At 44.0% G+C, this 121,896-nt stretch overlaps 1 protein-coding gene and 1 long non-coding RNA gene across 4 annotated transcripts; one reads left to right on the plus strand and one right to left on the minus strand.

Moving 5' to 3' along the window:
• Positions 1–53,763: 53,763 nt before the first annotated feature.
• LOC131481412 (uncharacterized) lies at positions 53,764–56,767 on the minus strand. The gene is made up of 3 exons (XR_009246313.1): positions 56,635–56,767; positions 56,443–56,538; positions 53,764–54,020 (listed from the first exon to the last, which is right to left on the minus strand). It is a non-coding gene; the product is annotated as an uncharacterized LOC131481412 (long non-coding RNA).
• A 337-nt stretch (positions 56,768–57,104) lies between these two features.
• BOD1L1 (biorientation of chromosomes in cell division 1 like 1) lies at positions 57,105–113,228 on the plus strand. 3 transcript variants are annotated; one of them, XM_058670297.1, is made up of 27 exons: positions 57,105–57,455; positions 63,638–63,762; positions 68,396–68,586; positions 69,415–70,029; positions 70,971–71,120; positions 72,721–72,884; positions 73,863–73,974; positions 74,558–74,696; positions 76,393–76,465; positions 77,650–83,614; positions 86,348–86,412; positions 88,068–88,152; positions 91,337–91,362; positions 92,214–92,274; positions 93,420–93,487; positions 94,701–94,773; positions 95,933–96,015; positions 98,953–99,037; positions 99,816–99,889; positions 100,803–100,878; positions 100,958–100,992; positions 101,885–101,930; positions 104,771–104,820; positions 104,916–104,997; positions 105,388–105,541; positions 109,891–110,031; positions 113,046–113,228. In XM_058670297.1, the coding sequence occupies exons 1-27, from the start codon at positions 57,219–57,221 to the stop codon at positions 113,161–113,163; spliced, it is 9,093 nt and encodes a 3,030-aa protein (XP_058526280.1). In that variant the 5' UTR covers positions 57,105–57,218; the 3' UTR covers positions 113,164–113,228. The 3 variants fall into 3 exon arrangements, with proteins under 3 accessions (XP_058526280.1, XP_058526279.1, XP_058526278.1); XM_058670296.1 differs by lacking the exon at positions 109,891–110,031 and having other exon boundaries at positions 57,106–57,455; positions 100,961–100,992; XM_058670295.1 differs by lacking the exon at positions 109,891–110,031 and having other exon boundaries at positions 57,107–57,455.
• Positions 113,229–121,896: the final 8,668 nt, after the last annotated feature.

A 121,896-nucleotide genomic window follows, 5' to 3' on the forward strand; every position in this document is an offset into this window, starting at 1 on the left:
AAGGACAGAAACCTAGGATCAGAGCAAGCAAGTGCGAAGGGGAAGACTGGCAGCTGCGCTCACACTCAGGCTGGTCACCTGGCTGTGGGGGAAGAGCCAAGCTGACCTGGCAGCACAAGGGTAATTAGCAAACTGTCACAAGGTCCTCCAGGAGGAAGCACCAGGTGTCACTGCCATCCAGCTGGAAAGAGCAGCACAGAGCAGCCAAGCAGGCTGCTAGCACCACTTTGCTAGGAAATGACTGCTTATGAGTACATATTACTCAGAATCGTTCTCCATAGTTCAGAACTGTTTTTACTGCACCTGGTACACCTACATTTGGTTCACAGAAAATAGCCTCAGGTGCGGAATGAAGGTCAGGTCAGTCCATGTGAGTGGATGTGACAGCTCCAGTCCATTCCAAAGCACCAGCGCAATGAGCCTGCTTGCCTGGAACCGGAAAGCTCCATGGTGTGGCTGCCCAGAAGCAGAGTGCTGTCCAGGAAGCAGTGAGCAAAAGCCAGGCCCTCAAAGCCGGGAACTGGAACTCTACATGCCAAACACTGAGACAGGGAAAAACTATAGGGCAGGTCCTAAATATGTCTACCAAGATGAGAGACTCTCAAACCTGATCCACAATCCTCATCAGATCCCAGTAACCAAAGATTCTCTTCATGCAAATCCATGCCTTTTTGTTTATATCAACATTCACTAGATGTGTACATGAAGGACCCCAATATGACAATCACTTTACTTTTCATTTTCCATTCATTATTGCCAATAAAGCACTGACCTTGGACGTGGAAGGAAGAGGGCAGCACAGAGTGAATGAGGGTCCTTTCTACCATTTCTGAGTTGCTTTGGCCCTGCAAGAGAGTGTGCCAAACTCTTCAGATGTGCCACACTTTTCAATCTTTGCCAAGCATAGTGGTTAGAGCTGACTGTAACTCCAGGATTACAGACACAGAAATGGAAGCTTAGATAGCTTCCATGCTTCACCTGTCCAAAGTCATATGACAAGTTAAGACAAGGAGGAGACTTCTATTTGCCCTCAAAACCCGGAATTTCCTCTGCTGTGTTGCCAACACAGCCAAGAAGGTTCCAGAAACAGAGGGGGGAAAGAAAAGAGGGAGGAAAATACAGTGAATTTTTTTAACAATTGAAAGAGAAAACACAAACAGCACAGCCTGTGGAGTGGGTGATAACATACGGCAGGCGGGACCCGGCGGGGTAGCCCAGCAGCTAAAGTCTTTGCCTTGCACACACCAGGATGCCACACTGGCGCCAGTTCATATTCTGGCGGCCCCACTCCCCATCCAGCTCCCTGCTTATGGCCTGGGAAAGCAGTCAAGGACGGCCCAAAGTCTTGGGATCCTGCACCCGTATGGGAGACCAGAAAGAGGCTCCTGGCTCCTGGCTCCTGGCTCCGGATTGGCACAGCTCCAGTCATTGTGGCATTTGGGAAGTAAGTCAACTGATGGAAGATCTTCCTCTCTGTCTCTCCCCCTCTCTTTAGATCTCACTTTGCAATAAAAATAAATAAATCTTAAACAAACAAAAAAAAAACATAAGGCAGACAACACAAGCAACCAATCAGCTTTAAATGAGGTTGGTAGCAAAGAGAGGAGGCATACGATGAAGTGGATTTTGTACCAGCTGTGGAAAAGAAGGGCAAAGGAAGTCAGTAGACAATGATGCCATTAAATCAACACAATCTGAGTCCAGAACTGCCCTTCCTCTCCCTTGGGAGGGTTTCTGACCCTGCGAAAAGAAATCAGTTGAGAGCTATAAACAAAAAGCAACTCATTCAGGATAGTTGAAGATCTCTCCTGTCCATTTGTCTCATTCATCTGCTTTTAAACTCTAAAAAAAAGTAGGAATTTTGTTCAATAAGTGTTCCAAATAATTAAACAAAATATGATATACCCATAGATCACAAATCTATGTCCCAAATTTCAATGCTAGCAAGAGTAGGTTAAGCATAGAAAATAGGATTTAAATGTCCTTCCACAATAGAACACTTTTTCATTAAAATACATGTAATTTCTATTAGCTTCAGCGCAGAGATTGGAAGGAAATATATCTAAGTTGTCCATAGTGGCTATCTCTGAGGTAGATAATTTCTAATTTTTTCTTTACAATTTCTATATTTTTAAATCTTTATTTTAAAAGGCGAAATTTCGTAAGTGAAAATAGCAATCAATATTTTAAAATATTTTTGGCATACACTAAATCAGAACATTGAATTGGGAATGCAGGAGCTACACTCCCACTCTGTCTCTACTTCAAAACTCAGTAACTTTGTTTCTTCATACACAGAAAACTGGCAGTGCTCTACTGTCTAGGGCTGAATCTTTCCATCAAATATATGATGAATTAGCAAATGTTAATAAGACAAAAAAGTGAAGAAGAGGTTGAAAGCTCAAGAAGACAGAAGAATAAAGAAGTTGTGGAGAGGAGATCAGACAAAATGGCTGAGAGCTCAGAATTTTTTTAAATGATTTTTAAGTGATTGGTGTTCATCAGGGTTTAGCACTTAGACGTCACAGTGCTTTGCACCTCCAATTATTCAGATATTCATCTGCTTTAATTATTAAACCTTTAAACTGCTCCTGGAATGGTTTCCCCACACAAGTCCATCAGGCCAGAAAGTAATCTCTATGCGAAAGCAGGAGTGACCACAGAAATGTGATGAAATCAAACCAAAATCTTTACCTACTGCCTTCGGTCAGAAACGACTCACCCTTGAAATAAAGCAATTATTTGTGTTATCTGTCCACTTCACCTTTAGCCCTTAGTTTATGTGGAAAACAATCCAGTTAAAGATGATACTGATTAACTTCATTCCAGGGAACACCGCCCGTCTCTTTCTCTCCAAACCCTCAAGCACTGGGGCCTGTGAACAAACCTTTCTCCTCTTGAAACTGACAGTCACCAGGTGCTCCATAATCCCAGAGGCACAAACTGGGAAGTGGACAGTACCACACTGCTCACATAATCGGGATCTCCGTTTTCTTCCTCTCTTGCCTCCGACATCATCTAGCTGTTTGAACCAGAGAACAAATCCAATCATTAACCCTAGAATGACTGCCCTAGGCTTTAAGACAACAAATCAGGGACAAGGTGTCCAGATCTTTAGTCAGTAGCCATACGAGGGCTGGACCACTGTGCTAGCTACCAAGAAAGCATCTGCAATCTCATTGCTATAGACCATTTCAAGTCTGCAACCACACGTAACCATGAGTTGTAGAACAGAAATGCTTTCCTCAATTTACAAGGGCATGTAGATTTCCATATTGTATTCAGAGAGACTTAAGTGTGAATTCCCTTTTGGTGCAATTTTGTCTACTTCTGTAGGAGACATTGACGTGGTAGAGAAAATTCACCTCTGGCCATATCCAAATTCTGACTCTGGTTCATGCTAGTGACTTAGCCTTTCTGTGTCTCAGTTTTCTCTCTGTTTAGTGGTGGATAATGAAATGATAAGGCTATCATGAAAATCCAATAAGCAAGCTCTTTACCTAGTCTCTGGTGTGATCTCTGAAACTGTTTCAAGAAAAAAGGAGTAGTTACTAACGCTTTACTAGATTACAGACATGCACAATGGTCTGAATATCTGTGTTCCCTGCCCCAAATTCTCCCATTGCAATCCCAATTCCACTGTGATGTTATTTAAGGGTGGTATATATGAGGGGTGGTAAGGTTGTGATGGCAGAGCTGTAATGAACTAGAATTACAAAATAAGTCAAATAAGACTTGATTCAAGCTTCCACCATGTTGGGATACAAAAAGAAGTCAGCAGGCTGAAGTCTCAGAGAGGTATGTCGCCAGAACTTGATCTCGCCAGCACCCTGATGTTGGATTTCCACACCTCCAGACATGAAAGAAATGAAATGCTGATGTTTGTAAGCTGTAACATTTATGGGATTCTGTGATGGCAGCCCAGTGGATGAAGGCAATGCACTTATAAGGCACTTCCTAGTTCCTCGGGATTGAAGCAGATGTATAAGAAAGACAGGTATCCGTCTAGACCGGCATCTCGCCAGCATGTTTATTATTCACACCAGAAGGTGCCTGAGCCAAGCTGTCTTTCAACAGGAGAATGGGCACTTGGAAGCATATATTCAGACAATGAAATACCAGTCAAAAACCAAAGAAAATTACAGGTACATACAACAAATAGCTGAACTTGCACAGATAGGGTGTTACGTGGCAAATAATCAGGTACAAAATGGAGCAGAGCATCTACTCCCTTAAACACAGTTTAACATCACACAACATTAATCAGGGTTGACTGAAGTCAGAACTATGGGGACTGGAATGATCTATCTGATCAGGACTACAGGAAAAGTCCCACACTGCAAGAAATCCCTCGGCCCCAGGTACCCTAGTCTCGGGCAAACTCACAGAAGATGAAGCTGGAGATGGGGAAGGATCAAAGAGGAAACTTAGGGTACAATGCAGCTAGAAATGTGTAGCTGGATTCAGCAGTTGGTTAAATGTTGTACACATGCCCATTACAGCTGTACTGAACAGATTAGGTCACTCCTTCCAGCAAGGGGCCTGTTTCCAATCATCCCAGGACTGACCTAACAAGTGCCTGATGGATTTCAAGTTGCCACTGGATTTCAATATAAGAATAATTACATTCTTCTTCTCCTTTGCTTTGATACCACTTACATTATTTTGATCCAGTTACAAGCGTCAATCAAATCCATCCATCACAGACACTCAATTTAGTGAGTCTTGACTACTGCATGCCCCCAAGTAATAACCACCAAAACACGACATGGAATGCTTCCCAGACCCTCAAAACTCCCTTTGCTGGTGGAACAGTTCTCATTACCATGAAAAGCCAACAAAGTGTTAGCTGCCTGATCCCTTTATGTGGATGGGGTTAGATTCCTAGCTGTAAAATAAATTGCCTTCCTATAAGGGTCTAGTCCAACTCCAGCTATAAGCTCTAACAGTGCCTTGTAATTTTCTATCTAAAACCAAGAAAACTCCATTTCAATTCTGTCTGTTCCTGAACTATTTTTTATCTCTTCAGGCTTTGTTGACCTTCTAAAGGTTTTTATATATTTTTTTAATATCCTGATTCCTCTGCTTATTTAATTGAAGTGCTGTGTTTTCAGAACAGAGTGTGGGTCTTTTTTATAGCTTATACAACAATCTTGTATGTTAGATGTCTGATGGGAGGGCTTTAAACTCAAGAAATTTTATTAAGCCTCCTGCTTGATACATGTTATCATATTTTTGGGTCCTGTTCCTAATATCAGAGATTATTTATGTTTGTAACTTAAGCCCAGTTCTTGACCCAAGGTATGTGCTATATGCTCTACGTATCTTTCCATGCTATTCCAAACTTGTATCAAATTCATTAACCTGGAGAAATGGAAAGTGTTTATTAGAAGCATTTTTAAACTTTTGATTTTCATGTCACAATGCAAGTGATGGATTTTAACAGTACAGTTTAAAGAATTTTGATAAATGTATACACTCATGTCATCAAGGCATAGACCAATTCACCATTCCAGAAAGTTCCATAAAGAGACAAACACCTTCCTAGTTTCTGTTCCTACAGTTTCGTTTAACTTAGTCCACAAAATACGCAAGTGAAATCATAAAATATGTCTTCTTTTGTGTCTAATATTACTCAACATTGTGCTTTGTGAGATTCATCTGCTGTTTTGCATAGCAACGATTTGTTGCTTTATATCATTGAGTAGTATTCCATTGTATGAATATACAATTTGTTTATTCTACAGACAGGGATTTGGGCTGCTTTTGGTTTAGAGTTATTATGAATAAAGCTGCTGTGAACATTATTGTAAAAATGTGCATTATAAAGTTATTTATAAAAGCTAAAAACTATAAATGACTTAATTATTCCACAATAATGGATTGATTAAACTAGTACTAAAATAATAATATGAAAGAAACTATAATCATTCAAGTTGCATTTTCTAAGAATTTGCTGTGGGATGGAAAATATTTCTAATAGAAATTTAAGGAGGTGGTAAGTATAACATAAAATTATTTTCCCATGATATTCTCAATTCTGTAAAACCCATGCCTATACATACATAAACATATGAAATGCACCAAAATGCTAATGGCAAACAAAGAAACTAAGTCAGAAAAGAATTATAACCTGGTTTCCACTATGAAAAGCAAAGCCATTTTGCCAGATGATGAAGAACGTGCCAGGTTCTGTTGTTGTACATATTTGTCAATCTCTGTGTCTGAGCAAGTTAACAATAAATCAGTTCCAGGTATTTCCATATGCTAGCCAAATGACTTCAACAACATAAACCTGAAAGACATCCAAACTGATTTATGCAAAAGAAGGCAAATACCGACAAGAGGGTGATGGAAATATGTTTGAAACCCTGTCCACACCTTTCAACACTGATTTCTTCATTAAGACTCTTGTTACTCTTTACCCCCTTAACTGCTCCCCTGACATCAGCCTCATCGCATCTCCATCCTCCATATCACCGACAGCATGATCTTTCTAGATCATTCTCTGGTCGTGGAACGTGGCATGGCTTCTTGGTGCTGTGATGATCCTCACACTCCAGTGTGCCGACTGCAGCTTTCCACCTGCACGTTCCTGCTGTCGTCCTGCACGTCACACCCAGACAATGTGAGGCCTCCCAGATCTCCTTACATTTGCAGCTGCTTTTTCCTCTGGCTGAAGTTTGCTTCATGCCCAGTCCTCCTTTAGTACCCCAACATCATGAGTTAGCTTAAACATCACCTCTTCTGAAACTCTGTGAGCCCCTGTGAGGAAGCAGCTCCTGTCTCCTCCTCATAAACTCCTTTGACCAAAGCCTCTTCAGGGCTTATGTCTCCCAGGTCTAGAAGACATCATTCACATGGAACTCCCTGGAGTTGTGCCAAACACCTGTGTTGAGCTTAGTGGCTGAATCACGGATTTAACCACCTGTCTCATACCCTTCTTATGTCCCCATGGCAAACATTTCACTAATGGACATGCGCCTTCGTGAAACCCCTTGCTTTGCCTGTGAGTCTCCTCTGCATCTGATTATCTTCTTGCTCCATCAAGCCAAATACTTTTCACAAACTCTGTGCTTTGGAATTTGGACGTTTTCATTTTTCCAATAGTTTTTAAGTTTCAATACTCCCTGGAGCAGTATAACTGATTTTACTAGAGCCATATCCAAGAAGGACACAGAGCACTGCACATACATGATCAGAACCTCAGTTCCTCCACGAAGGAATAGGGCAGGCATTTAACCAAGTGGTTAAGACGCTTCTGTGCCAGGCAGTCAAAGACAAAATAAATAAATGGGAGTACATCAAACTAAAAAGCTTCTGTAGAGCAAAGGAAACTATTAACAAAGTGAAGAAGCAACCAACAGAATGGGAAAAATCATTGCACACTGCACAAGTGATAGGGGACTGATTTCCAGGATTTACAAAGAGCTTCAGAAACCTAGACACGAGAAAGAAAGAAAGAAAGAAAGAAAGAAAGAAAGAAAGAAAGAAAGAAAGAAAGAAAGAAAGAAAGAAAGACAAACACATACACACATACAAAAGCCTGTGGAAAAATGGGCAAGTGAAACAAACCACATTTTCAAAAGAACAAATCCAAATGGCTAACAGACACATGAAAAGATGCTTAGGCTCCCTAGCTGTCAGGGAGATACAAATGAAAACCACATTGAGGTTCCACCTAACTCCAGTGAGGTTGGCCTACATTCAGAACTCCACTAACAACACCTGCTGGCATGAATGTGAGGAGAAAGGTACCTACCTCCTTCACTGTTGGTGGAGGTGTAGGCTACTACAGCCACTATAGAAGTCAGTAGTAGAGTGTTTAGAGAACTCCAACTAACCTGCCACATGACACAACTATCCCACTCCTAGGAATATACCCAAAGGAAATGAAAAGCACATATGAGAAGGGCATCTGTAATCCTATATTTACAGCAGTACAATTTACAATAGCAAAAATATGGAAACAATCCAGATGCCCATCCAAAAAGGAGTAGTTAAAGAAACTGTGGTATATCTACTTCATGGAATATTACTCAGCCATTAAAAAGAATGAAAATATAACATTTGCAACTAGGTGGTCCCAACTAGAGACCATCATGTGCAATGAAATAAGTCAAACCCAAAAGGACAAATGTCATATGTTCTCTCTGATATAAGGGCACCATCATGCAAATTGTAAGTTCAGTAACCCTTTCCATACTGTTCTTGCTGGATCCCGAGTGTTTTGATGTTTTTGTTTTCATTTTCATTTCTTCCAAATTGTTTCTTTTCTCTTGTCATCACTGGCTCATGGATCACACAGTGGCATCATTTCACCCAATAAAGTTTCTCATTTTTCTTCACACATGTAACGGTTACTCAGTGGTGCATTTTCAACTCCACAGTGCTGTAAAATTTTTGTTTTAACTTCATACCTGTTGTTAACTTAGTTTCATGGCTTCTCATTTAAGGGGAGGTATAGTGATGGCATAATAGAGACTATCACATTCAGATGTGAAGATACAATGCAGTGTGCATCCCTACTTCCAAATCAAAGATGAACTCCCAATGAAACTGTTGGACATATCTGAACAATGGGATGCTGGACTGTCTGGCATTGTCTGTACCAGCAATATCAGGGCACACTTAAATAACAGACTGATAGACTTACGACTGCTTACTAAGGACTATACTATTGTAATAATATGGGTATGGGGGTGCAAATTTGGGGAGGTGGTAGGGAAATCCCAGATCCTATGGAACTGTACCATAAAATTTTAAAAATAAAAATAAAATTTTAAAAAATGCTCCTGTGCCACTTTGGAACCCTTAGGTTCAATTCCCAGCCCTGGAGCCTGACTACAATTCCTGCCAAGGCAGACCCTAGCAAGTAATAGCGATGGCTCACACACATGGAAGTTCTGTATTGAGTTCCAAAGTCCCAGTTTCATGCTAGGACCAGTCCTGACCATGACAGACTTGAGGAATGAACCAATGTATGCTCTGTCCATCTCTAACTCTGTGTCTGTCTGTCTGCCCGTCTGTCCTCTCAAATAGTAGATAGATAGACAGATAGATAGATAGATAGATAGATAGATAGATAGATAGATAGACAGATAGATAAAAATAGTAAAAGATGGCTTTGGGGGGACAATCTCCCATATCAGAATGGCAGTTGCAGTCCCAGCTCTTCCACAACCCATCCAGCTTCCTGTTAGTTCACTGGGGAAGGCAGCAGATGATGGCCCAAGTGCCTGGGCCTGGCCACCCATGTGGAAGACCAACACAGAGCTCCTGGCTCCAAATGTCTTCCTGATTGAGAACCAGCTATTGCAGACATTTATGGAGCAAAATAGCAAATGAAATCTCTCTCTTTTATTCTGGCTTTTAAACGAATAAAAACATACATCTTTTAAAAAGAAGGGTTTGTCACGCTCTGTCTTGCCCTGCCACCTTACAGGTAGCAGCCACTGTTTCTGATACTTCAACACTTTTCTGTCTCTCAAAATCAGTTAAATTGTATGTATACATAATAGTTATGTAAGGTTTTTGAAGTAAATATATTTATGAGCTAATCAGGATTCAAAGCTAGAAACACATTATTTTAAACTGACAGATAACAAATTCTTAAAGTGACAAAAATTAAGTAAGAAGTTTATCTTGAAGCATAATAATTATTTGTATTTGTCATTTTTGTTGATAATTAGTTTTAGAACATTTTCTGAAAATCTGAGAAAAAGTTATTAAACAAAACCCTGGAAGATCCAATCATATTACTGCCGATTTTGGTGCTAATAATGAACAGACACAATCTTTCTGCCAGGAAATACTCTTGGACAGATGAGATTGTAATTTTTCTTATATTTGTTATTGCAGAATCTGATACAGTTCCAGAGCCATAGGAATAATAAGGTCTCTCAAGATGTTAAATTAAATAAGGATGGGCCATAGGATAGAGGAGTACTGGGAGTACTGGGTAGGAGGATGCTTTGGCTTTCTCCCCCAGATTAGAAAAGCTTCATTCTCCACTCTCGACCTTGACCCTGGAGCAACCTTGAGACTGTGGTTTCCAGGAACAGCCCAAGAGAATCAATCCGCCTGACCGAATTTTTCTTCATTTAAAAAAATAAATAAATAAACTTTTCCTTATGAAAACAAGTAAAATAACGTGTCTCTGGCTTTGGAGTTTGCCCACTGCCAGTTCATTAGAGGTGGCTAAGATGTCTGCCTCTAAATCCTTGCTTGGTCAACCTTCACATCAAATTTGGTTCTTAATCTTTCATCATTAATTTGTTCTTTCTGGCCTCTTAATCGCTCTTGTTACTTTGTTCTGAACTGGTTCCAGGATAATAAATCACTTAAGAAATGTTTGTAAAGTGCTTTAAATGATTTTTTTTAAAAAGGGGGGTGGGGGGGAGGGACAGGAGGAAGGAAAGGGAAGAAGGGAATGACATTTTGTTCTTAGAATTGTCTCTACAAACAACATTGAATCTAATTAAAAAAAAAACTATCTAGGGCCCAGCACGATAGCCTAGTGGCTAAAGTCCTGGTCTTGAATGCACAGGGATCCCATCTGGGCACCAGTTCATATCCTGGCAGCCTCACTTCCCATCCAGCTCCTTGCTTGTGGACTGGGAAAGAAATCAAAGACAGCCCAAAGCCTTGGGACCCTGCACCTGCGTGGGAGACCTGAAAGAGGCTCTTGGCTCCTGGCTTCGGAATGGCTCAACTCCAGCTGTGTGGCCACTCGGGGAGTAAACCATCAGATGGAAGATTTTCCTGTCTCTCCTCCTCTCTGTATATCTGCCTTTCCAATAAAAATGATAAATCTTTTTTTAAAAAAAAAACTAAAATTTTTTTTTAAAACAAAGGGGATAAACTGTACAATATGGAGGAATCCAATATGGCGGGGAGGGCTTTTTGGAGGGGTTAGGGGAATCCCAGAGCCTATGAAACTGTGTCATAAAATGAAATTTTTGAAAAAAGGGGGGGGGAGGAATGTGTAAAAGCAAACACGTCATAGAAATGAAGGAATGCCACCAAAAGTGAAACTGGGGAACAGGTTCTGTCCCATTAGCTAAGATGGCCATGTTCCCACATTACAGGGCCTGGTTTGAGGCCTGGCTCCACTCCCAATGCCAGCCTCTTTCTACTGCCATCAGGAAAGTTGTAGCTATGCTGAGGTAGTCGGGTTCCTGTCACCCACGTTGGTGACTTGGACTGGCTTTCAGAGTTGGCCTAGCACACTAGTCATTGTGGGTAGTTGATGAGTGAATCCGCAGACACAAGTGCTACCTGCTCTCACTCTCTCTCCCTTTGTCTCTCAAACAAATAAATGAAAACTTTTAAATTGATTTTGTACTCTAGGTGTGAGCTTTGTATGCATGGGGATTTTTCTGATAAATTTCACACCAGTCTCAACTGAGGTGGGTTGATTCATTTTTCCTTTGATGTTTCTTTTATTTTATAGAAGCAAGAGTAAAATGTATTTCTTTAAATTACTTATTCAGGTTGAAGGATAATGATAGTCTTACTTTTACAGCAGAGGAGATTGTGTTTGATATAAGAAGTTTATTATGACCAAAAAAGGAGAACAAAGAAATTATCAACAAAAGAGGACTCTGACTGCATATTGGAGATTTTCAGAAAAATGCACACACAAAAAAAGGTAGAATCCTCTTGGATTTTAAGATGAACGATGACAAACAGACCAACTTAGGAGTGGATTCTAATCAGCAGATATTAGGTGCCTGCTACAGTGCTCAATGCCAGGCTGTGGATACTGTGTCCAGGCTCAGTGTGAAAGCACTGTGATCGGTTACACACCCTGACAATGAAGGAGGGAGGATCAAGTGTGTCACCAATTCACCGTTAGACATTAGGCAATCCTTAGGCAAGAAATATAGGTGATAGTCTGGCAAAAGACTGGCATTCTCGGCTCTAAAAGATTCCTGATTCTGATTTTAAAACAACCTTGCCCCTAGGCATTCACCTGCAGGCGCCAATACCCTGGGGGCCTGGCCTCAATCCCTCCGGATCCCCGTCCCCTACACCTGGCAGACAAAAGGCCCCCCCCAGGTGCAGCTCGCCCTCTGGTCTCTTTTATCCCTCCCTCTCTGGTCTCTCTGGTCTCTCTCTCTGGTCTCTCCTCCTCTCTCTCTCTTCTCTCTCTCTCTTCTCTCTTGCCCTTCTTTCCTGATCTTCACCACCTCTACCCTGTTCCTGCCCCGTTGGAATAAACCTCCTAAGATTAAAAAAAAAAAAAAAAACAACCTTGCACTGCCAATGTGGAATAGTGCATTAAGCTGCTGCCCAAGAATCCAGAATCCCATATGTGTGCCAGCTCATGTCCCAGCTGTTCCACTTCTAATGCAGCTCCTGCTAATGACCTGGGAAAAGCAGCAGAAGATGGCCCAAATATTCGGCCCTTGCACTCATGCGAAAGACCAAATGAAGCTCCTGTCTTCAGCCTGGCCAAGGTTAGCTGTTGTGGTCAATAGCGGAGTGAACCAGAGAAGAAAGACCTCTGCGTGTGTGTGTGTCTCTCTTTCTACCTCTGTACTTCTGATTTTCAAAACAAATAAATAAATCTTAAATATATATATATATATATATATATATCAGAGTGATGTGTCAGCCTACATTAGCCACCTGCCAACTCAATGTTCCTACTCATCATTGGCAAGTGTCTGCATTGAGCTCTTTTAGTTTATAGTCATTCATTTTTCAATAAGCATTTGTTATGCCTACAAAGTGCCAGGTTACACACTAAGAGCCAGATGTAACTGGTAAACAGGTAAATAGACAAGAGATAGAAAGAAGTTAGCATAGACTCCCTTTTGAATAGTACAAAACAAATAACTAAGATACACATAACCCATATCGAAGCACATGAGTTCAATTCTCGCTTCCGAATCCTGATTCCAGCTTCCCGACAACACACAGCCTAACAGGCAGTGGTGATGTTCAGGCAGGTGGTGCCTGCCTTCCATGTAGAATTCCTGCACTGAACTCCCAGCACACTGGGTTTGGGCTTCAGCCAAGAGCACTGGAAATACTGGCATTCAGAGAGCAAACCAATGAGTGGGAGTATTTCTTTCTCTTTCTCTATATATCTCTTCTGTTTCATAATTCTAATTAAAATAAGAAATATAAAAGAATCCACGTCCAAATTATCTATATCACTCATTAGTGATGAAAAATAACACACAACAAGTAACAAGGACTCCAGAAAAAGGACCTTGTTTAGTTTCTCACTGGCTTAACTGTGAGCACCTACCTCACTGTTTCTTACAATCCCTTATTGGCAGGCTCCTAATTACACTACCCTCGTGATTTGCTTATCTCCTGGACAATGCTGACTTCTGCAGCTCCTTCTGACGCATGAGGACTTCTTCAAGTGTCCTCCTTGCCATTGAACGTGGTGACTCATTCAGAGAAAGGCATCCGGGTTTGAAATAGAGAAGAGGGCTTCATAAATAATCCAGAGACAAACCAGAGTTTCAATAATAGATAAACTTCACTTTAATGGAAAATGCAGGGAAAACAGAGTGCAGGCGGAAGACAAAGCAACGGCCTTGAACAGCCTGTCAGGACAGAACACCATAAAAGGAGGAGTTCAAGGAGTAATGAGTAGGTAAAATGTGTTAATGCAAAGGAATTTCAAAATATTTATTCAATGCTTATGCACAAACACTTTACTAAAAAAAATCATTTCGTTCATTAATCCTCATGACAATCCTTTTTACACAGAGCAAGTAATGTTCATTCCAAGTGAACAGAGGCGTGTCAGATACAAGGTCACTGGCCAGGAAGTGGCAGAGCCAAACTCATAGTTACGTCTTTCCATCTCGACACCAGCAGTTCCCTGTGCTTATAGCATGCATGAAGGGATATGCAGAAGTACTCGGTCCACAACAAGTGGAATCTGTGTGAGAAAAATGAGAGGGGTTGCAGAGAAGTAGGAAGATCTTTACCGATTTGGTGACGTTGCTCTTGCCTGCCCTTTGTCTGGTGTGATATGTTGAAAGAAGATTCTGGGAGCAGACTCTTCGTCACACATTGCTCATGCTTTGAGCAATGCTAAGGATCCGGTGATGGCTACTTTCCAGCGCCGCTGTTTGTTCCGAGTAGCCATCTCTTACCCTACTCGTTTGTTGACATCTCAATATCCACTGCCTCTCCTTCAAATTATGAAGAATCTCAAACCCAATGGCTTATCTCTATCCCCTAAGGCCAAGTGCCTCATAGAAGATAGAACATGTTCCCCGTCTTAGCAAATAACTACTCCTTGATCTAAGCCAGCTGTTGATCCTTGATCTGTTGCCGTTAGCGGCGGCGACTTGGGCCTGATCACGTAATGCAGCCAGTTCAATGCAACATGAGAGTGAGTCTGCTGGGAACACTCTGGAATGGAGCTCTTAAATGTCTCCACACAAGAAATGGTCTCAGTTTCCTCAGGATACTATTCTATGATGCCTGGAATGGTGGCAGTCATGCTGGAAAGTGAAGGGCCCACTTCTGTCAGTGCATGATGTGTAAGTGGAGGATGGCTCACTGCTGGTCCACAGTGTGACAAAGGCTCTACTAGGGAGTTCTGGCAACTATAAAGTTTTGAAGTAGAGTGAGAACTACAGAGCAAGGAGACAGAAATAAACACAATATAAACATCATTAAATGGGTGCTATGTAACATCCACTGAGAGACAGGTAAAATTATGGGACTTTTGAAATTAGTGGTGGCTAAGTGATACTTCTTAAATAAGACACCACTCAGAAATTAGGGCACAGAGATCACAGCTTCAACAGCCAAAAGCCAAAAGAGAATGAGTCACAGCATTGAAGAGAGCTGTTGTTTGCACGATGTTGATTTTGTGCAAAGCCTTCACTGAAGAACAGCGATCAGTAAACTACTTCATAGGGCAAAGTCAAGCTCACTGCTTAGTTTTGAAACTGAAGTTTTATTGGAACAGAGTTAAAGTCATTTGTCTGATTTTCAATCGGAAACAGGAACAAGACTGAGGAAAGCTGTCCCAAACCAGCCAGGACCTGATTGATAGCCGGCAGCTCTCCTCATTTTTGTTCCTGCTTCCCACTTAGAACCGGAGAAGGTCGGATACCCACTCCGATCAATCACACCGGATGTCCTGTCTGCAGCCGCTCAAGGCTAACAGCCTCAAATCAGGGAAATCACAACATTTTCCCTTTGCTCTACTATGAAGCTTCCCCACTCCTCTTCCTGCCCTTGAGTCTGCGGAAATACAAACAACAATGGATCACTTCACAGTAAGCTCTCAAGAATCAGCCTTTGCTGGTCTGGCACAGTAGCCTAGCAGCTAAAGTTCTAGCCTTGCATGTGCCAGCATCCCATATGGGTGCCAGTTCGTATCCCAGCAGGCCGATTCCCTTCCAGCTCCCTGCTTTTGGCCTGGGAAAGCAGTCAAGTACAGCCTAACATCTTTGGACCCTTTGCCTGCATGGGGGCCTGAAAGAAGTTCCTGGCTCCTGGGTTCGGATCAGCTCAGCTCTGGCAATTGTGGTCACTTGGGGAGTGAATCATTGGATGAAAGATATTCCTCTCTGTATGTCTGACTTTCCAACAAAAATGAATAAATCTTTTTTAAAAATTGCCTTTGCTTATTCTCATTTGTTCGGTTTTCACTTATTTCTACAGAACTGGAAGTTAAAGGATCAGAATCCTAATCCTCGGTCTTCCACACATTTCATCAGTGACAACTGAATAATTCACATCACCTACTTAAAAAAACAGTAACAAGGCCAGGCATTTGGAGCAGCAGTTATGCCACTTGGAAAGCCAATGTTCCCATACTGGAGTGTCCGGCTCAAGTTCTGGTTTCGTTCCCAGTTCCAGCTCCCTGCTATCACACACCCTGTACAGCAAGTCATGGTAAGTCAGGTGGTTCTGTTTCTGTCACTTACGTGTGAGACCTAGGTGGAGCTCCTGGCTTTAGACCGGTGCAGCCCAAACTGGTGCAAATGGTTGCAAACATTTATGGTCGCAGACATTTGCAGGGCGAATAAACAGATGGGAGATATCAATCTATTTCTCTCTTTCTCTCTCTCTCTCTCTTTCTTTCTCTCTCTGTCTCTCTCCGTCCCTCCATCTCTCCCTCTCTTCCTCCCTTTCAAGCTCATTGAACATTTTTTAATGGGCGGCCCAGATCCCTGGATCTGTTGTCATGGAGATTTTTAGCATACCTAAAATATGTGCAAAAGACAGAGGCAGCTCTGAGGAAGGAGTAATGGGTGCATGGGGCTCATGTATCTACTAAATGCTTTCCATTGTTTAAGAAAAATCATTACCTGACCACTACTAATATTGTCATGAAGAAAATATTTCCCCTAAATTCACAAATATCCTTCCCAAGCAAAACTATAACCTACTCAATTCAAAATATGCAAAGTTTTTTCTTTGAAAATTCAAATTCACAAATAGTTCATCTTTTAAGGTAATGTTTTAATGGGTCTGGATTCAAACAGAGCCCTTGACTAAAATTCTTTTCTAAGGTTTCCCTTGCTGAGATTATTTGCACTATTACAGAGCACAGTCTGGTTTGGTCCAAGCATGCTTAGCAATTTACATTAATGATCCACTTCTGAATGTCTTGAATGTCTTTCATCTTCTTTGGAACACTTACTTGATTTATGGTGTGTAAAATAAAACACAAGCTGTACAGAACTTTCAGTCGTGGTCTCACCAAGTGTCATAATTAATGCTGCCAGAGCTCTACTGTCCATGAGTATTCTCTAATGTCCTTGGATAAGATCACGTAATACAGTCACCCTGCAATCTAAAAAGATAGATTTTAAAGAACAGGCACAGCAGGTTAGGCTACTGCTTGGGAACCCATACTGGAGCATCTGTGCAAGTCTCAGAACTCCACTTCTGATCCAGCTCTTTGTAAATGTATCCTGGGAGTAGTCAGATAGTGGTTCAAATGCTTGGGCCCTGCTATACATGTGGGAGACCCAAACTGAGCCCCTGGACTCGGGAATCTAGAGAGACTTTCTTTTCCTTTTCTTTTCCAGTTCAATATTTCATTATGATTATTTTAATTGAGTTCTCCCCTTCCAGGTGGTATTCCTGTTGGGAGAGAAATGGAGTTGAAGTTTATTCGGGTCCTTACATTCTAAGTACAGGCACATTTACCATGCACAAAGCCATAAAACTAATTTAAAAGATGTGAGAAGCACACACCCATGGGCATGGCTGAAGAGTGAAGTTGGCCAGGAAGGAGAGAGGCGGGAAGGAAGTAGAGAGACAGTGCCTCAGCACTCTGTCAGCCTGCACCTTGTCTCATCCTCATCTGCATAGACAGAGCCCTGCCCAGCTGCCGGCCTCCTAGGAGGTTGGAAGGGAGTGGTACATGTTATCTACACCAGGTCCCAGGTGAAAATACATCCTGGAAAACAAGTATTTGACTTGTTGGGCAGATCGGGTTGCATTGTACAGAGCATGTGTGCTTCCAGCTCATGGCTCTAATCCAGCTATCTGCTTATTCCATATCCGTCCCAGGCACAACATGCTTTATACACATCATCAGAAAAGGCCACCACCATTTGATGATTCTAACGCTCATTGAAGTGATTGTCTTGACCCAGCTACTCAGTCAACAAGTGCTGAGTTCAGGCTGAGTAACAAACAATCCCACCAAATGTCCATGGAAAGAGGAGAGAGAGGAGGTCTGCAAATTAATGGAGACCGTTCATGTGGCCTTGATCTCAATGTAAGACCTTCCTGGGAAAGAAGGGATATTCTGGCTTTTATTAGACACAGATGGCAAACACCAGTGACAAGTTCACAACCTGCTCTCCTACACTCAAATCACTACTCAGCCTCTGGGATTTTCGTATCTAAATGCCCTGTGTAACTTTTCCTTAACTTTGCAAGAAAAGAATGCCAGTAATACCTACTTTTACAGGATTAAACAGTCAGGGTTTAATATCCACCATTTCATATAGTTCCCAGAAAATTCTCAAGTGTTAGCAAGAAAAAAAATTTGTTCCTTCATTCACTCATTCATTCATTTGAAAGAGTGAGCTAGAGATAAAAAGGGTTTTCATCCACTGCTACATTCCCCAAAATGTCCACAATACCAGGACAACGCCAGACCTAATCCAAGAGCCAGGAACTCCATATGAGACTCTGAGCAGTCAGAGTGCCAGCAGGAACTCAAGTACTTGATCCACCATCAACTGTCTTGCACGCACATTAGCAGACAGCTGAATCAAAAGTGGAATAGCTGAGGAGATTGAACTCAATGCTTTGGGCCCTAGCAACAGCCACCACTACCAACCAGTGGGCGAATCCAGGGCTTGCCTGGGCCTAAGAGTTTTCTCCCTAAAAAGCAAATACACTGCAAGAGTATCTCAGCCGGATCCCTGGCTCCACCCATCGCCACCATCATCAGGGGATGCCAGGTGAGTTCATCTGTGGGGCTCGGATGGACAGACCTTCTGACAGTCCAAGGTCGGACTCAGTGCTTGCAGCCCTAGCCCCAGCCACTGCTGCCAAGTGGTGGGTGAATTCAGGGCTTGTTGGCAGCCACAACACCAACTAGTGCTGGGCTTTATCTGATGGGTGCCCAGCAGCAATCTCTGGGCTCTTGAGGGGGTAGAATTATTGTCTAGGAACATCCATGCATAAGGCCACTGTAAGTGTAGGTCAGGAATGAATCCTGAGGGACTCCCAATGATAGGACCATTCTACTTGCAGGTAAGTGAGGGGACTGAGATCTGGTGGTTTTGAGGGGAGAAACTGGAAGATCCACATGGTTAACACTCATGCACCAGCCCACATGGGAATCCAGAGTTGGGCTTATTAGCATGGAACACTGTTGACCATTATAGGCCAGTCCACGCGAAAGCAAGGGCTGGGGACCTATCTAGCAGCATTAGATCTCAGTACCTGAATGAATTTCAGAACAAAGGACAGGTCACATTAGGAAGGGCCATGACACTAACCAGCACGCAAGAGAACCAGGTCCAAGAGTAGATTCTGTGGGCCAAAACCCGTGGAAACACAAGTCCCACTGGTTAGCTCAAGAGTTGGGGTGGTGATGAGCTGAGTTAAGTGTGACCATAGAACCTGCCATCACTCATTGCTACAGGGATCAAGAATAGTCTGAGCAGGTCCAGGCTGTAGCACCCGAATGTGCATCCTCACACAGGGTGTGGGACAGGCCAGGCTACAACATTCACCAGCTCATACTAGGCCAAGATGGAGGGGCAGGCTATGCCAGGCAAGGGCCTAACACCAGCTGGCATGTGTGAGATCTGGCTCTGGGACCAGACAGAGTGGGGGAACATGGAAAACTCCCCTAGTGGGTCATAGCTCTCTATGGTGAGCACGTGGTCCAGGCCTAAGGGTTAGGCAAGTTAGGCAAGATAGTGTCAAATGATAGCTAATGTGTGAGTTGGTTTTAGAAGTAGCGGACCAGGTGGGGTCAGCAAACCTTAGCTCACCAGCAAGTGCAGAAACCAGGCTGGAACACAGGTCATGCTGGACTAGGCTATCACACCTACTAGTTTGCATGAGCCAGGGATGGCAGCAGACTGAGCAGGGTTCTAGCAACCAGCAGCAAGAGTTGGAACTGGGGGTAGGTCAGGTCAGACCAGACATCCAAAGACAAAGGCTAAGGCAAAGGAGAAACTCTGCCAAGCTGGGTCAGAGAAACCACTGGCACACGCAAGATCTATGGCTGGAACAGGTCTGGTTGGGGAGCAAAGGGGATGCCCTGGCTGGGTTGTGGTTCCCTCTGGTGACTGTGGAGGCCAGAGTGGGGGTTGCTCTCTGGCCTGGACATGGCTGAAGTGTCCCTCAGTACAACTGTGAACTGGATCTGGGGTGTACCAGACTGGCTAGACTCCAGCACCCACTAGTGTTCATGAGAACCAGCATAGGTATAGAACAGGCTAGGCTAGGTCTCTGCCCCTGCTGAGTCAGGTGTGAGCTCTGTCTGGGTGTGGACCAGCCTTGGATGGGCTGAAACATCCAACAGTAAAAACCTGAATGGGCGAAGGCCACTCAGGAGAGGCCTCTGTTCCTGGTAGGACAGGAGGTGGATTAAGTAGGGCTGGCCCATGAACCCACTGATGTGCATGAGATCTGGCACTGGGAGAGGATCTGATGGAGCAGCTTAGGAAACTACTCTTTCATGACACAGTCCCTGCAGGTGAGCATAAGAAACACAAGAGGGAGCAGCCCAGACCAGGCCAAGGAATGGTATCCACCAGCATACATTTGGTGCAGGCCATGGGCAAACCAGGATGGGCCAGTTCATTTCGCCCACTGGTGAATATAAGCACCAGAATGGAGTATGGAACAGGCCAGGTTGGGTCACAACACCAGTCAGTTCACATGAGGGCTGGGACTGGGGGCTAGCTGGGATAGGCTAAGCTGTAGTCCCTACCAGTGTGAGTTGCAATTGGGGATGGGCAGGGCCCTGCCAGACTACAACACCCACTGACAATTGCCAAGGTGAGGCAGGCCATGCAAACTGGACCACAGTGCTCAACCAGCACACATGAGAACCAAGAGGGGGAGGGAGAGAAGCTGGTAGGTGGACTGTGGAGGGCTCTCCTACTAGGCCACCATTTCCACTATAGAGCATGAGTTGGAATAGAGGCAGACCAGACCAGGCTGGGCAGGGTTTCAACACCTAGGGCCTCAAATGAGCTGGATTAGGGAAATGCCAGGCTAGGTTGACTGTTCCTACTGGTACATGCATAAGTCAAAGTGTGGGTTGTTTGGGCTTTGCCACACAGTATCAACTGGCAAATGCTAGCATGGGGGGGGGGGCAAATTCTGTCAAGCTAAACTGCAGAACCACCTGGAGAGTGCATGATCCGGGAGTGGGTCCAGCAGGGAAACAATGGGCACCTACCTCTTGGGTTGCCACTCCCGCAGGTGAGCATGAGAACGAGGACTGGAGCAGGCATGGCTAGATAGAGAGTGACACCCACCAGCACGTGTATAGGGTGGATAGTGGGGTTAATTGGGTTGAACTAGGCTTCAGTGCACATTGACATGTATGAGAGCTGAATGGGATGTGGGACAGACTGGACAAGTCTCCTTTCTTTTTTCTTTTTTTTTTTAAAGATTTATTTATTTTTATTGGAAAGTCAGATATACATAGAGGAGGAGAGACAGAGAGGAAGATCTTCTGTCCGATGATTCACTCCTCAAGATAGCACAACAGCCAGTGCTGTGCCGATCCAAAGCCAGGAGCCAGGAACCTCCTTCAGGTTTCCCACACAGGTGCAGGGTCCCAAGGCTTTGGGCCATCCTCAACTTCTTTCCCAGGCCACAAGCAGGGAGCCAGATGGGAAGTGCAGCTGCCAGGATTAGAACCGGCGCCCATATGGGATCTTCACCAAGACACATAATTAAGCTCTCTTTAATCGAACATAAAGAAAAGATCCTTATATGTGCACATGAAAAAATCAGTTGACATATAACGGAATGCCAATTAAACTCACAGGAGACCTCTCACAGGAAACTCTACAGGCAAGAAGAGAATGGAGTGACATATTCCAGATTCTAAAAGAAAAAAATTGTCGGCCTACGATAACATATCCAGCAAAACTTTCTTTTGTCTTTGAAAATGAAATAAAATTTTTCCACAGTCAAAAAGAGTTAAAAGAATTTGCCTCTTCCAAACCTGCCCTACAAATGATACTTCAAGATGTTCTCTTCATAGAGAAGAGGAATAGCATCAAACAAAACCAAAGGCAAATGGGAAGAACATCCCAGTGAAATGACAACACAAGACTAAATCAATGAACAACCCATTCATAAAATGGCAGGACCAAAGTACAACTCATACATATTAACCCTGAATGTAAATGGCTTAAGCTCAATCAAATGGCATAGATTAGTAGATTGGATTAAAAAACAAAACCCATCTATTTGTTGTCTAGAAGAGATACACTTCACCAACAAAAATCAGCAGAAACTATCTTGCAAGGGATTTGATGTTTTTGGTTAGTTTCATCTCTTCAAAACACTTTCTTCTGATTAAATTATTCAATGACTCATAGATCATACAGTAGCATCATTTTCTTACAAGAAGGTTCTTGATTTTCATTTCTTCAGCTACACGTTAGTCATTTAGTAGCATGTTATTTAACTTCTTGGTGTTGTTAATTTCGTTTTTTTCTTCCTGATGTTGATTTTGTTTTGTGGCTTTTCATTTAAGGGGATGTATAGTAGCTGCGTAATGAAACTGTCATATCTAGTAATATCTTATTTAACTTCATGGCATTGTAAATTTCTATTTTTCTTTCTATTGTTGATTTTGTATTATGATTTTTCATTTGAGGGGAAGTACAATAGCTGTGTAATGGAGACTAACATCCAGATGTGAGGATACAATGCAGTATGCATTTCTACTTCCAGACAAAGATGGACTTACAATGAAACTGTTTACTATATCTTGACAATAGGATGCAGGACTCTGCCATTGTCCATGCCCACAATGATGGACATATGACTATGTATGAAGAACTATACTTTAGTAATGATATAGAGGAACTAGGTGTCGGGGTCGGGGGGAATTGGGGCTGGGATAAGGGAAATGCCAGGAGCCTATGGAACTGTATCATAAAATGATAGTAATAATAATAAAATGTAAAAAAAAAAATCATCCAAAAAAAAGTGGAATAGCTGGGACTCAAAATGGTTTTCTGATGCGGGAGGTTAACCTGCTCTACCACAATGCCTGCACCAAGCATTAGTAACTCATACTTGTTCAGCTTTGTCAAAATAATAATCCTCACTGAAGCAGTCCTTTCATTCCCATTTTAAAGATAAAAAAAGTAAACCTTAAACACCTTCGACAAGCCCATGATTCATGGTGGTAAACTTTAGATCTTTCTGCCAGTGTTAGTGCTTAAATGTATGCTGTATACATATAAGGAGATTATGAAGATAATGCATACTTCGCTTTATTTTGGCACTGTATGTTGCTATTTCATATTATAGTCCTGATACTTACATTTCCTAAGGCATAGTTGTCGGAAGGTTATGCTTTCAAAATAAAATTGATGTAAATTTTTTGCTATGTACAATTGTGCTAACAAAATACTGTGCTATTTACCTAACTATATAGTAATCTACAATAATGACAAAACAAGCAGCTGCTATTTATGTGAGGACATAATAAATATAAAAGGCAGCACTGGCAAAGCACAACCAACACACTACCCTGAACAGGACCTAAAGAACCTTCTGGAAAGAGTGGGAGTATCCACTGCCTGTATGTACCCATGCACAACTTCTGCCTGAAAGCCAGTTCTAGCTTCCACAAACTCTGCAACAAGTAAATTTCAGTGCTTAAATGTCAAATTTTAATATCCTTTCATAATATATTTAAAAGATAGAAGTGCCTGACATTCATTTATGGGAAGGGGAAGAAGAAGAGAGGGAAGACAATGGGATTTTGCATCATCTAGGAGAAAGAACTGAAGGATGCTCTGACTTAGAAAAATCATTCCTCTCAAAGTTCACAGTGTAGTCTTGATTAGTTTCTCTTTTCTTCAGTGGTTCTCATGAACTCTATCTGGCCATGGTCACATTAAATGGCAAAATCCCATCTGACTTTAAGATTCCTGTCACTTGCACTTCACTGACCATTTAGCAGCTCATAATTGGGTTCAGAGAAAAAGTTCCTCTATGATTGTTCCCTCTGGAGTGAGAACGTCAATAAAGTAAGACAAAACCTTGTCCTGCTTCCCCATGATCACAGGATAAACATTACAGCAGCCTGAGATGAGTGCTGGCTAGTGCAGTATCCTTCCACGAGGACACTCGGAGACATCAGTTCACTGAGGTGCTCTCAGCTCACTGCACTCTCAAGAACATCACTCTGTGCACCTCTGTGTACTCAATCTAAACTTGGCTGCCACATTACCCATCCCAGGCTCTCCACTTCCTGTGAGTATCTGTGTTTGCCTTTTTTGGTTGTTGATACAAATCATCTCGCATGTAATAAATACATCCCTTTGTTTTAGCTTGTGTCAACACCAGTTCCAGCCTTGGTGACTCCAAAACAGCCAATCTACCATCTTTTGCCATTTTTTTTTAATTTCTCATGCTGTTGCCATTTATATGAAGAGTGTAAAACCGTAATTCCCATTCTCCTCTAAAACTGTTACTTGTTTGAAGTCCCCAGACACATTCCGCACCTCCATTCTTCTCTCTGAGTCAAACTTACTATTATCTGAAGCAATTATTTTCATGAATGCTTCTCCCTTCCCATCTGCATTAGCTCCCTAGGGCTGTTGTAATGAAGTTTTGCAAACTTGCTGGCTTAAAAATGGCTAAAAAAAAAACTTGTTGTCTCACAGTTCTGAAAGTAGAAGTGCAAAATAAGGGTACCAGCTAGCTTGATTTCTTCTATGGGCACCAAGGGACAATCTCTTTTATGATCCTCTTTCACCTTCTAGCAGTTGCTGGAAATCTTTTTTTTTTTTTTTACATGATCATGATATGTAATATTTGATTCACACAGAATTGCAGAAAAGGAATTTCCAGTGGTAGAAAGCAGGTGAGAGGGCCCAGGAGTGAGGGTCCTGGGGAGGGTACTAACTGCAAATGTAAGTGAGGGAACTGGTTGGTTTATCTTACATGAGGGTGGGGACGGACGATCTTTAGTGCTGCTGGGTTTACAGGTGTAACCCTCCCATCTCTGCCTCTCCCTGCCCGTATGCTCTTCACCTTGTCTCTGTCTTCACAGGGCCTCCTTCTATAGACACAGTCACTGGATTTAGGGTCATCTTAACTCTGTATGAGTATCAAGTTTTTAATAAATTATACCAGCAAAGAACTTATTTCCTGGTACTCATATTCCCAGGTACCAGGATTAGGAATCCCAGATACCTTATATTGAGATATTCAACCCATTCATATTCACCTTAGATTCTTGCAGTTTTAGTCAGCAGAACCTCAGGGGGAAAATTGACTTGTTCTTTACTCTCAGGGAGGAAGTTAGTCTAAAAAGCCATCATCATCTCCTCCATTACTCGGAATATGAAATCTAACTGATCCTATGAAATCTTACTGTTCAACCCCATTGACACAGCCAGCCTTACCATTCATACACCTGCTTCTCCATTTCAAGATCAAACTGTCTTTCAGAAGAAGCACTGAAAACCTACCTGATTCCTCAAGTTTTCTAGTTTCCTTGAGACCCTGCCCTGGGGGTGCTTGTTCTGGCAAGAACAAGCATGTCTTAGTCCATTTTCTGTGGCAGTAACAGAACACCACAGCTTTAGTATTTATTAAGAACATAAGTTGGGCCCGGTGGCGTGGCCTAGCGGCTAAGGTCCTCGCCTTGAAAGCCCCGGGATCCCATATGGGCGCCGGTTCTAATCCCGGCAGCTCCATTCCCCATCCAGCTCCCTGCTTGTGGCCTGGGAAAGCAGTCGAGGACAGCCCAAAGCTTTGGGACCCTGCACCCGCGTGGGAGACCCGGAAGAGGTTCCTGGTTCCCGGCTTCGGATCGGCGCATACCGGCCCGTTGCGGCTCACTTGGGGAGTGAAACATCGGATGGAAGATCTTCCTCTCTGTCTCTCCTCCTCTCTGTATATCTGACTTTGTGGTAAACTGAATAAATCTTTAAAAAAAAAAAAAAGAACATAAGTTTATTTGGTTCAAACTTTGGAGGCTGGGGAGACCAGGAACAGGGCAGCAGCTTCTGGCTAGGTCTTACCCACTCGTCATGATAAGTCCCTCATGCTGGAAACACCACCCATCAGACTCCACTTCCCAACACTGTTTTCTTGGGGCTTAAATTTACAAAGCATGAGTTTTGCAACACATTCAAACCTGGGAAGTACAGCAAGCTCTTGGTCACTCCCAGATATGCCTATTATGAAGAAGCCATAACTCTTTTAGCCAGAGTGAGTGATGAGAATGAAAACTTAGCAGGAATACCTGCACATAAGATAACTTCTCAATCTGTACTACCAGTGGTGTGAACTTATGATGAGATTCTAAGTCTTGTTTTGCCTCAGATTTGATATTCACCAAATTCAGTAACTGACCATACCACTCACAGGACTCTTATGAAATTTTTTTAATGAATTTATTTTTTAAAATGATCTTACTTAGTTGTTTAGGGTACAAAGGATCAAGGGCTACAGCAAAGTGGGTAATACCATTGTTTCCATGCTGCTATCATCACTTTTTCCCCCTGTATCTGGGACCCAGGGAGAAACAAAGGGAGTAGCTCTACCCAGCCTCCCATTCATCCCAGGTCCCCAATGTCAGGCATGCTCTGGGGGTCCTGCTCAAGCAGTTTTGATAGTTCAACAGTTCTGAATTGCTATCAATCTCGCCTTTCCAATCATGATGAAACCTATTCAGAATCCACTGGCTGACATAGTCTCTTCATGGTTGGGGTTCTGAGATCAGCAGTTCAGTTGGAGGGATCTCCAAAGAAACCTCATCTGAGATGATCCCAGACCTGGTTCTTGTGTGAATTTGCCAGTACAGGGTCTGACACAGTCTGTTGCTCCAATCAGCTTACACACGTGCTGGTTGCTGCGATTGCTGGGTCCGTTCTGTTTCCAGCCCTGTCTTCCTCGTGAACCAATGGGTGTTGTAGTCCAGCTCGATCCTACCCACTTATACTTGGTCCTTACTCAAACCAGTGGGAACTGCAGTCTAGTTGGGGTGACTCCCCATAATCCCCACCAGGCCTGCTCCTTACCCTGGTTCCCATGCATGCCAGAATGTACCGCAGGCTTGTTCAGTCTGTCCCACATCCCATTTAGCTCTGGTACTTGTCAATGGGCATTGAAGCCTAGTTCAACCCAACCAACCTACTATCCAGCCCATACACATACTGGCAGGTGCCTTTCTGTCTAGCCACCCCGCCCCTGTCCTGGTTTTCGTGCTCTCCAGTGGGAGTAGTTACCCACGAGGGAGGTGCCCACGATCTCCCTACTAAACACTCCAACTTCTGGATTATGCACTCTCCAGGTGGTTCTGGCATTTGACTTAAACTAATGAAATTTTAAAATAATTATGTGAAATGCTTAGTGTGATATCTTTTATGGACTGAATTGTGTCCCTCCCAGAAGTTCATGTGTTTAAGTCCTTGCCCCAATAATTCAGAAGATGACCATATTTGGAGATAGTTCCTTATAGGAAGTGATCAAGTTAAAATGAGGCTAAGAGAATGAATCCTAATCTATTTGGCTAGTGTCCTTTTAAGAAGAAGAAATTTTACCACATAGAGAATCCAGGAGTGTTTGTACCCAGAGTGCAGATCATGTGAGGACACAATCAGAAGGAACAATCTCTATGTCAATGAGAGAGGCCTCTGGAAAAATCAGATTTACCTCACCTTGGCCTTGGTCTTAACACCTCTACAACTAGGAGCAAATAACATTTCTGTTGTTTGGGCCATCCCGTCTATGGTCTTTTGTAACAGAAAACTAATGCAGTGTCCAATAACTAACAAGTGTTTGATTGTATTAGGCTTGTATTGTTATAAATGTTATGATTTGAGCCTGTGCCACATAGGGTGGCAGCCATTGGCCATACATGTATACCACATTCTTGAAATGTGAGTACTGTTAAATGTAAAATCCATAAAAGATTTCCAAGTTTTAACAGAAACATATACATCTCTCATACATAACCTTTTAGTATTATCACCGTTGAAACTATATTTTGGACATACTGAGCTAGCTTGGATATACATTAAAATGAACACCACATGGTGCTTCTTTGTTCTAGTGAGGCCAATAGAACATCTAACACTGCCTGAGTGGCTGACCTCCTGATTCTGATGGGCAGTGTTGCTCTGAAGCCTTCGGTGGAGGTGACCACCACCACTCCATTCCTGCCTCGAGGGCCAACAACTGTGCTCTCTTCTCCACGGCTCTGGAAATCTTCCTCTAGAACCAAACAGGGTGCAAGGAACAGAAGCAGTGGTAATCAAGACACCTGCAGATGGAACCCAACTTCCACACCGATTTGGCATATCACAGAGAACTGGAGACACCACTTTCCTCTGCTATAAGTGAGAAATATGAATACTACTCGTATTCAGCATTGTCCCTGACACATGGCAGGTGCAGGCTACAGAGTGAATGTTTTCATACTCAAAAAACTTACATGTTGAAATCCTAATCCCAATGTGATGGCATTCAGAGGTTGGGTCATTAGGCGGGAATTAGAACCCTCATAAATCAAATTAGTTCCTTGTACAAATGGCCCTGGAAGGCGCCTTCATTTCTTCTACCATATAAACCTAGAAAATAACCCACCATGTACAAATTTGGAAATGGAGCCCCCCACCTCCCCGCCGCCAGCCACCAAACTTGCCAGCACACTGTTCTGGACTTTCCAACTTCTGTAGCAGTGACAAATGTCTATTATTTATAAGCCACCTGTCCTATTTATCTTGATACACCAGCCTGGAGTGGCTAAGACAGTGCATAACAAAGGCTGGCTCCTATTGTTGTCTTAAAGAAATACAGTCCTTTCAGCCTCTGTGACACAACAGATAAAAACTCCTCTTGGTGACATCAAGTAGAAAGCAAAAAAGGAGCAGCCCATGCTCTGTAACTACTATGAGAAAAGAGCACTCAAGCATTTAAAGGGTCCCTCTTTATTCTGCTGCAAACAAGGACCCTAACCTTGTCTGAAACCTTCTGGGGTTCCATTTTGTCACTGTGACCTTCTCACCTATCTGAGCTCAGATGGTTCTGGGAGTTCAGTTCCTTCTCCTCCCATCAAAATCCAAACATCTTTCCAGAAATGGCTGAAGTTCTTACCTCCTTGCCAAAACCTTCCAAGCATTCATCTTTTTTGCCATAACCCAGAGAACCAGAGGCAGAGTCCAGATCTTCCTCCATTTACTTTCTCTATGCTTCTGAGCAAAGCCCAGCAGACAAAATCTCTCTGAGACGAAGCAAAGCGAATGTAAAACTGCAGCCACAAGCACAGATGGAGGCATGCCAGCACACTGTCACTTAGCAAATAGCTCTATGTTTGAAAATTTGGCAAAAATCAAAACAGGAAAGCCTTATAACTTGAATTTCAAATTCAATTATGCTCATAGTGAGGGAACTCTCCAGCCTCTTCCAGGAAACATCTTCCAGGCACGCTGAGGCACAGGCCCCTCCTCCAGCTTTTGCTGAGTTAAGATAAACTGGACCAGTCCTTCAGAGGAATCGCAGGCCATCCAGAGTCCCAGTAATGTCTGTGGAGCTGGAGAACAAAGGCTGGAATGGTTTCCAAAAGTAATTCAAACACTGAAGAAATTCTCAGCGCTATCAGCAACAAGCTGTAAGTCTCCAAAATCCTACATGTACTTTCCACTAACCTACACTGAGGCACGAGATGCCCAACCTCAAGGCACAGAAGCAATGCACATCACTGATGACCAAGGTCTCGTAGCTACAGGGCCTGCTCAACCTCGTAGCTTCTCAAACCTCAGCCCACTGTTTGCTGAGTGCGTAACCTTGCACAAGTTAATTACTCTTTCTGGGCCTGTTTCCCTTTACCCACAAATACAATAAATAAATACAATAAATAAATTAAATCATATTTCTTTTCAGCAACCATGAGAACAGCATGTATGCATTCCAAGGATACAATGCCAAGCAGACAACCACACTTCTCTCACACCCCTGCTCCTCCCAATCCATCTCTCTCCCTTCCTGATCCTCAGTGGTTTGTCTTTTATTATTATTATTGGAAAGCCGGATATACAGAGAGGAGGAGAGACAGAGAGGAAGATCTTCCATCCGATGGTTCACTCCCCAAGTGAGGGGCAACGGCCGGTGCTGCGCCGATCCAAAACCGGGAACCTGGAACCTCTTCCGGGTCTCCCGCATGGGTGCAGGGTCCCAAAGCATTGGGCCGTCCTCAACTGCTTTCCCAGCCCACAAGCAGGGAGCTGGATGGGAAGTGGAGCTGCTGGGATTAGAACCGGCGCCCATATGGGATCCCGGGGAGTTCAAGGCGAGGACTTTAGCCGCTAGGCCACGCCGCCGGGCCCCCCTCAGTGGTTTTTGTAAAGGCAAAATTTTAAAATACTAAATATTCAAAGAAGTCATGAACCATGAATCACAATAATCAGTAAGTAAAAGATAAGAAGACCACAGTTCTACAGGAGAATAAACAAGGGCTAAAATGCACAAAGACATCACAAAATGACCATTCCATTTCTATATAAGTTGCCACATATCAGAGAAAACATATGCTGTTTTTTGGGGGGACTGGCTTATTTCATTAAGCATATGCTTCCCAGTTGCCTCCATTTTGTGTTTTCACAACAGATAGGATTTCATTCTTTTTGAAGTTGGGTAGTATTCCATGGTGCACATATACCACATTTTATCGCTCCTCCTCTTTATATAGCTGCCTTTTCAATAAAAATAAATACTTTTTAAATAAAAAATGAAAATAAATAAATAAAAAAAATTTGAAAACTATGATCAGACTTGAGATACAGTTTCTGAAAAGGACCAGAAAGGAAAGAGGAAAACTACAGGGAGCTTGAACCTTCTTAAACACTGAAGAGGTCACGGACACAGTGTTGGTAGAGACACAGATGTGAGGGACACTCTGACGAGGCACTAAATGTAAATGAGAAATCTGTAACTGAGACTGGAATAAAGGCTGTTGGCTCCTCACAAAGAACTTCACTGACTTGTGTCCGTGTCCTAGTGTTTTGTGACAGGTAGAATTTCCAAGCAATGAAATAAGATGTCTAAAAAAATTTCAAAATAAAATCTTAAGGTGTAGCTTGACTCTCTCTTATATGCTTATAGCAAATACAAGAAGAGAAGAACTGGCTGAAAAAAAAATTTCAAAAGGGAAGCAGAATTTAAAGATGTGAAAATTAAAAATATATATTGTTTTTAGGGATGATATTCTGCCAGCTCTACTTTCAGACCAGGGATGTTCTCCCAATGAAACTGTTTATCTGGACACTAAGATGCTGGACTCTATGTTTTGTCCATGTCCGCAATAAAGGAATCATGACTGGACATGAACTGTGCTACTCTAACAATGTGGAGGAATCCAACATGGCGGGGAGGGCTTTTTAGAGGGGTTGAGGGAAATCCCAGAGCCTATGAAACTATGTCATAAAATGAAATAACATATATATTTTAAAAAGAGATTTAAAAGTTCATAGCCAATCCACGTTGAAAAGAACGAGCATATTCTGGAGAGAAAAAAAAATGTTACACCAAGTGGCTTATTGGGATTTTTAGCTTTTTTATTTGTTTGTTTTATTATTTTTACAATAAGAGCCTTCTCAACAGACTGAGAGCTCCCATTCTTTTTTTAAGATTTATTTATTTGAATGTCAGATATAGATATAGGTAGATGTAGACATAGATAAAGTGAGAGAGAGAGAGAGAGAGAGAGAGACATATATTCCAAACACTGGTTCATTCTCCAAATGGCCACAAATGTTGAGGCTGGGCCAGGGCTAAGTCAGGAGCCTAGAGCTTCTTGCAGATCTCCCATGTGGGTGCAAGAACCCAAGCACTAGGCACATCTTTCGCTGCTTTCCCAACTGCATGACCGGAGAGCTAGATCTGAAGTAGAGTAGCTGAATCTCAAATGGGCACCCAAGTGGGATACTGGCATCACACGTGGTGACTTTATCCACTATGCCACAATGCTGGCCCCCAAGTGACCCTTTGATAAAAAGGTTAGTGTTGACAATCCAGGTCTGTTGTCTAAGACAATAGTAGAGTGAAACTAAAGACATTATAGAGATCACTAGGGCTGTTTCTCTCTTATTAGGCTCCAAGTTCCACAGCTTGGAGAACAAAATGACTTCAAAGACAGGATTATATGTACCCACACCACCTCAGTACTGGATGGTGGGCACCTCCATTTATTGTAGCAAAGTGCTCCTCAACCACCTCATGCAGGGCTCCATTTGAACCACTTAAAGCACAAGCTACCCTAAAAGGCTCAGATGATAAATCATGGCAATATTCATGAGGCGCCATTCCTGTCAGCACCCAGAGTGTCTGCGCTATGCGGCATAGCCCAACGTATTTGAATTTGTCGGAACACAACTGCCTGGAGCCTCAGAACATGCAGGACTCCCCCACAGCAAACGGGGGCAGGACCACTATCCCAGTGGTCCTAGAGGTAGAGACTTCAGTCAAATATTATTTATAATTCTTTGTGCTGCCTTTTGGATGCCTGATTTGAGAAGCCGGCTCCACCATCATGTTAGGGAAACACACAAGCTGACTGATTTTTTTAGGCTCACAACTAGAGGGAAATTTGTCTCAAAATGAATTATACCTTGAGTCTCATCCATATATAAAACAATATCACAGTTAGGTAAAGCTTTGGCTTTATTTAGAATCAATGCATTTGTGTGTGAGAATTACATGATTTTTGGAGAAACATGGCAGAATTCAATGGTCTAAATATTTATGTCCTCCCAAAACTCAAATGTTGAAATGCTAGGCTCCCAAGGTGAAGGTATTAGGAGGTGGTGCCTTTAAGAGTGGTTTGAGTCACTGGAGAAGAACCCTTACAAACGGGATGAATGACCTTATAAAGGAGGACCAGAAAAGAGCCCTTGTTCCAAACACTATGTGAGGACACAGCAAGAAGGTGTCACCAGAGAACAGGACCACCTCAGACATGAACAACTTTATCCTCAACCTTTATCTTGTACCTCTCAGTCTTTGACTGTGATAAATAAATTTCTGTTGCTCATAGCTACCCAACAAAGAAAGATCTGGGGCAGACTGAATTAGAATAGTCATGTGATTCACCTGAGATGGCCTGGGAGTGGATTCCTGGGACTGATTCCTGCCTGCAGCTTCCTGCAAATGTAAGCCTGGAAGGCAGCAGTGACGGTACAAGCAATTGCATTCCCACCACCCAAACAGTAGACTGGCTCTGTCCTAGAGCCTGCCTCTGGCCTCAGTCCATGGCTGGCTGTGCAGGTACCTGAGGAATGAACCATAGGATGGGAGCCCTTTCTGGTTCTTTTTCTCTCTGTCTCTCTCTCAAAAAAAAAAAAAATTAAAGGTAGTTGTCATGGCTGTAGCTCTTGTTTTTGTTGTTAAGAAAGACATCCTGGTGGTGAAATCAACAGCATTTCAGAACTATCCAAACCACTTGGTCAGGTACCTCGGAACATCTACACATTGGAACTCTGTGTTGATATCTGGTGGTAGTCCCCCATCCCTGGATACTGGGCATTTTGGGGGCTGGACGTGGCTTCCCTCTTTATCTCTTCCTTCCCCCAAAGACAAGAACAAATAGAGAATTTGGAAGCAACCATTTCACCCATTTTTCCCTAAATCTCAATTAAATCCCACCCTGATAAACCATGTAATCATCATCAAAAATAAAAATTAAAAAAAAAAGAATTGGATCCAGAACTGAGACATAGTTAGTAAAGCTACCACCTACAATGCCGCTATTCTGTATGGGTGCTGCCATGTCCTGCTTGCTCCATTTCCAATACAACTTCTTGCTAACAATCAGGAAAAAGCAGTGAAGGATAGCCCAGGTGCTTACACCTCTACATCCATGTGGAAGACCTGGAAAACCTCCTGGTCCTGACTTCAGCCAGGCCCTTTCCCGGTCATCTGGAGAACAAACCAGCAGTTGGGAAGATTTCTTGCTCTCTTACTCTCTCTCTCTGTAACTCTGACTTTTGAATGAATAAATGTTTACAAAATATTCATCTTGCTGCAGCCTGTGGACATATGGCCTCCAACTTTTTCATTTTCCAGAATGTTCAAGCACTAGCTTTGTCCCTTAGCAGCTGCACAGCCTTAGATAATCTCCCGAGGCACCTCAGCCTTTGCTTTACAATCTCTCTCACACATGTAACAATCTCTGTCTTACACAGTTGTTGGTGACCTCCTGTGGAACATGGAATATGAAAGGCTGTGAAACTTGCTGTGCTCTGTGTGTGTGTATGTGAATGTGTGTAGATGAGATTACTCTATTTCTGCCTTCATCACAGTGAAGGAGGGAAGAAATATACCCAACCTCCCAAGAGGTAAGAAAATAAACTAAATTAAAATAAATGGTGGCAAGTCATTACTCCCTGTCACAGCGTCCTAGAAGTCTGAGCCTCGTACCCTTCAAATTCAGGGAACACCAATAAGCTGCCTCCTAGGAAGGTCAACACAGAAGGAAGTGGAACAGATGTATTAAGCTAACTTGCCACCTGCAGGAGCTGTGCCACCACCCTGGCTTTGTGAACAACTCCTAGGAATTGAAATACACTGAAAACATTGTGATCTTCATCAAACAACGTTGTGTTGGGGTAGAGAAAGCATAGGGGAAACTTGGATTTTAGATACGCAAGAAATGTACACGTCTTGGCAATGGTTAAATGTTTTCTCCCATGAACATTTTTCTTAATCATGGTGTTTAAAATTATTCATATTTCAATCCATTAATTTCTAGCTTTGTTTACCATCTTTCGAAAGCATAGGGGAAATCTGGATTTTAGATACGCAAGAAATGTACACGTCTTGGCAATGGCTAAATGTTTTCTCCCATGAACATTTTTCTTAATCATGGTGTTTAAAATTATTCATATTTCAATCCATTAATTTCTAGCTTTGTTTACCATCTTTCTGTATAAAATATTATTCCAATTTATACAGATATTGTAGTATGAAAGTAGGAATTCAATGCATGATTCAGCTAAATGTTGAGAACACTATTCTGTAAAAAGTATGTAATAAGTGTTGGCTTTATATTGAATTATTATTTCATTCCAGCATGAATAGAATTCTGAGAGTAGGACCCAGCGCAAAGGCTCAATGCCTAAGACTTTGACTTGCATATGCCAGGATCCCATATGAGTGCCGGTTCATGTCTTGGCAGCTCCACTTCCCATCAAGCTCTCTGCTTGTGGCCCATGAAAACAGTCAAGGACAGCCCAAAGCCTTGGGACCCTGCACCCACAAGAGAGATCTGGAAGACACTCCTAGCTCCTGACTTCGGATCAGCTCCAGCTGTTGTTTCCACTTGGGAAGTGAACCAGTGGATGGAAGATCTTCATCTCTCCTCTCTGTAACTCTGCCTTTCCAAAATAAATGAACAAATCTCTTTAGAAAGAATTCTGAGAGTGTTTTCTTAGTTGCCCATTTATGTCACTGTTATCTGACATTTTTAACTTCTGTAAGATGACACGTAGGTTACATCCCCACTAAGTGTTTAAGAAGTATCAACTACTTGGATGAATGAAGGATTTAACAAGGGAAGGAAAGAGCAACTACTCCACTCAACAGACTCATTGTTCCTGTATCCCAAGTGCAGGGTACAGCATCACTAGAATGCAGTTACTTGACAGATCTAGAGGAATGAAGAAACAGTGACAGTGAGAAACCCATCTATTTGTTGCCTACAGGAGACGCATTTCACCAACAAAGATCAGCAGGAACTATATCTTATGGATTTTGACTTGTCTTTAGTTCCATCTCTTCAAAACACTTTCTTTCTCATTAAATTCTTCATTGCTTCATACAGTGGCATCATTTTCTTCAAATAGATTCTTGATTTTCATTTCTTCAGTGACACACTAGTCATTCAGTAGCATGCTATTTAACTTCACGGCGTTTTTAATTCCTTTGTTTCTTCCTGTTGTTGATTCTGTATTGTGGTTTTTCATTTAAGGGGATGTATAGTAACTGTGTGATGGAGACTATCATATCCAGATGTGAGGATACAATGCAGTATGCATCTCTACTTCCAGATCAAAGATGGACTCCCAATGAAACTGTTAACTATATCTTGACAATAGGATGCTGGACTCTGCCACTGTCCATGCCCACAGTGATGGACATACGCCTGTCTATGAAGAACTATACCACAGTAATAATATAGGGGAACTCAGTGCGGAGGGGAACTTGGGGAGGGTAAGGGAAATCTCAAGGTCCACTGATGTGCCCAGCCTTCTGGGCATTAATTCCACAAATATGCTTTAAGTTTCTCTCCAAGTCATGCAGCTCTGTGCTCAGGGAGAGGCTGTTTCTAATTCTGAGTCACATCCCACTATTGCAATCTCCATAAATTCATAGGGAAACAGGACTCACGGTGAGGAGGCTATGGGTAACAGCCTCACACTGACAGGCTCAATGCCCTTCCCTCTTCTGATGTCTGATTTTCTCTTAGATAATATTCATAGCCACAATGAAACTATTCCCAAGGCCAGGACATATGGGTCCAAGTCTGTCAACCTGCACACACAGCTTGCAGCTTTGTTTGTTCCGGTGGGGGTGTGATCACCATCACCCCAACCAGAATTTGCTGTCTGTGACATACCATTGATTTCCTAATCAGTCACCACATTTTGTTCGAGCTTGATGCTGAGCCATTACATTTAATGGCACATTCCACAGCAAAGAGCTACTGCAGCTTTTACTGTGGGAAACCAACCAGCTCTTTGCTGCAGAAACTGCAGACCATGTGGGTAACTTGACGGATTTTTTCCCTTGTTATCCTGGAACTCTCATTTTTCCAAAGATTGCTTTCCCGCTCTTGTTCCTTCTATCAATATCTGCATTTCATGGCATTTCCCCAAAGGTCCCAGAGGAAACGGATGCACCCTTGAAAAGAGGGCTTCTGATTGCAAGGCAGGAGGACAGAAGGACATGGGAGCAGGTGGTTTCCAGCTCAGCCAGCCCGGCCAGCCTACCCTACCTATCCCACATCACTGGCCTCACTTTGACACAGCTCTATGTCACCCTCTTAGCAATAGTGCTACTCTTTTCCTTCACATTTCACTCTTTAAGACTTGAATACCTCTATGTAAAGGAGATAGTCTACTTGTAGTGCTGGCATCCCGTACAGATGCCAGTTCAAGGTTTGGCTGCTTCACTTCCAATCCAGATCCATGCTTATGCCTGAGAAAGCAGCAAAGGATGGCTCAAGTCCGTAGTCCCCTGAACCCTGTGGGAGACCTGGAAGAAGCTCCTGACTTCTGGCTTTGGATTGGCTGAGCTCAGCAAAGAATGTTGTGACCATTTGGGGCGTGAGTCAGCAGATTAAAAGACCGTTCTCTCTGTGTGTCTCTCCCTTCTCTGCATAACTCTGCCATTTAGCGAGCCTTGCACCACCCAAGATCACCCCCAAGAAATGTCTTGACAACTGTTCTTCAGGTTCTCTGTTGTAATTAGCTTATCCAATACCACAGGTTCTCTGTTGTAATTAGCTTATCCAATACCACAAATTGCCACTGTCTGCACCTTTTCCACCATCTTCACCTGTAGGCATTACCAGGAAGACAGGATAGAAAAAAGTAATACCCAGAAACTCACTCGCAAGACAAAAGGTTTCGAAACAGCTGTTTAATCAGCACAATGCCTTTCCAGGCACTTCCCAATTCCACAGATCCAGGAATCTCTGACCCTGACTGTGCTTTGTTGCTGTCTTTTCTAACAGGATTGCTACACATACAGAACAACAAGCAGCTTCCTCTGAGCATTTGGGGGAACTCTTTCTTTTTCTCTCTTGGTAGGCACAAGGTGGGTTGGGAAGCAGGTGCTCTGCTCCTGCAAGAGAGCAGGTGTGAAGACTAGCTGCAAGGAGAGACACTGCCTTCTGATTATCTAAGAGGGCACAGACAGGCAATATTTAAATGTTTCAGCTTTGAATCCAATCTGGCTTCCAACTCCAGTTCTACCATGTCCTAGCAACATAAAGTTGTGCAAGCTGCTGATCTCCTTGTATCTTAATAAAATGACTTTATGATGTAACTTCACCACGGTGCTGTAAAGACAGAAATACTTACAGCAGGCACGATGCCACATGCATAGATAAACAATCATCTAGTGTTATGCTTCTGCCCTTTTTGTCACTTTGGGGGGCAGGGACTACTTCAGAGGTCTCTATTCTGTTTTTGTTTGGCTGGTTGTTTGTTTTGCCTCCCAAAATCTAAGCCTTGCCTGCAAAACAGAAAACTAAGCTGTGAATTTCCATAATCTGAGTTATGTTTTCTGTGGCTTGGTGATGGCAAGTGGTGTATGGGAGCCGAGCAGAATGACAAGCAGGGACAAAGAGAAGCAAACTCAATAATCAGCCACTTTTGAATAATCATTAGCAGCCTGCTGGAAGCTCTAAGTCCTCTGAAGATCTTTGGGATGACAGAGCAACAACGTGATTCTAGAAAATGTGGTGCATTTTGGGCATAGATTTGAATTAGAGGTTCCTTAGCTGGCTTTGCATACAAAGTTGGGAAGGTGGGGGAAAATACAGAGAAAAACAGTAAAACACCTCCACCTGCTGGTTGGATGGCAGAAAGCAGCACAGCTGTAGAAGCTGAATCAACCAACCAGCCCTAAACGTTTGCAAGATTCACAGTGTACAGGTATCTGAATTTGTGGAAGGCATTTTCACATTTAAAGATACTTCAAAATCATTATTATAATGATTATTGTACTCTTCAGTGACCATTTCACTATTCATTTCCTCACTGGAACAGGAAATGTATTGACATGACATTAAGATTAAAATGATATAAAATCACAAAACGGAAAGCATTATTCTGCCCTCCTTAGTTGTTTTTAATTTTTATATATAAACAAAAGCCAATGGAACTATGTAATTTTTTTCCTTCTTGCTCGTGTTAGCTACTCAATGCTGTTTTATCACTTGTTCTATCACTTCTACCACTTACGAGCATACCTCACATCTTTCCATTTTAGGATATACATACACCTGTTCTTTCTTCACTGGGTGTGCTAAATGTGGAAGGACTTGAGAACCTTTTTTGTTGTAGTCTGTGAATACTTGAAACATTTTAGAGTAGAAAAAACTCTCTTTGGGCCCATATTACCCACAAACTGCCCACAACCTTTTCAACACTTCCATCTGTCTTTATTTTCCCCTCGTGCTCCTGCTAAGCACACTCTCACATCTTGGGTTGGCAATGTAGCGTAGTAAGCTAGATTTCCACAAGTGGTGTCAGAATCCCAGATGGGTACAAGTTCGAGTCCCGGCTGCTCCACTTCTGATCCAGCTCCCTGCTTGTGGCCTGAGAAAGCAGAGGAGGATGACTTAAGCCCTTGGGCTCCTGTACTCACATGGGAGAGCCAGAGGAAACTCCTAGCTCCTGGCTTCTAATCAGCTGAACTACAGCCATTGTGGCCATTTGGGGAGTGAACCAGAAGATGAAAGATCTTCCTATGTGCCTTTCCTTCTCTCTGTAAATCTGCCTTTCAAATAAAAAGTAAAAGTAATATTTTTCAAAACCTGCCTCTAAAACACAAACAAAAAACTCTCTGAGCTTGGCATACCATACTCTGCAGCAGATAAGTTTTGTCCAACCTTAGAGTTCACCACTCAGAATTACAAGTGCCTTTACCATTGGGGTTTCTGCTGCAAAGCTCAGGGCAAAAGAAAGCTTTTGCCATCCACTGACACATTCTTACAGAAAGTCAAATGGAAGATGCAGACACCGTTTCCTTGGAGAGTCGGTTGGATGCCACAGCCATTGGCACCTCTTGAAGACAACAGGTCTGCCAGCCCTTGACAGAAGCCAGGCTTGGCTAATTGCATTACAGAGTTAGAAAACTGCCCTCCAATGCAGAGTGAGCCAGCAAGACCGTCAAGGACAAAGAAAAATCCAATTATCCATAGCAAACACTGACTGTACAATGATATTACAACAATCTGGAAAATATTTGATCTTCTGCAATAGACTTTTTCAGAAAATTCATTCCAACTCAGTCTGGGCCATTCGCTGGCACCCAGCCAAGCAGTTCCCTTCTGGAGCCCACATCTTTAAGCTGTAGCGGACTTTCCTTGCACCCACACTCCCTCTCTGACTACCCCAGAGTCACCAGTAGCTGCAGTGTGGGTTCTCACATCCACAAGCTTTTGACCAGTAAGAATCTGCCTGGGGGCATTTTTCTGGCTATCAAAGCTTGCTCTGTACAGCCCAGGAATAAAGGTCAGGATGAAAGCGCCAAAGGCCATGGCTGTCATGAGGTGGATTATCTGATGCTATCATCCCATATGGGTTCCAATTCCAATTCAGCTGCATGCTAACGCATTTGGGAAAGCAGCAGGAAATGGCCCCATCACTTGGCCTCTATAATTTCACGCCAGACTTAGTTGGACTTCCAGTCTCCTGACTTCACCTCCCCTAGTTGGTGGTTGTAGCCATTTGGGGAGTGATGGCAGATAGAACATATATTTATTTGAAAAAAGTGTGCATCACTTTTCCAAATAAATAATAGAGCATTTAAAACGATGTGCCAAGGAGTTAGGTTTCCCAAGAGCAAGCTTCGGACTCCGAGGTTTGCCCCTTGCTGAAGCAATGGGAACGCTTCCAGCCTCTCAGACGGAGCCTGTGCTGTTGATCTCAGTTGCTCACCACAGGAAGCTGCTCAGTAGTAGGTTGCTGACACATTTCCTCTCCTCCACTCTCTCAGCGTCTTCCGGGGTTCACTTCCTAGCAAAGGCCTTGGTCCAATCGCTGGACAGAAGCCGTTAAATAGAGGCTAGACAGAGGCAAGTTAAACAGAGGATGTCTAACTGCCAAGGGCCATTACCCAGGATTAAGAGCCGCTGTTAAAGAAGCCCTGTAAAGCACCTTAGGGCTCAGCAAAAGCCAAATCTGAGGAGAAAAAGAAAATCGGACTTCCTGGGGGGTAGGGTGTGGCCCAATGCTCTACACAGCAGGCAAGTGGCTGCGCCTTAGTCAAGCTGGAAATGGCCTGGAATTCCTGGAAATGTCGAGTCCTGGAGCCCTCCGCAGCGCTGGGTTGCGGGCACCTGACATTCAGTACAGGGCCCACCAGGCAAAAGGCAACTGCAACATAGGGCAGCAGCCTGCAGCAGGAGGCTGGCAGAACCACGCTCAGACTCCAGAGTGCGCAGGGAGACCTGGCACCTTGCCCTAAGCAGTGTACAGACCACTGTGGGGGCTCCGCTGCCAGGGCACAGGGGCTGCCCCAAAGTGATCACCCGGCCAAGACCAGGCAGTCGCTGAAGCGGCACATTGGGACTGATGTCCGGGACACGCTGTTAGTCATGCCCGACCGCAAGGCTAAGGTCCAGCTCCAAGCAGAAATCGCAGGGACTCTCCTGCAATTCCACAGCCTCCAGCGCCCTCTACCGAGAGCGCTTGCACCACTCACTTGGGAAAAGAAATGCCGTGCTTGAAAGGACTCCTTTGTTTATCACAGAGAATACATTGAAGGATTAAAGGGTTAGGTAACAAAATCAGTGACAACTACACCTCCCTGATATACTGCTTGTGCTCAAATGCTTGTCTCAGATCAACTCCGGAAAGCACTCAAAGACCATGTCTGTCAGACCAGACAGCAGGGCCGTAGTGGTCCAAAGTCCCACTGCTCCCATCAGTGTGAGTGAACAATGCCTAAATTAGGCCACCCACAGTGTATCTGAGATAAGTGCTCAGAAAAGTCCTCTCTCTTCCCCTTTTTTTCCAGCCAAATCGCAGCCCCTGGATTCCTTCCTCCTTTCTGTAAATGAGAGTCGATTCCAAAGCAGGTGCACAAAATATTTTGGCCTTAATTGTAGCCTGGGTGGGAAGGGATGGGAAGAGGGAATGTTGTTACAAGAACACTGGGCCATGGAAAGGGACTGTTTGAAACACTACAAATCAATGTTCAACGAGTTTTTCTCTGCAGAGTAACACTTGAGACCTTCTGCTGGCACATAAGCAGGCTTTAAAGGAGGAATAAACACTGCGACAGTAGAAGCCATTGATTGAGAGCTGGTTACTGTACACAAGGGGCCCATTTCTTTGGGTGTCCCCAGTTAGCCAGCCTCCTGTGTGTGAAGGCAAGCTTTCTGCTTGCGACAGGCAGTGGGAAGGTAGAGTTCCCTGAGAGGCGGTGTGCAGGGGCTTTACAGTCGGCTAGAAGAGGGTCCAACAGGTAGCAGGTGGAGAATCGGAAAGGTCGCTCCTGCTCACATATGCAAACATACTTCGTATGTCATATGTTCAGAAAAGGATAGCAAACTCTTCTCCTGGGTGGAGAATCTGCAATTACCAAGAAGGGAGTTCTCAGATCATGAAGATACGATTCAAAGTGGTATCTTACGGCTCTAAAGGCCCCATGTCTGAGGCAGTCTGGCTGCCTCTACATGAGCTCGCCCTGCACATCCTTTGAAAAACAGGCTCAAGACAGGATGGAGTATCAGCCCTTGATCCAGCACTTCTCCCTCCCCTTTCCGCCTAAAGCCCCACACTCCACACTCTTGGAAACTAGATCACTGTGTGCAAAGAATCTCATAGTCAGAGTCTCCCTTAATGGCCACAATGGTTCGAGGTGTGGCAGCCCGCTGCTAGCTGCAGGAATATGTCCAAGACCCACAGTGGAAGCTGCAGATAGGACCAAACCTTAGACGCTGTTTGTTCCAATGTACACAGCTTTGATAAAGTCTAATTTACCAATCAGGCACATGAAGAGATGAATAATAGTTAATACTAAAATAGGACGATGTTAACATATACCATAATAAACACTATTTAAAACTTATGAATTGCTGATTTCCAGGTCTTTCCATTGCACATTTTTGGACCACAGGTAAATGAAACTTTGGAAGGTAGAACTTCGAAGAAAGAAGGACTACTGAAAATGTTACTTTTGAGTATTCCAGTTTTACAAATGAAACATAGGCTCAGAAAGTTGACACAATTTGCCCAAGGTCAGAGTTAGGACTAGAATCTAAATCTACTTGAATCATCTTCGGCCCAGCTGTAATTCTTGTAGTAGACAGAACCCTGATTTAGACTGAGCAGTCCTTTCCCAAGGGAATGAGCGTTGCTTCTGTCAAATGAGTTAGAACCATGCTTCTGACTGTCAGCAGAGTGGCTTCACAATACTTTGGAAATGTATGAGAGTAGTCACTCATTTCTCCAAGGCTGAAAGGCCAACAAAGAGATACCTTTCAACACAATATCCAAGACTGTCCCACGCAATATATTTCAGAGGCAATCATGTCTATGGAAAAGTTTTCTCAGTTTAAACCTCAGTTCTATCTCATCCCTGAAAATTTAGCATTCTTACACAGTTTTAATAGATAGTGAGATCCAAGATGGCTGAGCAATAAGAGATGTGCTGATTTTGAACTTGGAGGCCAGGAGAGCAGGGGAGCAACTGCATCCCCACAGCCAGCAGGAGAGAAGTTTGCAGTCTACGAGAGAAGAGAGGCTCCGGGGGTGGGGGGGAGAGTACAACCATGTAGCAGTGAGCAGGGCACCAGCTCCTGCTGCAGGGACAGTACAAACACACAGGACACCAGCTCCTGCTGCAGGGCCAGTACAACCATGCAGCAATGAGCAAGACACCAGTTCCTGCTGCCACACACTGATATGGATGCCATCTTCTCAGGCAGAGAGGACAGGAACATGCACCTGCCCATGTCACCGGTGATGCTGCTGGAGGGAAAATCTTGATCGCACTGGCTTTGAGTCCAGCCTGAAGCACAGCTCTGGGCAGAGTGCCCTGCTGATCCCATGGAGGCAGAGCAACACTGCTCTCCTCCCCGCTCACCATCTTAATACAGTGAGTAGAGGCTATTACAGCCAGTGAACAACTGGGGGACTTTAGGGGAGGGATAAATCTGTGGTTCCCATTGACTGTATGTCTACCCTGGAAGGTGGATGGGAGAATCAAGGGAGCCCTTTCTGCTCCTCTCCCCTCAGCAGGCAGCTGAAGCCGTGAGTGCCGTGGCTCTGTCCAGGTACGGGGAGGCCTGAGTGGCTGAGAACGGCTCCCCAGGTCCTTGTGAGAGTGGATCTCTGGGCACCCACTGGGCCACGGTTCAGGGGCACAGAGTCCACTGGGTGCTGGAGCAATCATCCCCAAGAGCTCTATGCTCACACTGAGGAGCACGTGGATGCTTTCTGGGGTTCACACAGATGAGGGGGTGTCACGCAGAGGCTCTATGTTTCTGCTTGGCAGAGAGAGATGGGTGCTGTGGCTATGCCGCCAACGTGATCATGCCCTCCATCTGCTGACCACAGAGAAGCTCTACCACACGCCACTAAGGCGTCACACTGGACTCCTGCCTCATTCTTGAGCTCGGGTAAGAGCTCCCTGGCTCGTCCCAGTACTCCTTTGAAGATCCACTGTAAAACACAGGCATTCCGGGCCCGGCGGCGTGGCCTAGCGGCTAGAGTCCTCGCCTTGAAGGCCCCGGGATCCCATGTGGGCGCCGGTTCTAATCCCGGCAGCTCCACTTCCCATCCAGCTCCCTGCTTGTGGCCTGGGAAAGCAGTTGAGGACGGCCCAATGCATTGGGACCCTGCACCCGCGTGGGAGACCCGGAAGAGGTTCCAGGTTCCCGGCTTCGGATCGGCGCGCATCGGCCCGTTGCGGCTCACTTGGGGAGTGAATCGTCGGACGGAGGATCTTCCTCTCTGTCTCTCCTCTGTATATATCTGGCTGTAATAAAATGAATAAATCTTTAAAAAAAAAAAAACACAGGCATTCCACTAAGACCCAGAGGCATATTTCAAAGATAAAAGCCCTCAGGGATCCCACAGTAGTACAACACGTAAAGCCACTGCCTGTGATGCCAGCATCCCATAGGGGCACCAGTCTGAGTCCTGATTGCCCAACTTCCAATCCAGCTCCCTGCTAATAAGGAAAAGGAACAGAAGATGGCTCAAGTCCTTAGGCCCCTGTCACCCATGTGGGAGACTCAGAAGCTCCTGGTTTCTGACACCTACATCATTTTTCAGCTCAGCTCTGGCTGTTGCAGCCATTTGGAGAGTGAACCAGCAGATGAAGGATTCTCTCTCTATCTATCCATCTCTCTTCTACCCCTTCTCTCCATCCTCACTCCCTATCCCTTCCCTCTCTCTGTAAGACTGATTTCAAGGGCCCAGCGCAGTAGCCTAACTCCCCATCCAGTAGTCCCACTCCCCATCCAGCTCCCTGCTTGTGGCCTGGGAAAGCAGCTGAGGACGGCCCACAGTGAGATATCACCTCACTACAGTGAGACTGGCTATTAATTAAAGGGTAAATATTGGCTGGGTTGTGGAGAAAAAGCAACCCTTGCAACCTCTTGGAAGGAATGTAAATTTATGCAGCCATTGTGGAAAACATGGAGAGTCTCCTAAAGACAAAAGTTAGACCTAGCATTTTATCCAGCAATTCTTTTGTTGGGTATAATTCCAAGGAAAATAAATCAGTCAAAAACATATTGATCTGGGGAGATCAAGATGGCAGAATAGGGTAAGGAAACGTTTAAACAAACAGAGAAACATTAGCCAGGGTGAAGCAGAGAGGGTACATTCCAGGAAACAGGAGAGGACAGAATGGCAGAGGGGCTAACTAAAGACTAATAGACAAATGAAAGCAAAAGAAATAATGGTGGTGTTACAGTGACCGTTAACTCAGTGGCAATCTGAACTGTACCAGCAGCCAGAACTCCACCAGCAACCAGGTGGGAAGGAACATTCATCGGGAGCTCCAGAGGTGAACCCAGATGAAGAAGTGCCTCTTCCGCTAGTCTCATTCATTTGGCCAGGAGCAGAGACAGAGCAACAGGTCGCCAGATCGAACTGGCACCATTTTGTGTAGGGAGACAAAGGCTATGGGACAGGACTGCACATGCACGGAGCTGGGAGTGAACTCCTTTCTGGCTCACTGAACTGCAACAACGTGGCATTCTACTGGATCCACCTAAGATAGGTCCGGGTAGTCCTCAGACCTGATGGTCAGCAGATCAAGAACTCTAGTACTGGCACATCAGGCACCATTTCTTACAATGTGGCAAACAAAAGTTTTAAGTCTGCAGGGACAACTGTGAGCTGTGCATGCGCTGAGCTGGAAGCGATCTCGCTGAGCTCAGTGCATTGCACAGGTACCACAGGGAAAAAAAATACTAACTTCAGCACCATAGAGGTCAAAATAGGCCCGTGTGGCACTCAGACCTAATGGCCAACAGGTTCTGGCAAGATCAGCACCACCAGCAACCCAGCTATATAGGACACCTGGTATCTCCCTAATCCTGGGAATTGCTTGAGTTGGAAGTGGGAGAAAGGTTGTACAGACAACCGCGCAGCCTCAGCACAGTATCACAGGAGGTGGAGAGTGGTGAGCCAGAAGCTGGGGCTACGGAGCTCTTGGTGGAAATCTAACATAAGAACCCAGACCTGGAACTCGCTGGAGGGAGTGGAACGAATGATTGTAAACAGAGAGCCATTTACCAACCACAATAAGTAAAATCAAATTACAGACCTGTGAGTGACACAGCTTAGAAACCTGCCCCAAGGAGAAGACTCTGCTAACCAAAAGTACAATGACCAAGAGCAAAAGAAGAGACAAAGGCACAATGAATATTACTGAAGACTCCCCTGCAAAGGAGCAAAAGCCTGTGCGAACCTCAGAGTTCACTGAGGAAGACATCAAGAACATGAGACACAGAAGTCAAAATGCTTTTTATAAAGCTTCTTATCAACAACGAGAAACATGTAATGTAGGAGTTCAAGGAATTGAAGGAATATGTCACACAGGAAATGGATCAAATGAAAGCTGATATATCAGAAATTAAGACTACAGTAGAGCAAATTAAAAGTACAGTGGAAAGTCTCCAAAATAGAATGAATGAAGCAGAAGAAAGAATCTCAGAATGGGACAATTATTTCCTGTCACCAGGGGAAACAAAGAAACTGCAAGCAGTACTGGGTCAACCTAAAAAAAAATTCAAGAATTGAAAGACACTATTAAAAGGCCAAATAAAAGAAGTATGAGAGTTCCAGAAGGTAAAGAAAGAGAAACTGAGTTTTAAAATGTATTTAATGAAATAATAAGGGAAAATTTCCCAAGAAAGAATTGGGAAGCAACATTCAGGAGGGGCACTGAACTCCCAACAGTTTGGCCAAAAGTGATCTCCACCAAGACACATAATTAAGCTCTCTTTAATCGAACATAAGGAAAAGATCCTTAAATGTGCAAGTAAAAAAGATCAATTGACTTATAACAGAATGCTAGTTAAATTCACAGGAGACCTCCCACACGAAACTCTACAGGCCAGAAGAGAATGGAGTGACATATTCTAGATTCTAAAAGCAAAAAAGTGTTGGTCCTGGATAACGTACACAGCAAAGCTTTCCTTTGTCTTTGAAAATGAAATAAGGGTCCAGCACGGCAGCTAAGTGGCTAAAAGTCCTCGCCTTGAACAAGCCGAGATCCCATGTGGACACCAGTTCTAATCCCAGCAGCCCCACTTCCCATCCAGCTCTCTGCTTGTGGCCTGGGAAAGTAGCCGAGGGCGGCTCAAAGCCTTGTAACCTGTACCCATATGGGAGACCCAGACAAAGTTCCTGGATCCTGGCTTTGGATTGACGCAGCTCTGGCTGTTGCAGTCACTTGGGGAATCATGGGACGGAATTCTCCTCACTGTATATCTGACTTTGCAATAAAAATAAAATAAATCTTAAAAAAACCTAGAATAAATGATTTTAATGTTTTGCCATAAAGAAATATTCTCTATTTGGATACAAATTTTTTACTTTGACTGTATATTATACAGTACAAACACGTGTAGGAACATCATGACTGTCCATATACACATTTATGATGTCAGTTTAAAAAAAATCAAACAGAACAGTTCTTATTTGTTTACTCTCTCATACTCTGTTCCTCTGCCCTCTTCACAGAAAGCAGCTAGAAGCCTCGAAAAAGATGCCAGTACCTTGACACTGGAATTCCGGACCCCTAGATCTAAGAAACAAAGGCCTTTCCTTTACAAATCATCCCATCTGTGGTCTTCTGGGACAGCAACACAAAACAACTGAAACACTCCACTTCCTGAGCTAGGAGAGATGTGCGAACAGGTGCCCACCACACTGCTTACCAATTGCTTTGCGCCTAGTGAGTCAGAACTCTCAAGCACACAGCAAGTTTCATCAAGTGCATTAAGCAATGCAAGCTGATAAACTTACAAGGCTCCACAAAACTGTTTCGGGGGGATGGAGTCTCGTCTATGTATGTCCTACTCGTGCAGTAGCTGAAGTGCGAGGCAGAGCCCACTGGAGTATGATGACTTCAGTCTTATGACACACTGGGCTACAACAGTGCAGGCTTGAAGACCATCGTGTTTCTTGGAGGAAGGAAGATGATGGAGGGTAGACTAGAGCAAAGCTAAGGTTGTCCCAGAATCTCATTCTTATCCCATAGCATTGCCTTTCCAGTACATTCTATAGTTATTCTTGAGTACTGTAGGTACTAAAGGGAGGAAAACTGGACCAGCCCAAGGCTACCTTTAGAACTGTCCCACAAATAATTAAGTCTTGCCTAGTTTGCTTAGAGGATTCAAGACATGGCATGTATCACTGCCCTTATCCTCAACAACAGTTCATGGTGCCAGGTCAGATTTTGCACTCTAGCAGCTCTGACTTCCTCAAAAGCAGGGATTGTTCCAGCGGAGGCAGGTAAGTGACACTTAAGTTCCCCACCACTCTGCTAAGCCTTGGAGGAGAGAACTAATCAATGCTGACACTCTGCCGTGCTGGCTCTTTTTTTTTTTTTTTTTGAAGATTTATTTATTTTTATTGGAAAGGCTGATATACAGAGAGGAGGAGAGACAGAGAGGAAGATCTCACATCCAATGTCACTCCCCAAGTGACAGCAATGGCTGGAGCTGAGCCAATCCGAAGCCAGGAGCTCTTCCGGGTCTCCCACGTGAGTGCAGGGTCCCAAGGCTTTGGGCTGTCCTCCAATGCTTTCCCAGGCCACAAGCAGGGAGCTGGATGGGAAGCAGGTCCATGGGATTAGAACTGGTACCCATATGAGATCCCAACACGTGCAAGGCAAGGACTTTAACCACTACGCTATTGTGCTGGGCCCCCTTGCTGACTGTTAAACTCCATCTCAATCCACTACTCCTTGAGGCTGTTCCATGAGACTGAAAGGAAACCTATTGGTCCTCCTGACCTATGTCATGTTCACCTTTGCCTTGTCTGTGGAATCCAGTGGACAGACCTGTCATGCTTGTACAACATTTTTAAAAGCGGGTATTTATTTAGCATCTAAAATTCAACATAGTCAGGGTGCTAATTTTTCTATATAGTACCTCAAATCCTCACAAAAATAGCCTGTGGAAAACAGAGTATAAATCCCTCATGCATAATACTATACCTCATGAGTAAGTATCATTAAAATAACTTCTAAAATTGTTGTGGAGCAATGAAAGAAAGTGAGGTCCAAGTGGATTTATGAAGTATCAACCCACAAATCTTAAACGTAAAGCTATGTTGAAGTCTGTCTGCTCCAACATGCACAGTCCATCTGTCATGGAACACCACATATCATCCAGTGTAGACACCCAGTGCATGTTTGACATTAGAAAATAGCTTGGGCCCAGCGGCATGGCCTAGCGGCTAAAGTCCTCGCCTTGAATCGCACCAGGATCCCACATGGGCGCCGGTTCTAATCCCGGCAGCTCCACTTCCCATCCAGCTCCCTCCCTGTTTATGGCCTGGGAAAGCAGTCGAGGACGGCCCAAAGCTTTGGGACCCTGCACCCGTGCCCAGCTTCGGATCGGCACAGCACCGGCCATTGCGCTCACTTGGGGAGTGAATCATCGGATGGAAGATCTTCCTCTCTGTCTCTCCTCCTCTCTGTATATCTGACTTTGTAATGAAAATAAATAAAAATCTTAAAAAAAAAAAAAGAAAACCAGCTGTACTCACATTACAGGTCTACCTGCTGCCTACTGCAGACTGTTGCTCACAACACAGTATCCAGGGAGCGACACCAATTACCTTTAGACGTCCTAAATAAAGATCTTGATTGGTTCAGTCCAGATTAGTTGCTCATCTAGATTTTTCGCTGATGTCATATACATCTTGTTAGCAGAAAAACTTGAATTCTTTCCTCGGCTTAATATAGAAATAAAAAGCCAGGAACTGATTGCAGACAGAAAAGTTGCATTTGCAAAGTGACCAGGTGAGCGGGGAAAGAAGAGGGAAGAGGAAAGCACGTCCCAGGACAAGGCCAGGAGGTGGGGTGCCTCTTGAAGACAGGAGAGGAGAGACATGAAAATCTTTAGATTTTAAGCGTTCCCTGACCCGTCCTTGCTGGGCAGGAACCTGCAACTGAAAGGTGCCCCATCGGTGGCCTCTCAGCCAACTGGGAAACGGGTGGACAATGCTTGTGCCACCCACTTGACGGTATGGTCAAGATTTCAGAGGCCTGGATGGTCTCACTTCTGTGTTTTCGTTTTACACAAGAAACAGGTGTTGCTAGTTAGAATCACCATAACTCGAGTTAGGAACAGGGCGATAATATTACAGTTACCTGAGACTAAGCAGCTCATCAGCCAAGACTGACCCCTGTGGAGACTACTTCGTTTGCTGACTCCACCAGGATGCCCGTCTTCTGATGTGCAGGTGCAGAAGGACACTCAGAATCTTTGCTGTTGAGGGAGACAGAGCCAGCTGAATCTCCTCTGAAAGACCCAGGAAGGAGATGAATAAATGGGAAACCTGGTTCAAAGAACAAGTTGTGTATTGGGGGGACTGTCCCCATGCTGCTGAAATGCTGCTGAAATGCTCAAGCCCTCTCCCTGGATGCCTACCTGACAACCTTTTTTTAAAAGTCTGATGCTGTTGAAAAAAAAAAAAAAAAAAAACTTTGGCTATTGACCCTGAGTCCGTGTCATTACGGATTCATGCACCAAGTCCATCGCAGCAGGACAGCGAGCAGATACAGAAAGCAAGGCTCTGGGTCCAAGGTGGCTCCACAATCAATAAAGCTGTTAGGAGTCGTACGCTTCAGAAAATCACCCATAGGGAGATAACCCAGCAGGCAGCTTCCTGTACTTACTTCCCAGTATTCTTTCCACAGGCAAGTCAAAATGTGAAGCTGCCCAGGACCCAAAGGAACCTAATGGTCACAGTGTCACATGAGGAATAAATTGAAAGATTTTAACGACTGGCTCCCAACAGCAAATGCTACTTTTCATTGAGAAAGTCAATTCCAGATGCCCCAAATCCCTCTCATATATATAACACACACACACACACACACACACACACATATATATATATATTATAATTCTTGAAATTTATTATACAATTCTGTGTAGTCTGGGATTCCCCTCCCCCAAATCCCTCTCTTAAACAGATCCTATTCCAGCCATAGCCCCTCTGAGAAAATTCTTTCTTCAAATATTGAAAAACATCATAATTTAGATACAGTTTTGTTATTGCTGTTACTACAATCACTATTTAACCACTCCTCCCAGAATTTCTATCTAGATGACCAGGAATTAATTCAGGATAATATCTTTTTATTTCTACAGATCTCCTTCCAATTTCTATTTCTTCTGATTTTGTTCAAAAAAAAAAAAAAAAAAAAAACGTGCCTTGCAGCTTTCATAGCACAATGTATGATCAAGAATATCTTGTAGTATTTTGCTCCAGGGGTTGGGGTTGTGGCCTATCGGGTGAAGTTACTGCCTTTAACACCGTATCCCATGTGGGTGCTAGCTGCACTGCTCACCACTGCACTTTCAACACAGCTCCCTGCTAACAGTGCTTCCAGAAAAGCAGCAGCAAACAGACTAAGTACCTGGGTCCTTGCTCCCACATGAGAGACCTGGATGAAGCTCCTGGCCCAGCCTGGCCCAGCCTGAGCCACTGCAGTCACGTGGGGAGTGAACCAGCAGACGGAAGGTCTCTCTCATTTTCTTTCTCTCTCTCTCTTCTTCTATGTATCTTTACATAACTCTTTCAGATAAATTTTTAATTTGAAATAAAATAAAAACATTTTTTCTTTTTTTCTGGTTTGCAAAGGAGGATTAATTAGGAAAAGGAGGGGAAAAAAGCTCGACTTCTCTTACTGATAGCTTCTCGCCATCTCACATGCCACCTACAATACTGCCACCTCAATTTTCAATACACTTGGCAACTCAATAACATTAATCAGTACTAGCAATATGTTACCAGAAACGCCCCGGGGGTTCCTTCCTCAACTTGGTACAGAAATAAAAAGCCAGGAATCTGTTGCAGACAGAAAAGTTTATTTGTGAAGGGACCAGGTAAGCACGGAGGGAGAGGGAAGGGGAAAGCACCTACAGAAAGAAAGAGAGAGGCCGGAGGTGGGGTGCCTCTCCAAAGGGGGGGGAGAAAGAGAGAGAGAGAGAGAGAGAGAGAGAGAGAGAGAGAGAGAGAGAGAAGAGAGAAAGAGAGAGAGAGAGAGAGAGAGAGAGAGAGAGTTAGGAAATGGATGGGCAACGCTGGTGCCGCCCACCTGAGGGCGTGGTCAAGACCTCAGCAGGCCTGGACTGTCTCATTATCTAACCACCTAATAAATCTTACATATGTTGGGGCCCAGCATGGTAGCCTAGTCCTCGTCTTGAATGTGCCTGTATCCCATATGGGCCCCAGGAACCCATATGAGCGCGGGCTCTAATCCCGGCAGCTCCACTTCCCATCCAGCTCTCTGCTTGTGGCCTGTGAAAGCGGTCCAGGCCCAAAGCCTTGGGACCCTGCACCCGCATGGGAGACCAGGAGGAAGTTCCTGGCTCCTGGCTTTGGATCAGTGCAGCACCAGCCGTTGTGCTCACTTGGGGAGTGAATCATCAGACGGAAGATCTTCCTCTCTGTCTCTCCTCCTCTCTGTATATCTGACTTTGCAATAAAAATAATTAAATCGTTAAAAAGAATAAATTTTACATAAGCTTAAATCCTACATTTATAGAACTAATGGCTGAAACTATTGAGATTTCAAATGTCAACAGCAAAGACACAAAAAATGTAAGGTTACTTGCATTAAAAAAAAGTATCCTCTTACTAAAAAAAATAAAGCTCCAACTAGGAGCATGGAATAGAGACATTAATAAGATCCAATCGCTGAGGGAACCACAGCCAGCCATCAGGGTTCTGCAAACACTAAAGAGAAAATCTCTGGGAACATAATCTCAGCACATCTGCCAAGGCAGAGGACCAGCCCTCCACGAGGTCTGCAAGCATACCAACAGGGTGAAAATGAGTAGGCTCCATCAAAAAGTACTTCCAACAGCAACGAAGGATATGAAATGAGCATTTACTAAGCACATACCAGAAATCCTGATTATCTTCACAGCATGACCAGAAACTCCAACAAACACAAAATCGGAGCCTCATATCTTAACCCTGCTTTTTCTCCCCTGAGAAAACTAGTCCCCCTCTCCTTGCACAAATTCCACCCACTTAGAATTTTTTTTTAATTCATTTTCATTTGTTTTAAAGGGGGAGAGGGAAAGCAAGAGATGTCCCAACCAGTGATTGAATCACTGACCCTAACCCCAACCCTCCCACAGCCGAGGCTGAGCCAGGATGAAGCTGGGAGCCCGTGCCCCGTTGGGTGGTGGAGCCCGCCGGCTGGAGCTTCCCTGCTGCTGCCTGCCCTGTGCACGCCCGGCACGCTGGGCTCAGAGGCTCGGCCAGCGCAAACCCAGACACCCCAAGCAGGGCCTTAACCACTGAGTCAAATGACCAGCACCTTAATTCTTAGTTCTTATATTCTTTTCCTAATTCTTATTTTTAATCCACTTCATCTAGGAAATATGTTACCAACTATTGTCATTTATACGACCTTAGTCCTTCCCCAAACCCTGAAAATTAGGCATGATCTTCACTGCTTGGAAAAGCAAACTTATCTATTGAAAGGCACATACAGGGTCCCAGTGTGATATCCTAGTGGCTAAAGTCCTCACCTTGCATGCACCGGGATCCCATATGGGCATCTGGTCATGTCCTGGTGGCCCTGCTTCCCATGCATGAAGAGCAAAGGCCAGTGTTATTCTGAAACGTCATCAAAAAGCGTCCTTCTTCCTGCTCCTTCCATGTCCTCTTCTCCTTTGAAGTCCTGACCCCAATGGTACAACATCTCACGTAACCTCCTCCAGTCAGCACTGCCATTACTGCTCTCTGACTGCCCCACACTCATCTTCCTTTCTTCCAACAGTCTTCACTCCAATTCTGCAGGCTCTCGATGGAACCCAATCTCACACAGCACTACTTTCAAGTACAGCCCAACTCTCAGGCACATGAAGACTGGCAAGGAATGTTTACAGTGTTGTCAAATGCCCCAACTACTCCTGTCCTGATTGAATCATCCTCTTTCCATGTCCTGACCCCAGAGCAAGTCACGATTCTTTAAAATTCTTTCAAAAGAAAAACCAATCCCGCTTCTCCTATTAGCATTGGTTAATTCTCCCAACCACCACTTTCATCTTCATAAGCTATCTTCTACGACAACAAATGGAAAAACAGTTCTTACTACAGAGTTTGTTTTGAAGACAAATGGCACATCACCTCCTCTCCTTCTTACAGAAAATACCAGTGATGCTTTTAGCCCTGCCTCTGATCTGTTACCACAGGACAAGAGTGGGGGCCTTACATTGATCCATTTAAGAAATGGCATGCCCCAGGCTTTTGTTCATGACTTACTCCAGTGTGGAGATGCAAAGCGAAGTGGGCAGACAACAGCAATCAGATGGAGCCCCAGGACCACATCACCAGCATCTGACTTTGATCGATTAAACACCCAGTGCTCGGGTTTGGAGGACTGTGCAGGAGCGGGAGGCGGAGTGGACTGTAAGGTGAAGAGAAAATCCCAGGGTATAGCACCTGGCAGGAGCCTGGTGCCCAGGAATACTAAGGGCCACGAGGAGCAAATGTCACACCAATCAGACATTATTCTCCTTGGTCCCGAGCATGTAGGGGAGAAGGCAATTGACCATGGTTGGCATGCTCTGAATTGATAGATAGTGGAAAAGGAAGGTGAATCCAATTTTTTGGTGACTACCTTACCTCTTGTATGCCCTAACAACTGTTAAAATATTACTGAGGCCAGTCATCCTCCACCTGTGGTGTCACCATCCACCTGGGCACAGGTTCTAGTCCTGACTGCTCCACTTCCCATCCAGCTCCCTGCTTATCATAAACACACTTCTAAGCCTTGGGCCCCTGCACCTATGTGAGAAACCTGGAAGAAGCTCCTGGCTCCTGGCATAAGATCAGCTCAGCTAGGCCACTGCAGCCATTGGGGAGTGCCTTTCAAATGAAATAAACAAAATGTTTTTATAATATTACTCTCGCTAGGGAGAAAAATCAGGAAAACAAAGCAAAGAAATGTTGATTGCTTAAAATAGCTTTTCAAGAAAAAAGTGTATGTGTTTTTCTCCCTCTGGGTATTTGCAATAAGCATCCCTGTGACTGGTCTTCAAATGGAAACAAAGCATCTTGGAACAGTTAAAGCAGTAAACATCACAATGTATCTAGAATGTTCTTCAAGGCTGCAAAGTTCAAGTTACATTTTATGCAACATAACATGTGCAACTAATGTAACTTTGAACTCATGGATAAATGTTATGGCATTTCTTTTAGACTCATTGCTATGCTATTCAGAAAGGCAGCTATACATTTCAGCAACAGCCAGAGCTGAGCTGATCCAAAGCCAGAAGCCATGAGCTCTTTCTCCAGGTTCGAAAGTGCACAAAACAACTGTGTTTTAATCTCAACTACTCTTAGCAATGAAGCCTTTTAAGATTCATCCTGTTACTTTCTCTCCGCAAACTTCATTCTATTCAAATCAAAACACATGATTTTCACTTTGATTGAAATAATGAAGTCAAATTTCCTAGTGGAAAGTAAACATGGTTTGGCCAGTTGGAAATGAAAATATTTATAATTAGGCTTATTGGATAAACAGTTATCACTCTTGACATTTTTAACTTGAAAGGCGTAAATCTGCAGCTGCAAAAACATAACTTAACCACCTATTAATAAAAAGCGCCTCGCAAAACTACAAAATTTATCAATGTTTATATTTTCCCCAAACCCCTCATTGAAAAAAGAAAACAGCTCCAGTTCCTGGTAACGTGGCATCCTGATAAAGCTTATTTCTCCGAAACTGAAGTCAATGAAAGAAAAAGCACAACTCCTTTGGCCAGTCAGCTGGTTTTCCCTCCTTTGCTGTCAGCTCGGAGAGCTCCCATCAGCAGCATGGCAACACCGGGTCCTGGACACGCAAGTCAAAGCCCGAAAGACCACAGGACGGAGCGGGAAACCGACCGGCTCTCTAGCAGGCAAACTTGGCAATTTGATACTTCTGTACAAGATACAGAAATGTATACGACTGCCTTTATAAACACCCAAAAAGGCTTCCCACCCCAAACTGAACGATCAACTCCCAGGTCATCAATCTGGTCTTTTGAGGTTATGAAGTCAGTGAAAACCTCCACCTTTCCCAGGTGAATATTAGATGTCAGAACAGGTTTCTGAAAGCTGTCTCCTACTAGGTCTGTGAAAATTATTAAAAAGGGGCAGAGCTGATGTTTGAGCCTTCTAGCAATAAAATATACTCATCCTTATTTATCAATTTTAAAAAGCAACAATCCACCTCACCAGTTTATCGTATTATCCAATAAAGTTTGCATTCTATTTAATAACCATAAGAATGTGTAATAGTTACCTTGCCTTGATTGAATTTTAAAGACAACTCAGTCCAAACTCAGGCAATTTTACGGCTGGGTAATCTTGCACAACTTAATTTCTCTGCCTCAGCTCCCTGAATCGAAAATTGGAAATAGGAATCAGACCTAGCCCTGGTGTTTTTGCAAAAACCGAACGACTAAGAGCCCGGACAATTACTTGGAGGCCACACCTTGGCAGGTACAGCACGCTGTCCTCCCGCGCCCTGTCATCACCATGGTAACCACCACCGGGACCCTAAAGGCTACCAAACGGGGTGTCCGCCTCCCGAGGTGGCCAAGGGGGCTGGAGGGCCACCTGCTGGGGAGGACTCCGGGAGAGTTAGTTCCTCCAACGGTTCGCACCGTGGTTGTGTACGGTCTCGGCTGCTCCGAGCGCCGCAGCGGGCCCCTCAGGCCTAGCCACGGCCGAGGACGGCCCGCCCGGAGCCCGGGCTCAGGGAGCTCGGCAGCCGACAGTCGACAGCAGCCGACAGCCCGCGGCCACCTCAGCCGCAGCGGCACCGCTTCCGGCGCAGCCCGGCCTAGCGAGGGCGCCCGCCCCCGTCCTCCACAGGATTTGGCCCCTCACGGCCCCCGTCCACAGACCTTCGTCGCTGTTATCACCGCCTTTTCCTCCCTTCCCCCGGTTCCCTTTCACTTCCGGGGCTGCTCGGGCTCCCCTGTTGGTTCCATAACAACATCCAGTCGGCTTCCCTCAGGCGGCGGGACCTGCGCGGCCGCCGCCTCCCCGGAGCCTCCCTCGGCGCAGGCCGCCATGGCGACCAACCCGCAGCCGCAGCCGCCGCCCCCGGCGCCGCCGCCGCCGCCGCCTCAGCCGCAGCCGCCCCCGCCGCCGCCGGGCCCGGGCACTGGCCCCGGCACGGGCGGGCCGGGCGGCGCGGGAGCCGGAGCCGGGGATCCGCAGCTCGTGGCGATGATCGTGAACCACCTCAAGAGTCAGGGGCTCTTCGACCAGTTCCGCAGGGACTGCCTGGCCGACGTGGACACCAAGGTGCGGGGGGCCGGGGCGGCGTGGGGCGGGAGGTGTCCCGCGGCCGTGGACGGGCCGGCGGCCACTGCACTTGCCGGGGCGCGCGGGGCCAGCGCCCCTCTCCGCGCACTGAGCCGGGCGCGAGGCGTTCATTCATTCGCGGGGTCCTGTCGTCGGTGTAAAACGGCTCGTGGTGTGGAGATGCCCACCAAATGCCGGGCACTGCTGGGGCGCTGGAAGTGCGCGGCTACGGGGAGCCGGAGCGAGTCTTGGTTCCTTTCGAAGACTGCTTTGGAAACATTCGTGCGAACGGTGTTAACTTTGGTATTCACTTCTCATCCCTGATGGTTCTCCCTCCGCGGACCCGGTTTACTTTGTATCCAGGTTGGCTTTTGCTTTCTCTCTGCCGGCTCTGCAGGCGACGAGGGCCTTGGCTTTTGGAGAAAACTTTCAGTGGTAATTGAAAAGAAATAGTTGCACTGTGTTTTTGCTGGGCATTAGGCACTGAGGATACAAAGGCACAAACCTGGCCGCGGAGAAGTTGGGTTGGGAGACGGGGCTTTTGGTGGCTGCCTGGCTTAGGTGGGCAGAGGCCCGTGGTTGCCGAGGGAACTGAACCGTTGAGCAAGAGAGGATGCCACGGTGAGAGCAGATAGCTAGTGGAAGAAAAACAGGAAACGAGTACAAGTTCAGCACAGTAGAACAGAAAAAAAAAGGAATTCTCTGTCGGACAAGAGGGGCTGCAAGGGAAAGGGGATGGCAGTGGAGCGAACACCAGGTACATCAGCGGGAGCGGGCCAGCTGAGCTGGGTTGGCAAGGAATGAGCAAAGTTATACGAGGAAGGTGCAGTCGGAGAGGTGGATGGAAAACCAGTGGAGATAGAATTCTCGAAGTGGAAAGCAGGATTGTTGGAAAAGTCCTCGGTTTGGGGGCAAGGGGCTGCTTTGTTTCTTCTTTAGGTCTACTTAGACCCCCGTCAGCTCGGAGCTTGCAGAGTGAGGGTCAGGGCTTCCTGACAGCAAACATGTTTCACTCTGCTGAGGAGGCTTGCTTTTTGGAGAAAGAGGTGTTTACAGCACCTGTAGATTCTTGTGGGACTTCAAGGTGAAATGTATACAATTCCACAGTTTCCCAAAATGTGAGGCCATCTGCTGGTGTAAGAACCTGGGTAGGTCCCAGGTCCCGCCGTGGAAGGGGCCGACTCAGGTCTTGCAATGATGCTGTGGCATTTATGAAGCAATGAAACTATAAGATAAGCTTATTTTAGTGCTAAAGATGTTCAGATCTATGCATAGTTGTTTGTTTGGGTTTTTTGTTTTTAGTAATACACACTTTGCATGAATTTTATGAAGACCTCTTGTCTAGTTTTCTTTCTGGTGGGAATTTTTAGGGACTATGCGTAGCCACCTTTACAAAAAAATAGTGCCAATTGTCCTTTTTGTCATTTTTCAATAGGAAAAGATTAGGTAAATGTTGAAGCTGGTTATTTGTATCCAGTACAACACTTTGCTGTTGTCAGAACACAGGAATCTAGTGTTATCACTGTGACTGCAAATATGTGCCTGTTAAATACTGATTGATGGGAACCAGAGGGTACACCACAGTGTGTAAGGCCTCACTTTTTTTCCTTCCGCCTTCACTGAATGTCATTGCTGTATGCCTAACAGTCCTGCCGGCACCTTTCAAAGCTGGACCTTAAAACCTTGATTGTGGGGCAGGAGTTTGACACAGTAATTGCAGGAGAGGTCCTTTGGGACAACTGCATCCCGTCCCACAGTGTCTGCATTGGAGGACCAGCCCTACATTCGGTTCCAGCTTCCCGCTGCTGCCCACCCTGGAGGCATTAAGGGACACCTCAGGTAGCTGGGTCCCTGCTGTCCACATTGGAGACCCAAATTGAGGTCAAGCCTCGTGGCTTCCGGCTGACACAGTCCTGGCTGTTACAGACAACGCAATAGGGATGTGAACGAAAAGGGGGAAGACATCTCTCAGTCTCTCTGCTATTCAGATAAATTCTTTTAATTTATTTTAATAAGATTGACTTTTCTTGGCGGGCAGTGAAGTTACTTGGACCTTCTAGCAAGGAAAATACACATGGGCGTGTTAAAATGCTCTTAGAAAATTAGGTTTGACTATGGGCAGTTTCATGTGGTTTGCCCTATTATGTTGTTTGGGGAAGTTCAGGAGTCAGAGAGTCCCCATGTTTGTTTGTTTTCTATGACTTAAATTTTATTTGAAAGAGTGGCAAGGAAAGGAGGGAGAGACAGAAAGACTTTCCATCCACAAGGTCACTTCCCAAATGGTCGCAACATTCTGGGCTGACCCAGCCTGAAGACAGTAACCAGCCCATGTGAGGGGCCGGGGCCTGAGTCCTCAAGCATGGATGACTGCTTTTCCAGGCACATTAGTAGCGGGCTGAGCTGGAACTGGAGCAGCCATCGAATTAGCTGTTGTGTGAGATGTCGGTGAGACTGGCAGTGGCTTACCTTGTTGTGCCATAACACTGGCCCTAAGGTTCCCTGTTACCATGGTGGAGAATAGAGTAGAACTGAAATGACCCTGTCTCCCGAGGCAGGTCTGGCTGATGTTCAGCCCTCAGCTGTAAGGTGCTCACTAGAGTTTTCCTGGGTCTGAAGACCCTGCTCCCCTGTCTCCTGCATGATGGTCCTCTCCTTCCTTCTGTACCCTTCTTTTTCTTCTCTCTTAGGTAGAAGTTTTGGTGATTAATTCAATTAAAAATATTGATATTTATTGAGTACTGTTGTATTCTCCTTTTTCCTATTTAAAAAAAAAAATAAAGAAGTTTGGAAGTCCCAAAAAATAATGAAAGCCAAAGTTTTGTTCATAAGCACTTAATATTCAGATCAGTGTTTTAAATAGGCCAAAATAGCACTGATGGTCTCAGGTCATGCAAAGGAGCAACACATCAGTGGGATCCTTGGATCTCTTCTCCCTCTCGGTGCCTTCGCACCTCCTGCCTTCTGTGATCAGCTTTCCCCTGTGCCGTACAGGGTTGTGGCAGTAACTGGGTTACGTTTCACATACACATCTTTGAGACCTGCCAGCTGTTCTCCAAGAACAAGACTAATGCAGCTCAGTGCGCTTAAACTGGAGTCAGTCTTTGAGGATTCTTAACAAGAGAGATTTGAGTTTAGCAGACCAGATCAACCTTTCTCACCCCAAAAAGTAGTGCCTTGGGTAGTCCAAGATCAGTCACTGCTAAGTCTTCCCTGCTATAGAGCACCACGTCTCACGCTGCTGGAGCAGGCCTGACGGTTACAAAGGCATTCTGGCTGCTGTGCTGACTGGCAGCTAGTGGCTGAGGAGCAAGGATCTAGAGCGCGTACTAGAACGCACCTGCCAAGCAATTGTGACTCCTTTCTCCCCAAATGGACTGTCTGAAAACTTTCATGGAGCAGCTTTTAACATGCCAGGCTTTTACCGTCCGACAGGGGTGCAGCAAAGAAGCATTGGTCTCTCTACTACAGAGCTTGCATCTTAGCAGAGGAACGCAGAAATAAAGTGTGAAGAGTTCTATGGGGAAAAAAAAATGAAACAAGGCATGGGCTAGAAAGGCTTACTACTTTGGTTTGAGAAAGTTGTTGAGGACATGCTTCAGTAAGATATTTGAGTCATCCCTCGAAGAATGGGGAGGCCAGTTCTTTTCAAGGAGAGAGCGTCGTGAGTGAAGATGTGAGGCAGTGGGAACAGAGGTGGTAGCCCACACCATGATCCTGGCTGTACTGCAGCCAAGCAACCTTGATAGGCCATGAGCCCAACAAGGTCATAATCTGACTCTCATTTTAGACAGATTGACCAGGGCAATTATTAACAGTGCCCCATTTCTTGCTTGGTGATGATCTGTGTTGGACAATAAATTATGTAGTTACCCTAATTTTCGAAGATTCACTTTACTCTTTTGGAAAGTAGACTTCAGGCAGGCAAAGATAGAGGCAGGGAGGTCAATTACTAAAATCTTGACCAAAGATGGAAATTTCTTGGAACAGTATGATAGCAAGAATGGTTGTGAGAACTAGTAAGAGTCTAGATGAGTTGTAATGCTAGTACTGACAGAATTTATTATTGGCTTCGATATGGGGTAGAAGAGAAAGGGATAAGAGTAAAGAATGGTCCAAGGCTTTTGATCAAAGTACTGGAAAAGAAATAAGGCATGAATGAATATATTCATCCCTAGAGTATGTTTCAGTGAGTGCCCATTGAATATTTCTCTAGTCATTGGACTTTTACTGAAAAGAAAACTTGGAAAGAAGGAAAATTGCCTGTTGGGTAGTTCAGCTTTAAACTTGAATAGGGCAGACTAGGGTACTGAATAAATTGTGATATTTGAAGTCTAGTGTATTAAATATGGAAGCACTGAAAGAATTGTGCTCTAAAAATCACTGACGTTGATTGTGATAATTGGAAAGGAGCTTGAGAAATGATGGAAAAACTTTCCTACAGGATAGAAACAGGTGTCGACAAAGTCTGCAGATTTGTGTAAGTTTATCTTATAATGATAAAATGTTTGTCATTTTGTGTTGGAGATAGTTAATTAGTCATCTACCAGACCACATGCTAGGCTTTGGGAAAACAAAGATTACAATTCAATAGGAAAAGAAATATCCCCCTTCCCTCAAACACAGTGCAGTGTGAGAACACAATTGGTAGATTGTGACGGTAGGGATGTGAAAGAAGGGCTCTTAAGTGTATAGCATGTGTCCGGGTATCTTCCTGGGCTACGATGGCTTCTGAGGCTGGAAGTTTAACTGATGGACAAGTGGAGCAAATGGTGCAAGCATGAGACTCTATCAAAGGAGTATAAAATGTGAAGATCAAAGGGGCAGATGACAGAAAATGAGACTGTGCAGTTTTGCATACAATTCTTCAGGAATTCTAAACTCAATTACGTGGAAGCCATGTGAAAGAAAACATGGTAGTGGTGGAAGATTTCTGGGAGAGTGAAGCCCCCAGTGATTATTTATGCATAGCTTTTTAAATTGGAAACATCTACAAAGAGCGAGAAAAGGGAGATAAATGTTCCACGTGCTGATTCACTCCCTACATGTCTGCATCAGCTACAGTTGGGCTGGGCTGATGCTAGGAGTCTGGAGCTTCCTCCAGGTCTCCCACATGGGTGCAGAGTCCAAGCACTTGGGCTGTTTCCACTGCTTTGCCAGGAATGTCATAAGGGAGCCAGATCAGAAGTGGAGCAGCTGGGACTCAAAATGGCTCCCATACAGGATGCCCCCGTGATCCTTGGGGTGCCCTGTGCTAACAGCATCCCACCCTCTATCCAGCAGATTTCTGTAGCACCCCTCTCAGTTGTAACAACCAAAATTGTCTCCAGGCATTGCCAAATGTCCTCTGGGAGCTCAGAGTGGGAATGAGATCATTCGTGGTTGAGTGCCACTGCCTTTCACAAGATTTCATACCCACTTTAAGTGGACGTGCGTTTCCCCGGAATCCATGCCCTTCAGCCCAGTTCTGCCTGCTCAGTACAGACCTTCATCACCGGTTATGACATGCTTTTGGAAGTGCATTCCTTCTTCACATAGAATTAATTTGGAAAGCTCAGTTAATGTATCCCTTTGCTCATGCATGCAATACTTTCCCATTCTCTACCCTAAAATTTTCAAGTTGTGGAAGTTTCTAAAGCTTTCCAGCTGGCCTTAACCTAGGCTTCCGGCTTCTTTTCTCTGACATTCTGCGTTTTCTTCTCCAGCCACATTGGGGTGCCAGTTAGATGGCTTCCCAAATGTTCCTGACCATGCATTTTCTTATCCCCTAGCTCTTAACTTACACTGTTGGCTTTTTCTGCAAAGGAAGTTGTTCCCTTTTTCTGCTACATTGTGAAACTTGAAGTTGGATTTTTCCAACTCAGTGCTACCTTCACAAAGAAGGCTGACTTCCTCGGCTCCTCTCCCTTTCATTGTTGCAAATCATCTAACAGTAGCATTTGTCTTTTTGTGTTGTAGTCTCTTGTATTCTTAATATTTTGAAACAGCTTGTTTTAAACAAAACATGCAGTACATTGACAGGCAGATTAAGTTATAAACAGGGTTTCCTGAGTGGTGCTTCTTTGTTGCCGTATTGAAACCATGAACAATATAAACACTGTTAGAGATCCTTGAGACTGTCCATATTGTATAACAGTGTAACACAGGGAGGATTGTTAACATCAGTGTTTATTTGTTCTTTCTAGCCAGCCTATCAGAATCTGAGACAGCGTGTAGACAACTTTGTTGCAAACCACTTGGCAACTCATACCTGGAGTCCTCATCTCAACAAGAATCAACTAAGAAACAATATTAGACAACAAGTCCTCAAGTAAGTCTCACAGAATTGCTAGGCAAGCTTGAAAGTGACCCAACCATTTTGCCCGAAAACAGAGACATTATCCAAAAGTTTGGTGACTTAATATAAATGTTGCTAATTCTGTCAAGCTTGGTGTGGTTATGTCATGTACTGCAGTATAATTTGGGTTTGTGGCCATATTACTTTGCATTATCCTTACAAAATGTAGTAACTTTGTTCTCACAGACCTCTAGAAGTATTTTGAAGGAAAGAAATAGCAATAGGACTTGGAAAGTAACTGAGAAATCCGGATGTGGTATTAATAGATGGCAAATGCCATCAAATCTTACATAATTACAGTTATAGTTATTTTCTTGACCCTAAAAGTGCATAGTTTATTAGTATTGTTCTGTAAAGACATTAAAAATCCCCGATTAGAGTCCAGATTTTGTGATACAGTCTTCTCCCTGCTTTTTTTTCCCTTCATTTTATTGTAGCTTTTAGCTGGTTAGTAATAATACAGCAAGGGAAAAAAAATGTAAATCTGTCAGAGTCATTCTGAGTGAAGTAAGAGAGAGAATGAAAAGAGCTGGAATCTTTACAGGAATGAGGAATGTCCCCCACCCCATCCTCTGATTTGTAATCTCAGTTTGTTCTTGAATATAAGTGTTTGACAAGACATGTTGACTTTCCATTCCTATTTCACAACTAATTAAAGAACACTCAGTCTTCCTGCTTTGACAAATATATTTGAGAATGAAATGAGGTTTTTAAACAACTAAACAAGTTTGTTTTATATCTGCCACCTCTTAATTCCATCCAGTCCTGTAGTAATCTTATCAACAGATCTAGTGTAATAGTTCCAAGCCACAGGAAGTCAAGTCAGCATTGACACTTTAACTAAAAGACAGATCCATTTAGCCACAGGTAATGCTGGAAACATGAACTTGGTATACAAGAGAAAAGAGAAATCAATAATAGCTTTGTTGTCTACATTTAAAGGATGTGTGAGGGACCTGTAGGAGTCAGGTTGAGATCAAAAGATGCCATTAAAGGGCTGCATAATGACACCTGCTGGGAAAAAGTCAGTGCTGTTTCCAGAAAAAGGAGGAGACAAAAGAGGTCTGTTGGGTGACAGTCCTGAAGGGTTACTTATTTCCATGAAGAAATCAGGAGAACCATCACCGGGATGGAGCCAGAATTAGGAGGGAGGCCGTGCTGACGCCAGCCGGCAGACAGTGCTGTGCCCACGTGGCCATTCCCGCGTGCACAGCCCTGCTGCTTACATGCACAACCCTTTCATTCACATTTGTCCGCCTCCTTTTTCACAAATGACTTGCACTGCTTTAAAAGCATGTTTTCCTCACGTGTCAGGAATCATAAATTGTAGGTATACTTCCTGGAATTTAAATGTACTCTTTTTTTTTTTAATCTGTAAGGTCAGGAAGCTAGTTTTTTTTTTATTTAAAAAGGCAACTAAACTCAACATAACGCATGTGAAGATCAAGCGCTTAAATTACTTGTATCAATATCAGACATTGTGAGAAAATCATGTTTGCTGAGTGGTAAGAGGCCTTCCTGCCTCCATGCTTCAGTACAGGAGCACTCTCCCTGGGGGGGAGAAGAAAGCCTTGCCTATGCAGACATCTCAAGAAGGAAAACAGCTGGCTTTTCTTGGGCAGTTTCAACTGTCCTCTTTCTGGGATGTTAATTAAAGTTTTCTGATGTTGAAGCAACATTACAAAGTTCCCTTAAAGACATTATTTTGCTTGTATTCAAACTGATGGTCTAGAGATGGAAATAATGATTATAAGTTTTTCATACATTTACCCTGAGAAATACTCAGTTGGCTCAGATTGGTCCAAATGCAATTGCCATTGTTGTAGGACAGAACTGATCTAACATCAGTAATTTAATATTCAACTTAGTTAATCTGCTGACTCAGTAGGAAGGGAGAATTTTATTCTACTTGGGCATTGATTTGTACCGAGTCTGAGAATCTTACAAAGTTCTGAATAATAATCTTAACAGACTCTAAAAGAAAGGTCAGTAAAGTGCAAGGCGGAGACTTTAACCACTACACTGTCGCACCGGACCCTAGACTCTTATTTTTTTGTGTTTTTTGTTTGCTTGTTTTTTGGGGTTTTTTGTTTGTTTGTTTGTTTTTTGATGAGACAGGCAGATGAGGAGAGTTCTCATAGACTCTTATTTAATGTCATAGCTGACTGCTGTGAAAGAGAACTGAAGTTCAGTGGTATTTTTGTTGTTTTTGTTTCAAAGATGTATTTATTTTTGAAAGGCAGAATTGCAGAAGGAGAAGGAGGGGCAGACGGAGAGATCTTTCTTGCACTGGTTCACTCCCCAAATGGCTGCAGTGGCTCAAGCTAGACCCATCCTAAGTCAGCAGCCAGAAACTTCTTCCGGGTCTCTCAGTCACTTAGAACACTGGGGCACAGTCGCTGGGACCATCCTACTTAAGTTTCCCAGGCGCATTAGCAGGGAGATGGATTGGAAATGGTGCAGCCAGGACTTGACCTAGTGCCCACATGGGATGCCAGTGCCACAGGCAGTAGCTTTTACCTGGCACACCGTAGCACCAGTCCCAAGTACAGTGTTTTGTTGCACGGCGGGAGGCAGAAGCCTAGGCAGTCAAAGAAAGCCTGAAACAGTAATTTGGGGATGGATGGGTTTTTTTTTATTTTTACTTTTTAAAAGATTTCTATGGGAAAGGCAGATATACAGAGAGGAGGAGAGATAGAAAACTCTTTCATCTGCTGATTTACTCCCCAAGTGACCACAATGGCCAGAGCTAAGCTGATGTGAAGCCAGGAGCCAGGAGCTTCTTCCTGGTCTCCCACGCGGCTGCGGGGTCCCAAGGTTTTGAGCTGTCCTCGACTGCTTTCCCAGGCCACAAGCAGGGAGCTGGGTGGGAAGCAGGACCGCTGGGATTAGAACCAGTGCCCATGTGGGATCCCTGCACGTGCAAGGTGAGGACTTTAGCCACCGCTTTGTGCGTATACCTTAAAACACCTTTTAACATTCCCTTTCCTTATTTGTCTTGACCTGCCACATTGTAAACATAGCTCTGAGGTTTCAGAATGGTTGCAAAATCTGCTTTTGTTAAAATCTTAGAACTTTGAAAAGCAGGTAACCTAGTTTATGCTGTGTTGGCTCATTTTTCTCTATGACCCACATAATGGAATTAGAGTATCCTGAGGTAGCAAGGTGCCTCAAGAAATAAAGATCTAATCCATCCTCCACTCTAGACAGAACCACACTTAAAAACAGCATTCGTTACACGTAAAGGCAGCTGCTTTTTCACCCCTACTGTGGAGGAAGACTGGGACCTGGAGATGGAAGGACCGCACTCCATCTTCCCATGGTGTCTTGAGGGTTTCTACTCCACCAGTCCTGGGAAGAAAATGGTTTTAAAATGAATTCATTATTTTGTTCAGACTCCTGCCATGATTCAAAAGCACTTTTTGGACATTAATATCTTCACCATTCCTCTGTCTTTCAAATGTGGCATAAGCACCTTTCTTTTCTTTTTTTTCCTTTTTTTTTTAAAGATTTATATTTACTGGAAAGGCAGATTGACAGAGAGAAGGAGAGATGAAGAGAAAGATCTTGCATCCACTGGGTTACTCCCCAACTTGCTGCAATGTTCAGAGCTGTGCCGCTCCAAAGGCAGAAACTGGAAGCATCCTCAGGGTCTCCCACATGGGTGCATCATTCACTGTTTTCCCCCCAAGTTATAAGCAGGCAGGTGGATAGGAAGTGGAGTGTCCAGGAAATGACCTGGCACTTGCAGGCCAAGGATTAGCGAAATGAGCCAACTCCGTCTTTCTGTTCTACAGAAGTCAACACTCAGCTCAGATGTCTTCTCCATGAAGCATTCCCAAGCTGTCTTATACATATGTGATCATCCCTTCTTCCTATCATACACATAGTATGCTAGAGCTCATCCTCTTGTAAATACAAAATTGTTTGCCTCTGCCTTTCTGTCCAGAGCAGGGACCAGATCTGGTTTGTAGCTGCCCAGGGCCAGCGTGGCAGTTGTTGTATACCAGGCATTCATAACATAAATGTGGAGTGAAAGAATCATCTGGTTTTACAGCAAACAGAGAGTAAAAAGAACGCCGGAAGTCTCAAGCTTTACTTTTGTTTTCCTAAATTTTTTCTTTCTTTTTTTAGTTTGATGAAATTACACTTTGCATGTGTTCTCGTTTCGTGAAGTTATGAAAGATTTGCTTTTCATTTTTAAAAAAGTCCATAGATTTATTTTATACCCAGAACTCAGCTTTCGGTCATAATGTATTCCTTTGTGTCCTGGTCCAGGCTGTAGGAATGAGGCAAAGGTTGTTGGTGCTCCTGGGCTCTAGTGTTGGGTCTGATTCTGAGGCTTTTTGGATTTATTTTTCTTTTGTCAGTTTTAGGATTTTCACTAATGACACATGGGCTATTTTTGCAGTACAATACATCTTAATTCCACTATCGTTTAAAGCTTGTTTTCAATTGTCTCCTCTTTCTGTATGTCCAGATGAATGAATTGAGGCCATTTAACATTGAACATATATATGGATAATATTTATAGTTTTACTTAAAAGTAGTAAGTGCAAATGATATAAAACTTTCTTACCTTTCTGTAAACCATACTGTGTTTCAGATCAGGAATGTTGGAATCTGGTATCGACCGAATTATTTCTCAGGTTGTGGATCCAAAGATCAACCACACATTCAGACCTCAGGTAGAGAAAGCTGTGCATGAGTTTTTGGCCACACTAAATCACAGAGAGGAAGCTAGTGGCAGCACTGTGCCTGATGAAGAGAAACCAGACTCTTCCATCGTTGTACAAGGTGCTTTGCTTTTCATTCTTTGTCAGTTTCAGTGCTCTTCTTGAATTGAGTATCAAATTAGGGACACTCAATTCTTTTTTTTCCCCCAACTTATTTGAAATGCAGAAAGACAAAGAAGCGATCAAGAAAGATCTCTCATCCAGCTCTCGCTATTGATTTACTTCCAAAATGCTCTCAGTAGTGAGAGCTCGGTCAGGCCAAAGCCAGGAGTCTGAGAACTCAGTGCAGGTCTCCTAACATGGGTGGTAGTGACCTTGGAACTGCAGCCATTGCCCAATGCCTGTCAGCACAGAAGGAAGCTGGGCTGAGGGGCGGAGTCAGGAGGTAAAGCAGGCATCCTGGCCTGGGGTGCAGCAGTCTCTTAGCAGGGGCCTAGCCAACACCTTGTGCTGACTTTAACACATTTCTGTATTTGCCTGTGTTGGTAAAATCATATCTATGTAAATATCATCTAAATTTCTCAACTGGCATGTTATTTCTCTTGTTTTACATGAATGCAAAATGTAAAGCCTTTTTAGTAATGGTGAGAGACTACAGGTATATATGTGCGTTACAGTACAGAGAACAGCTAGAAAATATGTTGCTTTTCTGAAAGTTAGACTGTTGTTGGGTTTGCATGATACCCTCCCTGCAGCGCTTCATTGGAGAAAGATAGAATTCAGACTACTTAACGTGTACTAACACTGGTATTTGGGAGGCTAGAGACAAGCAAACGGTTTATGCAGCGTATACATAGTATAAGGATGACATGGGCGTGTAGCATTGATTCAGCAGAAGTGTTTACCTTCTGTATAAATACATATTCTAAAACTTGTCTTTCCCTCTAAGGCATCCCTGCTCCTGGGCCCAGTGTTAATGTAGCCAAGGATGCTATGTCAATCTTGGAAACCATCACTTCTCTTAACCAAGAAGCTAATGCTGCCAGGGCTTCAACAGAAACATCAAGTGCCAAGACAGGTGAGAGAGCTTCAAAAAGAGTGCCATCTCAACCAGGCACGGATACCAGCACGGACAGAGAGAGGACTTCAGAGGATATCACTGATAAAGAAAAATGTACTCCCGATGCTGGAGCAGATGGGCTGGAAGCAACCTCCAAGTCCGAAGAGTTCAGTGATCTCCCTTGTCCAGTTGAAGAAATTAAGAATCACATAAAGGAAAATAATGGCTTACTTCTGCCAAATAAGGACATTCAGCAGGAAAGCAGTGACCAAAAGAACAAATCAATGGACAAGGGTGAAAAGAAGCCAGAGCCCAGTGAAAAAGGAGAAAGAAAGAAAGAAAAGAAGGAAAAGATGGAAAAGAAATGTGATTACTCAAAGAGAAGTGAAGATACACAAAAGGGAAAAGATGAAAAGCAAATAAAGGATAAAGAAGTGGAGAGTACAAAACTTCCTTTGGAAAAGAACAATAATAAAACTAAATCTGTTGAAGGGACAAAAGAAGGTATGCGCAGACCTCCAGCTGTCAGCAGCAGCTGAAGGAATAGAGTGGCTGGGAGAAGGGACAGCACCAGATTGTCCTTCAAATTTCAATAAATTTAGTACTTTTCTTTCAGAACTAAACACGTATGTACACTTATTTTAAAATTCAGTACACATGTTCATAGATGCCATCAGTCCAAAAAGAAAGGAGAGCTTCACCTTCTCTTTTTCTTTTCTAATTTTTTTTTTGGAAAGACAGATTTACAGAAAGACAAAGAAAAAAAGTTTTCTTCCATCCACCGGTTCACTACCCAAATGGCCATAATGGCCAGACCTGAGGTGATCTGCATCCAGGAGCCAGGAGCCCCCTTGGACTTTCCCATGTGGGTGCAGGATTCTAAGGCATTGGGCTGCTGCTTTTCCCGGCCACAAGCAGAGAGCTGGGTGGGAAGTGGAGCAGCCAGGACACAGATCAGTGCCATATTGCATCCTGGTGTTTGTGGGGGAGAGGGTTAGCCAATTGAGCCATTGCTCCGGGCCCACGTGCAAGCTTTAAAAATAAATAAATAAAAGCAATCAACTTTTTACAAGTTGGTTTATATTCTATGCAGATGTATCTTTTAAAAGAGAAACTGTATCATTTAAGCCTTGTAATGTATTTGCACACATTATTTCAAGTAACTTAATCCATAGTTTTATGTATGTGTGTTAAATTTATTAGGTAGCAGAAATATTAGGTAGTAGATGTTTCAGTAATTTAAGATTTGTTTTTGTGCATTCCACTCACATCGGAAACTTATTTTTACAGGATACTAGTTTGCCTTTTTTTTTTTTTCGGGAAACAGCTGTATTTTATTTGGTAGTTGAATTTCTTTGATGTATATTTAAAGCAGACAAGTTTCAGTGTGGTTCAGGAACTGGATTCTGACAGGCATAATGATTGTTGTCTGCGTGTTCTTGCAGAGTGCTCCTTGATCGATTCGGATGTGGATGGTCTCACAGACATCACCGTTAGCTCCGTCCACACCAGTGATCTCTCGTCTTTTGAAGAAGACACTGAGGAAGAAGTTGTGATGTCTGATAGCATGGAAGAAGGGGAAATTACATCAGATGGTGAGGCATTTTGCCTCTTTGCAGATTCCCATTGAACACATAGTGGTGTGTTCTGATGGCTATATCCTTAAAGGCCATGAGAGTTCATAGGTGGAAGATTTGTTTCTGAGTCTAAGCTGCAAGGTGATCTGTCTCAGCGAGAATACTGAGTTATTAAACAAACAAGCCTTGATGGTCCATCTCTTAATTCTCTTCCCTAGAATCATTGTGGGTTGCATCAGTTAGTATATGTGGAGATGCTTTTATTTGTGTGTGTGAGAGAGAGAGATGGGAAAACACTGTCTACATCCTCAATTCTAACACCAGTTGTAAATTCAGGGATTCTCAAGACCACCCTTCAGCTCATTCCAGTGGCAGAATTATTCACAAAACCTACTGGAAGCTACTGTCACAGTTGTCGTTTCTTACAGCTCAGTGACAGTGACACAGATAAAATCACGCGAGGTATAGGAGCAAAGGGCATGGTCTGGAAACGTTTCCGAAGGAGAGCTTGCGTGTGTGCGTGGTGCTGCTTCCCTGGGCGGCAGGCCCGGAGTCCTGCCAGTCAGGAACATTCACCAGAGCCTTCCTACAAGTTCTTGTGGAGGGTCCAGCATGGGGTCCCAAGTTGCTTGCCGCTCTAGCTGTTGAGATCAGATTACTACTCCATCACTCTCAAAGCTCCCACCCTAACATTGTTCCAGGACTCCTTAAGCAAAACAAACAAACAAAATACTTCAGTTGGGGATGGAGTGCCGTGGAACTCAGTGTAAATTTTAAAAATAATAATAAGAGAATTTGGAGCTTAATTGGTCAGAAACTGCCAATTTTCTGCCTAATCAGGCAAACGCCTAGCGATAGTAAACCCAATGTCTTCTTGTTACTTTCTTAATATTTATTTTTATCTTACTTGAAAGAATTAAGAGATAGACTTAACTTGAAAGTGTTATATAAAGAGATAGAGATATCTTGTAATGCGGGTTCATTCCCAAAGTAGCTATAGCCACCAGGAATGAGCCAGGCTGAAGCCGTGAGCCAGGAACTTCATCCAGTCTCCCGTGTGGGTGCCAGGGCCCAAACAGTAGGTCTGCTATTTTCCTAGGTGCATTAGCAGGGAGCTGGTTAGGAAGTGGGGCAGCCAGGACCTAGAACCAGCACCCGTATTGGGGACCAGCATCATAGGTCCTGCTTCACCACTTACGTAGCGCCTTTACTTTAGTTTCAGATTCTTGCCTTTGCTTCCATATTCAACCTGTTAACTCCAACTACTCACTCACACTGCTCAAGTTTGGCTGTTTTAACATCTTGTGCTTCTGAGTGCTACCACATTCATGAGTCGTTCTCTGCTCAAGAAACTATTAAAGTTATCAATCTAAATACCTATTAAGGCAAATTTTCCACTTCCTTTCTTTTTATGTGCAAGCAACTGATTGTTAAGGAATAAAACACAGATGATAACTTCGTTAAATGTCAATTTCTGAATGTTCACACTGGTATTTCTTGCTTTAATGCCACATTTATACTTGTCCTATATTGCTACTACTTTGCTACATACATGAAGTATCATGTTGATTTCATTGCTCATTCACAGAAGCTCTTCTTTCTGATGACTTTGTTTCAGACGAAGAAAACAAACAGAATAAAACAAAAACTCAAATTTCTGAGTCCAATGAAGGAAAAGCAAAGAGTATACGGCATGCCTATGTTCACAAACCATATCTTTACTCAAAGTATTACAGTGATTCTGACGATGAACTTACTGTAGAACAGCGGCGACAGTCCATTGTAAGTCCCATTTCGTCTGTTGCTGGTTTGGTGTACTGTTAACAGATTTGGGTAGTCTGCCAAGTACTGAGGCATGTACACAGCCAAGATGTACATAGATGTACAAACTGCCTTCAGGAACCTCATCATTTAAGTCAGTGCAATAGGGTTACACTTAAGATAGACATGTTTGTGTCATTGTGAACAGCAGTGGAAAACTGCCGACGTTAGTGATTCAGGGTATGAAAATGTTTACATGAAGAATGAATCTAGTCAAAGATTTGTATGCAATCATTGTGATAATAATAAGAGTAAATGTAGTCCACATATTTCTTTAATTAACTTGGAAATACTAGTTATCAGATATGAAATTGAATTAATGGCAAAATTTTGGAGAAAACTTCTACTTGTACATTTACATCAATTTTAAAATGACTTAAAGTTTCAGAAACATTAGAATATAAGGTGTTACATATCTCAGTGAGGAAATATTTTTACATAGAGACAATGGTTTCAAGTAAGTCTGTCAAAATGCTGAATAGGTAAGTGATTAGCTTTTCTTCCAAGCTTACCTCTTGAAAATACTAACTTGGTCAGGAGCTGAGACCCCCACGTAGCACTTGTAGCACTTCAAGGTTGAGTTGTGGGCTGGAAAGGAGTGTTAGGAGTAAGGGCGAATCAATTCTCTAGTTTAAAGTAAAATATAGCAAAGTCCTGACTTGAAGACCAGCTTCTACCTAGTCTGTCACTTGAATCTAAATCAAAGCCTAAAACTCAGCAGGCAGCTGTGGAGACATACCTGTGTGCCAGCTGCACATGAGTCCGTTGTCATGTCTTTGATTTTTCTGTTTTCCAAATGTGTATAATGTATCTGCGCTTTTAGAGCCCATTAATTTGTAAGAGCATGGGAAGGGCAAGCTACAGCTTTATCTTTTCTTTTCTTAAATGAGAACGTTTTTATGTTGCCTGGTGATCTGTCTGTATATCCTGTGGTTTTAGGCTAAAGAAAAAGAAGAGAGGCTTTTAAGAAGGCAAATTAATAGAGAGAAGCTTGAAGAAAAACGAAAACAGAAAGCAGAAAAGACGAAGTCTTCCAAAGCTAAGAGTCAAGGTATAGTGGCTGTTGGCTTGTAGTATTTTAAACTGTCTGCTGTCCTCCATTAGGATCTAGGTATGAGTACAAGGTAAAGTGATTTTGTCTCAAGTGTAGAAGAGTCTGATTATTTTTTGGTGTGATTGGTCATTTTTTCTTTACATTCCATTGATGTAATTTAACATTGTCTGTCAAATAGCTACTCATGCAGCTCATGTGTTAGCAGTTTATTTTCCAGTGATGGCATAACAGCTTTCTACTGTAAAATAAATTTTTAACAAACGTCTTCAAGCTTTGAAGGTAATATTAATGAAGTTAATGCATCCTTTGTATTAACTAAAGTGTCAAACATTTATCTGGTTGTTGAACAAAATTCAACTTCCTCTGAACATTGTTTCTGTGGAATAAACACATATGTACATGTGTGATCATTTGATAAAAAAGTGAAATTTCTCCATCTAAAATGTAACATTAATGCCAGCATTACTTAGGAGTATTAGAGCCATTTTACGTTTTTATTGTGATTGGAAACTATGAATGAAAATTAACATACTGTTTATAAAAATGTCTTCTGAAATAAAGAGTATTAATTTTTTACTAGGCGAAAGCAGCATGGAATTAGAAGACTCAACAACAAAAAGTTTGGAACCTAAAGTTCCCAGAATTAAAGAAGTACTTAAAGAACGGAAAGTTTTAGAGAAAAAAGTAGCCTTAAGCAAAAAAAGAAGAAAAGATTCAAGGTACATGTTTTATCTGGTTGTGTTCCCCTTGTATCGCCCTGCTGGGTTTCTGCTGCTCACTCTTTCACAGGAGAAGCATTGCAAATGGCTGTAAAGAATTGACCCTCAGGGAGGTGGTGCTGTGGTTTATCAGGCTTCTCAGACAGCACCAGTTAGTGGACTGGATGCTCCACTTCACATCCAGTTCCCAGCTAAGGCACTGGGGAGAGCAATGGAGGCTGGGCCAGGGGGGAGAGCCAAAGGAAGCTGCTGGCTCCTGGCTTTGGATAAGCTCAGCTATGGCCGTTGTGACCGCTTGGGGAGTGAACCAACAGATGGGAGATCTCTCTCTGTCTCTTCTCTCTGTGTTTCCAATGAAAAAAATTGGCCCTGATCATTAAACTACTGCATGCTATGAAGGACCTTAGAGTTTCGTTTTCAGTGTTGTAGTTTGTGCTGCTAATATTTTAAAAAGCAGCATTTGAATCTTCTTAGAATTCCAGATCTGTTTAATAATCTGGTGAAAGGTTTAGTTCCTCTCCTCTGAACAGTGCACCTATGTGAGTGTGACAATTATCCCCCAAACTTGAGTGCGTGTGGGGGCCCCAGGAAGTACTCTGATCTGGTCCTCCCGTCATCACTTACAGTAATTGTGTCCATTCTGCAGTCTTTGTTGTATTTATTTGTGTTTACATACATGCATATATGCCAGTATCCTGCCTCTGTATCAAGTAAAGACCGAGCCAGAACATTAGTAAATGTGTGAGAATTAAAAAGCCGAAGGTACTTCTGAGAGGCAGCTGTGAAGTCATGGGAGCCATGGGCTACATTTTACAGCTTTATCAAACTACAATTACATGAATTAGTAACAGACTTAAAAATAGCTAGATCAATAAGACAGTAAAAGGAGTTAGTACTTTATTCAAGCAGTAGTAAAAGGCATTAGTTTATTATTATCCTTCAGTCCTATTGATCTCAATAAATGCGAAGTGTCCTGTTTACTCAGAAGTGCTGAACTTTTAAAATGGAATGGTCACCCATAAAGTGTCCGTCATCCTGCAGCACATCAGTTTTGGCTCTAATTATGCTTTACTCTTTAGCTTCAGGAGTAGTTCATGCCACGTTTGGTGTTGTGTTCTCTGTTGGCAAGAAATGCTTTTTTATTGTTGTTGTTAATTCTATTTGTGTTTATTAAGAGACTGAGATGGGGCCAGTACAGTGGCCCCTGTGGATTAAGCCTCTTCCTGTCATGCCAGCATCTCATTGTTGCCAGTTCACATCCCCACTGCTTCGCTTCCAATCCAGCTCCCTGCCAATGTGCCTGGGAAAACAGCAAATGATGACCCAACTGTGGGAGACGTGATGAAGCTGCTGGGTCCTGGCTTCACTCTGATGAAGCTGCTGGTTCCTGGCTTTGCTCTGGCCGTGAACTAGGAGTTCTATGTAGATTTCCCACATGGCTGGCACAGGCCCAGGCCTGTGGATCTTCTGTTGCCACCCTGGCATATTAGCAGGAAGCAGGAACAGAAGCAAAATGGCACTCCAGTATGGGCTGCTGGTGTTGTGAGTGCTAGCTGTAATGCCAGCCCTCAGAACAGGATACCAATTGAAATGTAACAAGAGTAAGTATTTGTAGTAAAAGAAAACATTTTCTGCAGCCTTCTTGAGCAATCGTAACTTTGTATTCACAGTTCATTTTGAACTTTTGTCCCCTTAGAAATATGGAAGAGAATTCCAAAAAGAAACAACAGTCCGAAGAAGATTCCAAAGAAACCCTCAAAACAAGTGAGGTATGTCCTAGTAAGACTTCCTTTCCAATAGCTCTTTTTAAAATTGCCGCATTTAGTTCCTGATAGTGACACTTTGGGTATAGTTTGATTTTTTTTTCCCCAAGTTTTATAAGAGATCTAAACATTCAGCATTTTCAAATCCCTATTATTGTGGCCTGAATTCCTTTTGGTATGCTGATTCTCATTTCATGTTACCTTGTGAGGTTCATAATCATGTCATGATTGGATCTTATTGTATTGCATGGATATATAATAATTTATTTAAGCGTTTCCTTATGTTTAAGGAGACCATATCCAAGAAGTGATTATTTCAGTTGGTAAAAATATGTAAAATGAATACATCTCTTCCTGGTTTTTGCATTATATTCTTAGGATACACTTTTGCTGTCACTGAATTTAAATACTTATCTGTGCAAGCATAGTCATAATTCTATGACTGAAATATTTATATTTTTAAAATGTGCATTAGGGAAAATTAATAATTAAATGTTTTTTATAGGTGGTAAGTTACTCCTAATTTTGTATTCAAAAGTTAGAGTCATGTTTTATAAAATATCCTGGTGTTCTAATGGCATGTTAAAAATAATTAGCTTTGTTTTATAAGTTTCAAAAACAGTGATCTTTTGGAACTGTATTTCATTGTTTAGTATTCATTATTTCTTAGTTTAAGATTAGGTTTGCACCAATTGCCATCAGTCCTCTCTTTAAAGAATTTAAGAGATTCATTAAGGTCTCAGAATGTCCACGTCCCTATGTATACTAGTAGAAGTGCATTAATGCTGGTGTTGACGTTTAAGGAAACGCAGTGTGGGGTTCACCCACAGCCACACAGGTCTTTTAAGGACTTCTGCCCACTATTTAAATAATCACATGGGTAGTCAGTAAGTCTCCTGAACACATGAATGACTCTTGGGAAAACAGCATCTCTGTGACGGTGTCTGCAGTGATGAGCACATCCAAACTCAGTCCTAGCACACTTCCTTCTTCCCTGAATGTCGAACTGTTGAATGACACTGAACGTGAGCTTCCAAATGCATCAGATTGGGATAATGACACCTACTGTAGGCAGCTTGTATTGGATAACACCTGTAGCAGCACTCAGCATATTAAATGCACTCCTGTTAAATTTGAATCTAAAAATTAGTTTTGGTGTTTCTCACATTTTAACCCTGGTTTTGTCACAGCATTGTGAAAAGGATAAGGCGTCTTCTTCAAAGGAGCCCAAGCATGCTCACGCAAAAAGCGAACCAAGCAAACCTGCGCGGAGACTCTCAGAATGCTTACACTCAGCCGATGACAGCAAAAGTGAATCTAAAGTGGAGAAGGAACATAAGAGACGCACGTCCACGCCTGTCGTGTTGGAAGGGATGCAGGAAGACAGTGACTCGAGAGAGGGGAAGAGGCAAGGAGAGCGAGCAGAAAGTGTCCCTGACGACCTCCAGCGGCAGAAAAGCATACTTAAACATGAAAAGCATGTAAAGAAAGATGATTCTGAAACATTACATTTGAAAAGCCTACCTAAGAAGGATGTGAAATCCTCCAAGGAGAAGCCTGAAAAAGAGAAAACTTTAGCAGAAGACAAAATGTCTGCCAAACATAAATATAAAGGCGATGGTGTGCATAAAACAGGTGACGAAGCTGAGCTTCAATCTGAGAAAGGCGGAAAATTGGAGGAGACTATACAGAAGCAAAGTCAGCAACCAAAGCTGCTCTCAGAGGAGAAAAGCGAAAGAAAAGGCAAACATAGGAATGAAAGGAAATTGTCAATTTTAGGCAAAGATGGGAAGCCAGTTTCTGAGTATCTTATAAAAACAGATGAGAATGTGCGTAAAGAAAGCAACAAAAAAGAGAGAAACACATCAGCTGAAAAAACTAAGGCAGAACACAGGTCAAGAAGGTCAAGTGATTCTAAAATTCATAAAGATTCTCTCAGCTCTAAACAGCATGGTGTCGCCTTACAGAGACGAAGTGAAAGTTACTCAGAAGACAAGTGTGACGCAGACTCTGTTCATGTAGACAGTAATTTAAAACCGGAAGACGTCCTCAAGGAGAAGCGAAGGACAAAGAGCTTCTTGGATGAAAAACTTGGGTTAAAATCTAAATCGAAAAGTCAAGGCAAACAGTTAAAAGTTGTTGAGGCAGAATTACAGGAAAGCACTGCAAAACAGTCCACCCCTTCCAAACCAGATAAAGAGAAGAACACAGAAGAAAATGAGCCAGAAAGACCACGGAAGTCGAAAGTTGAAGACAAAACTGTAGAAGAAACTGTTGTTGAAGCTGCGTTAGAGAGTGCTGCTTCTGCAGCACATACCACACAGAAAGATCCTAGCCACAGAGCCAAGTTAGCTTCGGCAAAGGAGAAGTATAAGGGTGATAAAGATTCGAGTTCATCGAGACTGGAGAGAAAGTTGTCAGATGGGCACAGAAACAGAAGCTTAAAGCATAGAAGTAAAGATGTGAAAAAAAAGGAGGAAGGTAAATCAGACGACAAGGATGGTAATCATGGAAAGAGCAGAGGAAATAGTTCAGCCATAGAAAAGAAATTAAGTAAAAGGCTGTCTGAAAATCGAAGAGGAAGCTTGTCACAAGAAATGACCAGAGGAGAAGAAAAATTAGCAAACACTCCCAGTACTCCTGGTATTGCTTCCCTCCAGAGACCAAAAAAAAGTAGTGATAGCGCATTGATCCCTGAACGAGAGCCAATGGACATTGATTCTGAGCCAGCTGTTGAAAACATAGTTGACATTTCTAAAACCCAAAACAATACCAATAATGGTTCTCAAACAGACATTGACTCTGAAAATGTTGTGAAACAAAAACTTACTGCCACAGTTCTAAAGGATGAACTAAGAACTTCAACAGTAGATTCAAAAACAGCAGCTCCATCCTGCAAACCAGGGCGTGGAACCGGAGTGGGTTATTCTGAAAAACATGCTGATCATAAAAGTACCCTGACCAAGAAAGCACAGATCCAAAATGCTGTGTCCAAACCAAACCCCGGAGAGAAAGAACCTATTCCACAGGGAACTTGTGAAATGATTGTGGACTGTGAAGCTAGTCACCGAATGCTAGCTAACACCCTGTCAGAAAATGACAGGACACAAAAGATTTTGAAAAGCACAACCACAACCAAGCCCACTGAAGAATGTGTTGCTCTCGAACATTCCATGAATGTAGGCCCTTCACTGTCCTTAAGTTCAGGAACTCCTGTACCTCAGAGAGAAGCCAGTGATTCAGCTGTGACTCCTGTCGTTGACAAAAGAACTGTTTTAGAACTTGGCACAGGCAGCACCTTGCTTGTGCAACACTTGACTGTTCCTAACCAAATGTTGATCGTTAAGGAATCAGAAGTTTCTCGAACAAGTAACAACAAAGAAGGTGGTGAATGTCCCACAGTTGCTACTCCAGCAAAAGCAGGCATGAGTAGCAAAAGACACATTCCAGAAGCTCACCAAGCCACTTTATTAGACAGTAAACAAGGAAAAGTAAACCTGTCTTTTGCTAGCAAAGCAACAGACATGATCATAGGAAATGAGTGTGTTAGCAAAGAAGGTAGTTTGATGGACATGACCCAAAAAAGTGACATGAGTACAGAGCCCATCTTAAAGCAGAGATGTATAGCTACAATAGAAAGTGAAAAGATGGGTGAGATTGAGCATGTGGTAAGCATGAATACAGAAAGGGGTGCTGAATCTGTTGAATGTAATCAAAATACAGGTGACATAATAAACATGTCAGTTGATGGTGACAAAAGGAATGAGAACAATGAGGTAGATACCAGTGCTGGAGATGCTGCGCCTTCTGTGTCCCATCCAAGGGATGGAAAGACGGAGAATGCTGCAGGTGGATCTGTCAGGACAAAAAAGACTTCTGTTGCTTCCAGTAGTGATGGGAAGGACAACAGTGTCACCTTCAATCCACTCAAGGCTGGAAATGTTGCTTCCACTTCTTCGGAAACACAGGAGAGTGAGGTGGCCTTGCCTTGCACCAGCATCGAGGCAGACGAAGGCTTCACGATGGGAGCGTGCCGGAGAAGCAATCAAGTTCAGAGTGGGTCCGAAGCCAGTGAAAGCACCGTGTTTGCTGCAGCTGAAGAAGGTGGGGGTGTTGTCACAGAAGGATTTGCTGAAAGTGAGACTTTCCTCACCAGCACCAAGGAAGGAGAAAGTGGAGAGTGGTCTGTGGCAGAATCTGAAGATAGGCCAGCAGAGCCAGTGGCTGCACATATAGTTAAAGCTGAAGCTAATGTGAATAGAGTTGTAAGTGAGGAAAAAGATGATGCTGTAACTAGTGCCGGCTCTGAAGAAAAATGTGGTGATTCTTCCAATAGAGCCTCAGAAATAGTGGAGGAAGCCATCGCTTTCATCAGTGAAGTTGAAAGTGACGGGGCAGTTACTAGTGCTGGGACCGCGGTCAGAGTGGGATCCGTCAGCAGTGAAGACGTCGATGAGTCCCAGGGAAATATGACAAGAATGGGTCCTAAAAAGGAAACAGATGGCACTGTAACATGTACAGGAACACAAGGTAGAAGTGATAACTTTGTCATCTACTCAGTAACAGGGGCAGGACCTCAGGAGGAACGTGTGGTTACAGGTGCCAGTGTGGTCCTGGTAGATAACGTGTTGCCCCCTGGAACTAGCACCGCCCAAGACGGAGATGGCTCTGTGAATGATGGCACAGGAGAGAGTGCCGTCACCAGCACAGGAATCACGGAAGAAGATGGAGAGGGGCCAGCAAGCTGCACGGGTTCAGAAGATGGCAGTGAAGGTTTTGCGATAAGTTCTGAATCAGAAGAAAGTAGAGAGAGTGCAATGGACAGCAGAGCGGCCAAGGAAGTCACCGATGCCCTGTTAGTTGCCCCTGGTCCGTGTGATGATGAGGGCATTGTGACCAGCACAGGTGCAAAAGAGGAGGATGATGAAGGGGAGGGTGTTGTGACTAGTACTGGGAGAGGGAATGAAATTGTCCATGCCTCAACTTGCACAGGGATTGGAGAAGAAAGTGAAGGAGTGCTGATTTGTGAAAGTGCAGAAGGGGACAATCAGATTGGTCCTGTAGTTCACAAGGTGGAAGCTGAGGCTGGAGCAGCCATCACAAATGCAAACGAAAGTAGTGTTGACAGCGTGAGTGATGCTGAGAAGGAAAGCAAAGACCCGGAGATCTGCTCCAGTGCGAAAGGGCTTGTGGAAAGCAGTGTGACCAGTGCAGTCACAGGAAAGGGCGAAGTGATGCCAGTTCCAGGAGGCTGTGAGGATCCCATGACAAGTGCAGTTTCTGATCAAAGTGGTAGTCAGATCACCAGGGAAGAAAAGATGGAAGACACCACCATTTCCACTGGCGTGGTTGGGGGCAGTTATGACGTAGTATCTGGTGCAGTCCCAGAATGTAAAGTTGACCACACATCACCAAGTGGAAAAGCAGATGAGGGCATCATCACCTCTGTTGAGAATGAAGAGCGTGCTGGGCTCATGGCCGCTACCGCCACTGAGGATCTTCCTCACCAAAAGAGCCTGGCTGGCGGGGACAGGCAAAGCAAAGGCTTACTGATTTCCACCAGTACAGGTGATTACACCCATCAATTAAGTGCAGTGGTTGACGTGGGCCTAGGTCACTCAAGTACTCTGAGAGCTGAAGAAAATATAGAAGGTCACAGAATTAATTTGGAAGAATTTGAGGCTCCCATGCCCAGTGCAGTTTCAGGAGATGAGAGCCAACTTAGTGCTGACAGAAATGAGGAGAAGGATGAGTGTGCCATGATTTCCACAAGCATCAAAGAATGTGAAGTGCCTATTTCCAGTGCAACAACCGTCACAGGTGTTGAGACTCAGCTGCCAGTGGCAGCAGCAGAAGAGCGAGCTAAAAGCCCAAGCTCTGCAGGTGCTGATGACCTTGAGGTTCCTACTCCCAGTGCACCCGCAGAAGTGGAAAGTCCTCTTGCCACAACCAGCAAAGAGGAAAAAGATGAATGTGCCCTGATTTCCACCAGCATAGCAGAGGAATGTGAAGCTTCTGTTTCTGGGGCCGGTGTTGAAGGGGAAAGCGGGAGTGCCGTTATCTCGACCAGCTCTGGGGAAGACTGCGAGGGTCCCGTGTCCAGTGCCATCCCTCAGGAAGTCCAACCCTCGATCACACTAGCAGAAGAGATGAGTGACTTAGCCATGATTTCCACAAGTACATCTGAAGGATGCGAGGCAGTTATGATTGGCACTGCCACCCGGGATGAAGACCAGGCCACCTCTGCGAGAGTGGAAGACTTGAGTGATGCTGCCATCATCTCTACCAGCACGGCGGAGTGTGTGCTCGTGCTTGCCAGGATAAACACACACAGAGACCATCAGCTGGCTGCAAACAACCCAGAAGGAAGCAACAACCTGTCAGCTACCATGGTGAGCAAATGTGAGGTTCCTCTGCCCAGCCTCATTGCTGAAAACAGCTGTCGATGTCCTGAGCCATTCACAAGAGGCAAAGAAACAGACCCCACGATGGCACTGAGCACCAAGAGAGAATGCGGGAGACCAGCGTCGCTCCATGAGCCCTCTGCCGGAGCAGGGCATCCGAGTGCTATGTGTACAGGACAAGGACGACAGGAGTGTGCCTTGTGCCCCAAAGCTACAAAAGAGCAGAATGTTGTAGACAGAGGCCCAGAGGCGGAGTTGGCAGGGGGCAGGAGCACAGCTGAGTGTTCAGCAGGAAAGGACTTAGAGAGGAGTGCAAACTCTCCAAGACATCACAGAGAACCACAGCAGGTGTCTGCCCAGACACCCGAGGAGCCATCTGTCAGGACTCAATGTTTGGCAACAGAAAATACTGGTGCTCAAAGAACTGACAGTGTGCCACCTGTCCAAGACAATGTAGCAGAGGATTCCTCTGATCCTGTCCAGCAGGAACCCGAGAATAGCCTGAAATCCACTACGGATTGTATTATTGGGCAAGAGTCAAAGATGGTTCCTTCTCACACGGAGATCCTTCCAGCTGTGGCCGTGCCTCCATGTGAGCGGGACTTGACTATGGTGAGCGATTCCAGTAACGGATGGACACATCAGGCCCCTTCCAAGAGAGATGGAGATGGAAGCAGCTCGAGAGAATCATTCCATGAGGAAGGACACCTCAACGTCACCGTTTCTCCTGAAGACAATTTGGATGACAGAGGTAAGAATCTGTTTCTAATTTTACTGTTACGGAGATGGTATAGCCACGTGACTAAGACAGCCTTGGCAACCATGGTTTGGGCTCTCGGGGTGAAAATCAGTTAAAGTTTTTTCTTATATAGTAATTTATCAAATGTGAAGATTGAGCTTCTTTGAAAGTTGGCTTGCTTAAAAGTTAGACCTATCTCGTATGTGCAAGGAGAGAACAGATAGCACACTGAAGCCTGGGGAATGAGTGAAGCGCAAGTCTCTGAGTCTCTGTATCCTTCAGGTTTCTTGCTAATCAGATTGAAGAATTCTTTACTACAGCCCCCAAAAATGATATTCTCCATTGCCCTCATGTTTTAAGTAAGGAAATAGGGTCAAAAAATTTAAATAATGTCATGGCATTTGGGTGCTTTAGAGGGAAAAAAAATTTAATTCCTAAGCTCCGGTGTTCTGTTTTATAGAATAGAAATAGTAAGAGACAATAGTACAACAACAACCATTATTCCTGCCCTCATTTGATTTATTATAGATTTGCAATATGTACCGGTTCACTTTGCTGGCTACTTCTAATTAAGGGAGAACAGTATGTATATTTTTTAACTGTATATTGTTCAGGTAAAATGAATTAATTTCCAGTTTGGAATATGTTTCCAAGAGAAAGGAAACATGTTCCCTTTTGACAGGTCTCAGAGTTCTGATCTTTTAGAAGCAGTTGGTAGCTTTCAAAGATAAGATCTCAGGCATTCATCATTACAGTGCAAATGCAGGTGCTTTATGCCAAATCCTGCTGTGTTAGACTTTAGTGTGCAAGGTCGTTAAGATGGGGAAGTAACTGTTAATTAAGCCATGTATGTGACAGGTGATGTGAAAGGTAGTAAGAATGTGTAATACACACAAGGCTGTAATGACTTGAAAAGGGCAGAGAACAGTGATGTCTTTTCCACTTTGGGTGTGTAAACTGTAGCGTCCTGGACTTCCAAACTGGAACAGATCTTGACTGTTATGTAACCCAACCTTAGGAAAGTGAGTCCTGTCGTAACGGTTGAAACAAAGATTGAAATAAATAACTTTAGGGATTGTGGTACAGTTAAATAAGCCGTCCCTTGCATTGCCAGAATCTAGAGTGGCAGTTTGAGTCTCAGCTGTTCTGCTTCTGGTACAGCTCCTTGCATGTATACCTGATGTCCACCCGTGTGGGACAGCTGTTCCACTTCTGGTACAGCTCCCTGCTCATGTACCTGGTGCCTGGTCACTTCCACCCGTGTGGGACAGCTGTTCCGCTTCTGGTACAGCTCCTTGCATGTATACCTGATGTCCACCCATGTGGGACAGCTGTTCTGCTTCTGGTACAGCTCCCTGCTCATGTACCTGGTGCCTGGTCACTTCCACCCGTGTGGGACAGCTGTTCTGCTTCTGGTACAGCTCCTTGCATGTATACCTGATGTCCACCCGTGTTCTGGTACAGCTCCCTGCTCATGTGGCTGATCCCATACCCCCCTGTGAGAGACCTAGGTGTGTTTGTGGGTTCCTCGCTGCAGCCTGCTTTTGCAGCCACTTGGCCAATAAATCATAGAATGGGAGGTATCTCTGTCCCTCACTCCCTTCTTCCTTCCCTCTTTTTTTCTTATTTCTGCCTTTCAAATAAATAAATTAATCTTTAATAAAAAATTAAATATTTTCCATTGAATGTAACTTGAATGCATTGAATGCTTTATTAGTTTATTTTTTTTTAAGATTTATTTATTTTTATTGCAAAGTCAGATATACAGAGAGGAGGAGAGACAGAGAGGAAAATCTTCCGTCCAATGGTTTACTCCCCAAGTGACAGCAACGGCTGGAGATGAGCTGATCTGAAGCCAGGAGGCAGGAACTTCTTCCAGGTCTCCCACGTGGGTGCAGGATTCCAAGGCTTTGGGCCATCCTCGACTGCTTTCCCAGGCCACAAGCAGGGAGCTGGATGGGAAGTGGAGCCACCGGGATTAGAACTGGCACCCATATGGGATCTCGGTGTGTTCAAGGCAAGGACTTTAGCTGCTAGGCCACTGTGCTGGGCCCTAGAAGTTTTTATAACTTAGTCTTTATTGTAATTTATTATTCCTTTCTCCTTTACTCCTCTAGCCCCCAGGAGCAAACCTAGAAGGACTTTTAGCAACAAGATGACTGAAAAAGCCTGCAGACACTCAAAGAAAGGAAAACTTTTCTTTGGAAACTTATTAGTGCAGGTGAAGAAAACTGGAAAAGCCATAGGCCACATGAAGATGAGGAAGAAAAAAGGAGGAGAGAGGATGAGAGTAGGATTGAATCTCCACCTGAAAGGCCCATTTTCTCTTTGCTTCAGTTGTTGAACCTTATATTTAGTTTTTCTGTGTTGGCATGAAACAAACGGAGTGATTCCATTCATGAATCATCCTATTGAGAATACATGCTTGCTTCTAGTGATGCGCTTATTGGAGACCACTGCAAAAGAATACTTGAAAATACGATGTCTCCATAAATAGTTTTTCTTATTCTTCTTGGGCAGCCATGTTACTGTGCAGGAAAGAAACAGTTTCACTTCCCCACGGTGAATGAATGGTGCCTGCCTTTTATCTAGATTCTTTCTTCACAACATATTTTTCATGGCTATCTAATGCTGATAACAGAATAAATCAACAGAGGGAGGTGGTATGGTACAGAAGATAACAATATTTTGTTACTCTTTATAAGCAAATTCTTAAAGTTGTTTTAATGTTTTGAATTTCGTTAGGCCAGGAAGAGTCTCCATTGGATGTTCTGAGAGAATTGGGACTGAAAACCAACTTAAAAAATGAGGTATGACTAATAATTCAGTTACACAGAATTGTAAGTTGTTAGGACCTTTTCACCCTGTACATATTTATTTACATACATATGAGAGAATTTCAAAAAGTTGATGGAGGGAAAGTAGTTAAGCCTTCACTTTGGACACCTGCCTCCCGTGTCCCAGTGCCTGGGTGACACAGTCCATTCTGCTTCCTGCTGATGAGCGTCCTGGGAGGCAGTGGACAGTGGCTCAGATTCCTGCGTCCCTGCCGCTGATGTGGGAGGCGGAAACTGTGCCGTGTGGCTGGTTTCACCCTGTGCTGCTCTAGTGAGTCTGCGTATCTAGGGTGCGTACCAATAGAGAGTGTCTCTCTTTCCATGGTTCAAATGGTTTTTTTATCTTTCATTAAAAGATTTTGAAAAATTAAAAATCTAAAATACTCAAATTCTCCATGAACTTTTTTGAAACCCTCTCATAAATATATATGCTTAGGGTTTATATCATTCCTAATTTTCTTCTACTATGATTCTTATTGTATCCTGTTGGGGTGTAGAAATGAAGAAATCTGTAACTGTTGTAAATAGTGGCATCATGAATTCAGTTTCTGAACTAGAGAAACCCAGGATCACCCTTCAGATTCTCCCCATCATCCAACATTTAATCCATTGCCAATTCTTACAGGATCTATTTCTAAAATGTATGAATCCATCTATTTCTACAGCTGTCACCCTCATCTAAACCACTACTTGGGTAGCATCCCATTAGAATTCTACTTCCGCTCCAGCCCTTCTTCCAGTGTGTGATTCATACAGCCATGCAGGTAGTCTTTAAAAACATCAATTAAGTCCTCTATCATTGCGGTGCTTCAGATTTCCCGTGGCTTCTCATCACATTAAAAATAAAATCTTGGGGGTTTTTGTTTATTTTGGCCTGTGTGCCTCACACAGTTTAGTCTCCATGCCTTCCTTCCAGCCTGACTTCATGGTACGTTTTGTATCTATGGTGACAAGATAGCAGTGAGCCTGGGAATTGGAGCAGCACGGTAGTGGCCAACAAGAGCACTGGGAGGGTGGGAGAGCCTGCAAGGAGATACTGAGGGTCATTTAGATAGGAGAGAAAGTTTACCAGAAGAAAAACAAAGGCTTCAGGGAGCATTGTGTTGACAGAGGAGAAGGCGTGCAGTATGTTCAGCTGGTTCCAGTGAACTGTGTGAACTATAGTAAGAATTAAGCCTGGAGGCAGTGGCAGTGTTGTGGTGCGGTGAGCTATCTACCTGCGACACTGGCATCCCATATGAATACAGGTTCCAGTCCCCGCTGCTCTACTTGCGTCCAGCTCCTTGATAACACACCTGGAGGAGGAGTGGAAGATGGCCCACAAGCTTGAGCCCTTGTCCTTGTGAAAAGTCCAGTTGGAGCTGCAACCTCCTGGCTCTGACCAAGTCCATCGCTGGCTGTTGGAACCAGATGGATGATGATCGTCATGGTGGTGGTGGTGGTGGTAGTGGGGGGTGTGTGTGTGTGTGTGTGAAACTGTCAGCTGTCTTTCAAATACAATCTTTAAAAACAAAACAAATGAATATACAGGATTAGCTATACAGGTTTGATATATAGGATTAGATTCAGTTCTCTTTTTTTTTTTATAGGAGCTTCATTAACTTTATGCTGCTTTGGATTTTTTTTAGACATTTATGCCTTCAGAAGAAGAGAAAAGTCAAGATAATCTAATACCAGGAGAAAGTCTCTACAAGGAAGAAGAAAGTGGAATAGGTAAGCTCCTTCGGCGATTGGTCACATTAGTTTTACTGGAATGCATTTTACCTTACATTGCCTCTTAAAATCAAGATTTGATTCATATTAGAACAGAATATATGAATCTGTCTCTTAATTTTTAAATAGAATTGTGTATACTTTTTCTTATTAAATACCAGTCAGTTGAATGTCAGGTGATTGAATCTGATGTCTCCAAAGAGTAATGGCAGAGCAAACTGAGAGCAGATGTTCGGTATCCCCAGTTCCCAGCTACTGTCATGGCTGTCTTCCGAAACGCCATGCTAGTCCACATCCCATGTCCGCTTGTACCCGTTCATTCTTAGCCCTTGGACTCACACTTTGGCCCATCAGCTGCACTGAAATTTCTCTTACCTATAACCTCCCCTCAGTTTCTGAATGTAGCATTTCTCATTGACAGCTTTTCTTTTAAGAAAAGCCTCAATATCAAAATGAATTTAAGCCACAGCTCTCAAACTTTTTCTTCTCAGGACCACATCATGCTCTGAAAAGCTTTTGTTGATTAATTGTACCTATTGACATTTACTAAATAAGAAAATAAGAGCGTATTAACTCAATATGTGTAATTCACTGAGTTAGCACTAATAATTGCAAGATAATTTGCAAAACTATAAAACAATGTCACTTTTCACTAAATTTTGTTTTATAAAATGTAGCTACTATCGCTGAAAACAGGCAAGTGTCTCAAATTTTCTATCACATTGATGACCAGGACCCAACCGCCTGACCTCCTGCCTCCTAGATCACACATCAGCAGGAAGGTAGACTCTAAGTAGAACTAGGACTTGACCCCTGTGATCTGATAAGGGCTGCAGATGTTCCAACTTGTGGCTGAGCCCCTATACCAGATGCCAGACCGGCAGTGCTGTTGACACGACGGGAATCTGACCTGCAAATCTCTTGGTTGAAATGCTCAGGATTGCAGAGGAGGCACTGCACAGCACTGAAAATGGAAATGGGAATGAATACAATGGTGGAAAATTGTTCCTAGTTTGTACTCTGGTCTTTATGCTTTGCTTTCTTCTGATTCATTCATTAACAAAGGTAGTACCAGATTTTTTAAGTTCATGACCAATTTTAAGCCTGTTCTTTTTGTCTTTTATGAAACTAAAATATTCATGCAAGTCATGTAGAACAGTCAAGATGGTTTTGTTTGCTGATAACAAAATGCATAAATATTTGCTTAAAGGGGAATTTCTTAATTTGTAGAAACTCACTATCTTTTTTTTTCCCCCTAAGCACTGTCTGTTTATTTGAAAGTCAATTACAGAGGGAGAGAACTTGTATCCACTGGTTCATTCCCCAAGTGGCTGCCACAGCCTGGGTTGGGCCAGGCCAAAGGCAGGAGCTGAGAGCTGCATCCCAGCTGCGCAGTGGGTGTCGGATCCGAACGCGTGGGCCATTTACCATTGGTTTCCCCAGTGCATTAGTGGGAAACTGGACCAGAAGTGAAACAGCTGAGCCTCAAAACAGTGGTTAAGTGGGGTGTTGATGTTGCAAGTAGCATTAACCCTCTGCCCACAGTGCCAGCCCCAGAAACTCAGTTTCTTCATCATTTTCACACAGAGTTCATTCCTTTTTCATTCGTGGCTTGTAGGAAAATAACTCCATCCTATAATTTCTGGCCAAAATTCCTAACACCTACTCTGCTTTAACTTGGATTGATATGTCCACTCTGGAGTAAGTACTGTGACAAGAGGAATGTTGTTGCAGGTTTACTTAAATTAGTTCAAAGTCTCTGTTCTTAGAACCATGTTATGTCCCTGACCACAGTGTAGTCTTGTGGACAGAGGACCAAGAAGGCAGCTGTCATATCTGCTGTATCGGTTTGCCTCACTAGTCTCTTGACAAACATTCTTTTTTTTTTTTTTTAAATATTCATTGATTACATTGTGTTGTAATTACATAGAATCTGGGATTCAGCCACATACTTGTGAGTACTCAGAAAATCAAGGTGAAAATTTACACTTTAGTAAGATGGACTGCAAATGAGTAAGGTGCTATGATGAAAGATACACGTGTGTCTCTGGGGATCACAAGGTGTCTCTTGGATGAACAGGAGAAAGCTTGTGTTGGCTAAACCAATATTTCTCTCTCTCCTTTATTTATAGAAAATAAAATATATAGTGAGACATAGCTGTTTAGCACTCATGATATAACTGTGTGTGTGTGAATCACTTCATGTGCTTGTCTAAGCATTTCTATTGAAAAGTGATTTGGGATATCAGTATCAAGTTTTGAATTTTGAGAATGAAGGATCAGTAGAAGTGCACTAGGTAGACAAGGGAAAGAAAAGGACTGGAGAGGTGGCACATTCAGATTCAAGGAGTATTATGTATAAATCCAGACCCATGACTAAATTGGAGGTTGGGCAGCAGTTGGGGACCTTCATGGAATCAGTGGAAATGCTGCAGGAGTCTTGCAGGTGAAAGTACCAGGCCCTCCTAAAGGCCACAGCAAGATGGTAAGTCATTGATGCTGACACGTGAGACTGAAGGCGACAAATCTGTGTGAAACCTGGCCAGGCACATTAGTGAACGTGCTGCGTGTGTTTCATAGTAGAAATTATTAATTTCTCATTTGTTAATTGTCAAGAAATAACCATTTTTGGACTCTGAAGTCCTTTGTTCCCACAGTTATATTTTAGACTGTTCTCTGTTTAGGTACAGTTCAATAAGAGATCTGCTTACGTAAAAGGAAGTTGTTTAAAAGAAAAATGTGTGTTCTGTCATTGTTGAGCATAAACAGTAGAGCCTGTGCTTCAGGTTTCCAGAGAACATAAACTGACCCTTGCTGTTTGAGGGAACAGGGCTGCACCGCATTTGATGGCATTGTTTCTAAATGAACCGATGTCACATTGCAGCTTAACAGTTATCTTCAGGTCGTCACCTTTTCAGTAAGTTCCAGATCACCAACATAGTTAAATCACTGTGGTAACGGAATGGACTGCTGGCACCGGTGTAAAAATGGAGACACTGTGCATTCCCGTTGTTTTTGGGATTATGTCAGGACACAGGCTGGTCAGAATTTTATAATTCACAAAGGCAGCTAGGCCACAGTTAAGTAACACTATTTAGCTACCCTGAAAAATCTTGAGGTATATTTCTCTGAAATTCAGAAGTATATTTCTTTCCTTATGTCTTATTTTTGTGTTTCTGAACAGCTAAACTACAAGATGAGTCACTTAATGTAAGTCACTGTAACTTTTATTTATTTATTTATTTTTGCTATTGTCAAATATTGGTTTGTCGTTGATAGTGAATGTTTGGTAAAATACCTGAAAAATCACAACCAGCCATGGACTTTCCAGTGTTTCCTGGGGAAATCAGTAGGACGTGGCTTTACTGTTAGGTAACTGTGGGGTTAATCTCTCTCACTGAACCACCCCATTTTATGACTGGAAGCACATACCTTCTGCCTGAATAAGAAGGAAGGAGAAAAAAAAAAGCCTCGGTGTGGTTCAGGCGTGCCCTGCACTCACCATGAGATGTTTGAAAGTGGGCTGCTGTACTGATGCAGCTGGCATGTGCCCGGTCCTCCCTCCCTTCCCTGAATGCTGCAGCAGCTGCCTTTGCCCCGAATGGACACAGTAATCCTTTCCAAATATAAGAAAAATTCTGTAGCAAGGACTTGAAATATTAGGAGATGCTCTGAGACATCCTGCTCAGTTAAAAGCATGAAGTTAGATTGACAGGATTCTCACAAAACAGGCCATTTTGTGAGAATCTTGTGTGTTTAAATAAAGCAGGAGAGCTCTTTGGATAAGAAAGAAATTTGTAGAATTCAGAAAGTTATTCTGTTGTTAGTCCTTGACCATAAGCATTTTAAAGACAATAATAAACGCAGTGTAAAGTTAATAGGCTGAGCTAAAATTTTTTCAGAAGAAAGATGCCCTGAACCCGTGAGCCCCGGACAACATGAAAAAGAATGTGTAGTCACTTCTTCAGCGTCTGTGCAGATTATAGACACCAGTTCCCCTTCCCTGCGTTCAGGCGTTTTGTGAGGTCATCCGGAAATAATCCTTCATGTTGTATATTTAGGTCGAAAATTCAGGCCCAAGAGCAGACGAAGATATGCATAGCAAATCTTGCAACAAAGGAGGTAAGTTAACCAATTTGAAGACATTTATTTTAATATTAGCTATAATTAACTATTTCTTTGGTGTGACAGGCCCTGTGCTAATTAATTCACAGATTTTCTATCATAGCCCAGCAAAATAAATATTAGTAGTATGACATCTATAATGAAATTGCAGCTGACCCAATACCTGGTGACTTGTTGGAAGCCTTGCAGCTTCTTCTCAGTTCTCTTCCTTAAGTAGCTACTATAGCTTTGCTAGAAACTTTACAGTGGACTCAGTCCAGTGAGAAAACAGAGCGTAGTCTGCAATGGTTTGCAACAGAGAATTGTCATGCCTTTTCACTTCTGATCACCACATTTACGTGGGCCGGGTCTCGGTGCACAGAACCTGTGGAGATTACCAATGCCAGGTGATTCTGTTGACAGCCCATTTGTCATTTATGCCGCTCCAAAAGCAAGTACCATTCTGCACTGGGTACATCCAGGTGCTTAAGCACATACAGTATATATTGCCTGTTTGAGATCACTGGTTTCGCATTACATATGTTCTGAGATTTTGACCTGTAGATTTGTGTAATTCTAGTCAGTTTTTGAAGCTTTTCCAGATAACAGAGAGTGCTGCCATGCATCTCCTGTTACCTGTTTCCCAGCACCTGTGTCTCTAGAAGTGCAGTTGCACCTGTCCAGCCTTACCCATCGCTCCAAAGTGTCCCCACATGGCTTTGTGCCCATCATGGCAGGCCTTCTGCCATGTTTGGTATTTGTTAACTGTGTGGATATTTGCTACTCTAGTGGCTAAAATACAGTGTTTCATTGTTTTCCTTGCCTGTTTCTTAATGCTATGTTGTTTTATATGCTGAGAGAAAGGGCCTTAAATTCTGCTGTGTAAAGTCTAGTGTGGTGCCCCAGGGCATGGTTCTTCCCTCCTTGAAATCCCATGTATTTACATATAAAAATGAAGCTGACATGACAGTGTTATTGAGAGTACCCCATCAAAATTCATTTTGTGAACTATGTACTGTAGTCCCTGGCTCGTTACTGGTACCCAGTAAAATTACTGTCCGTCATCCTTACCTTCCCAGACACACATAAATACCCCTGAAGCAAGCGTGGAGTGAAAGAATGTTTAAATGTATATTTAAGATTTTTTTTAATTTACTTCTCAGAGATATTTGATAGAAAAGACAACACCGAGATTGTAAGAAGTGACAGTGTTGAAGCAAGTCCTGAAGAGGTACATTATCCTATTAAATTGAGGCATTTTTATGTTTTATCCATGTCATTTTCACCTGTACACAAGAAGTCTGAGAAAAACTTGACTTCCTTATATAAATTATTAGAAGGATATATCAAGAGTTCTGCAAGTTACACTTTTGTGACGTTTAGGTAATTTTGCAGGTTCTGGGGTTATTTGTAAGTATCCATGTGATGAATAATGTTTTTCTGCATACTCTGTTTCATAAACCACAAAAAAATAATTTGTTTCTGTTTCATTTTTGGGTTTTTTTTTGTTGGTTTGTTTTAAAGATTGATTTCAAAGGCAGAGAGAGAAGCCAAGACAGAGAATCTTCCATCTGCTGGCTCACTCCACCAGTGACCGCAGTGGCCAGGGCAATATGGGCTGGGTAGCAGGGGCCAAAGCTTTTGGATCATCTTCCAGTGCTTCCCCAGGCACAGGAGCTGGGGGATGCATCAGAAGTGGGGCAGCCTGTGCCTGAGCTGGTGCTCACAGGGATGCCAGCTGTGCCGCAGTGCTAGCCCCAAAAGCAAAGGAAGTAGTGAAATCCCACCAATTAAATTGCAATGTGCTTTGTTTTTCTAAAAACATGTTTCAGAAGTGCTACGTAGACAGAAACAGATTGAGTATTTTGTATGAGCTTTGCTTTCAAATTAGAAATACAAATATCTTACCTAATGCAAACCCAGGGGCCTTACTAGTGTTAGTGTAGAGTTTAAAGTGTATATATCGGGCCCGGCGGCGTGGTCTAGAGGCTAAAGTCCTTGCCTTGAAAGCCCCGGGATCCCATATGGGTGCCGGTTCTAATCCCGGCAGCTCCACTTCCCATCCAGCTCCCTGCTTGTGGCCTGGGAAAGCAGTCGAGGACGGCCCAAAGCCTTGGGACCCTGCACCCACGTGGGAGACCCGGAAGAGGTTCCAGGTTCCCGGCTTCGGATTGGCGCACACCGGCCCGTTGCGGCTCACTTGGGGAGTGAATCATCGGACGGAAGATCTTCCTCTCTGTCTCTCCTCCTCTCTGTATATCCGGCTTTCCAATAACAATAAAATCTTAAAAAAAAAAATGTATATATCAATTTAAAATGTAAACGTTAATTTAAAATTTGTGTATCATTTTGTCCAAAAACTAGAAGCTGGCAATCTGTGCTCCCATTCTCGTTAGTTTTGGGTGCGATTCTGTCACCTTTAATATAGTCATCCTTAATTCCAGGTCGAAGAGGAAGAAAGGCAAATGCTGAAAAGAAAACCAAAGAAGCATTATCCCCCTTCAGAAGATGAATTGGGTATCTAGAATATACATGTTCCTGTTTAAGGCACATTTAAAAATTTAATGATTTCTCACCCAAAGAGCCAATAACAGGATTCTTAAGGATGGTAACTGTTTACTTCATCAGTTTTGAGGCTGATTTGTTTCCAACTGAATTGACACCTAGAATCTTTTCTGGACCTCATTCTGGAAGCTAGATTCTTTTGAAAGACCCAAGCTCTGGAACTCACCCTGTGCCAGTACCTCTGGGAGGTGGCCTGCGTGCAGGTCCGGGGAGGCGTGTCCGTCAGTGTGGAGACGGCTCTTCTGGCCTTAGCCTGGGTTCTTGTGGTCTGTAGCAGTGCCATCCCATAGACCTTCTTCAGTCATGGAAATGTTGCATTTTTATTTTTTCTGATACAGTAATTATTAACCACATGTGACTGTTCAGTGTGTAAAAGTGGTCAGTGGGAAAGGAAGATTGAGTTTGTAATCGTACGTCATTTCCACCTTAGATTTAGACAGACACATGTGACTAATAACTGCCACTGTGGACAGTACAAGGGCTTTCAAACTTTAATATTTGGCATAAATTAGAAACTCAATAAATAATGAGCGCACACAAAGAATTGATAGTCAAATACATTTTGTTAGAAGCATACTTTATAATCATTTATTTTTTTAGTTCATATTGCATCCAGGTGCAATCTATGTTCTTTATCATATACTCCCATAACAATAATTCTATGAGTTAGATATTGTCACCGTTATACAAACAGAAAATTAAGGTTCTGGGAGATTGTAACTTTATCTCCACCAAGTGAATCTGATTCCAGAGTCATGGTATCAATTACTAAGCTCTGCTTTATAGGTGATAACTCATACAAAAAGTGGAAATTAAAGTGTTTCTGGGAACTCTGTATGCACCAAACCCTTTCCATAGAATTTCCATTTTGTTGGTGTCATGTGAGCATTTGGAGAGTTATTTTTTATTGTATTGATTTTTTTTGCCATCTCCAAAAACCAGTATTTGGTGCTCAAATCACATGACAGTAACAAATATATTTATTATATACTTCAGCTTCACTCTATGACAAGCCTAAAAAATAAGTATCAAACTGTCTTAAAATAAAATTACACTTCATTTTTTCATTTTGGTTTTATCTCTTTGTGATTCTATTCAAACTAATTTACAGATGATAATTCAGATATCCTGGATTCTACCAAAATGGAAACAGTAGAGAGGCAATGTTCTGAAACCAACCCACAAAACGCAAAGGTATTTTTTCCTATATAATAATTTAAGTTTGAACGTAACCTGTTTAAAAAACTGAGTACTTACTATGATACATGTTTTTCCTTTTTGTGTTTTTTACTTAGTATATCTCTGATAACAATCACATTGTTATAAAAGATATATAGCTCTTATTCTCCCTCAAAAGCAAATGTTAAAGCCAGATTAGTAATCTTTGCCTAGTATTTTGTTCAGTAGTATATTGATATCTTCAGATTTCTTTATATTATTTCCAAAGTATCCTGTGCTTTTTCCTAAATACAGCTGTGGGGCCAGCATCATGGCGTGGCAGGTAGGACAGCACCTGCAAGGCTGGCAGCCCATATGAACACCAGTTACCGTTAATGGTTGCTCCACTTTAGTCCAGCTGCCTGCTGATGTGCCTTGGAAAGCAGTAGAAGATGGCCTGAGTACTCGGATCCTTGCCAGCTACATGAGTGGTCCAGGTGGAGTTCCAGGCTCCTGACTTCCCCCAGGCACCTCCGCAAGCCCTTTTGGCCGCTGGGAAGTGAACCAGTGGATGTAACATCTCTCCACCTCTCCTTCCCTTCCTCTCTCCCTGTAATTCTGCATTTCAAATATTTTAAATCCATTGAAAAGTAAACATGGAGTAGGTGTCATGGTTTAACATGTTAGGCTTCCACCCTTGGCACTGGCATCTTATAGGGTTCCAGTTTGAATCCTAGCTGCTTCATTTCCAGTCCAGATCTCTGCTTATGGCCTGGAAAACAGAGGAGGACAGCCCAAGTCCTTGGGCCCCTGCACCCTGTGGGAGACCTGGGAGAGGCTTCAGGCTCCTACCTTCAGACTGGGCAAACTTGGCCAGTGATGGAAGATATCTGGCTCTCCTCTCTTAACACTACCTTTCAAATGAAGATAAATTTTATAAATAAATAAATAACTTACTTGCCCCAGAATATTTGAATGCAGTGACCATACCACTTTCTCCCTAGCATACATTGGCACACTGCCATCTCGCTGGCATAGGCCCTGTCCAAAAACTACAGGCAGTCCAAGAATTGGCCGCCCTTGACTTTTTCTCCCCATGGTCTTATTTTCGTTTTAAGACTCATAAAAGCAGCTTATAGATTTTTATTTCTGCCCCTACTATCTGTTTTATTCTGTATTAAATTTCCGAGGTTCCCAGGTTCCTACCAAATATTTTTTTTATTATTATTCTTCCATTTGTGAGACTTGGTACTCTAACATTTCTGTTTGTCTTTCTAAACTAACTCCTTATTCTCCTCCTCTATCACCTGCTTCTTGCCTTTCAAATTTATTTCTCCCACCTTGTTCCAAAATTTTTTTAAAAAAATGTTTTATTAGAAAGGCAGATTTATAGAGAGAAGGAAAGACAGAGGGAAGAATCTGCTGGTTCACTCCCCAAATGCTTGTGGAGGCCGGAGCTGAGACCATCCTCAGCCAGGAGCCAGGGGCTTCTTCCAGATCTCCCGTGTGGGTGCAGGGGCCCAAGGACTTCAGTTATCCTCTGCTCGGGCCGTTAGCAAGGAGCTGAATCATAAGTGGAGCAGTTGCAACACGAACCAGCACCCCTATGGAATGCCAACACTTGCAGATGGAGGATTAACCTCTAGAGCTTTGGTACCAGCCCCCAAAGCATTTAAATCATGCTATTAAAATATGTAAGCTGACTTATGTTATATTATATGTAAGCTGACTTATTTTATTACAACTAGTTCAGAGATAATTTTTGCCCAAGAACTAGAATGTCTCTGTTTTCCCTTCAACTTCATGTGTTTAATGTTAAATTGAAATAAACACTATCTTACCTAGTTTCATTTTAAAAATCAAAAGATTTTCAGTATTACAAAAGAATATTTGCTTGCATGGAATGTTGTATGCAATCATTTAATATCACATTTGACATTGACATCAAGAGTGATTTGGGGATAGTAAGCTGAGAATGATTTTATCATTCTTATTACAGATTCTATGTAAGAAGCATGTATCATTTTATAAAAGCAATTAAGTCATTTCTCTAAATTATATATGGCAAGACTAAAAGAAGACCAAAATTAGATAGATGGAAAAAACCAAGAACTGGAAAAATAAAAGCAGGGAATAAAAAGTGAGTTGCTTGCATGTCATCAGGATCTGATTAAATGCTCAAGGGACTGAATATTGGCTCCGAAAGAACCATGTGACAATCAGAAGTGCAGGCTTTCCAGTGGTTTGGAAACTTCCAAATAGTGCCTCAACTTCCCAGCCTATGAAGGTGGTGAAATGCTAAGACTGAAATGAAGTGTACCAGAAATCCTGCCTGCTCCCCACTGCCCCAGCACACACACTCACACACGCAGCACGTGAAAAGATTCTGGCTTAAAAATCACAGCATGAGTTTCACATTCAGTGTCAAATAAGGCATTGGGCTTTTCCGAATGGGTTGAACTTGCATTTTCTCACCTTGTACCAAGTTGGGTATAAGATGAGCCATTGAGGTGTGAAAAAAAAGTGGTGTAGAAAGTGTTTACATGTGCCTTTTATCTAAAAATCAAAAATTTCAACTCTGTTTCAGATGTATATGAGTAGATTAGTCTTGGGGGCCTCACTGCAAGTGAGCTTACCCGACATCCTGCGTCAGTCACAGGCTGGAACCCCCCATGTCACTGCTGTCTGCAGTCCTGTGAACGTGCTTCAGGCAGTCTGGGAGTCCCACGATACAAAGACCTGAGAGTGGCCTCTCCTTGTCTGGTTACCGTCAGCGTGTTAGGAGCCAAGAGGACAGATGCTGGCTTAAATGAATTTGCTGAAGTTATTTTTCAAAAGCAGCTTCCAGCAAGCTTAATAAAGATGACTGATTTTGAATTGATTTTGAACTAGAAAGACAAACTTTGAGGAGAGTAAGTGGAGGCAAGATTAAGTGTGAAAGAAACCCCCTTGCTTTGTTCAACTTTTCCATAGGAAGAGAACTCTGGAGATCTAGAAGAATCCCCTCAGATGAGCTGTGAGCCGCAGAGCACTGCCTCAATGGCTGTGGAGGAAAAGGGTGAGTCAGTTGCTCCGAGCTGAGACCGCCTCCCCAGCGGCCGGCCTTCGGCGTACTTCACTGTCCGACACATCTGTTTATTTGCCTGCCTTGTACCTTGTGCTTCTAATTGCTAGAACCCGAAGCATTTTTAATTTGGATCCTACTCCACTCAAACTGTGCCGATTCTCAGCTAACCCAGTTCAGGTTTATCAGCCTGCGGTGGAGTGTGTGTGTGTGTGTGTGTGTGTGCACATGGCTGTGGCTGTGTGTGTCTGTGGCTGTGACTCTGTGTGTGTTTGTGTGTACGTGGCTGTGACTGTGTGTTTGTGTGTGTGGCTGTGACTCTGTGTGTGTTTGTGTGCACGTGGCTGTGACTGTGTGTGTGTGGCTGTGACTCTCTGTGTGTTTGTGTGCACGTGGCTGTGACTGTGTGTGGCTGTGACTGTGTGTGTGTTTGTGTGCACGTGGCTGTGACTCTGTGTGTGTTTGTGTGCACGTGGCTGTGACTGTGTGTGTGTTTGTGTGCACGTGGCTGTGACTGTGTGTGTGTGCGTGGCTGTGACTCTGTGTGTGTTTGTGTGCACGTGGCTGTGACTGTGTGTGTGCGTGGCTGTGACTCTGTGTGTTTGTGTGCACGTGGCTGTGACTGTGTGTGTGCGTGGCTGTGACTCTGTGTGTTTGTGTGCACGTGGCTGTGACTGTGTGTGTGTGTGTGCGCGTGGCTGTGTCTGACCGCAGTCCTGTGGGCGAGGCCGACTGGTGAGCGGCAGTGCATGGAGTTCTGCCTTCTTTGCAGATGAATTTAGCAATAGCGAAGCTGCCAGCGAAAAGACGGAGCAGAATGAAGAGGACAGCTTCAAATCTCAGGAGGTAAGGACTGTTTCATCTTGATCTGTCCACAGTGTAAGCACTAAAACTAAATTGTGTTTCATTCCATTGCTTGAAGTTTTTCTCAAGTATTCTTAGAAGTCTTTATTTAGTACAGTGAGGTACCTTTTCATACAGTGCATTTAATCAGTGTCATTATGATTAATTTTGCTCCCTTCATCTCGGTTTCCTCAGACATTTGAATGAGACCTACTTTCTATGGCCAGATAGGATCAGCCTAGTGCTCTCCATGAGTGACACGCTTGGGTTCTGACTCACGTCTTGGCACTGCCAGTGCGGGCACCAACACAGGGCAGTGGACCTCAGACTGTCAGAAACATGGGGTCCAGCCAGAAAGACGTGAGAGCAGCACCCAGAGGGACCGTTTCCTGAGGCAAGGGAGTGTCTTCCGGGGAGGCTGTCACAACAGCCAGCCTGACTCAGATTCGCAGCGGCTTAGGGCAGAGAACCAATGGCCCAACACAGACACTGTAACTCGAGGGACACAGGCTGTACAGTGGCCAGATCTTCCAGCTAACCATGCTGCATTTGCCAGTTTTTAATGATAAGAAAATCAGTAGACTCCTTTATTTATTTTATAAGGAATAACATTTACTCACATGTAACTTAAGACTTATCCCAACTGAAATGAACATGTTATTTCCTACCAAATTAAAAAGTAGGACTCATTGAGCGCTCACGTCCATCACCTCATTGCCTCATGCTCTTCTCGAATTCATGAGTTACCAGCATTTCTGAATGAAATATGTAGAACTTGCAGTCCCTTATTTACTAAGTGACAAAGCTAGGATTTGAGCTTCTTAGGAATCTCTCATCTTGAGAAAACAAATTACTTGTATGATAGAAGATGCAATTACTGATTTTTATTGTTTCTTTTTTCCCATTTTCTTTCCAGGAAGATCAGCCAGTAGTTATTAAAAGAAAAAGAGGAAGACCTCGTAAATACCCTATAGAAACAGCATTCAAAGCAAGTAAGTATTTAGTGTGTTTTCAGTTCACAGGTAAGAAATTCTCCAAGTAATTTTTCTAAGTTAATTTTTTTTTTTCTAGAAGATGACACCAAGACAGATGCTGGCATAGCTCCTGTAAGTAATTGTAAAAGCCAGACTATCTTCAAATATTTATTCTTGACCTGGAAAGGTTATACTGCACTATATGATATTTTCAACCACTTGAGTGTTGGAAGACTCAATTAAATCAAACATTAAGTAGCCAGTTAAATATTTTATCAGTGATTAATTATTATTAGTGATAAACTGATTCTATTAGTTCTTGAGCCTGATTCCATCTTTACTCATAGGATTACGTAAAAATTACTTGGGGACTCGTCCTCTTGTGGTTGCCCCGGGTGACTTGTCTTGTGTGATTTTTAAGATGATAGCTTCCTTGTAAAGACCTCTGAGATGCTTCACCACCTTCTATAAAATTGCTTTTATACTAAAATATACCCTGCTTTTAATGCAGAGCACTCCCTAGTGACAACTTTATTTGGTTTTTGTTCTATTTCCTGGGCATTCTTTTGCTTGATTCTGGAGTATCTGCTCAGTGAGATCATTGTATCAAGATTTTTGTGGCATGCATCTAAGTAACAGCATTCTAGTGAGGACAGACATGTCACCTGCCCTGATAAAGTGGTATGGATTCAGGTGTCAGCTTTGACACTTTCTCCCAGATCTGTGATTCATAGATTGCAGTACTTATCTCACAGACTTGTTGTAGGAAGGCAAAACCAGAGAACCACATGGATGGATGCACTGACCTGAAAAGTGGTTGGCCACGCTGCATCGCCTGCAGTGTTCTTCCGGCAACACACAGGAAGACCATGTGTTCAGAGACCTTGACATTTACGCCTGCTTGGCACAGGTCTCAGACATTCTGTTTACATTGCAAATAGAGGTGCTCAACCTTCTTTATGTTACTGATTGTCTTTCAGCGGGATGAACTGCTGACTTCCATTTCCTGTTTGTTTAAACTTAGGTAGAACAATCTCCACCTAGTGGCAAACTGAAAGTAATGGCCCCAGGTAAGCATTGAAACTTGAGCGTTGAGACCCACGGCTTTCCACTAAGTATGATGTAAAAGAGGTAAGGGAAACAGGCTTTGCAAAAAGATGCTAGAATTTAATTTTGTTTCTCATTAAAATGAATGGCCTCCTAGCTAACAACAGTGTCCTTGACAGCCAGGAGAGACTATACCACTTAGCTTTTACTGTGACCTGTGTATTTCCTGGTTTAATCAGTCCGAGTAGCCTTCATGAAGGCGGGCAAGGCATGAAAAAGCAAAATAGTGGAGATATGCAAGGAAATAACTGGCGCCACACATGATCCAAGCCATAATTTGCTGGATATGTTTAGGAAAGAAACTGACCGGGGATTAAAAACTGTTACAAGGAAGATACAAGTTCAGTTCAAGAGCCTGCTGTTCTCAGGCTTGTAGCAATTTTGAAAGCAGCCTGTGCATAAGACTAAAGAGGTAAAGTTGTTTGGAATTGTTTTTTGTCATCATTCCAAAGAGGGAAAGTGTTGATGAAGATCGGTTCTGGGTGGCAGAATGGTGGACACATTCCGTGTTATTTGTTACTATCGCACACATGGCTCCAAGTTTTTGAATGTGTTTAAACTTCATGATTTGAAAATTTTCACATGAAAGCAAAAATCGCCATTGATGGGCTTTTAAAGGGCAGGAATTTGGCCAGCGATTAAGATGCCCAGCCAGGGTGCCTGGGTTCGACACTAGCTGCAGCTCCTCGCTCCGGCTTCCTTGCTGATGCACACCGCGTAATACCAGTGGTCAAGATTAGTGGGTCCTTGTCATGCCTGTAGGAGGCCTGGACTGAGACCCTGCTCGTAGCTTCAGTCCTGACAGTGGACTGTTGTGGGCGTTTGCAGCTCAAACCAGCAGATGAGAGAAGGCACGTGTACTTCTAAGTTACAAATAGACATGGGAGGCTCGGGTGGTGGCTCAACAAGCTAAACCTTTGCCTGTGGTGCTGGCATCTCATATAGCTACTGATTCTACTCCTGGCTGCCCCTCTTTCTGGACCAGCCCAATACTTTTGGACTGAGAAAGCAGGCAAAGGTGGCTCAAGTCCTTGGGCCCCTGCACCCACATGGAAGACCCGGAGAAAGCTCTTGGCTCCTGGCCTCCTTCAGATCAGCTCAGCTCTGGCCATTGCAGCCATTTGGGGAGTGAACCAGCACATGGAAAATCTGTCTCCGTCTCCCTCAGTGTGTACATCTGCCTTTCAAATAAATAAATATTCATGTTGTTTTATGCATATGCAGATGCACAAGGCGAATGTTGTGGCACAGCAGCTTGTTACCGCTCTGGACACCTGCTTCCCGTGGCAGAGTCCCGTTAGAGTCCTGGCACCCCCTCCACTTACGGCCCCGCTTTACACTAAGGTGTGCTAGGAGGCAGCTCGTGTACCCCACTGGAGAGGCTGAGTGCAGGTCCCGGCCTAGCCCGGTCCTGGCTGTTGTGGGCGTCTGAAGAGTAAACCAGCGACGAAGGATACACATCTGGGTCTGTCTCATGTTCTCTGTTGCTCTTTCAAGTAAACAAAAATAAATATTCTTGAAAGAAATAAAAAATAAGCAGTAATTACTTTTTAAAAAAATATCTATTTTTATTGTAAAGTCAGATATACAAAGAGGAGGAGAGACAGAGAGGAAGATCTTCCGTCTAATGGTTCATTCCCCAAGCGGCCGCAACAGCCAATGCTGAGCCGATGTGAAGCCAGGAGCCAGGAGCTCTTCCGGGATTCCCACATGGGTGCAGGGTCCCAAGGCTTTGAAACATCCTCTCCTGCTTTCCCAGGCCACAAGCAGGGAGCTGGATGGGAAGTGGAGCCACCGGGATTAGAACCGGCACCCGTATGGGATCCCGGGGCATGCAAGGTGAAGACCTCTTAACCACTACGCATTTGCGCCAGGTCCAGTAATAACTTTTTTAAAAGAAGACTGTGACAACTGTTTTCTGTGAATTGACATGATCATGTTATAAAAATCAACAAGGTAAAGTAAATGTGTAGTATACACTTTTTTCACACTTAATTGCAATCTTACTACCACTTTTATTTTCTCTTGGTAAATTAAAGGTTATTTTTGGAAAGAGGAAGGCAATTCTGCGCATGGTTAGTATTGCTGTATTGAACTTGGAGAAAAGGGCAGACGCTGCCCTGTTCATCACTGGCAACAACTACTTTGAGTTCCGTAATTGTAGCTTCGTTAACCTTCCTTTTATGAGCAAGTTGCAACTCACACAAAAAGCATGCGTGTAAAAACACATACACAACCTACTGACAGGCTTGTAATATTTTTTTACTTAGCAATGATGTAAGTGTTCAAAGCTGAAAAAATTCCAGCTGTTGCTCTACTTGTTAGCTATGTGATTTTGAACAAATTCCATCAATCAAATTACTCCAGCCTGATATTTACAAATATAAACTGGTGTAATACTTGAGAGTATAGAGAGATTTAAAACAAGAATCATCTTGACCTACAGTTCCTGCTTTATCTTGGGTTCCCTGCCATTTTCCTCCTCGTTCTGAGTTCAGAACATTTCAATGACCAGACCATACAGACCACCCAACCCCTTATCTTAATGGTAAACAGATGAGACTGGTGGGATTTAATAATTGTCCCCAATCATGTAGCTTGCTTTTTACAATTCTGAAACAAAAACCCTCGCCCTTCATTCTGATGTACTGTTAGGTGTTCAATTCTGTGTGCCTGATTAATGTAAAATAGTGATCAACAGGGCATTAATCAGCATAAGTACATTGGCAGATTACAAGCCAGACTATTACAGCTTAATATTCATAGCCATGAAGTGCTAATGCAGGCTTCTCTTTTCTTAAAGATGAGTCCAGTAAAGAGGCAGCTCACCTCCATGAAAGAAATATAAGCACGGTAAGTTCATTTCCTTATCAAGATAAATTCTTTGAAAATGAACTGAGTTACTGCTTCATTGGCCACCTTTTCAACTTCAATTTTATTCCTTGTAGGATGATGGCGAAGAGAAAATGGCGAGTGTCCGTCGGAGGGGAAGAAAGCCCAAACGGTCGCTCACGCTGTCAGATGATGCGGGTATTTCATTAGCACAGTCTTAATTACAGAGTCTTAGTATCCCTCTGGATGAGGAAAAATCCAGTGGGGTACAGCAGTATTAATACTGCATAAATATGTGTAAAATAGCTCTAATCCCATGTCAGAAGTGGTACATCCCAGATGCTTCTCTGAGTACATGTGAATTTTTCATGATTGCTGGCTGTGAACTATATAAGTAAACTATCCCAAATGTGTTTGAGATTAAGTTAAACAATTGTGAATTGTAAGTGCTGAAGCAAAAAGGAAGTGCAAAAGCACTTCTTCTACGTCCAAGCCCCTAATGTCCCAAGTTCCAAACTTTATGACACTCTCTGTGGGAAGCATCTTTTGGAATTGTACAATCCAGGTGTTACCTTTCTATTTCAACAGACTCATCAGAGCCAGAAAGAAAACGCCAGAAATCAGTTTCTGAAGGAATTGAGGACAAAAAAGATCAGGATTCTGATGAGGAAGAGGAAGAGGAGGAAGAGGATGAGCCCTCGGGAGCTACCACAAGGTCCAGCACGAGATCTGAGGCCCAGAGGTAACAGGCACGCGGAGCCACCATGGGGCTTTGCTGGCTTCTCTGTCGGAAGGCAGCATCCAGTTTCGTGGGATCTCTAAGTTGGCTGTGTCGTAATGGAGGCTGTTTGATTTTATCTTCAGCAGAAAGTCCAGGCTGTTGGGCTTCTGCCCTTCTGGTTCTTGAAGAATGTGTTTTCTTTTGGGGTCACTTCAAAGTCTTTGCTAGACTTTGAGTGTATGTTTAGTGGAATCCATTCTGTGTGTGTGTGTGTGTGTGTGTGTGTACAAAACTTTTTAAAAATGTATTAGTGATAGCAACCATCTATCTACTGGTACACTCCCCACCAAATACGTGTAATTGCCAGGGCCAAAGCTAGGAGCTAGGAGCTAGAAATGCAGCCCAGGTCTCATGAGTATAGGAACTCAATAACTGGGTTCAGCAGCCAGATCCAGGAGGCAAACCAAATTCTCCAAAGTGGCACGCAGGTGTCTTAACAGCTAAGCTAAATGCCCACTCCTAAAAATATTTTCAAGTATCTGCTATATCTCAGATACAATATCTCAAAGAGTGCTGTGGTCAAATGAATTTCAGAATGCCTTGGAAAGTCCTAAGGGAAATAAACCTGCTTAACTCTCTTTAAACAAGTATTGTTTCCCATTATCTTGCCCTCCATCCTCTGCCCCAAACACAGGTGATCATGATACCCACTCCATCAGCCAGGGTCCTCCCACTCCCGTCAGACAGGGTCCTCCCACTCCATCAGCCAGGGTCCTCCCACTCCGTCAGCCAAGGTCCTCCCTCTCTGTCAGCCAGCGTCCTCCCACTCCGTCAGGCAGTGTCCTCCCACTCCCGTCAGACAGTGTCCTCCCACTCCATCAGCCAAGGTCCTCCCACTCCATCAGCCAGGGTCCTCCCACTCCATCAGCCAGGGTCCTCCCACTTCATCAGCCAGCGTCCTCCCACTCCCGTCAGACGGTGTCCTCCCACTCCATCAGCCAGCATCCTCCCACTCCATCAGCCAGCGTCCTCCCACTCCGTCAGCCAAGGTCCTCCCACTCCGTCAGCCAGGGTCCTCCCACTCCGTCAGCCAGGGTCCTCCCACTCCATCAGCCAGGGTCCTCCCACTCCGTCAGCCAAGGTCCTCCCACTCCGTCAGCCAGGGTCCTCCCACTTCATCAGCCAGCGTCCTCCCACTCCCGTCAGCCAGTGTCCTCCCACTCCATCAGCCAGCATCCTCCCACTCCATCAGCCAGCGTCCTCCCACTCCGTCAGCCAAGGTCCTCCCACTCCGTCAGCCAGGGTCCTCCCACTCTGTCAGCCAGGGTCCTCCCACTCCCGTCAGACAGTGTCCTCCCACTCCATCAGCCAGGATCCTCCCACTCCGTCAGCCAGGGTCCTCCCACTCCCATCAGCCAGGGTCCTCCCACTCCCGTCAGACAGTGTCCTCCCACTCCATCAGCCAGGATCCTCCCACTCCCATCAGCCAGGGTCCTCCCACTCCCATCAGCCAGGGTCCTCCCACTCCCGTCAGACAGTGTCCTCCCACTCCCATCAGCCAGGGTCCTCCCACTCCCATCAGCCAGGGTCCTCCCACTCCCATCAGCCAGGGTCCTCCCACTCCCGTCAGACAGTGTCCTCCCACTCCATCAGCCAGGGTCCTCCCACTCCCATCAGCCAGGGTCCTCCCACTCCCATCAACAAGTGCTTCGACTTGACCATGTGATTTCATTCTAATGGTTAATAACCCCTTCCAAAGCCAGAATGTACCTTTATTGAAATTCACAAGGTGTGAATCTGGTGTCATCTTCTATGTCATTATCAAAAATCAATCCAAAAGTCCTATAACATTTATTTCAAGTCCTTGTCACCTGTAATGATGTAGCAATAATAGTGCCTTGCTTTCACCCACCCCCCAAGTAGACTTAAAACCATCTTTTTTTAAGCATTATTGACTATTGAAGGTCACAACAAAATGTGAACTGTATGAAAAAACAGAAATAATCTATCAATAATAGTACCAGACTTAACATGAACAAAGCCAAAAACTAAACAGTGCCAGATACTGACATACTGTTTCTAATTCCTCCAAACATAATACATTATTAGCTGTCTGTACCATGATTTGACTTCTCAGAGAATCAGAATTTAGAGCCGAAAGACTGAAGAGGATCACATAGCTAAAAATAAGGTACCTCATGACATTTATTAATGAGGCAGCTCAGATAAAGAGATGCCAGAGTCAGGGTTCCTGCTGATCAGAGTGTAGGGTGCTGGAGGTCAGCACCCGTCACTGAGGTTCAGCAAATCCTTAACGTCCCGCCGCCTCCCTCTTGCTAGTATAGCAGGATTCTGCTTGGAGAAGGCTCTTTCGGCCTTTTCGCTCCCTTCAATAGCTATGGCAGGTTGGACATTGCGGTGTAATGTCGTGAAGGCCACCCCTTGGGGCACTCATATCCCTTAGCAGTGCTGTCTCCTTCACTCTGCTAATGCACGTGGCACGCAGGAGGTGATGGTTCAGGTACATGAGCTCCTCTCACCCACATGGGAGACCTAGTGGGATTGCTGGCTCCTGGCTTCTACCTGACCCCATCCCAGCTGTTTCCACCATTTGGCAAAGCTCTCTCACACTATCACTGTCAACCTCACTCTGCTTTTCCAATAAATTTAGTAAACAAATAAACATCAAATTTGCCTTTTATAACCCTGTAAAAATAAGTTCTGTTTAGCTCACATAGCTCTGTAGTCAGTCACCCAGAGTGTTTACGCTCTGCTTTTAGGTGCCGTGGGAACTTGGATTTACAAATGGATTCTCTTCTGTTTGGCTTAGATTCCTTGGCATGACTCAGTCAGTTCCAGTGCACTGCTATCTTTGTTTTCTTAACTGCACACTCCCAGGGTTAGGTGGGCACACAGTGGTGGCACCATGTCCATGCGCTCACATGGGCATTAGTAACAAGGACAGCCACCTCCTCAGAAGTCTCCTCCTTTGCTTGGGAAAAGCAAGCACCCCATGCCGGCAGCTCCTCTTGCTTCCAGTCCTGCTTCTGGGACCTTCCATGTAACTTTCCTTTACATCTTGTAGGATGTCTTGCAGGTCTTCTCTTCGGAGCCCTCTCATCACCCGTGTTTGTTGTCAGTGTAGCCGTAGCCTCTTCCAGAGCCAGAGGCTCCACATCGGAACCCAGAGGAGGGCCGTCCTCCCTCATCTTCCTGATACTGTTCTCTAATATGCATTCAGATCGCTCAGCGTCCTCTAACTGAGCCACTCTAGCCGAACCACTCTTTTTTTTTTTTTTTTTTTTTAATATTCATTTATTCATTAATTACATTGCATTACATGACACAATTTCATAGGTACTGGGATTCCCCCCCTTCACCCCAAACCCTTCCCCCATCATGAATTCCTTCACCTTGATGCATAACCACAGCTCAAGTTCCGTTGAGATTCCCTAATTAAAAGTTTACACCATACAGAGTCCAGCATCCCACTTGTCCAGTTCAAGTTCAACCGCCTCTTAGGGAGGCCCTCTCAGGTTTGTAGGCAGAGCCAGCAGAGCATCACCTCGATCAATTAGAAGCACCAACATATCATCAGCAACAGTCCAGGTATGATGAGGCTGGTGCAGAGTCCACTGATTGACATAGTCCGTCTTAGGGTTTCCCCTTGTCCAGTTTTCCGCTGCAAGCATAAAGCTGAGGTGGTTGATTCATCTACTCCATTTTCCATCTTTTTTTGATTAATGCTTTGATTCCTCCATTTTGTTCAGGGGAATCCCCCTAAAAAAAACTTTGAGGCATTCCCAGTCCAGGCTCCTACATGTACTACTAGTAAGCACAGTGCCCGCCACCGTCCATCACTCCGATCAGCTGATGGTTTTAACCCCTGGGTTGGTTCTCTTCTGAGCCCCGACCTCTATTGGAACCAATGAGTATCGCATCTCTCCCCGGCTCTGCCCATCACACTCTTGTCCCTCACCTAAAGCCGAACCACTCTTATTCTTACAGTTTTTACTCTTAACTAGTTTCTTGTGACTTCTGCGATCTTCACGTTTAACCTTTTGAATTATGCTTACGTTGATCTTGGTACCCTGTTCTGCTCTGATGAGCTCTTTTGGGATCTTTATGTCACCAGCTTCTGTATTTCCCATTTTTCACAGATTTATCTTTTTCTCCGTTGTCATCAAATGTGCACAATAAAAACAAAGAATTGTGCAAGCCAAGTTAGTTGCTTCTCATTTGGCAGGGTCAAAGAAAGCCAACCATTTTTCTGCGTCTAGGCCCCAGTTACTCTGACTTCCCCTGGAGGAGCCTCAGGGCCTGGAGGGTTCCGTGCTGTCACTGCCCAGTGTTTCTGTAATCTGTTTCAGAAAGCATCCTAGTGAGCCATCGCCACGTGCAGCATCCAAACTTGGCAACCCAGAAACAATTTCTCCTAGAAATCACCAAAAATTAGCAAAACAGAGGTTATCCACCAGGAAAAAAGTTAGTGAGACTCCCCCATTAGGAAGGTAAGTCCCTGTTTACACCCCAAGTCCTGTTTAAAACCCGCTGAGACTCTGGTATTGTAATGCTTTCTTCCTAATGTCCTTCAAGATTCTTCTGTCACTAAGTAACTGTAGTAAGAGTTGCTGAAGGTGCCTGGGTGGGCTGCACTGACAGGGCCACACTGCAGGCTTGCTTTGGAGCACCCAGCAGCCCCATCTGCCAGCTCCTCTCAAACCAAGACTAAAGGCAAGGCCCGTTCTTAAGCGGTCACAGGCCTGAATGCTTGCTTCAGTCAGTGCAGCACACTAACTCATATAGCAGCCAAGATTCACTTCTGGCATAACTAGAGCGTTGGAGAGAGAACAGGGTGAACAAAGCCCTCTCAGACAGACAGCACCACCGCCAGCTTGCCCCTTCCGTGCGGCCAGTCGCTCTCACTGCTCCCACGGGCATGCGGGGTCCTGCCTTGCCTTTTCTGTGCTAGAGAGCAGTGCCCTCCCCATCGGTGCTCAGCAAGCCGGGTCCGTCCCTCCCTGGTGTCCACCATCTGCAGCATGCTGCATCACCCACATGCTTCTGACCTCACTCATCTCCCTCCTGCTGCATGTGTGGCTAGGAAAGAAAAACACTGTTGATTTAAGTATATTAGTTTTATTTCTCTCTGTGAGCTAGAAGTTTCTTCTTTAGATCAGAACTAGTCTTCCTTTCTACACGATAGAATTCAAGAATAGGAGACTTCACTGTGTGCAGCCAGTGTTCTGGTCTCTTGTCCCGCTTGGATCTTTATAGCGCGCTGGCAGTGCACTGTCAGCTCAGGCCACAGACGGGGCGCTCTCAAGTTCCCTGACTCACTCCTTGTTAGGTGAAGTGTGCTCTGTGTTCTTATCCGATGTGTGAGAGGCAGCATTTTAGGAAGATCTGGGTGCAGAGTTTTCAATGAGCGTGAAGAGGAGTCACCTGAGGCCCTTAGAAAACGCATGTTGTGAGTGTGCTTGTCTACCAGACTCCCGCTGGCCTCACTCCAGTGAAAAGTGAGCAACTAGCATGTGTCTTGTCCCCTCCCCAGGAAGAAGCAGGCCAGCCCCAAGCGGCTGTGGCCTGCCACGCGCCTTCTGATGCACACAAGTGTGCAGGCGTTCCCAGCAGCAGGTCGTCAGCAGGCCTTGCTGTGTGGCCCTCCTCAGAACAGGCAAGGGAACAGTTTGCTGAAAACCACATTATCTGCAGAATTCAAGACAGCTGATGTTTACTTCTGCCATGAAAGAAACAAGAAGCAGAGCATGTCTTCGTATCAGTAAAGTCACATTTCTATTTCTCTTGTAGCTTTCATTTTCCAAGTCTTAATTCGGTTGTAACTTTTACTGCTTACTTACCACATGTTAGGCATTGTTCTGGGCAGTGCCATTGAAAGATGAGTTAACTTCAGCAGTTACCCTGGAGAAGCTCTTCTCGAATGGAGAAGCACTGTGTGTATCAGACCTTCAGACCCTCCTGACAGCAGTCCGTGTTAAGATTGTCTTGCACAACAGCTTATCGCATTGCTGTTGCTGTAATTGAAACAGAATCAGCATGAGCCAGATTTGGTGTATTATGAAGTAGGTTTCTGTGTGTATGTGTGTGTGTGTTTGAGAGGCAGAAAGCAAGTTAGCACCCATGTGCAGGTTCTTCCTGAAATGCCTATGATTGCTAGAACTAGGCCGGGCCAAGGCCACAGCCAAAGCCAGGGTCTAATGGGGGCAGGGGTCTCACAGGTGGATAAGCCATCACTGCTGCTTTTGGGGCATGTGCTGTCAGGGCAAACCTTTGTGTTCTAGTAATACATTGTTTTAAAATGCCAGCTGTACGGGCTGATACTGTGACACTCAGTGGGTTAAGCTACTGTCTACGAGGCCACGAGCCAATGGGAGCACTTGTTCAAGACCCTGCTGCTCCATTTCTGATCTGCTTCCCTGCTAAAGTGTTTGTGAAGACAGCAGAACATGGCCCAAGAGCGCTGAGTCCATGATGTTCCGGACTGTTGGCTGTCGCCTGGCCTACCCTGACCATTGCAGCCGTTCAAGGGAGCAGTAGGTGGAAGACCTCTCTGTGTCTCTCTGAAACTCTGCCTTCCACTTCTATAAATAAACCTTTTAAAATAAATTAATTGATTAAATTACAGGAACCTGAAGTTTGAAAAGACACATGGGTAAATTACAATGGTAAAGGCTGGGATGAAGATCTGAAGTGCCGTCAGGTTTCAGAGGAGAGCTTGCTCTCCAGTGCAAAAGGCTGCAGCTCCTGAAGGAGTGACTGCCACTGGAACTTAAGATTAAAGGAGTTGATCCTAGGACTGGGATAGAGTGATGCCAAGCCAAAACAAAGAAGCAAAAGCAAAACAAAAATTGATATTTTGAAGCACAAATATGTAAAAAGACATCCTGTATTTGAAAGTAGCAATACTTTGGCAGGCTTGTAATCCAGGGTGCTGCAGAAGGCAGGTGCCCGCACTCTGGTGACTGTCTTAAAGCATCAGCCAGAAGGCACTCGGCCTGTCTCTCCAGATCAACAGCACGATTTGGTGCAGTTGGGAGGTTGATCCGGATGCTGTCCTAATGCTCTGATGCCCTTTCAAACACTGCCTACTATTTTCTCTGATTCTGTACTGCAAAACATGATTTTGCAGTAGATTGCAATCCCTCTATGTTCTTACTGATGTTTTCAATTTGGACAGCATGGTAGAAATAGCAGTTAACCTTGGACAGTATTAGCAGGACTAGCAGTTGACTTAACTTCATACATTGAATAGTTAGGAACCAGAGCAGGAAGTTGACTTGACCAAGATCAGCTCCTAGAAGAGCTGGAACTGGGGTACAAGTGTCCATATTCCCCAACTCTGTTCCTGTGTGAGACTGGCAGAAGGTAACCATGGGGCTCAGCTACGTTCCTGTAGCATTGGTTCTGGGGCATTCTCAGATCATCCATTTTCTAAGAAACTCCCAAATTATTTGAAGCAGCTGGTTGGTACTAACCTCACTTACCATGACTTTCATTAATGCAGATCAAAAACACAGCTCTCTCCCTCTACAAAGCGCAAGAGAGAAGTCAGCCCTCCTGGGGCCCGAACCAGAGGCCAGCAGAGGGTGGAGGAAGCCCCTGTGAAGAAGGCGAAGCGGTAATCCTGGCCACTGGCAAGAAAGGGACAGGCCCCCGTGGCCACCGGTGCCCTGACGAGAAAGGGACAGGCCCCTGTGGCCACCGGTGCCCTGACGAGAAAGGGACAGGCCCCTGTGGCCATGGGCTTTTTTTCCACCTGAAAAAGGATGTGCGTGTGCTGTAAGTTCCTAGGTGTGAGCTTTTCCTTGTTTTGTTTCCAAGCAGCTTTATAAACTACTGTTCATAAAGAGATCATGTACATTTATTTCAGATAAAGGAAAATAAGTTTACTTTGTATCTGAACTCCAAACAAAGTAGTTGTATATTTTAACACTCGAAGTTGGGATTTCCCAATGTGACACATCACTAACACAGGCCCTTGCAGCTCCTGCGGCACCAGGCTGCCTGCGATAATCTGTATAGTATATAAACATGTAAAAATAGGTTGTATTTTACTCTATGTATGAAGCTAATCAATGAACACTTTATTTATTTTACAGAGAAAACTTATCTGTGAACTTCACTATGTATCTGTTTATTTTATTATGTTCCTTTTTTTTTTTTTTTTTTTTAATAAAGAAGGGTTTTAATGCTATGCAGTCATTAGTCGAAATTTTTTTAGGACTCTGCCTGCCCTGTAGCTATCTGAATGTGACCCGGCAGGAAATCCAGACTCTCGCATGTATCCCAGTAAAGTAGTTTAGCTGAGGAACGTCCTGTTGCTTTTGCGTTCAGAATGGAACTTGTTTTTAGAGTATCCTCGCATCTGTGACATCCCCAGCAGCCCCGTGGACGCAGGGGCCTGACTCAGGCAGCGTGATGCCATGTTACCTGCAGCAGGGTCCCCTGTCTGTCCGCCCCTCTTGTCCTGCTGCCACGCTGCTCTCCGTGTTCCCTCCGTACTGCGTCAGTGACGACAAGGTCGCGCCTGTCTGTCAGTTTCAGCATTTATGTTGTTTGATACACAGTTATTTCAGGATAGAAACTGGCTTTATTGCCAGCTTCTTTTTTTAAACATATTTTAACTCCCATATGAGCAGACTGTCCAACTTCAGTTTTTCATAAGATTAAACTTTTCTTACAAATCTGTCTCTTGCGATGATGTGATAAGTTGCCAAATAATTGAGATTACTTTAAAATGTTTTGTTCATAATCTTGTTTTATAATTAAAATTTACAATCGATGTGTGTGTGGGGTTTTTTTTTTTTATTCAGTGTAAGGTGGATATTTCTGTCATTTTACATGGTTTCTTACTGAGATTTTTATATATAAATTATAAAATATTTCCCAAAAATGAAGTTGTAAGAATTTTTCTTCCATGCTTTAGAATGTCTTCTCTTGCAGTTGGTCATTTCCACTTCCCGCCGTGAGTCAGCAGCGGCCCCTGGCTCAGGGGAATTAGACTGCTGATCCAGAAGGGATCCTAGCGACCAGGAACATGAGAGCTTCCAGTTGTACTTATTTATAAGCGTGAATTCTCACCAGAGCTTAAAAGTTTAAGGGACTTGTCTTAAAGGTTAGCCAAGGCCAGAAGTAACAGTTCTGTTGTAGGTTAACTCATTCGAAGCCCAGATCTGGAGGCCAGTTGTATGTCACAGTAAGCTAATCCTCTGCCTGAGGCGCTAGCATCCCAAATGGCCACCAGTTCATGTCCTGTGTATGGCCTGAGAAAGCAGGTCAGGATGTTTCAAGTCCTTTGTCCCCTGCACCCATGTGATGAACCCAGAGGAGGCTCGTGGCTCCTGGCTTCAGACCAGCTCAGCTGTAGCCATTTGGGGAGTGGACCAGCAGATGGAAGGTAGCTATCTCTGTGTGCCTCTCCTCTCTTTGTATTTCTGCCCCTCAGAAAAAAATATTTAAAAAGAGGGCCCTGGCGTGATTGCCTAGTGACTAAATCCTCACCTTGCAACTACCAGGATCCCACATGGGCACAGTTTGTTTCCCAGCGGCTCCGCTTCCATCCAGCTCCCTGCTTGTGACCTGGGAAAGCGGTCGAGGATGGCCCAAGACCTTGGGACCCTGCACCCATGTGGGGGAACCCTAAGGAGCTCTGGCTGTTACAGCTTCTTGGGGAGTGAACCAGAGAACGAAAGACTTTTCTGTGTCTCTCCTTCTCTGTAAATCTGCCTTTCCAACAAAAATAAATCTTTAAAAATATACATATTGAAAAAGAAAATAATGAGGCAGAAGGAAAGCAGAAATCTAGAGGTTTATTTGTATATTCTCAGGATAAGACCCATGGCACAAAGTTTAGCAAGGCCTGCTGGGGACATGCCCTTATACGGAGTGTCAAACTGACAGAATGCTGCCTCTGTGCAAGGCTGGGGCTTAAGCGGAACCGTGAAGCCCTGGTGGACATGAGCTAGACCGTTTATGAGCTTCCAGCGGTTTGGAAAGCCAGGAGGAGGGGATACCAGACTGTAGGGTGTGTTACATACATGGGAGCAGTTCTTGGTCATCACCACAATTTGATCAGACTAGCAGTTAGTAGAAGGAAGGAAGTTTGGAATGGGAAGCCTCCTGCAGTGCACAGGACTGTCAACTCAAGAGAAATATGTCCTTCCACCTCCCAGAACCACCAAGAACACACCTTTTCCAGATTGAACATTTCCCTGATCTCAGCAGCCTCACCACTTCTCCATGAGGGGTCTGAACTGTGTCTACCGTCTTTCCCATTACAGAGCTGAAACAGGCAGGGACAGTCAGGCAAGACTGATTCACAGCAGTGAACAGCCTGTAGCTGAGGGCCCTACGGTTCACAAACTCCAGCGGAGTCCTTGTGCGTTGGAGGTTCTCAGGAGTATGCCACTTGCCCCCTCACCACCTTGACCTAAATGGCAAAACCCACTCAGGCTTGCCTTGACCAACCCGACAGAGATGGCCACAACCCTCTTCCTAACAAGATATGGTGAGTGGCAGTATTAGACAAAACTGTTTTCAATCCCCAGCCCAGGATTTATAGATAAAGCCTATAGGAGCAGGGCATTGGTCTTAGTGTCCATTTCAGGCTTTCTTCTGTTAGACATGTAATACATTCTGTGAAGGATAGAATCTTTTTATTTTCTTTTTTAAAAATTATTTTAATTTTTGATGATTTTTGCATAGTTGATTAGGGTGAGAAGAGTCAAGGGCTACAGGAAGATGGGTGAGATCACCATTTCCACATTCTGTTTTTTTCCTTCCTGTATCTGGAAGAAGCAGAGAAGCCACACCCAGCCTCCCAAACACCTCTGCACCCTCGGTCCAGCTACCCGACACCACCCCAGGGTCCCTGATGTGGAGCATGCTCTGAGAGTCCTGCTCAGGAGGTTTTGATAGTTCCACAGTTCTGAATTGCTGCTGATCTTGCCACTCTAAGCATAATGAAATCTCTCCATAATCCACTGGTTGACATAGTCCACCTGAGAGTCTCCATTTGCCCAGCTATTCACTGCCAAGACGTGGCTGGGGTAGTTGATCAACTTGCTCTGTCCTCCATCCTCTGTTGTGGTACCAGGTGTCCTCTGCAGACTCCAATGTACTGCAGTATCCTCCATGTGCACCTGGATATGCTGTCCCCTGCTCCATCTAAGCCACTGAGGAAGTCCAGCTCTGACTCGTGCACTCCACGATCAGACCTTAGAACCTGCAATTCTTTCCATGGTTGGGGTTCTGAATCCAGTGATTCAGTTGGGGTGATCTCCAAAGAAACTTCATCTGAAGTGATCCCAGACCTGATTCTTGTGTGTGCCTGCCAGTCAGTACAGGGTCCAACACAGTCTGTCACCCCAATCAGCGTATGCACATGCTGGTGGTTGCAGTTGCTGGGTCAGTTCTGCCTCGAGCCCTGTCTTCTGCACAAACTGATGGGTGTTGCAGTCCAGCGTGATCCTGCCCATCACATATTTGGCCTTCACGTACACTAATGGAAGCTACAGCCTAGTCAGAGCGACCTGTAAAATCCCCGACAAGGCCTGCCCCCTGCCCTGGTTCCCATTTCTACAGCGTGCAGCAGACTTGTCCAGTCTGTCCCACATCCCATTCAGCTCTCGTACATCTCAATGTGCATTGAAACCTAGTTCAACCCAACCAGCCCCACTATCCAGCTCACACACCTGCAGGTGGGTGCCACTCTGTCTAGCCATGCCCGTCCCAGTCCTGATTCTCATGCTCACCAGTGAGAGTGACAACCCAAGAGGCAAGTGCCCACTATTTCCCTACTGGGCCCACTCCACTCCCAGGTCTTGCACTCTGCAGGTGGTTCTGCAGTTTAACTTGACAGAATTTGCCACCTGTGCTAGCATCTGCCAGATGATGCTGCAGCAAAGCCCAACCAACCCTCACCCACTCTAATTTTTGCTTGCACGAGTAGGAACAGTCCGCCCAGCCTAGCTTTCCCCTAATCTAGCTCACATAAGGCCCACAGGTGTTGTAGCCCTGCCTGGTCTGCCCCCATCCCAACTCACACTCTCCAGTGGGAGTGGCTGTCAGGCAGGGGCGTCCTCCACAATCCCCCTACTAGCTGGGTTCTCACGTGTGCTGGTTGGGTACTGCGGCCCAGTCTGGTACGGCCCACCTCACCTTGGCATTTGCCAGTGTGTGTTGTAGCCTGGCTCAGCTCGGCCCACCCCTAATCCCAGCTGACACTGGTGAGGGTTACAGCCTAGCCCAGCCCAGCAGGCCTCTGATCCCAGCCTTAATGTGCGCTGGAATGTGTTGCCACCAAACCTGATCCCATCCACACTCTGTTCTGGTGCTCAGATTCGACAACAGGTGATGTGAACTGGTTCAGCCTGGTCTGCCCCTGAACTATGCCAAATGTATGCTGGTGGGTATCTTTCTCTGGCCTGGTCTGGGTTGATCCCTGTCATGGTTCTTGTGCTCACCTGTAGGGTGTGTACACCTCCTGTCCTGGCAGGAACTGTGGCCTTTCCTGACCGGCCTTCAACCCATTCTGGTTCTTACTGTTGGATGTTTCAGCCCAGCCAAGGCTCATCCATACCCAGACACTGCTCACACATGGCTCAATAGGGTCAAAGACCTAGCCTAGTCCTACATCTACCCAGGTTCTCCAGAGCCCCAGATGGTACCTAGCCCTGCCAGACAGCCCCCCAGCCATAGCTTTTGTGTGGACTGGTATGTGGCAGTCAGTAATGCTCTATGCTAACAGCATATCTCAGAACTCCCATGTGGGCTGCTAAATCAGTCTGGCCCAAACAGATCTTATGGACTCTCCCCTCCTAACCATCAGGTCTCAGTCCTCAGGCCTGCCAGCATGTTCCATGACCCCATCGCTGGAAGTCACACAGGGTTCATCCCTCACCTAATCTCACATTGGCCTTATCCATGGTTGTCCCTAGGCAGCAATTACATACCCTAAACACCCTAGAGCTTGCCGCCGGGCAGCCAGCAGGCAGAGCCTGGCCCAAATCCTAGGACTCTCTCACCGTGTGGCGACGGTGCCCATGGGCTGAGTTCCAGGCATTGGGTCTGACCTGGCTCAGGTACTCTCTGCAAGCAGGCCGCCACCACTGCAGAGGGCTGCTGTCTCCCGAGCCACCAAGGTCAAACTCTTCATGTGCACATTTAAGGATTTTTCCCTTATGTTTGATTGAAAGAGCTTGATTATCATGGGTCATGGTGAAGATCACTTTTGGTCAACCATGTTGGGAGTTCTGTGTCCCTTCTGTATTCTGTTTCCCAATTCTTTCCCCAGATTATGCAAGTTTTCTTTTATTGTTTCATTAAATACATTTTTAAATCCAGCTTCTCCTTATGTGCCTTCTTCAACTCCCGTAACTCTTACATTTGGCCTTTCAATAATGTCTTAATTTTTTAATACTTTTTTTAGCTTGACCCAGCTCTGCTTCTAACTTTTTGATGGTTTTCCCATTGTGGCAAGAAATATCATCCAATTCTAAGATTCTTTCTTCTGCCTCATTCATTTTACTGTTGAGATTTTCCACTGAATTAAAAAAAAAACATTTATTTATTTTTATTGTAAAATCAGATATACAGAGAGGAGCAGAGACAGAGGAAGATCTTCCATCCATTCATTCACTCCTCAAGCAGCTGCAATGGTTGGAGCTGCACCAATCTGAAACAAGGAGCCTGGAGTCTTTTCTGGGTCTCCCATGCACAAGTGCAGGGTCCCAAGGCTGATTTCCCAGGCCACAAGCAAGGGAGCTGGATGAGAAGCAGCACCACCAGGATTAGAACCAGTGCCATATGGGATCCCCATGTGTGCAAGGCGAAGACTTTAGCTACTAGGCTGCAATACTGGGCCCTCCACTGAATTTTTAATTTGCTCTATTGCATCCTTCATTTCCAATAATTCGACTTGATTTTGTTTCAGTGTTGCTATTTCTCTTGTGTGATATATTCCTTAAATTCCTTGAACTCCTATATATGTGTCTCATTGTTGATTAGAAGCTTTATAATGAGTTTTCTGAATTCTGTATCCCCCATTTCCTCGATCTATCCCTCAGTTGTCTCTGAGGCTAGCAAAGGCTTTTGCTCCTTTGCAGGGGAGTCCTCAGTAATATTCACTGTGCCTCTGTCTCTTCTTTTGCTCTTGGTCATTGTACTTCTGGTTAGTAGATTCTTCTCCTTGGGGCAGGTTTCTAAGCTTTGTCACCCACAGGTCTGCAATTTGATTTTACTCCCTGTGTTTGGTACCAGCTCTTTGTTTGCAGTCACTTGCGTCACTCCCTCCAGCAAGTTTCAGATCTGGGCTCTTGTGCTAGGCTTCTCCTACGGTCTCCATACCCCTGCTCCTGGTTCACTACTCTCCACCTCCTATGATCCTGTGCTGTGGCTGCACCACTGTCTGTACAACCTTTCTCCCACTTCCAATTTGAGCAGTTTCCAGGATTAGGGAGACACTAGATGTCCTAAATATTAGGCTGTTGGTGGTACTGGTCTTGCTAGAACCTGCTGGCCATTAGGCTTAAAGGCCACCTGACCTATTTTGACTCATACGTAGTCATATTCATATGATTCCCTGTGCAAACAGTACAATGCACAGAGATGGTAGTAAGTTTGCTTCCAGCTCAGTGCACGCGCAGCTCACTATTGTCCTCCAGTCTCACAGCCTTTGCCACACTGTTCAAAATGGTGCCTGATGTGCCACTGGTGGAGTTCTTGATCTGCTGGCAATTATGTCTGGCGGCTACCTGGACCTATTTTGGATGGAACCTGTAGTACGCCATGTCTGTAATGAGCCAGAAATGAGTTCTTTCCCAGCTTAATGTATACACAATTCTTTCTCACAGACTTTGCCTCCTGACACAAAATGGCACCCGTTGCAGCTCTGTTGGTGGTCTAGGCTGTAAAATATACCCTGTTCTTGTACTGCCTGTTTGGGATGTGCTGTTCTCTCTGCTCCTGATTGAATCAAACAAATCAGCAGGTGAGCAGTGCTTGGCTCTTGGCTTCATTCAGCCAGGCTCAGCCTGACAGTGTGGCCACTGGAAAATAAACCAGGAAGTGGAAGATTCTGTCTCTCCCCCACTCAGAATCAAGAGAATCAATGTGTCTTCACACCTGTACCCATCCCCACACACTAGAACTCACCCAACTTTCTGGCCCTGAGCACAACTGTGAGGTCAAGTATATTTTCAGTTTTGCTAAGGTAACACCAAACTGTTTCCCAAACACTTGTGCTTTGTTTTCTTCTTATCTGGAATGTTTGAGAACTCTTCCTTTCTTTGACATTTAGTATTGTAAGACAAGCACAACTCATGGTTAATCTTTTCGTTTTCTTTAAGGTACTTTAGGTTAACTTCTTAATTTCAATGTCACTTCACTGTTACAAAGTTGACTTTGATTCATTAATTTCGTGTTTTAAGACTCAACATGAAATAGATGTTTTAAAGGTTTCAATACAGCAAGGAGAAAACATCAAGAACTGTGTTAGCACAAGACCCCAGCGAAAATGAACACAGGAGAATCTTGGTTAAACTCACCCAAGTGCTTCTGAAGTTTAAGGGACAGACCAAGGCAGAAGGCATCCTACTAAGGGCAACCCTCACCTGCTTCCAGGCCAGGGAGGACTGGCTGCCATCTTCTCCCAAGCTTGCCTTGCCTTTTTGAGTCTCTCTTCATCCCAGTAGCCCACTTCTGGCTCTTGATACTCCCATATTCTCATGAAAAACCACTCAGAACACGTCTACACAATATCACAAAAGATCAAGTGTGTAAGCAGACTCCCACACACTGAGGCTCTCACCCAACACAGAGCTCTCCTAATCACCTCACAGCATAAACGAGGCCCAAATGAGTCATGAGGCCCTGCATGGCCTGCCTACTTCCCAGATACTCTCTCTTAAGGACCTGTGTGCCCAGGGTAATGTACAAGCTCCCTAAAAACTTCTGCAGCTCTGCAGCTGCATCGGTTACACAGGAAGAAGTCACCTCTTTCAAAAGCTAATTCTTTAAAAGACAGAGTAAGAGACATACCTTCCATCTGTTGCTCCATTCCTCAAATGACTCCACCATCCAGGCCTGAGTCAGGCCAAAGCCAAAGACCTAGAACTTCAGCTGTGTCTCCCACAAGAGTGCAGGAGCCCAAGCACTTGGGCCGTCTTTGCTACTTTCTCAAGTACATTGGCAGGGAGTTGGACTGCAGCAGCCAGGACTCATATCTTTACATCATAAGGCTGGCTCCAAGAAAGCATTTCTGTCATGGAACATCTCTATATTCAAAAGATTACAGAGCTGTGTGAACTTGTTCAGAGAGCCATGTTTCATATGTAAAGGGATATGTGTGAGTTACT

The sequence above is a fragment of the Ochotona princeps genome, chromosome 11 (assembly GCF_030435755.1).
Source record: "Ochotona princeps isolate mOchPri1 chromosome 11, mOchPri1.hap1, whole genome shotgun sequence".
Taxonomy (NCBI): domain Eukaryota; kingdom Metazoa; phylum Chordata; class Mammalia; order Lagomorpha; family Ochotonidae; genus Ochotona; species Ochotona princeps.

Excerpts from the sequence above, each read along its gene's own strand:
- BOD1L1 (XM_058670297.1), top strand. The coding sequence starts at position 57,219 with ATGGCGACCAACCCGCAGCCGCAGCCGCCGCCCCCGGCGCCGCCGCCG. Across the intron at positions 83,615-86,347 it reads AGACAATTTGGATGACAGAG|GCCAGGAAGAGTCTCCATTG; the intron begins GTAAGAATCTGT and ends GAATTTCGTTAG. Across the intron at positions 110,032-113,045 it reads GAGACTCCCCCATTAGGAAG|ATCAAAAACACAGCTCTCTC; the intron begins GTAAGTCCCTGT and ends TCATTAATGCAG.